Here is a 121,896-nt window from a genome sequence, read left to right as displayed (position 1 = left end):
CATATCCTGTAGGTTTTAAGACTTTGTATTTTTGTTATCTTTCTGTAACGATGCTGTTTTTAAATGCCATGTACTCAGTGAGTGATATAAACACATTGTAAATTTCAGTTTTCTAATAAAAAATTTATTTTTAAAGTTTAACTTAAAAATCAATTAATAAAATAAAATTAATTCATTTAAAAAAATTCCTCTTGTTTCCTTCTCTCCCAGGAGACCTTGGTTCACTTTCACCTCCATCCCTCTGGTCACCTCCTGGATGTCATGGGTAGGACCCTTCTCAGACCTCCATCACTGTGGCATGAGCCTTCCCTCCAAGCCCAGGACTTCAAGGCATCTGTGTGTACTCAGTCGCTCAGTGTCCGACTCTTTGCTACCCCATGGACTGTAACCCACCAGGCTCCCTGTCCGTGGGAGTCTCCAGTCAAGAATACGGGAGTGGACAGCCATGCCCTCCTCCAGGGAATCGAGCTCATGTCTCTCGCAGCATCTGGGTTCTTTTAATTGTCAAAACAGCAGGAACTGGGACCTCCCTGGTGGTCCAGTGGCTAAAACTCTGCGCTTTGAATGCAAGGGGGGCAGTTTCGATCCCTGGTCGGGAGAACTAAGATCCCACCTGCCTGCTGCATGGTGTGGCCGAAATAAAAACATTAAAAACAAAGCAGCAGGAACTGCCATCAATCCCATTGTTCAGATGGACCAACTGAGGCTCTGAGGGATGGGCAGGCAACCTCGCAAGGAGGAGCGCGAGGACAGCAGGAATTCCTTCTCAAATTCTTGATTCCTTGACAAATCACAGAGCCCTAAGGCTTAAGTCTATAATGGAACCAGGAAACGGGGTGAATATTTTGGCGGGTGGACAGGGGAGAAAGATAAAGAAAGTATTGGGGAGTGGAGGATCCTAGCAGGTGACCCCATCTCGGTTTCAGAAGTTGGACCCCAGTTCTGTAGAGTAAGCAAGTGTTTGCCTCCCCCTCCTCCTCCTCTTCCAAAGAAAGTGTGTCGCAATCAGATCAGACAGAGGCCAGGTTTGTTCTGTTTCTCCATGCCTCCCCCTACTCGGGCCTGGCCAGGAAAGTAGCGTGGTTTACAGGAAATCAGAGTGAGGTCCCTGTTAACCCCTTCAAGGAGGCTTTGGAAAATAGCCCTCTGGGCTTCTGAATCCTCCATCTCTTCAGGGTTCTAGATCCCCCATCCTCCCTACACCTGGCATCACATTCCCCCCATCCCCCAGAGGCTCAACTTACAACCAAATTAAATTGACATTGAGGCAAAAATCCAGTTTGGAAAATGTGCCCTTAAGTGGGGCGGTAGGCCGGGGGCAGGGTGGGGGGCGGGGAGGGAATGAGGAAATTGGCAATTTTGTGCAAGACTGGTGAATATGCAAATCGATGTAACGATGGAGGGGAATTTAGCGATATCTAGCAAGGTTACTGTTAACACATAGCCTTTGATCAGAATTATCTTTTCTCATTTAGTAGGAACCCTTTGAAGTTGCTTGCTGTTATAACCTCTTTACAGGAGGAAACTGAGGCTCAAGTGGTTATCAGTAATTTCCCCAAGGTTTACCAGTGAATAATCATGAGAACTGGGCAATAACTGGGCAATAATGCAGATTACTGTCTGGAGGGAGCATGGTTTTGTAACAGTAGGAAGTCTGTCTGTCCATCAGTAGGTGACTGGTTACTTTCACTGCCTGTAAGAACAAGGAAGCTTTCTGTGCTCTGAAAATGAAACAATCTCTATGGTATATTGTTTATGAAAAAGCAAGGTGTAACCTAGGGAGACCAGGAAGAAGAGTGTGTAGAGCTTTCTGATATTTGTTTTTGAAACGTGTGAATGTTCGTAAACGCATAATATGCCTCTGGAGAGAAACATGAGACTTGGTTACATGGTCATGTCTGAGACCCTGATGGCTAGCAACAAGAGCAGGAGAAAGGTTACCTTTTAGATATTGAACCATATGACTATGTTACCAATTCATATGCAACAAGTTAAATACAATTTTTAATAATAATAATATCCCAAGAAGATGTTTTTAAATTTATTTTTTAATTGGAGGATAATTGCTTTACAATGTTGTGTTGGTTTCTGCCATACATAAATATGAATCAGTCATAGGTATACACATGTCCCATCCCTCTTGAACCTCCCTCCCCTAAGAAGGCGTTGATGTAACACAAAAACTAGCCATGGGACTTTCCTCACTTGTGACTTTTTAAAACTGCATAGCCACTCAGGTCTCTTGACAAGAGTAGGTGAAGAGAATTCCAGGCTCTCCTGGCCCTAGAAAACACTCTCACGTGGATAGTGAACTCCTACATATACTTCAAAGCCCAGTTGAAATGTCCCCCTCCTCCAAGAAACCTTCCCTGACTCTCCAAGAAGCTGAATCCTTCTCCACTGGAGAAAACACTTCGTGGGACTAGGAGCATTGATGCTGGACTCTGTCCCTGGCTCTCAGCCCCATGCCAACATGGAAGATTCTGGAAGTGGGACATGAGATGCTAGCACAGAGATGGGTTCACAGGAAGAGTCTGGTGAATAAATGCATGCTTAAAAATAGACTGAGGGCCAGGCCCAGATACCTGGAGTTGGGGGAGAGGAGTGGCTCTCTGCCCTCTGCTTTCATCTACTACCAAGTGGATGTAACAGGGAAAGGTCCCTGATCACCAGCTGGCCGTGACCCTGAGGGAGGCCCGAGCAGGAGGTTGTTGTGTCCCTGTAGTTGAAGAACATGGCCCCGGGTTACTTATGCCAGGCATGCTGGCCCTACAGATTGAAAAACTTAGGAAACAGTATTGAGAAATCTGGGGCAGTCCCAGGGAGGGGGGAGGCTGAGGGGAGTGAGGGCTGGTCGGAGGAGGGAGGAAGGCAGGCTCCAGATAAAAGGCAGCCTCCAGCAACCTCAGCTCACTCTCCCCCGCCCTCTCCCTCGTCCCTCCATCCCTCCATCCCTCCACTGCCCCAGCGCCATGCAGCCCACCTCAGGTCCCAGCCTGCTGCTGCTGCTTCTAGCCAGTCTCCCCATGGCCCTGGGGAACCCCATGTGAGTAGCTACAGCCTGACCCCCAAAAGGCTGCTTCAGAGATAGGAGTGTGCATTTGTGGTACGCGGCCCTGCCTGTGTAGGGCGTGTGCGCTGTGATGAGTGCTTCTGCAGGAGAGGTGATTAGGCGTCCTGGACATTTGACTGCATAGATTCTGGGAGTTTGTAGTTTCAGGTTTTAAGGGTCTAGAGATTTTGTGTGGGTGTATGTGGCTGAGGGCCTGGATCTGGGTCTGGGGGTACCACAGGGTTAGGGAGAAGTTTGAGGTGTTCTGGGCCGCCCTGGTGGCTCAGCGGGTAAGGAATCCATCTGCAATGCAGGAGACACAGGAGACGTGGGTTTGATTCCTGGGTCAGGAAGATCCCCTGGAGGAGGGCACCGGCAACCCACTCCGGTATTCTTGCCTGGAGAATCCCATGAACAGAGGAGCCTGGCCGGCTACGATCTAGAGGGTAGCAAAGAGTCGGACACAATTGAAGCCACTTAGCACATAGCACATATGGTGTTCCAGGGTTGGGTGTTTAGAGACTTAGGGTGTTTAAAGATTTAGGGATTAGAGCTCCTGGAATAAGTGGGTTCAGTGGTGAGTTTGGAAGTCTAGAGTCTTGAAAGAGTTGGCACCTCTCACTTCGGTGTTCAGGAGTTGATGGGATGTGAAGCACCGTCCCCGCCCCCAGCTGTCTGCCAGTCACCGGATCCCCTGTGAGACCAGGGACTGGGGCAGAGCGCTCACCCTGGGGAAGGGCTGGCATCTCCGGCTTCCGGGGATAACAGCTCCACACCCCATGTTCCCCTCCGGCAGGTATTCCATGATCACCCCCAACATCCTGCGTCTGGAGAGCGAGGAGACTGTGGTGCTGGAGGCCCACGGAGGACAAGGGAATATTCAGGTCTCGGTCACCGTCCACGACTTCCCGGCCAAGAAACAAGTGCTGTCAAACGAAAACACCCAGCTGAACAGCGACAACGGCTACCTGAGCACAGTCACCATCAAGGTGGGCGCGCCAGGGAGCCCAATCCTGCTGATGCCGCACCAGCTCTGCGAGTCCTCCATGCAGCTGAGCCCCTCCTCCCTCTCCGAGCCTCACCCACGCTGCCTGAGCCCCTCCCTCTCTGAGTCCCCCCGCCCCCATCTGAGCCCTCCCCTTTCTGAGCCCCCCCCACTTCTTCATCCAGTGCTTTCTCTGAACTGTCTCCACCTTCTTTTTTTATTTTAAATTAATTAATTTATTTTAATTGGAGGACAATTACTTTACAATATTGTGATGGTTTTTGCCATACATCAACATGAATCGGCCACGGGTATACATGTGTCCCCCCCATCCTAAAAACCGCTTCCGCATTGTTCCCCATCTTATCTCTCTGGGTTGTCCCAAAACTCTGGCTTTGGGTTCCCGGCTTAAAAAAAAACAAACTTTTAATTTGTACCGAAGCATAATTGATTAGCAACGTTGCAGTTATTTCAGGTGTACAGTCAAGTGATTCAGTGATACATATACATATATCTATTCTTTTTCAGATTCTTGCCCCATTTAGGCTGTTACATAATATTGAGCAGAGGTCCCTATACTATACAGTAGCCCCCTGATCTCTCTTTAGCCTGCCTCCTTCCAAGCCCTAGGATCTCTGAGTCCTTTCCCACTTCTGAGCCCCGGCCCTCCAAGCCCCTCCCCGTCTAAACCCTCCTCTTCCTTCAGTGGCCCTTCCATCTGAGTCTTCTCTTTGAGTCCCTTCCCCTTCTGACCCCTCCCTCCTCTGAGCCGCCCGTCTTACTCCCCCTGCCCATCCCTCCCTCTGACCCCCACCCCCTTTCTTACCCTTCCCCCATCTCAGTACCCCGTTACTCCCCAAATCCGGGCAAACGAGAATTGATGGGCAGGCTTTGTTGTGAAGAGGGGCAGGTGGAGCAGACCCCTAATGATCTCTTGGTTCATGCCCAGATCCCGGCCAGCAAAGAGTTAAAATCAGACAGGGGGCACAAGTTCGTGACTATCGCCGCGACCTTCGGGAATGTCCAGGTGGAGAAGGTGGTGCTGATCAGCCTTCAGAGCGGGTACATCTTCATCCAGACAGACAAGACCATCTACACCCCAGGCTCCCCGGGTAAGGGACGGGGAGGGGTGGCTGGAGAGGGCGGGCTGGGGGAGGGGCAGAGTCTCACCCAACTCTCTTTTTCACTCCCACCACCTCTTAGTCTACTATCGGGTCTTCACTGTTGACCACAAGCTGCTGCCCGTGGGCCAGACGATTATCATCAGCATCGAGGTACCAGCCAACCGGGGCCCCAGACCTACCCGGGGCTGAGACTAAGGGAGAGACAAAGAGATCAAGACGGAGAAACAGCCACCCACGGAGACGCAAAGTCAAAGAGAGGCATATAGAGAGGTCGGGAGAGGGGACGGGGACCCAGGGAGACCACGAGGGGCGACGCTTGCTTGCGCCTGAGGATTCTAGCTCCAGATAGACGCCCGGTCACTGTGTGACTCTGGACAGATCACTTCACCTTTCCGAGTCTGTTTCTTCATCCCAAAGATTAGGATGATGACAAACACTAATTCTCTAGTGCCGCCAGAGGGCGCTCGTGAGCACTTGAGTCAGGCTCAGCCCCTCCTCAGCCCCCAGCCCTCCAGGGCTCCCACTTCCCTGAGAACAAAATTTCAAGTCCTCCTGCAGCCCACGAGACTCTGCAAGACCTACCCCATCCCCTCCCTGCCCTCGCTTCTTCCCTCTCTTCTCCTCGGCTCACTCTACTCCAGCCACACACCAGTCTCCTCAGGCACAACTCTGCCCCTGGGCCTTTGCATGGGCTATTCCTCCTACCCAGAAAAGCCTCTTCCTGGAAATCTCCACACAGACCGCTCCCCTACCTCCTTCAAGTCTTTGTTCCAGTGTCCCAGTTTTACAGTGAGATCTCACTGAGTGCCCTGTAAAATTGCAACACCCCCCTCCTTCTGGCATCTTGTAAATTGGATCTATACATTTTATTAATTGCACCTTCCCCTAACCTCCACTGAACATAAATTCCAAATGGAGATGAAGGGATTTTCTGTTGAAAATGCTTGGCGGGTAGTAGGATAAATAAAAACTTCCTGGAAGGAGGGAGGGAAGAAGAGGGGAGAGATGGGGAGGGAACCATACATGTAGAAGGAAGGGAGAAAGAAGGGAGGAAGACTGGGGTATGTCCTCCTCTGGGGATCTTCCTGCGTATTTCTTGAGTTTACACAGAGCTAACAAGGACCAGGTCCTGAAGGCTGTGAGCTGGCTTTAGAGATTTTGGGGTCTACAGGGAACAGGACACACATCCGCCCTAAAGACACAGTGCTCAACTCCCAGCAAATGTCACCCCTTACCAACAGAAGCATGTTATCCATAGTGACCCCAATTTCCAAGAGAAGCTAGAAAATCAGATTTCTCTGTGATGTCTCCTGATGTTTAACGGTTGGCAATGCAGGAAATCACAAGTGTATGAGGTCGAGCCGTGCAACTTGCTATGTCAAAAAGGCAAATGTGGGCAGTTATGTGTGGTGTATGTATGTGCTAATCAAATGCTTAGCACAGGGTCCTGCATCACAATGGATGACTGCTGCTGCTGCTGCTGCTAAGTCGCTTCAGTCGTGTCCGACTCTGTGCGACCCCATAGACCTTAGCCCAACAGGCTCCCCCGTCCCTGGGATTTTCCAGGCAAGAACACAGGAGTGTGTTGCCATTTCCTTCTCCAATGCATGAAAGTGAAAAGTGAAAATGAAGTCGCTCAGTTGTGTCCGACTCTTAGCGACCCCATGGACTGCAGCCCACCAGGCTCCTCCGTCCATGGGATTTTCCAGGCAAGAGTACTGGAGTGGGGTGTCATTGCCTTCTCTGACAATGGATGACACATGCTAGTTACTATCATTTTTAACATTTATTTATTAGGTTGTGTCGCGTCTTAACCACGGTATGTGGAATCTAGCTCTATGACCAGGGATCGAATGTGCGATCCCTGCATTGGAAGTGTGGAGTCTTAGCCACTGGACCACCACCAGGGAAGTCCCAAATGCTAGTTATTATTTGTTTTTGGAGAGACACAGATCATCATCAGCTCTCGCCTATATTAACATGTCCCAAACCAGTGACATAGGAGTAATAATTATCTATTTCTAGACGTGCGCATTGAGCACAGAGAGGCTGAGTCACTTGCCTAAGGTCACACAGCTTGTAATGGGTTCAGTGGGGATTTGAACCCAAGCTGACTGGCTCAGGGGCACGTTCTTCACTACTGCTCCTGTGGACCTAACACAGAGAGAATGTCCAGACACAGACAGGGAGGGGCGAGTCAAGAGGCAAACCTCATATCTGAAGAGCCATTTCTCTCTCTCCCCACAGACCCCCGATGGCATCCCCATCAGGGAGGACTCCCAGTCTTCTCAAAACCAGTTTGGCATCTTGGCCTTGTCCTGGAACATTCCAGAGCTGGTGAAGTATGTCAGGCCCTCCAGGAGGGGGTTTGGGGCTCCCCTACTCTAGGAGAGGGAGTGGGGGGCTGCCAGGTCTGTCCAGATCATCAGCCTACCTTCCCCACAGCATGGGGGTGTGGAAGATCAAAGCCCGCTATGAAGATTCTCCGCAGCAGGTCTTCTCCGCTGAGTTTGAGGTGAAGGAATATGGTAAGAGGACCAGGGAGCTGGGGTTAGGGGGAGGGGGGAGTGCATCATGCTGGGCCCAATGCTGGTCCCCCACCAATATGATCTGTCCCCCCAGTGCTTCCCAGTTTTGAAGTCCAGCTAGAGCCTGAAGAGAAATTCTACTACATTGATGACCCAGATGGCCTGAAGATCAACATCATTGCCAGGTGAGGGGCAGGGGGAGGGGCCAAGTGGGGGGAGGGGCTCAACCGAGGCCAAAGCTAGTTTGGAGGAAGATTCATCTGCAGAGGCAAGAATCTGAGACTGTCCCTGCATCGCAGGTTCTTGTATGGGGAGCATGTGGATGGAACAGCTTTCGTCATCTTTGGGGTCCAAGATGGTGACCGGAGAATTTCATTGACTGACTCCCTCACCCGTGTTCCGGTACCTAACAGAGGCCCTGTCTGGTCTCCACTCTAAACACCCTTCCTGTCTCCTGTTGTCTGAGCCCATGCCCTGGGCTCTCCCCTCAGGTCCCCGCTCCGCCATGAACCCTTACTGTCTCCCCCAGATCAACGATGGTAATGGGGAGGCCATACTGAGACGTCAGGTTTTGCTGAATGGAGTACGGCCCTCTCGAGCTGATGCCCTGGTGGGCAAGTCCATATATGTGTCCGCCACTGTCATCTTGCAATCAGGTGAGGCCCAGTCTGGGGGCGGAGGCCCAGAATGAAAGGGGGATCCAGTCTGACGGGGGAGGTCCGGTCTGAGGGGGGAGACCCAGAATGAAGCTTGGGATCCAGTTTTGAAGGGGGAGGTGCAGTCTGAGGGAGAAAGCCAAGAATGAAGGGGGCAGGATCCAGTCTGACAAGGGAGGTCTGGTCTGAGAGAGGAAGCCCAGAATGAAGGGGGGGTCCAGGCTGGCAGGGGAGGTCCAGTCTGAGGGAGGAGGCCAAGAATGAAGGCAGGGTCTAGTCTGACAGGGAAGAACCACTCTGGGGCATAAGACCCAGTGCAAGAAGGGAGACTCACTCTGAGGGTGGATGTTCAGAATGAAGGTTGAATCAGGTCGATGGGGGAGATACAGTCTAAGGACAGAGGCCCAGCACGAAGGCAGAGTGCAATCTGACGGGGGAAGCCTGGTCCTGAGGGGTGGCCCAGGAGCCCACCCTCATGGCTGACCCCCCTCAGGCAGCGACATGGTGGAGGCAGAGCGCACCGGGATCCCCATTGTGACTTCCCCCTACCAGATCCATTTCACCAAGACCCCCAAGTTCTTCAAACCTGCCATGCCCTTCGACCTCATGGTGAGACCATGGGCAGGACTGCACCCCTCGACACTGCTCCTGAGCACGATCACACCTCTGGGTCCGCCTGAATGCCCTCCACCTGCCCCTGTACCCACAGGTGTACGTGACGAACCCCGACGGCTCCCCCGCCCGCCACATCCCGGTGGTGACCCAGGGCAGCAATGTGCAGTCCTTGACCCAGGATGATGGCGTAGCCAAGCTAAGCATCAACACACAAAACAAGCGGGATCCCCTGACCATCACTGTGAGTTCTGGGCCAGCCTCAGGAGACTTAATTTTGTAGAGCATCCTGTCCTGGGCATAGAGTGGGTTCCTTTCATTTGCATAAAGGGATGTGCCATCCACAGAGATGTTTTCATTTGCATAGACGGGCTCTTTTTATGTGTTCATTTATTTGATTGAAGTAAAATTGACTTACAATGTTGCATTAATTACTGCTGTACAGCAAAGTGATTCAGTTAGACATATACATATTTACATTCTTTTTCATATTTTTTTCCATAACAATTTATCACAGGATATTGAATAGAGTTCCCTGTGCTGTACTGTAGGGCCTTGTTTACCCATTCTACATATAATAGCTTGCATGCACAGATGTGTTCTCATCTGCACAGCAGGGTCCTACCTTCTAGATGGCCTCTGCCCAGATGTCTTTTTATTTTAAATTATTTATGTACTCCTTTGCGGTGGCACCGGGTCCTCGTTGCTGTCTGCCGCTATCTCTCGTTGTGGAGCTTGGACTCCTCACTGAGGTGGCGTCTTTGCTGCAGACCACAGGCTCTAGGGCGCATAGGCTCAGTAGTTGTGACACACAGGCTTAGTTGCTCCGCAGCAGGTGAAATCTTCCCGGACCAGCGATCAGACCCATGTTCCCTACATTGGCAGGCAGATTCTTATCCACTGTTCCGACAAGGAAGTCCCTGCCTAGACATCTTATATGGACACTTGTGATGGCATTGGGTCCACCTGGATCATTCGGTCTCCTCCCCCATCTCCTTAAGATCCTTAACTTAACCTGGTCTGCAAAGTCTTCCTCACATAAAATACCCTGGTCTCAGGGGTATGGATTCAGATGTCTCTGGGCATCATGGCCTCCATCTTTCCCTGACTAGGTACGCACAAAGAAGGACAATATCCCCGAGGGGCGACAGGCCTCCAGGACCATGCAGGCCCTGCCCTACAACACCCAGGGAAACTCCAATAACTACCTGCACCTCTCCGTGCCCCGCGTGGAGCTCAAGCCTGGGGAGACGCTCAACGTCAACTTCCACCTGCGCACAGACCCCGGCCAGCAAGCCAGGATCCGCTACTACACCTACATGGTCCATTGCTTTCCAGAACTCCCAGATCCCTGGGGGCCCTCATCCATCCCGGATGCCCCCCGACTCCCACCCAGTCTCCCACTCACCGTCCTGATCCTTACACCGAACTGTCCCCACAGATCATGAACAAGGGGAAGCTGCTGAAGGTGGGGCGCCAGGACAGGGAGCCCAGCCAGGACCTGGTGGTGCTGCCCCTGACCATCACCGCGGACTTCATCCCGTCCTTCCGCCTGGTGGCCTACTACACGCTGATCAACGCCAACGGCCAGAGGGAGGTGGTGGCTGACTCCGTGTGGGTGGACGTCAAGGACTCCTGCATGGGCACGGTAAGCTCCCCGGAACCTCTCTGTGCCCATCTGGGGGCCCTCCACCTGGCTGTCCCTGTCTGGCGCCTCAGGCTCTGTCTCTCTCCAACCTTTTGAGTCCATGCCTCTCCCCCATTTCAGAGTTCCTGCCTCTCCTCCTTTTCCATCTCATTCTTTCTACTGTCTCTTTCAGCCTCAGTTTCTTCATCTCTCTTTTCTTGATACGGACCATTTTTTAAAGCCTTCATTGAATTTGTTACAATATTACTTCTGTTTTGTGGTTTTGGTTTTTTGGCTGGGAGGCAGGTGGGATCTTAGCACCCCAACCAGGGATCGAACCTGTACTCCCTGGATTGGAAGGTGAAGTCCTAACTACTGGACCACCAGGAAAGTTCCCGTAGTGGCTTCTTTTTCTTCCAGTTTTATTGAAATGTAATTTACACACAGTACTCAGTTTAAGGTGTAGAGCATAATGATTTAACCTAGGTGCATAATGATTTAACCTAGGTACATCATAAGTGATCACCACAATAAGTTGAGTGAATACTGATCATCTCATAGAGATATGAGATTAAAGAAATAGAAAAGAAAAACCTTTCCCCTTGTGGTGAGAATTCAGGGTTTCCTCTAACGGCCTTCCTATATAATGGCACAGCAGGGTTGCTTACATATATTTATTATGTTGTACAATACACCCCTGGTACTTATAAATGAAAGTTTGTTTTTAACCACCTTCACTCAATTCCCCCTCCCTTTACCACACATATGATCTCTTTTTCTATGAGCATGTTTGTTTGAAGTATAATTGACCTATGGTGGTGGTTACTGACTAAGTCATGTCTGACTCTTTGCAACGCCATAGACTGTAGTCTGCCAGGCTCCTCTGTCCATGGAATTCTCCAGGCAAGGATACTGGAGTGGGTTGCCATTTCCTTCTCCAGGGGACCTTCCCAACCCAGGGATCAAACCTGGGTCTCCTGCATTGCAGGCGGATGCTTTACCGACTGATCTACAGGGAAGTGCCTAACTGACCTATGCAACTATGTTAGCTCCTGGTGTATGACATTTCTGCTGTCCAGATATCAATATGTGATTCGATATTTCTGTGTTTCAAAATGCTCACCATGATGAGTCCTGTTAGTGACCATGTGTCACCATACAAAGATCCTGTGTGGCATTGACTGTCCCCTTCACACTGTGTATCTGGTCCCTTTGACTCATCTGTTTCATAAGGGGAGGCTTGCACCCAGTATGTCTCTTGCTCCTGATTCTCTCTCTTTTCTTGATTTTCTGCCTGATGCCAGTTTGGCTTGCATCTTCCCCTCCCCTTTCAGTCCTGCTCAAGACCTCCTCTGTCTTGGGCTTCTTGGGGTCTTACAGGGCTGACTTTCCCCTCCAACCTGCTCCCCTCCCATAGCTGGTGGTGAAAAGTGGTGGGAAGGAAGAGAAACACTATCGACCCGGGCAACAGATAACCCTGAAGATCGAGGCTGACCAAGGGGCCCGAGTGGGGCTGGTGGCTGTGGACAAGGGCGTGTTTGTGCTGAACAAGAAGAATAAATTGTCCCAGCGTAAGGTATGCCCCAGAGTCGCTGAGGTTGGTTCAGAGATGGCTTTGGGTTGAGGTGGGAATGATGCTTGTTGTCGTTCAGTCACTCAGTCCTGTCCAACTCTTTTTCGACCCCATGGACTGTAGCCCACCAGGCTTCTCTGTCCAGGACATTTCCCAGGCAAGAGTACTGGAGTGGGTTGCCATTTCCTTCTCCAGGGGACCTTCCCCGCCCAGGGATGGGACCTGCGTCTCCTGCACTGGCAGGCGGATTCTTTACCACTGAGCGAATGGTGCTGGAGAGGAGCAGAGGGTGGAGCACAGAGGTCTGAGCGGATGTAGACACGGGGATGGGTTGAAGCCAAGTTGAGAATGAGAATGTGGGTGGACAAAGGTCCACGTTGGAGATGGTGCTGGGAATGGACACGGTCCAGAGTCCAGCTCTGGATCGTCCATTGTGGCCTGCCGGCTGCGGGAGCACGCTAAGGATGGATGGGGTGGGGCTGGATGGACAAGTTGGCCAGAGGGTGGCTGCACTTCTGACCCTCTGCCTCCACTCCACCCCGCAGATCTGGGACGTGGTGGAGAAAGCGGACATTGGCTGCACCCCAGGCAGTGGAAGAGACTATGCCGGCGTCTTCACCGATGCAGGACTCGCCCTCAAGACCAACCAGGGCCCGGAGACCCAGCAGAGGGCAGGTGAGGACGCAGGGAGAGGCAGGGCACGCGAGAAGCAGGGCCTCCATCCCCCAGATACTGAGAGCAGGCTAAGGACGGGGCTCTGGGCTGCAGGTCGGAGTGTTGAAGGCACGCCTCCACCACCATCTCGCAGATCACTTCTTTCTGAGCCTCGGTATGGGCCGCAATAACACTCCAACGTCACGGCGGGGGTGGGGGTTGGGGGGGTGGCTGTGGGGAGGAAACTAAGGACACATAGTAGGTGCCTAGCCCATCTGGTTCCCCTTCCACCTGCCTTTAGATCCGCAGTGCCCGCAACCAGCCGCCCGCCGACGCCGCTCCGTGCAGCTCATGGAGAAGAGGATGGACAAAGGTGTGCGCCCTCCGCTGGTCCCCACCCATTCTGGATCCCAGCTAGAGAGGGAAGGGGAGGGTCTGACCGTGGGGAAATTCTCCCTGGGCTGTGTTCGAGGCCGCAGCTGAGGGCGCGCGGGACGTGGGGGGGATCTGTGTTCCCATAGTGGGTCAGTACAGCAGCGATCTGCGCAAGTGCTGCGAAGACGGCATGCGGGACAACCCCATGAAGTTCCCGTGCCAGCGCCGGGCCCAGTTCATCCTGCAGGGCGACGCGTGCGTCAAGGCCTTCCTGGACTGCTGCGAGTACATCGCTCGGCTGCGGCAGCAGCACAGCCGCGACGGCGACCTGGAGCTGGCCAGGAGTGAGTCCTGCGGCGGGGGGGCGGGGCCTGTCCGAGGTGGGAGGAGGAGCCAATCCGAAGAGGGTAGAGCCAATCCGCTCAAGGGGGCGGAGTCCAGTCTAGAGGGAGGCGGTGCCTGTCTGAAGGAAGAGGCGGTCCCTATCCCGCGAGTCCGAGGTGGGCGGGAGGCCTGTCCAGAGAGGGAGGAAGACGTACCTGCCTGAGGAAGGAGGAGATCTCCAGTGGGCGAAGGACGTCCTGTCTGAGGGGGATGCGGGTCTGTCGCAGGTGGAAGAAAGAGCCTGTCTGAGGGAAGAAGGACCTAGTCTAGTGGAGAAGACTCCTTACCTGAGGGCAAGGAAATTTCCTGCCTGGGTGGATTGGCCCGGCCCTGGCCCCAGACACTCTGAAGTTTGATTTTACCAGTGCCCAGGACACCCCTCCCTCCCATGGTCTGAGGGAACGTTCTAGAAGATAGAGCTGGTCACACTAGTCCCATCACTCTGAAGTTTGGGACTTACCAGTGCCCAGGGCGCACATGGTCTGAGGGAACGTTCTAGAAGATAGAGCTGCTCACACTAGTTGCCAGTAGGAAGACCTGAGATGGGTTCTAAGCTTACCTTTACCAAAGGAAACTAATTCATGTTGCCTTCTTAAGAGACTGGCTCAACCTTTGTCTTAAAAGACTGGCTCAACCTTTGCCCAGTCAATGTTCGATCATTCATGCATTCCCTCGGTTCTGGATAGGACATGTACACAGTCAAAATTCTACATCTCAGGCCACATCAGTCTTAAGCAAAGCCAGGGCTTCTCTTAGAAGCCCCCTTTAAGCAAAATCAGAATGGTCTCACCACAAAGTGGCCTTTACAGAACTGACAAGAGTCTCCACTGCCATCTGTTGAGAGACAGAGGAGCCCGGTGTGGCCTGATCCCACCATTATTCAGATTTTAAAATTTTTTGGTTATGCCTTGTGGCATGCAGAATCTTAGTTCCCTGATCAGGGATTGAACCTGTGCCCCCTGCAGTGGAACTTCAGGACCTTAACCACTGGACCACCAAGGAAGTCCCTTTCCTTTTCTGTTTTTTAAAAACATCTTTTAATATGTCTTAATTAGAGGACTTTTGTGCCAGAATGGGCTTTGTTGAAACTGAATTACCTCTCAAAAGCAGCCATTGCCAAAGTCAAATATTTCTGAATTCCTTTAGCTAGAAAACTAGCAACCCTTTCAACCCTCTACCCCGCCAAAAACATGATTCCCAACATACATGAGCACAGAATTCTACCTTCAGTCTCTTTGCAAATTATAATGACTAGGCATGCTACTCTCTGCTCCAGTCACCCAAGACTTTTCTTTCCCAAAGAAGAAATTTAGACAATGTGTGTATGATTTACACACACATGGATGACTTTTTTTCCCCCCAGCATTGTGTCATTTCTTTAGCCAACTTGGGGTGATACAGAGGGTTGATTAAGAGTTAGTATCCCAAAGGCACTTTGATAGATTATTCCAGAGTATTGGGCTTCCCTTGTGGCTCAGCTGGTAAAGAATCTGCCTACAATGCGGGAGACCTGGGTTCGATCCCGGGGTTGGGAAGATCCCCTGGAGAAGGGAAAGGCTACCCACTTCAGTATTCTGGCCTGGAGAATTCCATGGACTATACAGTCCATGGGGTCGCAAAGAGTCGGACATGACTGAGCGACATTCATTTTCTTCACTTTTATGAGTGGATTTAAGTATCTATGGAATTCCACCTACTTTGTGGTTAGGCAGAAAAGTGAACGTGTTAATCACTAAGAGTCTGACTCTTTGTGACTCCATGGCTGTAGCCCACCAGGTTCCTCTGTCTATGGGATTTCCCAGGCAAGAATACTGGAGTGGTAGCCATTTCCTCCTCCAGGGAATCTTCCCGACCTAGGGATAGAAGCTGTAACTCCTGCATTGACAGACAGATTCTTTACCATCTGAACCACCAGGGAAGCCCCAAAACCAAATTAAAATCTGTTCATCATTTTTTGAGGAAAGCCCAACCAGGACTGAACTCTATTCTAGCCCAGCTGTATGTACTTGCTGATGGGGTGAAGATGACTTTTAAAGGCCACTGTCTCTTTGGTAATCTCCATCAAGTCCAGGGAATCTCTCAGCTAGCCCCATTGTTTTCAGGATAGACTTAACCATCACATGGTTAACATAACATAGCAGGCATGGGCCAATGATGCTTTTAGAGGCTCATTCATGCAAATGTTTTCATTCTCTTGAAAATCAAAGAAGGGGGGAAAAATCAACCCAATGCAGTGTGGCTTATTTTCACCTTTATATCAACATGGTTGTAAAATATGACTTTTAATATTTTTTTTTTAATGGAGAAAGGAGCCTCTAGGGGCAAATATGCCTAGGATCCCTGGAAGTGATCATGTGACCTTGGGTATGTCCATGCTAGGAATCCCTCTAGGAATTATAAAGATAAATATCTAAAAGGGACAGTGGAGGGAGCAGGAGGGGGGATTCAGTCTGTTTTAACCCCCCATCCCCACCCACAGGTGACCTGGATGATGAAATAATCCCCGAGGAGGACATCATTTCCCGAAGTCACTTCCCCGAGAGCTGGTTGTGGACCATCATTGATGACCTTAAACAAGCAGACAAAAATGGGTAAGGCTGGAATGTCCCCACTTCAACCTATCCGCAGGCCAGCTTCTATGATCACCCCGGATTGGACACTGCATTTGCATGCACCTCAAACCCCCTTCTTTTGTGGAATCATGGTGGAAGCACACAACCCAGCCTAGAAAAATCGAGTTGGGGCTACCTAAATGTACCCACCTCCAGCCCCCTTCCAATCCTGTCCCTTGGGGCCCCTCCCTACCTGCTCTCTCCCTGCACCCTGCTAGATGTCTTCTCCTAATGCCCCCCTCCAACTTCTCCCTGGACCAGAATCTCCACGAAGCTCATGAATGTGTTTTTGAAAGACTCCATCACCACTTGGGAGATTCTGGCCGTGAGCTTGTCGGACAAGAAAGGTGAGAGATGGTGGTCTGGTCCTCGGAGGCCAGGAATCCCCTGAGCATTTTCTCATTCCATCCTGACAGATCTTTTGTTTCCTGGTGGCTGACACTTTGCCCCAGTTACTAGAGAGGGATTAGAGTGCAGAATGTGAGTGACATTGTGATTTGGTAAATAGACTTTATTTTTAGTGCAGTTTTAGTTCAGAGCAAAATTGAGAGGATGGTGCAGAGACTTCCTATGTACGATTTTCCCCACCACATACACAGCCTCCCTCACCATCAGCATTGTAACAATTGATGAATACATCGTTATCTTTGCTAGTTCTTAGCTGACATTAGGGCTCACTCTCGGTGTCATAGTGTTTCTGTGGGTTTGAACAAATGTATAAAAACACATAGGTTTCCCAGGTGGCACAATAGTAAAGAATCTGCCTGCCAAGGCAGGAGGTGCAAGAAAGGCAGGTTCAATCCCTGGATCAGGAAGATCCTCTGGAGTAAGAAATGGCAACTTGCTCCAGTATTATTGCCTGGAAAATTTCATGGATGGGCTACAGTCCATGAGGTCGTAAAGATTTGGACATGACTGAGCGATTGAGCACACACATGCATAAAGACATATCCACTGTATCATATAGAATTATTTGCTATATGATATATTATTCTATAATATCATATAGAATAATTTGCAGTAAGAACTTGGTAGGGGTGATATTGCCATGATAGTGACTAAAGCAGTTAAGAAAAAATAAAAGAGGAAGTGGGATGAAGTGAGTGAAACATCAGTGGGTAGGCTGTGAAACAACAAAAAGGTGTATGCATACCCTCCCCCGCCACTGCCACCAAGGGCTGCGTGTGAGACCCTGACAAACCCTAGTCAAGTATGAATGATTTAGAGCTGGTCTGGGAGTGGGGCAAGGAAAGTGAGTGCAAAATTAAGTGGGTGCCAAAAAACTCAGTCATCAAGATAAATTGTATTTTCATGCAATAGTTTTTAAAAAAATAAAAATGAATGTCCCCCCCAAAAAAATCCATGATGTACAAAATACCCAGATTTTAAATAAAGACCAGCACTGTGTTGAGCCCTGTTGGAGCTTGAGGCCAAAGGAAAGATGTATTTCATATACATATTTTCTGTCCATTTTAAAGGTTATTTTTTTTCCCTAGAGTATTAAAGTAGTTGAAAAATTATTAAAAACACTAAAAAAAAAGATGTATTAAAACTCACATCATTACCTGTATTTCATTTATACCACACCCAGTTACTCTAGTATAAGTTTGTTTAGTTATAATTTATCATAAATTATACTTCAGTGTCATTTTACTTTCCTGGCTTCAAGACTTTTTTCTGATAATTTCTCTTGAACAAGTGATGACGGCAGATGAAATCATATACACAAGGCACATAGTTTTCCTTCTGCCTAGGACTCCAAAGCCACTCAGCACAGTTCTAGTTTGGGGTCCCCATCCCTGTTTCAAATCAGGGCATCTTCATATTTGCCTGTTGTACATTTCTGTATACCAAGGTTCTGTTTGAGGTTTCCTTTACCTAAAAAATGTTCCTGTAGCTTGAAAAAGAAAAAATGTTAAAAACTACCGTTAGACCCTTGCCCCCTAAGCATGTTCCCTGGACTAGTTGCAATCTAGTAAAGGAGCTTTACCTGGGAGTTTGTTAGACATTCAGTATCTTTTTTTTTTTAACTTTTTTATTTTATATGGAAGTACAGCCAATGAAGTGTTGTGATAGTTTCAGGTGGGCAGTGAAGAGACTCAACCATACATATCCATGTATCCATTCTCCCCCAAACTCCCCTCCCATCTAGACTGCCACATAACATTGAACAGAGTTCCCTGTGCTATACAGTAGGGCCTTATTTGTCGTCCATTTAAAATATAGCAGTATGTATAAGACATTTAGGCTTCTCTTATAGCTCAGTCAGTAAAGAATCTGCCTGCAATGCAGGAGACCTGGGTTTGATCCCTGGGTTGGGAAGATCTCCTGGAGAAGGAAATGGAAACCCACTCCAGTATTCTTGCCTGGAGAATCCCATGGATAGAGGAGCCTGGCAGGCTACAATCCATGGGGTCGCAAGAGTCGGACATGACTTAGTGACTAAACCATCACCATAAGACATTCAAAAATCTTGTACTCCTGACCTGCTGAGTCAGACGTGTATTTTGTTACATTATTTCTGGGAGATTTGTATGGCCGTGAATGTTAGGAAACTTCTTCCCTCCACCATCATTTCTCAACCTCCTCACTGATGTGATTCTGGGCTGGGTCACTCTATGTGGCAATAGACTGTCCCATGCAATATAAGATGTTGATAATCTTCATGGCCTCTATCTGCTAGATTCCAGTAGCAACCCATTCCGCTAGTTGTGCCATTCAAAATGTCCCAGGGGAGCCGTGCAGAATCCCTGTGGTTTTTACATCTTGCCTATGACATCTCCTCAACATCATTAACTCACTGAATGCTCACAGCTACCCTATGAGATTGGTACTATAAATGAGAACACTGAAGCCAGGGAAAGAAGGTGACTTTTCCAGGGTCACCAGTGAATGAAACTTTTAGGAATCCAAGCTTCAGAATAAGGATTATAGCCTTGTAACCAATAGAACGGGGCTTCCTGGGTGGCGCTAGTAGTAAAGAACCCGCCTGCCAATGTAGGAGACATAAGAGATGCGGGTTCAATCCCTGGGTCATGAAGATCCCCTGGAGGAGGAAATGGCAACCCACTCCAGTACGGACAGAGGAGCCTGGTGGGCTACGGTCTGGAGTGTTGCAGAGTCAGACACAACTGAAGCAACTTAGCATGCATGCAACCAATAGAACTTGAAAATTTTAGACTTAAGAGCTCTTACAGGGTAAAAAAAGAGTATCATTAAAAGCAGGGCGCTTCCCAAGCCCAAGTCCCTGAGTCCAAATCCCACATCTTTCTCTAGGCAGCTGTGTGGCCTTAATCAAGTTACTCAGCCTCTTGATGCTCATCCATAAAATGGGCACAACCAAAAGAGTAACTACTCAAAGTGTTGGGATTTTGTAATAGTTATAATAGTACCAGACACATTGTACATGTTCAGTGAGCGTGAACTATTATTTTTATTATTGGAGTTGAGCATATTTTAGGGGTCAAAGAGTAACTGCCTTTTGGGGATGTGTAGATGCCTCCTTAAATGACACAAATCAGGTATCAGAAGTCAGTTCTTTTTTAAAAGATATTTCTTTTTATTTATTTGACTGCACTGGCTTTTAGCTGTGTTGTGTGAAATCTAGTTCCTTGACCAGGGATCAAACCTGGGCCCCCTGCATTGGAAACCCAGAGTCTCAGCCACTGGACCATCAGGGAAGTTCCTTTTTTAAAAATTGAATTATGGTTGATTCACAGTGTTGTGTTAGTTTCTAGCTTAGTCATTTCTTTTTAAGAGATTTTCTTTTGGTCCACACCATGCGACTTGCAGGATCTTAGTTCCTTGACCAGGGATCAACCCCCCTCACCTCCCACCCCCTGCCACGATGTTACATCCATGTGTGTGTGCTTAGTGGCTCAGTCATGTCCAATTCTGAGACCCCATGGACTGTAGCCCGCCAGGCTCCTCTGTCCACAGGATTTCCCAGGCAAGAATCCTGGAGTGGGTTGCCATTCCCTTCTCCAAGGGAATCTTCCTGACCAAGAGATCGCACCCAGGTCTCCTGTGTTGCAGGCAGATTCTTTACTATCTGAGCCACCAGGAAAGCCCCCATATTATGTCTATGGGTTTCTGCAAAGACCTTGGGTTAGCTCCCGCGGTCAAGTGTAAGCACTGAGACATTGGTAGGGGCAAGAATTTGGACCCAGTCCACCCTGCCCAGCCCCCTAACCCCACTCCTGACACTGTGTGTTCTGTTTCCACTCTGGGCAGGGATCTGTGTGGCTGACCCCTATGAGGTCACTGTGATGCAGGATTTCTTTATCGACCTGCGTCTCCCCTACTCGGTGGTGCGCAATGAGCAAGTGGAGATCCGAGCCATCCTCTACAACTACCGGGAGGCAGAAAAGCTCAAGGTGCGTCCCTGGTGCAACAGAGGCATGGAGGGTGCGGGGACTTGGGGGAGCAAGTCTGTGGCATGTTCTCCTGATCCCATACTCTCTCTCCCCGGCAGGTGAGGGTGGAATTGCTCTACAATCCAGCCTTCTGTAGCCTGGCCACTGCCAAGAAGCGCCACCAGCAGACTATAACGATCCCAGCCAGGTCCTCGGTGGCGGTGCCTTACGTCATTGTGCCCCTGAAGGTCGGCCTCCACGAGGTGGAGGTCAAGGCGGCTGTCTACAACCACTTCATCAGTGATGGTGTCAAGAAGACCCTGAAGGTCGTGGTGAGTCCTTGGGGCACCTGCTGCCCCTTGTCCTTCAGCAGAGGCTCCTGTTCTCCCTGTGCAGTCAACCCAACTGGGAGACCCAGACCCACCACAGGAGATTCAGGAGTTCTGGAGGTTTAGAAGGAGGGCCAGGATTAGAGTGAGTCAAGTGAGGCATTATTCTTGGGCACAGAATCTTTAGCAGACACCCGAAAACTCAGAGATCAATAATATTTTTTCATTAAAATATATTTTAATATCAAATATGACATCTTGTAACATTTTAGCACAGGAGTTTTCTTCTGACTTTAAAAATCTTGGGGGCAGTTTCCTGGTGGTCCAGTGATTAGGACTCAGTATTTTCACTGCTGTGGCCCTGGGTTTGATCCCTGGTCACGGAACTAAGATATCATAAGCCACACAGCACAGCCAAATAAATAAAATTTTAAGATCTTGAGAAAATATATTTCACAGAGCAAATATTACAAAGGAATAATATACAACTGCAAGAACTAGGACAGTTCTTTTTTACCTATGATTCTTACCCTTAAAATATGTATTGACACACAACAAAAAAGAAGACCCATGGGGGAAAAAAACTCAACCCAGAAAAAAAGAAATAGGCATTAACAGTCATATTTCTGTTACTGTTTCCTATAGTGTTCCTATGATTCTTACCCTTAAATTATGTATTGACACACAACAAAAAAGAAGACCCATGGGGGAAAAAAACTCAACCCAGAAAAAAAGAAATAGGCATTAACAGTCGTATTTCTGTTACTGTTTCCTATAGTGTTGAACATTTTCAAATATAATAGACAAAATCATCAACCAAAATGAAAGGATTTTAGCATCTTTCATGAATACTTTAAAGCAAAACAGAAGATAAGATAAAAAATATTTTAATGCAATATTTTAAGAAAATTCATTCCAAAAACCCCTGCAATATACAAAATATCAAAATTTTAGAGATAAATTTGATGGTGTCAAACCACGTCATATTGATGCCCAAAGCAAAAGAAAACTGAGTTGGGCCTGTGTATATTTTTTATCGGTTATTTTTTCTCAAAAAGCATTACAGTAGTTGAAAAAATATTGAAACATTGAAAACCAAATGTATCAAAACTGACAATGAGATTTCACATTGAAATGTTTTATTTATACCCAGATCATAATTTATTATAATTTTTCTTTCCTGGCTTTAATGGAAGCAAACATATTTTTTCAACTACTTTAATGTGCTGGAATAAATCTAACCATTAAAACAATATATTTAAAAAATTACATGAAAATGTGTATACATAGGTGCACACATTTTTCCTCTTGCTGTGAATTTCAACATGACTCGACACAGGCACTGGTGGGAAGACACCAGTAGTGTGCTGGAGCCTGTGTCACCCAGCTCCCGAGATCCAGTATGTCTACCACTTCCCAAGTCTGTACTCACTCACAGTGGTAGCCTGAAATCCATCATGGTGGAGACATTTACACCAAGGAAACTGGCAGCACTGCAAATCAAGAGCTTTTCTTCCTAGAGAGCTGGATGTTACATACTGATGAATACAACACAGGAAGGAACTCAGTCTGCAAAGGAAAAGATGGGAATCACTCCAGGCAAAAGGAGCATGGGTTCTGTGAAGGCAAAAGCAGCCATTGTCCTCCATGGAGGCTTATGTGCATATACACATGAGAGCTTGTGTTGGGCCTTTGACAGGGAGGCCTGGCGTGCTGTGATTCATGGGGTCGCAAAGAGTTGGACACGACTGAGCGACTGAACTGAACTGAACTGAATTTTAATTGAGCACTGTCTGCTAGGCACTGTGTTAAGTACTTATGTACATTCTTTCATTTATTTTTTCTCTTTCCTTTATTATTTATTCTTGCTTACTGGCTCAAAAATTTTCTTTTACTTTTAAATTATTTGTTTAAATTTTTTATTTTATTTAGCCCATTAAGAGGCATTGGGTTAAAAACAGACTCTGGAGACAGACTATTACGTTCAAACCCAAATTCTGTTCTACTTGCTTTGTGACCTTGGGCAAGTTACTTTACCTGTCTGTTCCCCAGTTCCCCCATCTTTAATATTTATTTATTTGGCTTAGTTGTGGCACAGGGATCTTCTTCTCTAGTTGTGACACATGGCTCAGTAGTTGCAGCACACGGGCTTGGTTGCCCCATGGTATGTGGGATCTTAGTTCCTTTCAGTTCAGTTCAGTCGCTTAGTCGTGTCCGACTCTTTGCGACCCCATGAATCACAGCACGCCAGGCCTTCCTGTCCATCACCAACTCCCAGAGTTCACTCAAACTCATGTCCATAGAGTCGGTGATGCCATCCAGCCATCTCATTCTCTGCCGTCCCTGTCTCCTCCTACCCCAAATCCCTCCTAGCATCAGACTCTTTTCCAGTGAGTCAACTCGTCGCATGAGGTGGCCAAAGTATTGGAGTTTCAGCTTTAGCATAAGTCCTTCCAATGAACACCCAGGATTGATCTCTTTTAGAATGGACTGGTTAGGTCCTTTCAGTTCAGTTCAGTTCAGTTCAGTCGCTCAGTCGTGTCCAACTCTCCGCAACCCCATGAATCACAGCACGCCAGGCCTCCCTCTCCCAGAGTTCACTCAAACTCATGTCCACAGAGTCGGTGATGCCATCCAGCCATCTCATTCTCTGTCGTCCCCTTCTCCTCCCACCCCCAACCTTTCCCAGCATCAGACTATTTTCCAGTGAGTCAACTCGTCTCATGAGGTGGCCAAAGTATTGCAGTTTCAGCTTTAGCATCAGTCCTTCCAATGAACACCCAGGATCGATCTCCTTTAGAATGGACTGGTTGGATCTCCTTGCAGTACAAGGGACTCTCAAGAGTCTTCTCCAACACCACAGTTCAAAAGCATCAATTCTTCGGCGATCAGCTTTCTTCACAGTCCAACTCTCACATCCATACATGACCACGGGAAAGACCATAGCCTTGACTAGACGGACCTTTGTTGGCAAAGTAATGTCTCTGCTTTTTAATATACTATCAAGGTTGGTCATAACTTTCCTTCCAAGGAGTAAGCGTCATTTAATTTCATGGCTGCAATCAGCATCTGCAGTGATTTTGGAGCCCAAAAAAATAAAGTCTGACACTGTTTCCACTGTTTTTCCATTTCCCATGAAGTGATGGGACCAGATACCAGGGATCAAACCCATTACCCTGCACTGCAAGGCAGATTCTTAACCACTGGACCATGAGGAAGTCCCTCCCCCATCTGTAAAATGGAAGTGATAAAAGCGGTACCCACTCCAGTGGGTTGTTGTAAAGATTAAATGAATTAACCAAAGGAGGGCAATCATCTAGGCACATAGAAAGATTTCTAAAGGTCTTGTTACTTCTTTATTAATTTATAATTGTATTATGAACTTGCACAATAGGCATGAGGTATGATTTATATTATCTCCTTATAAAGAAGGAAGATGAGGCACAGAGAGGTTAAGTAACTGACCTCCAGTCACACAGCTAAGATCAGGTGGAGGCCTTCATGCCTTATGCTACAGTAATCCCCAGAACATGACCAGCTGTCTGTCTGTCGTCTTATTCATGCAACTCCCCCTGCCCCTAACACCATCCAGCCAGAAGGAATAAGAGTCAACAAAACTGTGGCCATTCGCACACTGAATCCAGAACATCTGGGTCAAGGTGAGTCAGCCACAGGAGAGGGAGTGAGGCCTGGGTGGTGGTGATGCAGGTTGGGGTGGGAGGGAGCTGGCACCATCGGTGTCTCCCATTCACCCCGCAGGGGGAGTGCAGCGAGAGGAAGTCCCAGCTGCAGATCTTAGTGATCAAGTCCCAGACACCGAGTCAGAGACTAAGATCCTCCTGCAAGGTGAGATGCCCTTGGACCCCAACCCCAGGAGACCCAGAACAGTGTTGGGAGGAGAGTCATGATTTGGGAGCCCAGTTCCATCTACTCTCACCCCAGGGGTATTTAACCACTGTGTCTCCTGCCTCCTCTTCAGCTAGGACCCCTCCTCAAACCACTTCATAGAAGGCTCCAGGCAGTACTAGTTCAGCAAACAGCTTTTACTGATAAAGAGGTTTACATGAGCAATATAGTTCAAGAGCAGAAATTCTGGATCTAATTGTCTCAGATGGAGAACTGGGGCAAGACGGAGCTAGAAAGACACCTTGCATCTTGACAGATGTAAAGTTTGAGGAGGAGACCCTTGGTTTCCTCTTCTGTGATAGGAACGAATTAATTCCTAAGGGATTATTATTATTATCTAAGTAGTTATTAGTATTAATATCTAAGGGTTGTTGAGAGGATTAAATGAGATACTATATGGTATTCTCTTAGAACAGAGCCTGGGGAATAGTGTGAAGCCTGATAAAAGTATTCATGACTGTTGTTACCGCTGGTGGAACCAGAGGAGCCAGGGCCCAGAGTTCCCCTGTGAAACACAAGCCCACCCCACCCCCACCCCCCACAAATGCAAAACCCCCTCCAGCCATTCAGCCATGAAGCATCTCCATCATTCACAAGCCCCCAGCTGTCCCTGACCCCTTTGGCCCTAGCTGGTTAGAGCCTGAAGAGTCTGGAAGCAGCCGTGGACTTAAGGGCCATCCTCCTGCCGGGTTGCAGGGACTCCGGTGGCCCAAATGACGGAGGACGCCATCGACGGAGAGCGGCTGAAGCACCTTATCCAAACTCCCTCGGGCTGTGGGGAGCAGAACATGATTTCTATGACGCCCACGGTCATCGCTGTGCACTACCTGGACAACACCGAGCAGTGGGAGAAGTTCGGTTTGGAGAAGCGGCAGCAGGCCCTGGAGATCATCAGAAAGGGTGAGCGTCCTACCGGTCCCTCTGAGCCTGCTGCACCCCTGAACCCCGCCCCTCTGAGCCTGCTCCACCCCTGAGCCCGCCCCTCTGAGCCCACTTCATGCCTGAGCCCCGCCCCTCTGTCCTTGCTCCGCCCCTGAGCCCCGCCCCACTGAGCCTGCTCCACCCGAGCCCCGCCCCTCTGAGCCGGCTTCATTCCTGAGCCCCGCCCCTCTGAGCCCGCTCCACTCCTGAGACCCCCCGCCTCGGGGTCCCGCCCCTCCTCGGAGGCTGCTCCCTCGCCCCTCTCTGAACCCCTCTCTGAGCTCCCTCTCTCGCTGAGGCCCCCTTGCCCCTGAGAACCCATTTTGAGAACCTCTTCTCTCTGAATCCCCTCTCCTCCGAGAATTCCTTCCCTCTTTCTCTGATCTGCCCACCTTCTCAGTCCCTCTTTAGCTCTCCGTCCTCCCACACACACCCCCCTACCCAGAGCCCATCTTTCCTCTCTAGACCGCTGTCCCGCCCTTCACTGAATCCTTATCCTCTCTCTAAGCCCCTTCCCTCCCTGGAGGGCCTACACCCACCAGCCACCCCCTCCACTCAGCCTCTGGTGACACCTCTCTTCCCTGCAGGGTACACCCAGCAGCTGGCCTTCAGACAAAAAAGCTCAGCCTACGCCGCCTTCCTGAATCGGCCCCCCAGCACCTGGTGAGTCTCCAGGATCAGCTTGCACATCCTCAGCCTTTCACATCCCTGAGCAGGCCCTGGATCTCGACCTGGGGTGGTCTAGGTTGGTCTCCACCCAGAGTCAAGGTACCAGCCCGCTGAATAATCAGCAGGCCACTCTGGTTTACGAGCTTGAAGGAACCAGGTCAGGCCCGGCCCCATTCTGCTCATTGGTTGGCTAGGATGCCAGTCTCCGGATCCCAGAGCCAATTGGCTCACGCTCTGTACCCACCCCCCAGGCTGACAGCCTACGTGGTCAAGGTCTTTGCACTGTCTGCCAACCTCATTGCCATAGACTCCAAGGACCTCTGTGAGACCGTCAAATGGCTGATCCTGGAGAAGCAGAAGCCTGATGGAATCTTCCAGGAGGATGGGCCCGTGATACACCAAGAAATGATTGTAAGAGGCAGAGATTCAGGGCAGGCCAGGGGAGAGGGCACCAGAGCATCACAGGATGGATTGGAGAAAGACTCCACCATCTACCCACTGCCCAATTCACTGCGTGCGGGGAGAGGGAAATAAGAGAGCTGAAAGTGTCCCTCCTCCCTTGCAAAGACCAGAGACCTGCAGGATCCAGTGCAAAACGAAACCCCCTGGCTTCCTGTTGCTCTGAAACATAGAACTCCTTAGAGCTATGGTCCTGAGTGTGATCCCCAGGCCTGCAACATCAGCAAAATTACCTGCAAGCTTTTAGAAATGCAGAATGTCAGAAATTCTTAGGCTGGACTGCAGGTGCACTGAATCAGAAGCTTTAGGGGCAACATCTAGGAATCCGAGTTTTAACACCTCTCCACTCCCACCAGGTATGCTTAAGTTGGAGAACTGATACGTAAGCCTGACCTTTCAGGCTTCCAGCCTCGTGACCTTACCCACTTCTCTCCTCCATCTGTACTGCTAGGAACCTTGCTCTCCTTTGCACATGCCGTTCCTCCTGCCTGGCATGCTAAGCCCCACCCTCTTTGAGAGTTGATTTCTCCTCTCTGCTCAGATTGTAATTCCAGCTATCATCCCTCGGGGACACTTTTCCACGACTGAGTCACACTCCCATAGTCCATTCTCAATGCCACATCCACTTCTGCACAGCACTCATCACTTTCTAATTATATATCTGTTGATGAGCTGGTTGGTTCCTATCTGTCTCCCCTAGCAGACCTCGAGGGCTGGGGCTAGAATCTGGTCTTCATCCAATATCTCATCCACAGCACCAGCAACATTTGCAGGATGAATGAATGAATACTAAAGAGCCTGGCCCTTCTGGAGAGACACCCAGCCCTGCCTTGATCCACTGTGTCTACAGGGGACGTAAGTTGACATGTGAAGACATTGGTAACCCTGTCGTTGCTTCCATGCTTCTCCTCTAGGGTGGCTTCAAGGACACCAGGGAGAAAGATATGTCCCTTACAGCCTTTGTTCTCATCGCACTGCACGAGGCTAAAGACATTTGCGAGGCACAGGTCAACGTAAGTGTCCCCCGCCCTCCCCTCCCCAACCAAGGACACACCCACCTGAGGTGAGATGTTGCTTTCAGGCCATTTCCAGTGCCCCCAGTGCACTAACAGTCACCACAGTGGCCATAATATCGTCCAACATTTATCTGGCAATTAACTAAGATCCCAGGTGGCTCAGTGGTAAAGAATCTGCCTGCAATGCAGGAGATGTGGGTTTGATCCTGGGTTGGGAAGGTCCCCTAAAGGAGGAAATGGCAACCCACTCCAGTATTTTTGCCCGGGAAAGTCCATGGACAGAGGAGCCTGGCGGGCTACAGTCCATGGAGTTGCAAAAGAGTTGGACATGACTCAGCGACTAAACAACAAAACAAGAGTCTCATATGTTTAATTCCTGTAATCCTTGTAACAGCCCAAGAGGTAGGCTACTCTTATTGTCCCCAGTTTACAGAAGAGACAGCTGAGCACAGAGAAATCAAAGATCGGGTCTTTTCTGCCTGCTTTACCATTTTCAGACAGTTGTAGCCAAACCCAACAAAAAGCCCTTTCAGCTTGCTTTCCACGAGACTCCTACATTCATATTCCTGTGTGTTAGTCACTCAGTCATGTCCAACTCTTTGCAACCCCATGAACTATAGCCTGCCAGGCTCCTCTGTCCATGGGTTTCTCCAGGCAAGAATACTGGAGTGGGTTACCATTCCCTTCTCCAGGGGATCTTCCTTACCCAGGGATTGAAACTGAGTTTCCTGCATTGCAGACAGATTCCTTACCATCTGCACCACCAGGGAAGCCCTTCATATCCTTATGGCTTCCCTAAAGCAAACTGAGGACACAGAACTAAAAATGGAAGGAAAATCCTTACTGGAGATCTTTAAGGGGATTCTTAAAGGGGTCCATGTCCATAACCCCAAAGGATTACCCAGTGGCTCAGTAGTAAGAATCCACCTGAAGTGCACAGGAGATGCAAGAGACATGGGTTCGATCCCTGGATTGGGAAGATCCCCTGCAGTAGGAAATAGCAACCCACTGCAGTATTCTTGCCTGGGAAATCTCAAGGACCGAGGAGCCTGGCAGATACGGTCCATAGCGTCTCCCATAGGGTCACAAAAAGTTGGTCACGACTGAGCATGTGTGACCCCAGAAGGGAAAGAATTAATAATGTTGGCTTTTTGCTGTCCCCTATTCTTCTAGTTTTGGTTCTGAAGCAGAGAAGCTTAGAAAGACAGGCTCCTGAGAGCCTGTAATCACTCCATCTGCTTTGCTCTGGGGTTTTGAGAGTGGGTTGTTTGACTTTTAGTTTCCCTAGTGGGGGACTTCAGGATCTCACTTTCAGCCAGCTGCTTCTTCTCAGGACCCCAGAAAAGAGATGGAGGGGAGGGGGCTGCTACCATTAATGCCAGTGACCTTTAAATTTGTTTTCCTGGTTCCAATCTTGGAGATTTGAGAGAAATTATAGTAGAAAAGAGCACCAGGACTGTGGGGTCAGACAGAATTGACCTCAAATCCTGACTCACATGTACCCTTTGTCAGGCCTTATGTGTGCATTTGTAAAATAGGTATAATAATTTTTGCATTTTTTAGGACTCTCTGAGTTGTCTCAGAGGCCACATGTGTGTCCTAGTTGTCATATGTGTGACTAGATTGTGCAAAAATAAATGGAAATTTATTTTAGGGATCTAAGAATTTATAGAGTTCAAAAATCAAAGTAGGAATCTGGTAGTCCAGCGGTTAAGACTCCTTGTTCCCACTGCAGGGAGCATGGGTTCATCCCAGGTTAGGGAACTAAGATCCTGCTTGCCATGAGTTGCAGCCAAAAAATTTTTTTTAAAAAGGAAAGTAGCTTCAAGGACTCTGCCAGAATGCTTTGTTCTTTATGTTCTCCCACGTCTTCCAATCCCTTCTTGCCCAGTAATTCACCTTTGCCTACCACCCAACCTGCCTGGCAGAACATGGCTGTCTTCCTTGAGGAAATAGTCAGACCAAGGCTAGAACTTTTGGACTCCCAGTGAGGGACTCTGATTGGTTCATCCTGGGTCAGGTGATCATCCCTGAACCAATCAGCTGAGACCAGGAAGTGGGTCTCAGTGGGCAAATATGGCTGCTTCTATTGTGGCCATGTGAATGAAAGGGAGGAGGTGTTCTTACAACAGAGGAGGATAGATGTAGGAAGGCAGTCAAAAGGGTTGTTTCTACTACAACACAACATTTTCTACAGTACAGCAACATTAAAATAAAGTATGGCATAGGCGGTGGAGCCAGACCGATGGTGTTTCAATCATTAGGATACTACCCAGCTTGTGAAAGCTAGTTGTTAAATTTCTAGGAATTTGCAATCTGGTTACTGAACACAATCACTGTTAAAAATTAAATCATATAAACTCACATTGCAAAGATTAAACACTGAAAACAGGTGATAAACTTTAAATGTATCACTTCCTAAATATCTTGCTACTTTTTATCATTATTCTCGGGGTTATTTATGTCTATTGTATCTGTATATTGGAAATATTATATCATGTTGTTCCACTGTTCCTCTCTTCCCAAATCTACAGTCAGCGATGCCACATTGGTGGGTTGAAATCAGGCATGACAGTATTGACACCATGGAAATCAACAAACACTTCAAATCATGTCTTCCCCTGGTCCCCATCTTTCTGTGTCACAGTATTTAATCTGTGCAGTAGGATAATGATGAAAGTAATGCCTGCCTCATAGGATTTTATGATATTAAATGAACAACTATATGACTGGGACATTGTGAGAGCTAGCTGATAATGACTGAATAAGAGGTGTTCCCTTGGTGTGCTGAATCTGGTTCATACTAGCTCATGAATGCCTGTTGGGAGTATGTCTTCCCCATTCTATGTTCAAGGACATCACAGTGGTTACTTGAAGTTGACCCTGGTGGAAGTTTTTATGCCATTGTAATGGGCAATTTATTGGGTTGGCAAAAGTTCAGGTTTTTGTATAACATCTTACAGAAAAGCCTGAATGAACAACTAGTACCACACCCCTGGCCCCCTGCCCAGTCCTGTGCCTCCACTGGAGAGTCGATTGTTAAATATTCACCAGCACACCACTGGTATTTAGACACACACAGCACACCACCCAGACACAGACAAACACACACAGAGCCCAAAGTAGGTACTCAGCAACAAAGCAGCTCACAATGGAAAACCCTCAAACATAGATCCAAGGCAAATAGGTCCCAAGGACAAGAGCCACCTGGCCCCAGAAAGTGATCTGCATCAGTTGTGTGTAACGGCAATGCTTCCCTGACCAGAGTACCCAATCCTCTTTGTCACAGAGCCTGGGCCGCAGTATCACTAAGGCAGGAGACTTCCTTGAAGACCACTACGGAGAGTTGCGAAGACCATATACTGTGGCCATTGCTGCCTATGCCCTGGCTTTGTTGGGCAAGCTGGAGGGTGACCACCTCACCAAATTTCTGAATACAGCCAAAGGTGAGGGGTAGCCTAGAGGAGTAAGGAGGGACCCATGGCTGGGGACTGAGGGTGGCCCTCTCGAGCTGGGGTGCATGGCTTTAAGCTGCACTGGGACAGACCTCTCCAAGCTGAACTGGGATGAATGTCTCTGTGGTGTGATAATTTCCCCTTGCACGCCACACAAGAAGGGTCACTGCGTAATTCATTCAACCACGTTGAATGCTGTGTGTTGAGCACTTGCTATGACCCAGCAGTGAGGTGTGATTAAGACCGTGAGCACAGACATCAGACAGATCTAAATTGAAATCCCACTCTGCCACTTTCTCACTGTCTGACCTTGTACAAGTCGCTTAACCTTTCTGGACCTTAGTTTCCTCATCTTCAAATTATACGTAGGGCTTCCCTAGTGGCTCAGTGGTCAAGAATCTGCCTGCCAGGAGATTCTGGGGTTCAGTCCTTGGGTCAGGAAGATCCCCTGGAGAAGGAAATGGCAACCCACTCCAGTATTCTTGCCTGGGAAGGCCCATGGACAGAGGAGACTGGCAGGCTACAGTTCATGGAGTCATAAAAGAGTCAGATACCACTTAGTGACTAACAGCAACAATACTGTAATATTATAATTATCTCAAGGATAATTAGGATTCAGTAAAATAATACCATAGGAAATTTAGCACAGTGCCTAGCACATAGTGGGCAGCTAATCATTGGTTCCAGTGGTGACACTGTATCATGTTTGTACTCACTGATAATTGGGCATCTCAAGTATCATATAAATACCAAAGTGGTTTAACACAACAAAAGTATGTTGTTGGTGGACAGCTCTCCTCCATACAGTGATGCAGGGATCCAGGTCTCTATCTTTTCATGGCTCAGCCATTCTGGGGCCTCAGAATCCTGCCCTTTCAAGCTGAAAGGGAAATAGGAAGATTGTGCAAGGGACTAGACATAGAAGAAGCCCAATCACTGCTGTGCACATTCCATTGGACAGAACTTAGTCATGTGGCCATATCTACCTGCAAAGGCTTCTGGGAAATATAGTCCAACTGTGTGCCCAGGGAGAGGAGGTTACCCTCCTCTTGGTTCTCGGTGACAATCTCTGCCATCATAACTTTCTTAGGCATTTGGGACACCACCGTGGGTACAGCACAGCCCTTGCCATTATGGCCTCACACTCCAGCTGAAGAAAGAAATGAGTTCATAGATTGCTATAGAGTATCAGAGTGCTGGGATGGGAGAAGCACAGGATCCTTTGAGAGACAGGAGGAAGAAGGACCTCCACTCAGTCTTGGGGTGCTCACTAATTGTGCAGGGTGGGTAAGAATTAACAGAGTAGATGGAGAAAAGGTACGCTATGTAAAGGGAACAGAATATGCAAAGGCTCAGAGGTAAGAATGTGTGTTTCAAGTTTAGGAAATCTCCCACAGTGGGGCTGCAGTGCAGAACTCACATGGAGGAGTGAAGGTGGACGAGGGAAGAGAATGAGTCAGGAAACAGCAGACTGAGGACCTAGAATGTGAGCCAGGACACCTGAACACTGAGAGGTCTAGGCTACGAGTCTTTTTTTTACTGAGCTTTCTCTGAGCTGTTTACAGGATGGACAGAGCAATGAGCACTGGGGGCGGGGGCTTCTCCCTACAGAAAAGAACCGCTGGGAGGAACCCAACCAGAAGCTCTACAATGTGGAGGCCACGTCCTATGCCCTCTTGGCTCTGCTGGCACGCAAAGACTACGACACTGTGCCTCCTGTCGTGCGCTGGCTCAACGAGCAGAGATACTATGGAGGTGGTTATGGCTCCACGCAGGCAAGTAGTCCACACATACCCCGCTCTGGTAACTGCATCCCAACCTCCTCTGGCCTCATTAGTCTTCTAAAGAAAGTACCGAGACCAAGAGAGGCAGTGCTTCTCTTCCATCAGCCAGGATGACTGGAATGAAGTCAAGAATCTTCTTTTTTTTTTTTATTGCAAACCCATCTGTGGATTCTAAACTACATTCTGGATGCCCCAAGCTGTGTTTCAAGCCTCCATTTCCCTCTTGGTGTCTAGATCATGTTCTCAGGGCCCAGGTTCAGGTGTGAACCTCTCTCTCCCACTGTGGGTTCTAGACCATGTTCCCAGTGCCCCATCTTACTCTGTCTCACTGGTGGGTTGTAGCTCATGTTCATTTCACCAGGCCCCCAATGTTATCCTGTCTCATCAGTGGGTTCTAGACCAGGTTCTTAATGACTCTACAGCATTATCCAAGGGGCTTCCCTGGTGGTTCAGTAATGAAAGTATCTGCCTGAAATGCAGGAGACCCAGGTTCAATCCTTGGGTTGGGATGATCCCCTGGAAAAGAGAATGGCAACCCACTCTGATACTCTTGCCTGGAGAATTCCATGGATAGAGGAGCCTGGTGGGCTACAATGCATGGGGTCACAAAGAGCTGGACACAACTGAGCAACTAACACCTCACACACCATTATCCAAGCCTCTGTCTCCCACTGGTGGGTTCTCGACCACATTCTAAGTTCCCTCAGGCTCCCAGTGTTACCACATCTTATTGTGAGTGCTAGGCCAGGTTCTTAGTTATTCTCGTCCCTGACATCCAGACCATGGGTTCAGCAGCCTCAGACTCCAGGAACCTCCAGCTCCAGTCTAACCGCGTTTTTTTCTGGCAGGTTCTCAGTCACACTCGGTGTCACTTTGGGGTTGTCAATCAGAGGCTCGTGTCCCCAGATTCCAATTCCATTCTTTTATTTCATGAGTGGGTTCTAGACACATTCTCAGTGCCTCTATCAATGCTCGTCTCAGACTCTCTCCTCTGGATGTGTCTAGAGCACCTTCTCAGTGTGGCTGGACTTTCTGTCTTATGTCTGTACACTCTGGTGGATTCTAGCCATGTTCCCAGTATCTCTAAGCTCTTGTCTGACCTGTCTCACTCAGAGAGTTCTAGGACATGTCCTCAGTATCCGACCAGCCCCCAGTCGTATTCTCACCCTCTCTGGTGGGTTCTAGGTCACTGCCTCAGTGCCCCAGGTCTGATATGAGTCTCTTCATCCCTCAGTCGTTCTAACCACTTTCTCAGTCACCCAAATTCACCCCCTTTCTCTGTCATGGGTAACAGGCCACTTTCATGGTGTTCCAAGCCTTGGCCCAATACCAGAAGGATGTTCCTGATCACAAGGAGCTGAACCTGAATGTGTTCATCCAACTTCCCAGCCGCAACTCTTTGGTCAAGCATAGTATCCTCTGGGAATCTGCCAGCCTCCTGCGCTCAGAAGAGGTAAAGTCACCTGGCCACACCCTCATCACTTTTCATCCTCCATGCCAGCCAGACTTTCTAGGAGGCAGGAGGGAGGGTCGATGACCATCACAAATGGGGGAAGGCTTGGTTTCAAATACTCTGTCTTCTCTCTTCCCACTCCTTGCAGACTAAGGAAAATGAGCGTTTCACAGTAAGAGCTGAAGGGAAAGGACAAGGGACCTTGTCGGTAAGGAATGGGAACCTACACCTTCTTGACCCACCACCTTCTCTAGGCCCCTCTGCTCCAGTATCCCCTTTCCTTCCCAAGTCAAATGGACTGACACCTCATCTCCCCTCCCACCTCACCAGGTAGTGACCGTGTACCATGCCAAGCTCAAAGGCAAAGTCTCCTGCAAAAAGTTCGACCTCCAGGTTTCCATACACCCAGCCCCCGAAACAGGTAAAAGGAGTAGAGACCCTATCTGTTACCCTTACCCCAACCCTGTTCTTATGTCTGCCTCCCTCCTGGATCAGAACCGAGGAACTACACCCCTCCCCCTGCCCAACCACCATCCATCCTTCTGTTTTCTGTGTTTCTAGTGAAGAAGCCTCAGGACGCCAAAGGTTCCATGATCCTTAACATCTGTACCAAGTAAGAGATGGTTCACTGGGATTCATCTTGGCCATCCCTCTGTCTCTGGCAAGACTTCTTACAAATAATAACTGTGATGCTTAATGCTTTCTCAGAGTATATTGTGCATCTAGTCTTCACTTTGGGGTTAGGGTTAGGAAGTCCTCACTTTGCATGGCAGTGTGAGATTAGCAACATGGTCTTGATGTCAGAACATGGTGCTGGGGGACTGGTGACGTTGAATTAGACCATGGTAACAGAATCATACAAAGTGAGACCTGCCCATGTTCATTTCCCAGAACTGAGGCACAGAGAGGTTAAGTAACCCATCGGATGTTACAGACAGCTGGGATTTGCACCCGGGCAAGTTGGGTTCCACAACCTGAAAAATGAATCAACCTTGATCATTATGTAGCTTTTCCTGTATTCCCCTTAGGAGAATGTTTCCTACATTTGAACCTCCCTCTATGCTCCTATGTGGGAACTAGAGGCCTCAGTCTTTGATATAACCCCCTTGTCCAGGCACTGACCCCACCTTGGGGGCCAACCCCCTCTCCCCCTGCCCCATCCAGGTACCTGGGAGACCAGGATGCCACTATGTCCATCCTGGACATATCCATGATGACAGGCTTCTCACCTGATATTGATGACCTCAAACTGGTATGAAGGTCTTGGGCTCAGGGGCTGGGATCCATGGGCAGAAGCCCAGGGTCTGGAAGAAGCTGGAGTGGCAGGGGGAATGGGGATGCAGGAGGGATTTTTACAAACCACATCCTTCCCCAGCTGAGCACTGGTGTCGACAGATACATCTCTAAGTATGAGATGAACAGAGACTCCAACAAGAACACACTCATCATCTACCTGGACAAGGTAAGGCTTCCACTGGGATCCTGAACCTCTACCTGGCTGACCTTTCCTTCTCCACTGGCCTCGAGACCAGGTGGGCCCATGGAGACAGGGTCTGGACTGCTGGGTGTGGGAGGACAGGGGCATGTAAAACAAGGCCAACCCACCTTCTGTAAGCATCTCACCTTCTGACCACTCATTTCCCAACCACATTTTTCACTTGCTCCCTCCAGCTTCTTCTCACCAGCGCCTTAAACAACCACTTAAGGGAAAAAACCCACTTGTGGTTTAAAAAAAAAAGCAGTGCTTGATGGAGAGAAAGAACTTCCCTTGTTCCCCAGCCCCTAGCATTTCTCTCATTTTCTCCCCATTCTTCCCTTGTTCTGTCTATTTATTTATTTGGCAGTGCTGGGTCTTCATTGTGGCACATGGGCTCTTGGTTGTAGCATGCCACGACTACTGAACCCGCATGCCATAACTGGAGAAGTCCACATGCCGATTTACAGTCCGACCAACAGCACACAAGGCTTCCCAACATTTGTTATTTGTGTTCTTTGTGATGATAGCTATTCTGGCATGTGCGGGTGCAATGACTATCTCATTGCAGTTTTTTGGGTGTTTTTGTTGTTGCTTTTTTTGGCTGAACTGGGTTTTCTTTGCTGCACATGGGCTTTCTCTAGTTGTGGCGAGTGGGGGCTACTCTTCGTTGCAGTGCGTGGGCTTCTCATTGTGCTGGCTTCTCTTGTTGCTAGAGCATGGGCTCTAGGGCACAGGCTCAGTAGTTGTGGCGCATGGGCTTAGTTGCTCTGTGGCATGTGGAATCTTAGTTCCCCAACCAGGGATCAAACCCGCATCCCCTGCCTTGGAAGGTGGATTCTTAACCACTGGACCAGCAGGGAAGTCCCTGCCCTTGCTCTTTCTCTCTACTATGACTTTTCTCCAAATATATATGTCATCACGTATACACGTGTATATGTATCAATATGGGCTTCCCAGGTCGCTCAGTGGTAAAGAATCCACCTGCCAATGCAGGAGGCTCTGGTTTGATCCCTGAGTGGGGAAGATCCCCTAGAGAAGGAAATGGCAACCCACTCTGATATTCTTGCGTGGGAAATCCCATGGACAGAAAAGAGCCTGGCGGGCTACAGTCCATGGGGTCGCAAACAGTTGGACGCCACTTAATGACTAAACAACAACAATGTGTCAGTACATATATGTGTATATCTGTCTCCTTCCTCCCTCCCTCACTCCCTTTCTCCCTCTTTTCTTTCTTTCTCTCTAATTTTTCCAATTTTATTGAGATGTAACTGACGTATAACACTGTGTAGTTTTAATGTGCACAATGTAATGATTTTATATATTTATATGCTGAGAAATAATTACCACAATAAGGTCAGTTACATCCACCCCCTACATAGTTATAATATGTGTGTTGAGAACTTTTTTAAGATCTACTCTTTTGGCAGCTTTTAAGTGTCTAATGCAGTCTTGTTAACCACAGAATGTTTTTAAGGACATAGATAGCAGTCCTTGGCCAGAGCTCAATCACATGGCCACAAGGAACTGAAACATGCTAAGAAGTGCAATCTAGCCTTAGTGGGGGTGGGGTAATGGATTTGATGAACTGCTTATTAATCTTTTGTCAAAGATTCCTGCCCACTGCCACCCCACTCCCCATCTTCCCCACCTAGATCCCTCAGTTTCTCCACCACTTTCCAACCCCCAGGACCCCATGCTGGACTTCCTCCCATGTCGGCCCTCCCCCTGACCAACCTCCTCCTCCTTCCCAGGTCTCACACACAGTGGAGGACTGTCTGTCCTTCAAAGTCCACCAGTACTTTAATGTCGGACTCATACAGCCTGGGGCAGTCAAGGTGTACTCCTATTACAACCTGGGTGAGCAGCCGTCCTAGGACCTGGGATCTGGGAGTTAGAGTCTGGGGGTCTTGGGGATCTGAGGGTTAAGAGTCTGGGAGTCCCCAGGTCTTGGAGTTAGGGGTCTGGGGTCCCCAGGTGTGGGAGTTAGGGGTCTGGGAGTTAGGGATCTGGGGGCCCCAGGGATCTGAGAGCTTGGAGTCTGGGGATCCCGGAAATCTGAGGGTTAGGAATCTAGTGGTCCCTGGGTTTGGGAGTTGGGAGTCTGGGTGTCCCAGGGCTGGGGACCTGGCATCTGGAGGTCTGACTGACTGGAGTTGGATAACTGAACCTCCAGGTGTGGTGTCTGGGACGGAGGCCCTAGCCCTCTGACCCCTCCCCATCACCTCTGCCGCAGATGAAACTTGTATCCGCTTCTATCACCCGGATAAGGAGGACGGAATGCTGAGCAAACTCTGCCACAAAGATACCTGCCGCTGTGCAGAGGGTGAGTGCTCAGACGCCAGGAGGGTGGCCACACCCATGGACCCCGGCTCCCTTGGGGTGGGGGGTTGACCCAAGAGGACTGGGCCAGGGGACCGGGCGTACCCCTAGGTGGTGGGTGCCCTGAACAGGAAGTGGGTCTCAGACCGTGTCCCCCGCCCGCCCCCCACCCACCCCTCAGAGAACTGCTTCATGCACCACCCGGAGGAGGCGGTCACTCTGGAGGACCGGCTGGACAGGGCCTGCGAGCCGGGCGTGGACTATGGTGAGTGGGGCGCCGGGCGAGAGGCGCGGAAAAGGCGCACGCATGCGTGCTTGTGTGTGAGCGGCAGTGTGAAGGCGGGTGTGGTCCTGGCTGCGTGTGGTGGCTGTGGTTGTGGGTGACTGGTATATGTGTGTGTTGTGAAGGGCTCTGAGTGCACGGGGAGACATGGTCATGAGTGGGGTGGGTTTGTGGGCGTGTGTGTGACAGGTGGTTGGGAGTGGATGTGGTTGTGCGTACCGCCATGTTGTGGGGAACCCGTGGGTCACGGTGGAAAGGAGTCGCTACCGTCGTGCCTCCGACGGAGGTTATGGAGGGCTCTGATTGTGTGCAAGGCTGTGAGGGTAGCCCGGCGTGTTATCCTGCGGTGAGGTGATTGGCTAGCAGGGACGTGAGCATGCCTGGCTCTGATCATTGCTTGGGAGGAGCCAGGTGAGGGCGCCCCACAGACAGCCATGCCCAGGACGCCCGGCTGTCCTCCCGCCCCTTAACAGTGTACAAGACCAGACTTACCCGGAAGAAGCTGGAAGATGACTTTGACGAGTACATCATGGTGATCGAGCATATCATCAAATCGGGTTAGCCCTGTGTCTGTCTTTCTACCTCCCCCTTCCCCAGCCCCTCCCCTTCGCCTCCCCCAGCTCAGCTTCCCTTCCTCTCCCTCCCCTCTCCCTGTCCCTCCCCCAGCTCAGCTTCCCTTTCCCGCCCCTCCAGGTTCCGACGAGGTGCAGGTTAAACAGGAGCGCAAGTTCATCAGCCACATCAAGTGCAGGGAAGCCCTTAAACTGAAGGAGGGGGCACACTACCTCGTGTGGGGCGTGTCCTCTGACCTGTGGGGCGAGAAACCCAAGTGAGTTCCCGCCCCGTGCCTTCCGGAGGCGCCTCCCCCCGCCCTGCCCGCCCGGGCCTGACCCGTCTGTCTTCCCGCAGCATCAGCTACATCATCGGGAAGGACACCTGGGTGGAGCTGTGGCCCGAGGCTGAAGAATGTCAGGATGAGGAGAACCAGAAGCAGTGCGAGGACCTGGCCAACTTCACGGAGAACATGGTCGTCTTCGGCTGCCCCAACTGACCCCGCGCACACACCCTCACACACACACTGTCCTCCAATAAAGCTCCACTTGTATCTCACTGGAAAAGATTCTGATGCTGGGAAAGGTTGGGGGCGGGAGGAGAAGGGGACGACGGAGAATGAGATGGCTGGATGGCATCACCGACTCTGTGGACATGAGTTTGAGTGTACTCCGGGAGTTGGTGATGGACAGGGAGGCCTGGCGTGCTGTGATTCATGGGGTCGCGGAGAGTCGACTGAACTGAACTGTATCTCACATGTTTCCCAAAGTCTGGAGGTCTTTGAGAGGGGGACAGAGGCAGCTTCGACCCCCCACGGCCTCACTTGCCGCTCAGCTTCATCCTACAGGAACTTGACCCGATTCCCACTTCATTCCCTTCTGCAGTTCACCTGCACGTTCATGGGCTTCTCCAGTGCCCATGCCTCGCTCACCTGTTCCTAACCGGAAGTGCGTATGCCTCTTCCCCACATTGCAGGCGGATTCTTCACCATCTGAGCCACCAGGGAAGCCCAAGAATAGTGGAATGGGTAGCCTATCCCTTCTCCAGGGGAACCTTCTGACCCAGGAATCCAACCAGGGTCTCCTGCACTGCAGGTGGATTCTTTACCAGCTGAGCTTCCCTGACCAGGGATTGAACCCCGCACTGGGAGCATGGTGTCTTAGCCACTGGACCACCAGGGAAGTCCCTCTTCATGTTTTCTTACCAGCATCCTTGCCTACGTCCTCACCTGGGTATTTACCTGGCTTCTTGCTTGCACCTCCCCCTGCATCGCTACCTGTGTCTTCAGCATCAGAACCCTCCAGCCCTTCTCTGCCTGCTCACCCTCATGCTCACCTGTGTCCTGAGCGCCCACCCTCACCTGTTGGGACCTTCATCGCGTTTTCCCTCCTCCTCAGCTCACTGTCACTCCATTTCCTGTCTCACCTGCACCCCGCGTGCCACCCTCTAGACTCACCCCCTCGGTCACCATTTTGTAGATGGGCCTGAGCGGACTGGTGGGATTGTGTGAGGGCAGCTGGGCTGGGAGGGGGTGGTCACAGGGAGGTCAGGGTGATGTTTCCGCCTGGAGCCTGAGGGACCAAGTCAGATATCTGACTCTTCAGCCAGCGATCGAGGAAGGAGTGCAGGGGCTCTTGTGGTCACAGCCTCATCAGAAACACATGGTGAGGCAGCAGCCACAGAGGGTGAGGCCATCGGCTGCCCAAGGGCCCTAAGTGCCTATCCATCTGTGGCCCCTTGAGGATGGTTGAGGGTGAGACCATTACAGGAAAACACCTCTGAACCCGGAAGTCACCCCTGCACAGCCCCCTTCCCCTAAGACCCCAGGTTCTGGAATTCCCCACCCCCTTAACTCCAGGAATGTGAGGGGAAATTGACTCATAGCCCACCCCTACTCCCTCCAGTCCCTGATTGCCAGAGACCCTGTCAAGGGGACACTCAAAAATCCTCCTTACTCACTAGGTGTCCCAGCTGATGTCTACCAGCCTCTCCCCTCCCCACTGCTCTCCTTCGTGGACAGATTCTCATTTCTTTTCACATTCATTTCTCCTTCCTTCTGGCTTGGAATTCAAGTTCCTCATTTCTTTAATGCATTGGGTGTTTTGTTTTGTTGTTTTATTTTTCTTTTTCAGCATCTATGGTTCGAGGCTGTGAACATATGGTTTGAGGATCTCACATTTCTAAAGATAGCATGGAGTTGATTTTGTTAGAGTCCGGAGTCACCCTTCCCTCAGAGGAACAGAGGACACTCACGATAATGCAAGACACACAGTGAGGTTTATTTCCAGCTAGCTGGGGTCCAAGTGTCCGCTCGATGCAGCGGGTTTCGACAAGGACCCCGAGCACTCAGAGCCAAGGGGTTATATAGCATTTTCAAATCATGATATTTCTAAATTACCTAACTCACAGGAATTTTTTATTACACACACACACAGCTGTGCCTATCTCTCTCCTGGGATCTTAAGGAGATAAGTTTATCAGACCTGTTTATCTAATTTTCAGTGTTTTCTTGGTGTTTAAGATTAACTTGCCTTCCTGGTACTTAAGATTAACTTGTCTCCCAGGTTTTATCTAGTTCTTCTTCCCTCAAGTCACGTACTCAGTAAAAATGGTTTTTCCGGCCTCTAAGATGGCCGTTCTTATGCTAACCCATTCTTACCTTCCCTTTTCTGTTGTTCAAACAGAGGAATCTTCCTCCGTGGGTAGAGTTTGATCCAGGGATCATTATACATCCTTACTCAAAAACAATTTTAGGAATCTTTACTTAAAAACAACCTTATCTTAAAATGGAGTAACTTTGGTTTTACAAGCAGCAAGCAAAGTACAGAAGCAAAAATGCATTACAGGAGCATTAAGTTCTACATTAGGTCACAGCGTCTAATCTGAAATCACACCCATAATCTCATTTTTCAGGATATCTGGGAAATAGTTATTTCCCAGGATGTCTGAACCATAACAACTCTATTTTGAGTTATAATTGTAAAAAAAAAAAAAAATTTTTTTTAATAGCCAAAGCAGATGTCACCATTAATGACGTCAGTGTTTTTCTAGGTATGAGAAGATGCAAGAATTGGAACTCATAAAACCTTTTTCTGAAAAGATCTGACTATCTGAAGGCCTGTTCTGCCAGTTTTTTCAGAGCACAGAGTGCCTCATTCCTGATTTTCACCCTGAACTTCTTTCAGGGGGTGTTGAAGGTCAGCAGCTTGCAATGGTCATGACATAATCTTTGTAGAGGCAGCTGGCAAGTACCAACTTCCAGTCAGCAGGGTCCCTTCATAGCCACATATCTGACCATGTGACACCATTTCATGGCCATTGTGTACCGCGGTGCTGGGAAGGCTCATTCCCAGGTCTAGGGAAGCAATGGGCCACTCAGTGTGCTAAAATTGGACCAGGCCTTGCAAGTAGCAAAAGTCTCTGGACCACTGTCTTACTAGCCTCCTGGTCCAGGAAAATATTCCCTCTTGTTGCTTTTTCTCATACCCAGAGTCAATTATTACAATTATTGATCTCATATGGAACTGCATATCAGCATTATATCACAGGCTCAGTGAAACAAGTGACATAGAATTAAATCTTTTAGCAGTATCACATAACAAGGAACTGTCTCAGCAGTGAGTCTTAGTAAACACTAGACCTTAATTAACAAAACTAGAAACTTAATTTAACAATTTACAAAACTTAATATTCTGTGATTTTTCATTATGGAGGCCCTGTAGCCAGGGAGGCTTTAACCCATCAAATAAAAAATGAGGTTTGTCAGGGAGCTGGGAAAAGCCAAGCAGCCCTCTTGGATTTCCCATAGCCCTGACTCTGATTTCCAGCTATTGTTTTTCATATTCCAATTTAGAAGCAGACTTTTGCCATGGTTTAAGGACATTAGGATGGCACAAGTCTAACAGAGTTTTTGTGTAAGCAGAATGAGCTTTTACATGTCTACAAATCCGACAATTGGATTAATTTCTAAAACTAGCATAGGATCAGGCCTATGGTAGAAAAGCATTTGATTTATATGCAGAGGTCTAAGAAGTCAAGAAAACATTATAAATGATCATTCGAATCAGGTCCAGCATCTTGGGCAAGCTGTCTACCTCTGATGTCATCGTCTTCTCATCCTGGTGTAGTGTAGTTTCTTCTGAAAAAAGTCCTTCCATCCAGGTTGGAGACATTCCCTTAAATTATGTCTTTTTCTAGTCCTGGTTGCAGGTCGTGAGGCATCTGATCTTCATCCAAAGATAGATCACTGAGACAAGCTTCAGAAACAAACCTAGAGTGCTCTATAATAACTCAACCAAACCCCATATTAATATCACATAACAGCAAAGATCATTCAGGAAATGAGTCTTAGTAGATACAGACTTCCATTAACAAACTGGGATTCAACATTCATTGAAACATCTTTTTCTCCTTAAAATCACCCTCATTTTTATCAAATATAACCAGATTAAGACTTGTTTACAAAATAGATCTGTTCTCAATAAACTTGACCTGATTATTTATATAACCATAGACTTTTCTTTTTTTTTTTTTTTGCTGAAACTTTTATGGAATCTCAAGTGAAGTGAAAGTCGCTCAGTCGTGTCCGACTCTTTGCGATCCCATAGACTATACAGTCCATGGAATTCTCCTGGCCAGAATACTGGAGTGGGTAGCCTTTCCCTTCTCCAGTGGAATCTCAAACTTAACTTTAAAACCTTTAAGGGCTAGGAAAGTCATCTCAAAGGCTTATCACAGATTTTGCCTAACAGATCTGAGTGAATTCCTCCCTTTCTTAAGGTCTCCAAAACTGAGATTTCTGTACCTGTTTAGTGAGATAACCTTCTTAGTTTATCTGATAAAGTTACTGGAAGCCTAAGAGTTTCCAGTCTCTGAAGGGGTCAGACAGAGAAAAATGTTAAATGCTTCAATTTGTCTATTAAATACCATTTTACCAAATTACTGTTAAGTCATAATTAATTAGAGGGGAAGGTTTCCTAAAATCTGGAAAACACAGATTCAAACCAGTAATTTTTCAGAAACCATAAAAGTTATAAGCATATTTGCCAGTTCATTCGGTCCTTTTGTTAACCTTTGTACAGTCATCAGGTTTTTCACTAGAATCTTTAAATTTCTTACCCAGTTCAGAAACTTGTATTTATCCAAAAGTCCTTTTTATAAACCTTCTGGAAGAGGAAGCATTTTCACAAGAAACTTGGTTAGTGCTGTGACAACACTTTAAGATAGTAATCAGAATTATGGCAACATTTTACCTGAATATATCAGAATTTATATATAAATTGTTTCTAGGATATCTGTATTATTAACATATACCATACAATATACCCGAGACTTATTATTCACTTGACAATACTTCCCGTGTAATTTAACATGGAAGTTGAACCCAATTAGTGTAATATCTCCCTTTGGGATGTTTCAGGGGCCCTCTGAAGCATCCCAAAGTCAGCTAGAAGCCAAAAGTGCTTCATCAGATTGATTTAGGAAGTTTTGTCAACAAATATCAGAAAGGTTTAGAGCACTCAGTCAGATGGGATTATAGGTCACTGTGAAACAATAGCTATTCACTCAGCCATAGTAACAATATTTCAGAGGCAAACATAGAACAGACCACTTAAAAGGCAAATAAACTTAAATCTATTGTCAAATGCAATTAACATCTCAAGAAAACGTTTACTTATACACAAAACTCTTTCCTTGGTGTCCACTTTCCACAAAACCATTTTATCACTTTCTGTACCCATTTGTTCTCCCATCCTGGAGCAGCCAACTGTAAGTCAGACCTACTACCTTTTTCCTTCATAAAATGTAACTTCATTTTTCATACCTTTTTACTGAACACACACATCTTACTTTCCTTAAGCAACCAAGAATTGACCTTTATATTAGCATTCCACAGATTGGTGAACATAAATACCAGTGATAACTTAAAAAATTTTAGCAAACATCTCAGGATGGCATCAAATATTATTTATTAATAGTCTAAAATCTTTAGTTTTTCTGTAAGTTAGTATTCAGTAGTGACTGTTTCAGAATCTTATTTTATTTGGAAATGACCTAGCTATTCAATAAACTTTTGTTACTTAATTTAGCACAACCTTAGAAATTCAGGTTACCAAAATCTAGAGAAACTGTTTTAGACAGACATTTTTAATCTTAATAGAGTTTATCTAAAAGCTCATGTCTCATTTACGTTTTTTAGAAGTTTTTTTTTTTTCACTCAAGGTAATTTCTTTGTCGACAAACTTGTAACAGATATAACAATATAACAACATTTAACTTAAACCTAGGTACAGTGAGAATATGCTTAATGTTGATGACTCTTAGACATGTCTATATTAGATAGATCAACAAACATTAATATCAGGCATTTAATATTGAATATTTTCCAGTTTACATGAACCTGGAATTTATTATTTAATTTAGAATTGTTTGATTTGTAAGTGCTTACCCTTTTTAAAGCCAATTAAATAGAGCTCATTTACAAATTGACTTCAAAAATATTACTCAGAGACAAAGACATACCAAGACATATTAAGACAGACACAGTGGGAGTCTTTAGTCATGAATTAGACATTACAATATAAAATTTACTAGTTTATAAAAACAGTTGGACCGATTCTATAGGGGGTCGGTGGAGGGACCCCATAAACAATAAAAGGGCATAAGGAAGGAGAGTCACCCAGTCCCCGCCAGTCTCTATTGCCAATTTTGCCAATGTTTCTTTTGGGGTCCGATTCATCCTTTTTACTTGACCCGAGCTCTGGGGATTGTATTCGCAGCGTAATTTTCATTTAATCTCCATAGCCAAAACCAATTCCTGAACAACTTTATCTTAGCCAAATTCCTTGGTCTCCGGGCAGCTGCTCGGAGGCCTGCCATGAGTCTGGCGGTACACTCGGAGATGCTCCCTACCTTCTGCGCGCTCAAAGTCCCACTGGGGCCGGGTCAATGGAAATCCCTCATCAGTTAGGTTCGGCTGCAGGGTGGGCCTCCCGTCCACACCCCGGACATGTTTCCGAGCTTCCGATAGAATCCGCTCCCGTTCTTCCGTGGTGAGGAGCACCTGTAACAGCTACTGACAGTCATCCCAGGTGGGATTATGGGTGAAAAGGATAGAAACAAAAGGCTTTATCCATGCTGGTGGGTATTCCACCAGATCTTGCCAGACCAGGATATAGGGCATCTGGTCTGGGTGGCCAGAAGGGCCGGGCGTGAGAACCTTCCCCCAGCAGCTGGATGGTGGGCAGGCTGAAGGTTCCCTCTCTCGGCCACCCGACATTAAAGGTGGGCCACTCCGAGGAGCAGAGCGTCACCAGCTTATTCCTTTTCACTAGCAGAGACAAGTCTCGCACACTAGATTTAAAGTCAGAGAAATGATCCATCATGAGGGAAAGCAGAGTAGAGCTTCCTTGACCCATGACCACAGAGTAGATTACGGGAGAGAAAAGACACAGGAGAGAGACAGAGACAGAGACAATGCCGGCACACACGATAACACGACAAACGGAGGACAGACAAACGTCGGCCGAAAACACACTACTAGGTCTCTGAGACCTCTGAGGCTTCCTGCAGTTTAAAGTAACCTTACCGAAGGGCGTCCTCCTCTCTCCCGCAGAGCCAGCTGCCTTCCAGCGCAAATGCTGGGCCTCGGCCTTACGCTGGCTACGGCGATCAATTCGCCCCTGAACAGACCTTGCAGAGCCAGAAAAAGACAAGGGATACAATTCCAGCGAACACACAAATTCGAACCGAGCTTTTCAACACCCACTGGCCAGTCCGCCACACCACATTCACAGGCGCCGTCTCATTCACACAACACTCAGGACCCTTACCTAGGGTTCCAAACGGCGTCCACTGTGGACGTTGTTTAGGCACCCCTTCGTCGGGGATGTCTCCCACGACTTCCAATAATGGAGCCTCCAGGGTCGTAACCAGCTTCTTCCCTTCCACGAGAATTCTCAATTGGGACCAGGCAGAGACCTGTTTCAGTCCCTCCGTTCGAGGACCTGTTTCAGTCCTCCCCTCTAGGAGGTGGCCAAACCTCCTGCCGTGGCTTTTGTGCAAACCTCGGTATCGGAGGTTGTCTGTCTCTTTGAGGAGGGGTCTTGGGATCCCGGACGAGCCCCCAAATGTTAGAGTCCAGAGTCGCCCTTCCCTCAAAGGAACAGAGGACACTCACGATAATGCAAGACACACAGCAAGGTTTATTTCCAGCTAGCTGGGGTCCAAGTGTCCGCCCGACGCAGCGGGTTTCGACAAGGACCCCGAGCACTCAGAGCCAAGGGGTTATATAGCATTTTCAAATCATGATATTTCTAAATTACTAACTCACAGGAATTTTTTATTACACACACACACAGCTGTGCCTATCTCTCTCCTGGGATCTTAAGGAGATAAGTTTATTTTCAGTGTCGAAGCCGCCCACGTTCTTGGTGTTTAAGATTAACTTGCCTTCCTGGTACTTAAGATTAACTTGTCTCCCAGGTTTTATCTAGTTCTTCTTCCCTCAAGTCACGTACTCAGTAAAAATGGTTTTTCTGGCCTCTAAGATGGCCATTCTTATGCTAACCCATTCTTACAGATTTCAGACAGTGAGGGTGTCCAAAACACAAAGGAGAACAGGGCGATGTGCAAAGCCTGCCTGTGATGGAACCACCTTCAAAGTCATTTAGATTGAGGGATGGTTCAGTTTACATGTCAGTTTTTGCTAGGCTATGGTGACCAGTTGTTGGGTTAAACACCAGTCTAAATGTTGCTATGAAGGTTTTGTGTTTTTTTTCCTTGAATTTTTTTTTTTTTACTTTTTTTGAAAACTGGGCAGAACGCTAAATATCCACCTTTACAATAAACGAATACAGTAACAGTAACTCATTCTAAAACAAACCATATTGGAGAAGGAAATAGCAACCCACTCCAGTATTTGTGTCAAAAAATCCTATGGACAGAAGAGCCTGGTAGGCTACAGTCCAAAGGGTCACATAGGGTCGGACAAGACAGAGCAACTAAGCACACTCGTGGCTGATTCATGTTGCTGTATGGCAGAAATCAACACAACATCATAAAGCAATTATCCTCTAGTTAAAAATAATTTTAAAAAACGTATTTCTGATAGCCATTATTTTTCTGTTGGGACTGTTTTCAAGGTTTCTTTTGTTAATATTTATATATTTATTTGGCTATACCAGGACTTCAGTTGCAGCATGTGGAATCTATGTCCCTAACCAGGGATGGGCCCCAGACCCCCTGCACTGGGAGTGCAGAGTCTTAGCCACTAGACTACCAGGGAAGTCCCTGTTTTCAAGGTTTTTGTCTCAAAAACATGAATGTCCCAATCCAAAGGCTCAAAATAGGCCATCTTTTAAACAAAGAGGAGATGACTGACAAAAGGCTATGAATACAACGTGTAACCAGTTGACACAAACAAACCTAATAGGATTTGTTAAAATCCGTCACATCTAACAACACCCCTGAAGTGTTCTTGTATAAAATACCATGTGAAGAAAAGAAGACCTTATCAATGTCTAAAAAAAGTGGGTTTGTTTATAGACAATCTGAAAAGTTATCATAAGAAGTGTTTCCTGAGACTTTCCTGGTGGTCCAGTGGTTAAGACTCCATGCTCTCAATGTAGGAGGCACAGGTTTGATCCCTGGTCAAGGAACTAAGATTCCACATGCCGCGCAGCATGGCCAAGGAAAAAAAAATGTTTTCCTGAGACATAAGTTAACGCAACATTATTCTTGAACCCTTTCAGTTCGACTTCCCACTCAGTAAAATAGCTGAGGATCTGAAACTGAGAAAGTATACTTGAGTACAAACAGCTTGTGAAACTTAATACATTTTAAACTTTTTTTAAATTTATTTTTTAATTGGAGGAAAATTGCTTTACAGTGTGGTGTTGGTTACCACCATATGTGCTTTAGTGCTCAATCATGTCCTACTCTTGTGACCCCATGACTGTAGCCCGCAAGACTCCTCTGTCCACGTGGATTCTCCAAGCAGTAATACTGGAGTGGGTTGTCATGCCCTCCTCCAGATCTTCCCAATGCAGGGACTGAACCCAGGTCTCCTGCATTGCAAGCAGATTCTTTACCATCTGAGCCACCAGAGAAGCTCTGTTTCTGCCATACAACAACGCAAAATCGGCCATAATTATGCATATATCCCCTCCTTCTTGAGCCTCCCTCCTCTTGCCCCACCCCACCCCTTTAGGTCATCACAGAGCACCAAGCTGGGCTCCCTGGGTTATACAGCAACTTCTCACCAGCTATCTGTTTTACACATGGTAGCATATATATTGGAGAAGGAAATGGCAACCCACTCCAGTATTCTTGCCTGGAGAATCCCAGAGACGGGGGAGCCTGGTGTGCTGCCGTCTATGGGATCGCACAGAGTCGGACATGACTGAAGCGACTTAGCAGCAGCAGCAGCATATATATATATATATATATATATGTCAATGCCTCTTTCTCCATTCATCCCATTCTCTCCTTCCTTCCCTGTGTCCACAAGTCATTTTTTTTTTCTTTTTTGCATTATCAGCAGGTCTTACTGAAGTAACAACCAACTTGCCCACTCCATATGCATTTCAGATGGGTGAGGCTTCTCTGTACAGGAGCCTGTATTGTCTTTGATCCTATGCTCAAGGTTGTCTAACAGAACAGTTTTCTCCCCATTTTGCAGTACTTTAGCCTTCCTATTAGCAAAAGAGGTGACCAGCCCCATAGACCAACAGGACTACAGGCACAAGATGGGGATTTCCTCTTACTTTTTGGTTTTTGACCGAGCTGCATGGCATATGGGAGGGAGCTTAGTTTCCAGACAGGGATTGAACCCATGCCTCCTGCATTGGAAGTGCAAAGTCTTAACCAATGGACCACCAGGGAAGTCCCTCCTCCTCTTACAATATTTTATTTTGATGTTTGGAATTCTTTTGTTGTTGTTTGAATTTGGGGTTTGTTTTCTTGCTTATTTGGGGTTCTTTTTGTTTGTTTGTTTGTTTTAAACTGAAATAAGAGCTTCCCAGGTGGCGCTAGTGGTAAAGAATCTGCCCGCCAATGCAGGGGACACAAGAGACATGGGTTCAATCCCTGCGGGAGGAAGATCCCCTGGAGAAGGAAATGGCTACCCACTCTAGTATTCTTGCCTAGCGAGGAATTCCATGGACTGAGGAGCCTGGCAGGTTACAGCCCGTGGGGTTGAAAAGAGTGGGACACCACTGAGTGACCGACACTACTGCTACTACTGCTAAAGTTGACTTACAGTGTTGTGTTTGGATGTTTGGGACTCTTGATGCCAAGTCTATTTACTTTATTGTTTTGTTTGAGTTTATACACCCTTTCTGTGTTTCCTGTCTAGAGAAGATCCTTTAGCATTTATTGGAGAGCTGGTTTGGTGGTGCTGAATTCTCTCAGCTTTTATTTTTCTTGAAACAGAACTATATTTTTTAATATAAATTTATTTATTTTAATTGGAGGCTAATTACTTTACACTATTGTATTGGTTTAGCCATACATTGACATGAATCTGCCCCAGGTGTACATGTGTTCCTCTTCCTGATCCCTGGTCCCACCTCCCTCCCCATCCCATCCCTCTGGGTCATCCCAGTGCACCAGCCCTGAGCATCCTATATCATGCATCGAACCTGGACTGGCAATTCATTTCACATATGATAATATACGTGTTTCAATGCCATTCTCCCAATTCTTCCCACCCTCGCCCTCTCCCACAGAGTCCAAAATACTGTTTTATACATCTGTGTTTCTTTTTCTGTCTCACATACAGGGTTATCGGTACCATCTTTCTAAATTCCATATATATGCGTTAGTATACTGTATTGGTGTTTTTCTTTCTGGCTTACTTCACTCTGTATAATAGGCTCCAGTTTCATCCACCTCATTAGAACTGATTCAAATGTATTCTTTTTAATGTCTGAATAATACTCCATTGTGTATATGTACCTGGAGAAGGAAATGGCAACCCACTCCAGTGTTCTTGCCTGGAGAATCCCAGGGACGGGGGAGCCTGGTGGACTTCCGTCTATGGGGTCACACAGAGTCGGACACGACTGAAGTGACTTAGCAGCAGCAGCAGCAGCAGTGTATATGTACCACAGCTTTCGTCTGCTGATGGACATCGAGGTTGCTTCCATGTCCTGGCTATTATAAACAGTGCTGCGATAAACATTGGGGTACACGTTTCTCTTTCAATTCCGGTTTCCTCGGTGTGTATGCCCAGCAGAGGGATTGCTGGTCATATGGCAGTTCTATTTCCAGTTTTTTAAGGAATCTCCACACTGTTCTCCATAGTGGCTGTACTAGTTTGCATTCCCACCAACAGTGTAAGAGGGTTCCCTTTTCTCCACACCCTCTCCAGCATTTATTGTTTGTAGACTTTTGGATAGCAGCCATTCTGACTGGTGTGAAATGGTACCTCATTATGGTTTTGATTTGCATTTCTCTGATTATAATGGATGTTGAGCAACTTTTCGTTTGTTTGTTAGCCATCTGTATGTCTTCTTTGGAGAAATGTCTCTTTAGTTCTTTGGCCCATTTTTTGATTGGGTCATTTATTTTTTTGGAATTGAGCTGCAGGAGTTGCTTGAATATTTTGGAGATTAATTCTTTGTCAGTTGCTTCATTTGTTATTTTCTCCAATCCTGAAGGCTGTCTTTTCACCTTGCTTATAGTTTCCTTTGCTGTGAAGAAGCTTTTGATTTTAATTAGGTCCCATTTATTTATTTTTGCTTTTATTTCCAATATTCTGGGAGGTGGGTCATAGAGGGTCCTGCTGTGATTTATGTCAGAGAGTGTTTTGCCTATGTTCTCCTCTAGGAGTTTTATAGTTTCTGGTCTTACGTTTAGATCTTTAATCCATTCTGAGTTTATTTTTGTGTATGGTGTTAGGAAGTGTTCTAGTTTCATTCTTTTACAAGTGGTTGACCAGTTTTCCCAGCACCACTTGTTAAAGAGATTGTCTTTTGTCCATCGTATATTCTTGCCTCCTTTGTCAAAGATAAGGTGTCCATAGGTGTGTAGATTTATCTCTGGGCTTTCTATTTTGTTCCATTGATCTATATTTCTGTCTTTGTGCCAGTACCACACTGTCTTGATGACTGTGGCTTTGTAGTAGAGCCTGAAGTCAGGCAGGTTGATTACTCTAGTTCCATTCTTCTTTCTCAAGATTGCTTTGGCTATTTGAGGTTTTTTGTATTTCCATTCAAATTGTGAAATTATTTGTTATACCTCTGTGAAAAATACCTTTGGTAGCTTGATAGGGATTGCACTGAATCTATAGATTACTTTGGGTAGCATACTCATTTTCACTATACTGATTCTTCCGATCCATGAACACGGTATATCTCTCCATCTATTAGCGTTCTCTTTTATTTCTTTCACCAGTGTTTTATAGTTTTCTGTATATAGGTCTTTTGTTTCTTTAGGTAGATATATTCCTAAATATTTTATTCTTTTCATTGCAATAGTGAATGGAATTGTTTCCTTAATTTCTCTATTTTCTCATTATTAGAGTATAGGAATGCAAGGGATTTCTGTGTGTTGATTTTATATCCTGCAACTTTACTATATTCATTGATTGGCTCTAATAATTTTCTGGTAGAGTCTTTTGGGTTTTCTATGTGGAGGATCATGTCATCTGCAAACAGTGAGAGTTTTACTTCTTCTTTTCCAATCTGGATTCCTTTTATTTCTTTTTCTGCTCTGATTGCTGTGGCCAAAACTTCCAAAACTATGTTGAATAGTAGTGGTGAGAGTGGGCATCCTTGTCTTGTTCCTGACTTTAGGGGAAATGCTTTCAATTTTTCACCATTGAGGATGTTTGCTATGGGTTTGGCATATATAGCTTTTATTATGTGAGGTTCAGTTCAGTTCAGTCACTCAGTCGTGTCCGACTCTTTGCGAACCCATGAATCGCAGCACACCAGGCCTCCCTGTCCATTACCAATACCCGGAGTTTACCCAAACTCATGTCCATCAAGTCAGTGATACCATCCAGCCATCTCATCCTCTGTCGTCCCCTTCTCCTCCTGCCCCCAAACCTTCCCAGCATCAGGGTCTTTTCCAATGAGTCAAATCTCCGCATGAGGTGGCCAAAGTATTGGAGTTTCAGCTTCAGCATCAGTCCTTATGTTCCTTCTATTCCTGCTTTCTGGAGGGTTTTTATCATAAATGGATGTTGAATTTTGTCAAAGGCTTTCTCTGCATCTATTGAGACAATCATACGGTTTTTATCTTTCAATTTGTTAATGTGGTGTATTACATTGATTGATTTGCAGATATTGAAGAATCCTTGCATCCCTGGGATAAAGCCCAGTTGGTCATGATGTATGATCTGTTTAATGTGCTGTTGGATTCTGTTTGCTAGAATTTTGTTAAGGATTTTTGCATCTATGTTCATCAGTGATATTGGCCTGTAGTTTTCTTTTTTTGTGGCATCTTTGTCAGGTTTTGGTATTAGGGTGATGGTGGCTTCATAAAATCGGTTTGGAAGTTTACTTTCCTCTGCATTTTTCTGGAAGAATTTGAGTAGGATAGGTGTTAGCTCTTCTCTAAATTTTTGGTAGAATTCAGCTGTGAAGCCGTCTGGTCCTGGGCTTTTGTTTGCTGGAAGATTTCTGAGTACAGTTTCAATTTCCGTGCTTGTGATGGGTCTGGTAAGATTTTCTATTTCTTTCTGGTTAGGTTTGGAAAGTTGTACTTTTCTTAGAATTTGTCCATTTGTTAATTGCTCAGAGTAATCTCTTATGACCCTTTGTATTTCCGTGTTGTCTGTTGTGATCTCTCCATTTTCATTTCTAATTTTATTGATTTGATTTTTCTCCCTTTGTTTCTTGATGAGTCTGGCTAATGGTTTGTTAGTTTTATTTATCTTCCAAAGAACCAGCTTTTGGTTTTGTTGATTTTTGCTATTGTCTCTTTTGTTTCTTTTGCATTTATTTCTGCTTAATTTTTAAGATTTCTTTCTTTCTACTAACCCTGGGGTTCTTCATTTCTTCCTTTTCTAGTTGTTTTAGGTATAGAGTTAGGTTATTTATTTGACTTTTTTCTTGTCTCCTGAGGTATGCCTGTATTGCTATGAACCGTCCCCTTAGCACTGCTTTTACAGTGTCCCACAGGTTTTGGTTGTTATGATTTCATTTTCATTCATTTCTATGCATATTTTGATTTCTTTTCTGATTTCTTCTGTGATTTGTTGGCTATTCAGTGGCGTGTTGTTCAGCCTCCATATGTTGGAATTTTTAATAGTTTTTCTCCTGTAGTTGACATCTAATCTTACCACATTTTGATTATAAAAGATGCTTGGAATGATTTCAATTTTTTTGAATTTACCAAGGCTAGATTTATGGCCCAGGAAGTGATCTATCCTGGAGAAGGTTCCATGTGCATTTGAGAAAAAGATGAAATCCATTGTTTCGGGGTGAAATGACCTATAGATATCAGTTAGGTCTAATTGGTCTATTGTATCACTTAAAGTTTGTGTTTCCTTGTTAATTATCTGTTTAGTGAATCTATCCATAAGTGTGAGTGGAGTATTAAAGTTTGCCACTATTATTGTGTTATTCTTAATTTCCCCTTTCATACTTGTTAGCATTTTTCTTACATATTGTGGTGCTCCTATGTTGGGTGCATATATATTTATAATTATTATGTCTTCTTCTTGGATTGATCCTTTGATCATTATATAGTATCCTTCCTTGTCTCTTTTCACAGACTTTGTTTTACAGTCTATTTTATCTGATATGAGTATTGCTACTCCTGCTTTCTTTTGGTCTCTATTTGCATGGAATATCTTTTTCCAGCCCTTCACTTTCAGTCTGTATGTGTCCCTCGTTTTGAGGTGGGTCTCTTGTAGAAAACATATATGGGGGTTTGTTTTTGTATCCATTCAGCCAGCCTTTGTCTTTTGGTTGGGGCATTCAACCCATTTACATTTAAGGTGATTATTGATAAGCATGATCCCATTGCCACTTACTTTACTGTTTTGGGTTTGAGTTTATACACCCTTTCTGTGTTTCCTGTCTAGAGAAGATCCTTTAGCATTTGTTGTAGAGCTGGTTTGGTGGTGCTGAATTCTCTCAGCCTTTGCTTGTCTGTAGAGCTTTTGATTTTTCCTTCATATTTGAATGAGTTCCTTGCTGGGTACAGTAATCTGGGCTGTAGGTTATTTTCTTTCATCACTTTAAGTATGTCCTGCCATTCCCTCCTGGACTGAAGAGTTTCTATTGAAAGATCAGCTGTTATCCTTATGGGAATCCCCTTGTGTGTTATTTGTTGTTTTTCCACTGCTGCTTTTAATATTTGTTCTTTGTGTTTGATCTTTGTTAATTTGATTAATATGTGTCATGGGGTGTGTCGCTTTGGGTTTATCCTGTTTGGGACCCTCTGGGTTTCTTGGACTTGAGTGATTATTTCCTTCCCCATTTTAGGGAAGTTTTCAACTATTATCTCCTCAAGTATTTTCTCATGGTTTTTCTTTTTGTCTTCTTTTTCTGGGACTCCTATGATTTGAAGATTGGGGCATTTAACACTGTCCCAGAGGTCTCTGAGGTTGTTCTCATTTCTTTTAATTTGTTTTTCTTTTTTCCTTTCTGTTTCATTTATTTCTACCATTCTATATTCTACCTCACTTATCCTATCTTCTGCCTCTGTTATTCTACTGTTGGTTCCCTCCAGAGTGCTTTCGATCTCATTTATTGCATTATTCATTATATATTGACTCTTTTTTATTTCTTCTAGATCCTTGTTAAACCTTTCTTGCATCTTCTCGATCCTTGTCTCCAGGCTATTTATCTGTAACTCCATTTTGTTTTCAAGATTTTGGATCATTTTCTCTATCATTATTTGGAATTCTTTATCAGGTAGATTCCCTATCTCTTCCTTTTTTGTTTGGTTTGGTGGACATTTATCCTTTTCCTTTACCTGCTGGGTATTTCTCTGCCTTTTCATCTTGTTTATATTGCTGTGTTTGGGGTGGCCTTTCCGTATTCTGGCAGTTTGTGGTTCCTCTTTATTGTGGAGTTTCCTCGCTGTGGGTGGGGTTGGACGGGTGGCTTGTCAAGGTTTCCTGGTTAGGGAACCTTGTGTCGGTGTTCTGGTGGGTGGAGCTGGATTTCTTCTCTCTGGAGTGCAATGAAGTGTCCAGTAATGATTTATGAGATGTCAGTGGGTTTGGTGTGACTTTGGGCAGCCTGGATATTGAAGCTCAGGGATATGTTCCTGCGTTGCTGGAGAATTTGTGTGGTATGTCTTGCTCTGGAACTTGTTTGCCCTTGGGTGGTGCTTGGTTTCAGTGTAGGTATGGAGGCATTTGATGAGCTCCTATCAATTAATGTTCCCTGGAGTCAGGAGTTCTCTGGAGGTCTCAGGATTTGGACTTAAGCCTCCTGCCTCTGGTTTTCAGTCTTCTTCTTACAGTAGCCTCAAGACTTCTCCACCTATACAGCACCGATGATAAAACATCTAAGTTTCTCCACAGTGAGGGACACCCAAACAGGTTCACAGAGGTACATGGAGAAGAGAAGAGGGAGGAGGGAGATGGAGGTGACCAGGAGGAGAAGAGGGGGAATCAAAAGGGGAGCGAGCAAGCTTGCCGGTAATCACTTCCCTATGTGCTCTCCACAGTCTGAATCCCTCAGAGAGGTTCACAGAGTTACACAGAGAAGAGAAGAGGGAGGAGGGAGACAGGATAAAGGGGGGAATCAAAAGGAGGGAGATGGATCCAGCCAGTAGTCAGTTCCCTAAGTGTTCTCCACAGTCCGGAACACACAAAGAGATTGAAAGAGTTGGGCAGAGAAAAGAAGGGGGAGGGAGGAGATAGAGGCGACCTGGTGGAGAAAAAGGAGAGTCCAAAGGGGGAGAGAACAGTCAAGCTATTAATCTCGCTCCCAAGTAAAAATGGGTACTGAAGATTGGGTTCTTAAAGGTACAAAATTGATAACAAATACCAAAAGGCAAAGATTAAATATCTAGAGTAGAGGTTGGATTCTCAAAAGTACAATATTAAAGAAAAAAACAAAGTCACAAAAATTATAAAATATATATATGAAGTTTGCTTTAAAAAATAGGGTCTTTTTTTTGCAAAGTAATAGTAGTTTATAAAAATGAAAATTAGAGGAGTAATAGAGGACTTAAATTTTTAAAAAAAATTTTTTAATAAAAAATTGATAATAGTAAAAATATATCTAGGACTTTCTCTGGTGTTGTTGTGGACAATGTGGGGTCAGTTCATTTTCAGATAGTTCCTTGATCTGGCTTATACTTCTCAAGATCTATAGGCCCCTTCCTATGTAGTCGGTGCTAACTGCAGGGTTTTAATCTATTGCAGCTGTCACTTCCAAGGCAGTTCCCTCTGTGTGTTTTAGCTTCTTCTGTTTGCTGGTCTCTTCGGTGTCTAATTTCTGCCCTGACACAAGGGGGCGGTGGTGGACACGTTTTTAGGCTCACTTGTTCAGTCGTGCTGTAGGGAGGGAGGAACACTGCAAACAAGTAACACTGGCGTGTGCTCACAGTCTCAGCCGCACTGGGTTTGCCCCCGCTCACGGCGTGTGTGCTCTCCCTGTCTACACTGCTTAGGCTCTAGGTTGCTCTGCCAGGAACTGTCTGAGGCCGGCCCTGGGTTGTATGCACTTCCCAGGTCTAAGCTGCTCAGGTTCAGGTACTTGGGTATGCCACAAAGGCACAGATTCGGTTGGGCCTGCGTTTTGTGCCCTTCCCTGGTCCGAGCAGCTCAGGTGACCAGGTGCTTGGCGAGCGCGGTCCCTGTGACTTATCGCCTCCCCCGTCCCTAACGCTCGGTTTTCTGGGTGTACAACTGGCGCACCTTCTCAGGTGCCATGTGTCTCTTCTGGAGAGTTGATCTCTGGCTGCGACCCTCCCGGTAGATGTTGACTGTCTATAATCCCAAGAAGTCGGTTAGCAGCGAAGCCTGCTTGCAGTTTGGCAGATGATGCCTCTATGGGGCCGTGTTTGCACCATTCCAGCTCTGGCTGCCCTCCCCTGCCTGTCTCCAGCTGGGATGGGCAGGTCAGCAGCCGGCTAGCTCTGCTCAGTCGTTTGTTTTGTGAAAGGGCCTGGTGGTGTCTTAGGTTACGGCTTTTCACAGGATAGCTATCCCACAATCTGGGTTGCTATCTCAAGCTAGTTACCTCAGATTGCCCTCGGGGAATTCAGGCCCGGTCCTTACTCTAAGCAATGCAGCCCGCGCCTCTCTGTCCAGCCCCCACTTGCTAGTGGGGGATGCAAGCGTCTGGGCTGCTGCTCCGCTGGGAGTTTCTGTTAGGCAGGTAATCTGTGGGTTTTAATTATTTATTTATTTTTTTCTCCCGGTTATTTTGCCCTCTGAGATTCCAAGGCTCGCCACAGACCCGCCGGAGAGAGTGTTTCCTGGTGTTTGGAAACCTCTCTTTTTTAAGACTCCCTTCCCGGGACGGATCTCTGTCCCTACCTCTTTTGTCTCTCTTTTTATCTTTTATATTTTGTCCTATGTCCTTTCAAAGACAATGTGCCTGATGTCCTCTGCCAGCATTCAGAAGTTGTTTTGTGGAATTTGCTCAGCGTTCAAATGTTCTTTCAATGAATCTGTGGGGGAGAGCGTGGTCTCCCCATCCTGTTCCTCCGCCATCTTCTGTGTCTACCCTGATGCCAAGTCCAGAGCAAGGTGTTCAGGACCTGCTGTGCCCAGGGAACAGATAAAGGACTTCTTGGTGACTGATGCACGGATGAAAAACTTAACACACGATAACAGAAGTCGGCTGTTACTAAACCACGTCCTAGGCTTTTTCTGTGCTCCCACAAGCAGATCACATCTTCTTCAGTTTGCCCATGCCTCCAGCTCTTTTGTAGTTTTAACTCTGCAACATCCATGGTGCCTATGTACAGAATCAGTTAAAAAGACTGTCAAGTTCCTTTGCTCTTGAAAGTGAAAATCACTCAGTTGCGTCCGACTCTTTGCTACCCCATGGACTATACAGCCCATGGAATTCTCCAGGGCAGAATACTGGAGTGGGTAGCTGTTCCCTTCTCCTGGGGTCTTTCCAACCCAGAGATTGAACCCGTCTTCCACGTTGCAGTAGGATTCTTTACCAGCTGAGCCACCAGGGAAGCCCAAGAATACTGGAGTGGGTAGCCTATACCTTCTCTAGTGGATCTTCCTGACCCAGGAATTGAACCGGGGTCTCCTGAATTGCAGGTGGATTCTTTATCAGCTGAGCTACCAGGGAAGCCCCAGAGCAAACAGTTGACCCTGACATGACCTATTTAAAAAAAATTTTTATTGGAGTAGAGTTGATCTACAATGTAATGTTAGTTTCATGTATACAGCAAAGTGAATCAGTTATATATATAAACATATATCCACTCTTTTTTAGATTCTATTCCCATATAGGTCATTCATTACAGAGTATTGAGAAGAGTCCCTTGTGCTATACAGTAGGTCCTTACTGTTTTACATACTAGTGTGTATGTTGATCCCAAACTCCCAATTTATCCCTCCTTTCTTTTTCCTCCCTGGTGACTATATGTTTGTTTTCTACATCTGTGACTATATTTTTGCTTTGTAAATAAGTTCATTTGCACCACACCACTTTTTTTAGATTCCACATATAAGGGATATCATATGATATTTAGATTCCACATATAAGGGATATCATATGATATTTGTCTCTGTCTGACTTTATTCAGTCTGACAATCTCTAGGTCCATCCATGTTGCTGCAAATGGCATTATTTTATTCTTTTTATGGCTGAGTAATATTCCATTGAATATATGTACCACATCTTTTTTATCCATTCATCTGTCAATGGACACTTAGATTGCTTCTACATCCTGGCTATTGTAAATAGTGTTGCAATGAACATTGGGTGCATGTATGTTTTCAAATTGTAGCTTTCACCAGATATATGCCCAGGAGTGGAACTGCAGGATTGTTAGTTTTAAAGAACCTCCATACTGTTCTCCACAGTGGCTGTACCAATTTACATTCCCACCAAACAGTGTCGGCGGGTTTCCTTCTCTCCATACCCTCTCCAGCATTTATTCTTCACGGATTTTTTGATGACAGACATTCTAACCAGTGGATACCTCATGGTAGTTGTCACTTGCATTCCTCTAATAATTAGTGATGCTGAGCATCTTTTGTGTGCTTTTTGGGCTATCTGTGTGTCTTCTTTGGAAAAGTTCATCTATTTTTCACCTGGTCCCAGGTGTATCTGAAGGATTACCTTTCATCACTCTCTGCTATCACTTGTAGGGGGTGTTCTGGACCATCCCTGTGTTTTGCAGGTTTGTTGGGACAGGGAGCTTGCAGAGGCTGTGCCACTGTGGAGAGGTTGTGGGTTACCAGGATGCCTCCAAGAGCTGGTCCCTCCCTTGGCTGCAGGAAATCATCCTGGAGCCCTGCCCATGATGCCTGGCGGGCATCTGCAGTGGCAGCACCGCACTCTGGATGAATTTCTTGCTGCTCTATATGGACCAGGGTGCTGTTGTGACTAAGAACTCCTCATTCACACAGTTTCTTAAGCCTTCTGGGATGCAACTTGTGATTGCCAGGTAGGTCTCTGCTCACTCTACCATGCCGTGGGAGGTGTACAGATGAGAGATCTTTCAAGAACCCTGAGCAAAGCTGTAAGGCTCTGATCAGTGTACAACCAAGGGCCACCCCTCTATCCTGCCTTCCTTGAGGTTTAGACCTAAGGATTTCTCATCTGCCGGTCCCTCAAGTGTCTCATTCACTAGGGATACTCCATATCTCATCTGCTCTTTTTTTTTCCCAAAACACCTCAAATTTTACTCATGGTACAGAAGTATTTCATAAGCGCCATGTTGGTAGAGAAAAACACACAGCCTACAGCTCATCCTTTAAAACCAGAACAGCCAAGTGAAAAGTCAGTTTTTGTTTTTTTTTTTTTACTGAAAGTCAGTATTATTTTTACTTGAAAAACTAAAACACAAACAGAAAAAAAAATTAAGGTACACACTGGGAACGGAACTACTGTGGGTTTTGTTTCTAGGGATGTGACATCCATGTTTTCTGGTCAGTGATGTTCTACCAAACATCATGCTAAACCAGTGTACGAAATCCAAGCAGACAGATGACCAGTGAGGCTGTCTGCTAACTCCTACTGGTGCTGAGGTCGAGCAGTGGAATACTATCATGATAAAGTTATTTTGAAAGCAAGAAGGGAGTGCAGAGGACTTCCTTGGTGGTCCAGTGGTTAAGTATCCTCCTTGCAATGCAAGGGACGCTGGTTCAATCCCTGGCCTGGGAAGATTCCACATGCCACAGAATAACTGAACCTGTGCACCACAACTGCAGAACCTACACTCTGGAGCCCACGAGCTGCAACCACTGAAGCCCATGTGCATACAGTCTGTGCTCTGCAACAAGAGAAGCCACCACGGTGAAAAGCCCTCGCCATGCAATGAAGAGTAGCCCCTGCTCGCTGCAACTAGAGAAAGCCCAAGTGCAGCAACAAATACCTAGTGCAGCCAAAAAATAAATAAGTAGATACAATCTTTTTTTTTATTGGAGGCAAATTATTTTACAATATTATATTGGTTGGTTTTGCCATACATTGATATGAATTTGCTCCGGGTTTACATAAGTTCCCCCTCCTGAACCCCCCTCCCACCTCCCTCCTCCCTTTATCCTCCCTCTGGGAAATGCAGAGCCCTTACTGCAACAGAAAACCTAAAGAGCTGATTTATATAGAAAGCGTTTTAACCAAACATGTGCAAACACCAACATGCTTGAAGAAAAGGATGCCTTTTAGTCTACTTCCACCATGCATTCATTAGTGTCAGTAAAATAGGACCACCTGCTTTATAGTAAAGTCATTGATGAGGTGGTGGTTATGTCCGTTGAGATTACAGTGCAAGGAGACCACAAGGAGACCGCTCTGATAACAGTAAGTCCTGAGGGGCATAGACCATCTGCAGGCCCAGGGACTGCTCAATCATGTCCTGCAAGTAAGGGTCATAAAATATGACGTTGAGGGACTTCCCTGAGGGTCCAGTGGTTAAGGCTCCAAGATCCCAATGCAGGTAGCCTGGGGTCGATCCCTGGTCAGGGAATCAGATCTCACATGCGGCAACTAAGACCAAAGAATGTGGGGGATGCGGGCTGCTCCCCTGGATCAGCTTGATGTTGTGTAATGGTGTGCCTTCAGCAGTTTGCCCTGCAGCCTTGATGCCTATCCGCAGGGTCACTCTCAAGGGCCCTGAACTTCTCGAGGTCCTCCCCAATGAGGGTGATGATGTGATACATCGTGGCACCATGGGGGATCTTAGTTCTCCGACCAGGGATTGAACCCATGCCCTCGGCAGTGAAAGCGTGGAGTCCTAACAACTGCACCACCAGAAGTCCCCTTAATGTCTATTCTTACTTCACGGGACAGCCCTTCTATAAAGGGCTAAACAGTAAATATTTTGGACCGAGAGATAAAATTAAGGCTATTAAGAAGGTATTCCGGAGAAGGCAATGGCAAGCCACTCCAGTACTCCTTGCCTAGAAAATCCCATGGACGGAGGAGCCTGGTAGGCTGTAGTCCATGGGGTCACTAAGAGTCAGGCATGACTGAGTGACTTCACTTTTCACTTTCACACATTGGAGAAGGAAATGGCAACCCATTCCAGTGTTCTTGCCTGGAGAATCCCAGGGATGGGTGAGCCTAGTGGGCTGCCATCTATGGGGTCGCACAGAGTCAGACATGACTGAAGCGACTTAGCAGCAGCAGCAGCAAGAAGGTATTCATAAAATGAAGGATACTTCCTGCCTGCCTTATGCCCCATTTGCTTGGGATGGGCCACCCAGGGTTGGAAGACAGGATTCGTGTCCAACTGCTGGAGACATTCTCTGGATGAAGAGTGATGGGCCCGAGGCTTGGAGATTGTCAACTACAAATTGGCACTTGCCAAGGGCATTTGCACCTGCCTCTGTGGAGATGGAATCCTGTGCTGCTGCAGTTGCTGACTCTCAACATGCCCTGAAGGCAGCTCAGGGTGGAGAGTGAGGCACTCTGTGCTCCAGAGAAACTGGTGGGACAGGTCTTTAGATAGATATTTTCAGAAACTGATTTCATGATCCCAACCCTGTATCTCCTCACATCTAGTGAATGAGTGTTAGTTGCTCAGTTGTGTCCAACTTTTTGTGACCCCATGAACTGTAGCCCTCCAGGCTCCTCTATCCATGGAATTTCCCAGGCAAGTATACTGGAGTGGGTTGCCATTTCCTTTTCCAGGGGATATTCCCAAACCAGCGATCAAACATGGGTCTCCTGCATTGCAGGTGGATTCTTGACTTATATCTAGAAAAGCACTAAATCCCTTCATGATGACATCAGCTCCTCATGACTAGCAGAAAACCTCATGTAAAATGAGTGCTTGATTGCACTGAACTCCCCCTTCACCAAAATCTTACATATTGGCCTTCTTTGACGAGTGCTCTTTGAAGCAGTCTCTCAGAGATATCCAAGGTGCTGTCTAATACGCTGCAGTCCTCATTTTATCCCAAATAAAACTTAACTTACAACTCTCACGTTGTGCGTCTTTTTTAGTAGACAAGATCCAGGTGAGTGGCGAGGGTGTGGGATGGCCACCAAGGCCAGTTTATCTCTGCTCCAGTGATGTCCAGTTTCCAGCCAACCTCTCTTTCCCAAGGCCGGGCTGTCTCATCTAGGTGAGCTGGCCGGAGTTGAAGCAACATGCTGAGTCACCAACTCCCAGAATCAGATGCACCCAGTCAATGCCTAGTAACTGCCAACAGAAGACACACCAACATGTAGGTGGCAGCCCATGTGATGATTACGCGGCCCAAGCTTGCTCTGCTCACCACGTGACAGGCCAACTAACCAAGAGAGGTGTTGAGGCAAAGAAGACGACTTTATTTGGAAAACTGGCTAACCCAGAAGATGGCAGACTAATGTCTCAAGGTAACCATCTTGTTGGGGTCTGGATGCCAGGTTCTTTTATAGAAACAGAGAGGGAGAGGAGGTGAGGAAGTAAAGTAAAAAGACCTTTTATCTTGCAAAGTAGGAGGGGGTGTGTTAATTTCCTCTTTTCTTGCAGCCATTCACAGGTGCACAGGGTCAGATTATCTCTCTGTGAGCGAAACAAAGTCACTTTAGTTCAAGTCAGGCAGAGGGGCAGGGTCTTCTGAGGCAGTCAGTCCATAAAGTATGATTATAAGAACAAAAGCAAGAAAAGCAAGTCACAGTTCCAAAAGCAAGTCACAGTTCCTGCCAGCTCACCCAGATGAGACAACTGAGACAGAATCAGTTCTTCCCTGCAACACAATCAGCTATGAAGCCTGGATAGTGGTGAGTGTTGGCTGCCATTTAGGAAGCCAGTTGGAAGCAAAGTGGGGAACAGGGACCAGAGGAAGGTGCCCCATCTGGGACTCCAGGACACTAAAGCATGAGCCCCCTGAGAGGCTCCTGTGGCTGTACAGAAATATACACCTGGCCTGACTCTGCCCATGGGCCACAGTCTGTCAACCCTCATAAGCTCAATGTGAGGTCATTGGAAGATTTGTACGGATGTGAGAATTGGACAGCAGCGGCTGAGCGGTGCAGGGGCAGCGCCCGAGAGGAGCTACACCATGTCCAAGGTCAGGAGCCTCGGCCGAGAGGAGTTGCCCCAGGTCCAAGGTCAGGAATGGCAGATATGAGGAGATACCCCATGTCCAAGGCAAGGAGCAGCGGCTGCACTTTGCTGGAGCAGCCCTGAAGGGATACACGTCCAAGGTAAGAGAAACCCAAGTAAGACGGTAGGCGCTGAGAGAGAGCATCAGAGGGCAGACAGATTGAAACCACAATCACAAACAACTAGCCAATCTGATCACAGGACCACAGCCTTGTCTAACTCAATGAAACTAAGCCATGCCCTGTGGGGCCACCCAAGATAAATGGGTCATGGTGGAGAGGTCTGGAGAAGGGAATGGCAAACCACTTCAGTAGCCTTGCCTTGATAACCCCATGAATAGTATGATAAGACAAAAAGATAGGACACTGAAAGATGAACTTCCCAGGTCGGTAGGTGCCCAATATGCTACTGGAGATCAGTGGAGAAATAACTCCAGAAACAATGAAGGGATAAAGACAAAGCAAAAACAACACCCAGTTGTGGATGGGACTGGTGATAGAAGCAAGGTCTGATGCTGTAAAGAGCAATACTGCATAGGAACTGGGAATGTTAGATCCATGCATCAAGGCAAATTGGAAGTGGTCAAACAGGAGATGGCAAGAGTGAACGTTGACATTCTAGGAATCAGCAAACTAAGATGGACTGGAATGGGTGAATTTAACTCAGATGACCATTATATCTACTACTGTGGGCAGGAATCCCTTAGAAGAAATGGAGTAGCCATCATAGTCAACAAAAGAGTCTGAAATGCAGTACTTTGATGCAATCTCAAAATGACAGAATGATCTCTGTTCATTTCCAAGGCAAACCATTCAATATCACGGTAATCCAAGTCTATCCCCTGACCAGTAATGCTGAAGAAGCTGAAGTTGAACGGTTCTATGAAGATCTACAAGACGTTTTAGAACCAACACCCAAAAAAGATGTCCTTTTCATTATAGGGGACTGGAATGCCAAAGTAGGAAGTCAAGAAACACCTGGAGTAACAGGCAAATTTGGCCTTGGAGTACAGAATGAAGCAGGGCAAAAGCTAATAGAGTTTTGCCAAGAGAACGCACTGGTCATAGCAAACACCCTCTTCCAACAACACAAGAGAAGACTCTACACGTGGACATCACCCAATGGTCAACACTGAAATCAGATTGATTATATTCTTTGCAGCCAAAGATGGAGAAGCTCTATACAGTCAGCAAAAACAAGACCAGGAGATGACTGTGGCTCAGATCATGAACTCCTTATTGCAAAATTCAGACTTAAATTGAAGAAAGTGGGGAAAACCACAAGACCATTCAGGTATGACCTAAATCAAATCCCTTATGATCATACAGTGGAAGTGAGAAATAGATTCAAGGGACTATATCTGATAGAGTGCTTGATGAACTATGAATGGAGGTTCATGACATTGTACAGGAGACAGGGATCAAGACCATCCCCAAGGAATGCAAAAAAGCAAAATGACTGTCTGAGGAGGCCTTACAAATAGCTGTGAAAAGAAGAGAAGTGAAAAGGAAAGATATACCCATTTGAATTCAGAGTTCCGAAGAACTTCCAGATGTTCAAGCTGGTTTTAGAAAAGGCAGAGGAACCAGAGATCAAATTGCCAACATCCGCTGGATCATCAAAAAAGCAAGAGAGTTCCAGAAAAACATCTATTTCTGCTTTATTGACTATGCCAAAGCCTTTGACTGTGTGAATCACAATAAACTGTGGAAATTCTGAAAGAGATGGGAATATCAGACCACCTGACCTGCCTCTTGAGAAACCTGTAGGCAGGTCAGGAAGCAACTTAGAACTGGACATGGAACAACAGACTGGTTCCAAATAGGAAAAGGAGTATGTCAGAGCTGTATATCGTCACCCTGCTTATTTAATTTATATGCAGAGTACATCATGAGAAACGCTGGGCTGGAAGAAGCACAAGCTGGAATCAAGATTGCTGGGAGAAATATCAATAACCTCAGATATGCAGATGACACCACCCTTATGGCAGAAAGTGAAGAGGAACTCAAAAGCCTCTTGATGAAAGTGAAAGAGGAGAGTGAAAAAGCTGGCTTGAAGTTCAACATTCAGAAAACAAAGATCATGGTATCTGGTCCCATCACTTATGGCATATAGATGGGGAAACAGTGGAAACAGTGGCTGACTTTATTTTGGGGGGCTCCAAAATCACGGCAGATGGTGATTGCAGCCATGAAATTAAAAGATGCTTACTCCTTGGAAGGAAAGTTATGACCAACCTAGACAGCATATTAAAAAGCAGAGACATTGCTTTGTCAACAAGGGTCCATCTAGTCAAGGCTATGGTTTTTCCAGTGGTCATGTATGGATGTGAGAGTTGGATTATAAAGAAAGCTGATCGTCGAAGAATTGATGCTTTTGAACTGCTGTGTTGGAGAAGACACTTGAGAGTCCCCTAGACTGCAAGGAGATCCAACCAGTCTATCCTAAAGGAAATCAGTCCTGGGTGTTCATTGGCAGGACTGATGTTGAAGATGAAACTCCAATACTTTGGCCACCTGATGTGAAGAGCTGACTCATTTGAAAAGACCCTGATGCTGGGAAAGATTGAGAGCAGGAGGAGAAGGGGACGACAGAGGATGAGATGGTTGGATGGCATCACTGCCTCAATGGATATGAGTTTGGGTAAACTCCAGGAGTTGGTGATAACAGGGAGGCCTGGTGTCCTGTGGTTCATGTGGTCCCAAAGAGTCAGACACGATTGAGCGACTGAACTGAACTGAGAATTGGACTATAAAGAAGGTTGAGTGCCAAAGAACTGATGCTTTCAAATTGTTGTGCTGGAGAAGACTCTTGAGAGTCCCTTGGACAGCAAGGAGATCATACCAGTCAATCCTAAAGGAAATCAACCCTGAATATTCACTGGAAGGACTGATGATGAATTGAAGCTCCAATACTTTGGCCACCTGATATGAAGGGTTGACTCTTTGGAAAAGGCCCCGATGCTGGGAAAGATTGAGGGCAGGAGGAAAGGGGGTAACAGAGGATGCGATGGTTGGATGGCATCACTGGCTCAACAGACATGAGTCTGAGCGAACTCCGGGAGACAGTAAGGGACAGAGAAGCCTGGCGTGCTGCAGTCCACAGGGTCACAAAGAACCAGGCACAACACAGTGGCTGAACAACAACACGAACATGGAAGAGACGAAAGCTGACGTAAGTGTTTCAAAGCTGGTGCCAGGGGATTTCCCTGGAGGTCCGGTGGTGGAGACTTCATGTTTGCACTGCAAGGAGCATGGGTTCAATCCCTGGTTGGGCAGCTAGGATCCCACATGCCCCATAGTGTGACCGAAAAATTAAACTATAATTTTTCTTTTAAGGCTGATGCCAGCAGTTCCTGTCCTAGGTATATACCCAAAAGAACTGTGACCTGGAACCCAAACACATGCACACACATGCTCGTAGCAGCATTTTTCAAAATAACCAAAAGGTGGAAATAATGTAATAATGTAAATATCCATTAATGGGTGAATGGATAAGCAAAATATGGTTCATCTACACACTGGAATATTACTCAGCCTTATCAAGGAGTGAAGCACTGAACACACGCTACAGTGTGAATGAATCTTGGAAACATTATACTCAATGAAAGAAGCCAGACACAAAAGACCACGTGTGTGTTTCCATGTGTTTGTTTTTTTTTTTTTGAAACGTTCAACACAGGTCAATCCATAGAGTAGGAAAGCGGACTCGTAGTTGCCAGGGTCTGGGGGTGGGGGAGTTGGGGAAGGACTTCTTGATGGTTATAGGGTTTACCTTTGAGACACTGAAATGCTTTTGAACTAGGCAGTGTTGTACAATGCTGTAAATGTACTAAATAGCACTGAGTTGCTTGCTTTAAAATGATTCATTTTGGGACTTCCCTGGTGGTCCAGTGATTGAGAATCTGCCTTCCATTGCAGGGGACACAGGTTCAATCCCTGGTCGGGGAACTAAGGCCTTAGGGCAACTGAGCCCTCAAGCAGCAACGAGAGAGGCCTGTGCACCACAGTTACAGAGCCCAAGAGCCACACCTAGAGAAGCCACGGTACCAGAGTGAACACCCAGCACAGCCAAAATTTTTTTCAAATATAAATAAATAAATGGCTCATTTTATGTTGTGTGAATTTACAACAATAAAATAAAAAAGAAATAAATAAGCACGGCCATACTAGCTTGAGGGCAGAGAATGAATCATAAGATGGCACGAGATAAAGCAGTGTATCCAGCTGGGAAGCTACTGTACCAGTCCGAGCGAAAACTGATGGGTCCCTCAGTGCTTTAGTCTGTTGGGGCTGCTGTAAGAAGCTACCCTAGACTGAGTGGCTTAAACAACAGACGTCTATTACTCACAGTTCTAGAGGCTGGAAGTCTGAGACCAGGGTGCCTGCATGGCTGAGTTCCAAAGCAAGCCCTCTTCCTGGCCTGGCCTCCTTCCCTCTGTGTCCCCACACAGCAGAGGAGACAGAGCATATCTCTTACAACTCCCCTTATAAGGGCACTAACCCCATTCAGGAGGGCTCCAACTTTGTGCCCTAGCCTTTTCCCAAGGCTCCACCTCTAAGTACTATCACGTTGGAGGTATTCATATATCAGTGTAGGGGCTGGGCAACAAACATAGTCTATAGCACTTAGGGTGGTAGCGGTGGGGATGAAAATGGGAGGCTGGATTTGGGATCTGGCTTGGAGGTTGAATCTCTAGGGCTTGCAGAGGGTGGAACATTATGACAGGATGGAGGAGAGGTCCAGGAGGACTCCCAGGACTTGGCTTTAGTTAACTGAGTGGACAGTGGTTCCATCCTCTGACTATGAGTTTCAATGGGACTTCACTGGTGGTCCACCGGGCTAAAACTCCACTCTGAATGCAGGGGACCTGGGTTTGATCCCTGGACAAAGAACTAGATCCCACATATTGTAACTAAGAGTTCGTACGCCACAACTAAAGATCCTGAATGCCGCAACAAAGATCAAAGATTCCACGTGCTTCAGCTAAGATCCAGCACAGCCAAATAAATAAATAAATACTTAAAAACAAACCACACAAAAAAACTTGCATGCATGCACACAGAAGTGTGTACAGACACACACACACACTCAAGCACAGGCAGGCACACGCACCTGCACACATCTGCATGCATACACTACACGCATAGGTGCGCACTTGCAACTACACACTTGTGCACAGAGTCACACCCACACACATGTACCCACACAAACCACTCTTTGTGGGCATTTCCCATCCGTTGTATTACCATTTCAAGGACTCTATAGTATTTTCTTACTTACTATACTGGCCTTTCTCACTCCACTAGGAGTGCTTTAAGACCACGGACATCTGTCTCTCCTGCTCACAGCTGTGTCCCCAAACCTAGAACAGTACCTGGGACACAAGAGTTGCTTAGCAAACATTTGGTGACCAAGTGAATGATGCTGAGGTGCTCAGCAAACATTTGGCAACCATGTGGTTGATGCCATCAGAAGGGAAAGCTGGGGCTTTTCATCTCCCATCCCCACCTGAGTCATGTCTCCAGATGCCTCTGGAAAGTGTGAGAGACTCTGAGGAAGAGTGAGATGGGGCCAGCCTGGGGGTGGGGAGAAGACAGGAAGGAGAGGAGGGCGTGTGGGGAAAAGGGAGGGGCTGAGCCCCAGCTCTAAAGGCAGCCCCGGGACCCATGAGTGCCTGTAGGCACTGTGAGAAGCCCAGGCGTGTTGGGCAATCGTGGTTTCCTCCCTGCAGACCTGAAGGATTCAGCCAGGCCTGCCGGGCCCCAGGCATCTTGGGGCCACGTCCACTCAGGCATGGAAGAGACAGTTACGAGGCCCTCGGTGTCCGTGGTGGATGGACAGACAGACATCCCATTCAGGAGGCTGGGGCACAGCCGCAGGAGACAGCCCTGCAGTGCTGCCCAGCTGGGACTGGGCGTCATACTGCTGTTGGTGGTGGCCGGACTGGCTGTCCAGGGCTGGTTCCTGCTACAGTTGCACTGGCGCCTAGAGGCGGTTGGCGCCCCCCTGCAGGTAAGCACCACTGGGGTGGGGGTGGGGATCTCCAAGCCAATGTCACTGAGTACGTGTGTGTGCAAGGATGGAGGACAGACTAAGAGCAGTCCCAGGAAAGCTAATTCACCTCTGGAACCTCAGTTTCCTCATCCGTGAAATGGGAATGATAATAAGAGTTTCCATAGGTAATAAAACAGAATATTGTGTGTGTGGCACAGGCAAGCATTCAATAAATGGGAACTGACTTTTTTAAGTTGAGACATCATTGACATACAACACTGTGTAAGTTTAAGGTGTACAACATATTGATTTGTATATAAATACTACAATGGCATCACATAATTATAATTTCTTCTAGTGATGAGAACTAACAAAACTTAGGTGTTTAGGAGCAGGCTTCTCAGGTGGCTCAGTGGTAAAGAATCCACCTGCCTATGCAAGAGACACAGGACATTCGGGAGGATCCCTTGGAGGAGGCAATGGCAACCCACTCCAGTATTCTCGCCTGGAGAATTCCAAGGACAGAGGAGCCTGGTGGGCTGCAGTCCATGGGGTTGCAAAGAGTCAGACACAACTGAAGCAACTAAGCACACATACCTCTAGGAAGCTTAATGTTTTATAAAATAGTTGTGTTGTCTGTATTCCCCAGAACCCCCATCCTGACATGGCTAGTTGCTTGTTTTTAAAATATTTATCTGACTCCTCAGTTTGACCACTTTTTAAAATATTTTAATTAAAAAAATTTTTTTGGCCATGTTGCATAGCAGTGGGGTCAGACCTTCGCCCTTAAATTGGAAGTTCAGAGTCTTAACCGCTGGACCACCATGGAAGTCCCTGACCCAGCTAGTCATCACCAGTAGTACCCTGATCACCACTACTGGGGCTGTCACTAAGCCACTTTTCTCAGTCTGTGAGCATGTCTCTCTGCATCCGTTTCCTGTGGCCATGGATGTCTCTGCCACACCTGCAGGTCTGTGTGTCCCATGCCATGCCCATGCGGTCTCAACCTTTTTGTTTCCATGTCCTTTTTCTCCTCGTGGCTGGATCTGACGGCCACAGGCCCACTTGGACCTGTGCTGCCATCCCACACACGTGTACTAACACAGCTACTTCCTCACTCGTCTACAGCCTGTGTATTGACATTGTGTGTCTTTGTTACTGGGTCTCTGTATGTGCAGACCCAAGTGAATCCGTAAACCCTGCACCCATGTATCTGCCTCCATGTGTGTCTTGTCAGTGTGTCCAGGTCACTCTGTCCATGTGTCTGTATTCACGTGTTTGCTTTTACATACAAGTGTCCAGCCATTCAGGTGACTGTGTGTCTTCTGTGTGTGTGCACGTTAAGTCACTTCAGTCCTGTCAGACTCTGCGACCCGATAGACCGTAGCCTGCCAGGCTCCTCTGGCCCTGGGATTCTCCAGGCAAGAATACTGGAGTGGGTTGCCATTTTCTTTTCCAGAGATTGCCATTGCCTTCTCCAGTGGGTTGCCATTTCCTGATCCAGGGATTGAGCTCCCTAGCGCTTATGTAATAAACACTTCTATAGCGCTGGCTCTCTGCCAGGCATTGTAATACACTTTTCACATGGGAATTCAAACCAGGCATTTTCCATGTGTCCATTTACAAGTGGGGAAAACTGAGGTCCTGGCTGGTTGAGAGCCTGCTGGGCGGCAGGGAGTGGGGGCGGGGCGTGCACATGGCCTTGGAGTCAACAGAGGGTGATGCCTGTGCCTGTGGTCTGCATGTGCCTCTCGGCCACGAGTCTGAGTGATACCAGGGTGTGGGCCCCACAGATCCTCACCATGGGGCTGCTCTGTACTTTCAGGACAAAGATGCGGAACACTGGGAGCAGCTGCTGCATGGTGAGTCAGGGTCCTGGTCCCTCCCCACCCCGGAGGGGATGATATGGTTCCCATGCTGCCCCCACCCCGTCAGTCCATTGCCCAATGCAATTTGCACAACTGGCCCAAGCCCCATGGAAGCCCCTCCCCCAGGCCAGAGAAGCAGAAGTTTGGGTCATTCCGGAAAGGGTGAGGTTGACACCAGGAGGTGGACTAGATGACCCCTCTGGAGGCTGACCCTTTACCCCTCACCACCACCTTCACCTCTGACCTCTGATTCTCTCTCTCCAGAGTGGAAGCCCAAGCAAGACAAACCAGCAGCACACCTCACAGGTGAGGGGGCCCTCGAGTCCTGGCAGGGGGTAAGAGGGTTCGGTGGGTCCTGGGGAGACCAGACAGACACCCCAATGACGGCTGAGTCCTCCTTTATTCATTAGCTCTTCAAAGCTGCCCAGAGCACAGAGACTGCCTGGGTCCACGCATTTCTAATTTCATTTATTGGATAAACCCTTGTAGGGTGCTTGCCCTCTGGCTCACACTGTGATGGGCTTTCTACCTCTTCATTCATTCGCTCCTTAGCCAGGACTATTCACAGCTCCATTTTCCAGAGAGGGAGACTGAGGCATACAGAGGTTATGAGGCTACTGAGCCATGATGTGTTTTGCTTAAATCCTTAGTTCTGCCACTTAACAATTTCTGACGGTTTGGGCGAATTGATTGCTCTGTGCCTCAGTTTTCTCGCCTGCAAAAGCGGGTGAAAGCATTAAGATGGAGGATAAGCAAGTTATTTGCCACTTACTGTGCTTCAGTTCCCCTACCTGGAAAGGGAGGATAAAGTGAGTGCATACATTTAAAGCCCAGCACAGAGCAAGGTGGCGCTCAGAGAGGGCTGGCGACTGGCCCGGGGTCCCACTGCGAGCAGGAGACGTGCGCTCACCAGCCCTGCTCGCTCTCCCTCCACAGGGGCCGACTTCAGCTGGATTGGCAGCGGAGGCCCGCTGCGGTGGGAGACGAAACTGGGCCTGGCCTTCTTGAGAGGCCTCAGCTACCAGGATGGGGCCCTGGTGGTTGCCCAGGCCGGCTACTACTACATCTACTCCAAGGTGCAGCTGAGTGGTACGGGCTGCTCCCAGGAATTGACCGGCTGCCTGCCCATCACCCACGGGCTCTACAAGCGCACTGCCAGCTACCCCGAGGAGGTGGAGCTGCTGGTCAACCGGCGGTCGCGTTGCGGGCAAGCAGAGGGCTCCCAGGTGTGGTGGGACATCAGCTTCCTGGGTGGAGTGGTCCACCTGGACGTGGGGGACGAGGTGGTGGTACGCATGCCAGCCGAGCGCGTGATCCAAGTCCACGACGGCACACGCTCCTACTTCGGGGCCTTCATGGTGTGAAGGACGTGGTCGGGGCTAATCTAACGTGGGTCTCCGACAAGTAAGAGACTTCAGAGGATGCCTCAGGACACAGAAAAACAGGAGCGGATGTTTTTAGAGCGGGCCTGGGGGACACCCAAACTTGACAGGTGGAGAGCTCAGTGGGGACCAGCGAGGCAGAGAACCCAGCTGCCCCAAAAACCCGCAGGCACCTCCAAAGGACCAAAGGAGACTGCAGGCCCTGCCGTGGACAACACTGAGGGCACAGACTGGGAGACTGGGGTTCTGTTAGTCCCCAGGCAGGGCGTAAAGCTGATCTTGACATTCAGGAAGGGGTGAGGGGTGGCTATTTATACTTCTGATTCAGATCAAAGGGACATGGTGATGGAGGTGGTGGGTGGCTAAGACAGGAAATTGTATTTATACTTTTGATTCAGATTAAAGTGGGACATGGGGGTCTGGGGAGTTGACTGAGAACAGAAAATTTCTTAACACCCTCTACCCTCTCACAAGTGTGGGTGGAGTCTGGGGGGGGTAATTTATCATCAAGACTCACCCACCCTGGAGAGCCCAGCCCAGCCCTGCCCATGGTCAGAGTCATGACCCAAGTTCCAGCCATGAGGCTTGCGGCCACCCCACAGCCTGGCCACAAAGCTACACTCAGAGAAGCAGGCGGAGGGGCGTGCTGGGAGGTACGCGCTTGGAGCGCGTGATCCAAGTCCACGAAGATGTTTCTAGAGAGAAAAAGAGAGTGAGAGAAGCAAGGGAGAGGAGGGAGGAAAAATGAAAGAAAGGAAGGGTGAAAGGAAAGAAAAGGAAAAGGCAGAAAAAGTGAAAGAAAGAAACTATCATCACAGCTACAGCATCCCAGAGACCCGCAAGCTCAGCCACTCCTTGACAGCCATACACACACACACACCAAACAGCAGATTCTCACACAACCGGCAAGTCCTAGACAGCAGAGCAAACCCTCAGTCACAGACACTGCATTACAACCACATACGACACAGTCACACACAAGCCATCACCACAGCCCGTCACCCACACTGGGCCGTACAGTCACACCACGTATGACACACGGGGTGCGGTGCTTCTCATGTCAGACTTTCACATGCTGCCTCACGGTCACACCCATCACACACACTCGCAGCCTCACAATGACAAACACACATAGCCAGTTCTTCCCAGCCACCTCACATCCTGGGGTGAGGACCAGACTTAGGCTGTAGCCCTTGGACCACTGGCCTTGGAAATAAATGCTGAACATTGCAGCTGGTCTGTCTAGTTCTTAGGGGGCAGGTGGCTCATGGAGGCCCAGGGACAGATGGAATGACCCACAGAGGTCACTTTTACAGCTGAGAACTCTGAACCCAGCTGACCCAACTCCATGCAGGAAGTTTAGCGGGGAAGCCAGAGACCTGGTGCCCAGGTGTGCCTTAGCCTCAAATCCAGTTTCTGAGAAAGCAGAGGCTACACACTTCAGTACCCTTCTTGCTGACATTCAGCACAGACTGGCACTCTACCCAGCCAGCTGGGAGCTTGGGGTAACAGGGCATCCAAGAGTGTGGGGAGGGACAGGTAATGATATGCTTACAGACCTGATGCTTTATGCAAATGAGCATGGACCCAGGAAGCAAGGTTTCCCTGGACCCTAGGATCGCAGCTCAGACCCCAGAGGAGAATGAATCACTCTTGTTATTGTTGACACAGTTGCCTGGTAAAGGGGTGAAAGGAACTGGCTTTGCCATCTGATGGTCTTGGGTTCCAAGTCTACTCTGTCATTTCCTGGCCATGTGACATAGGAGCAAACCCCGTCACCTCTCCATGCCCAGTTTCCTCATCTGTGAAATAATAGGTAACGAGGATTCTCACCTCCTGGGTTTATTGTAAAGATGAAATCAGATGAGGAGGGACTTCCCTGGTGGTCCAGTGGCTAAGACTCCACAACTCCCAATGCAGGGGGCCCCGGTTTAATCTCCGGTCAGGGAACTAGATCCCACATACCGCAACTCAGAGTTTGAATGCTGAAACTAAAGATCCCTCATGCCACAACTAAAACCCAGTGCAGCCAAATAAATATTCTTTTTTTTAAAAAAAGAAACACAGTGAATTTTAAAATCAGATGAGGAAAAAAGCCACTTCGTATTGTGCCTGGTATGCAGGAACAGATCCATAAGTACATGAGTGTCATTCAGAGATATTAAGGAGAGCATCTGTCAGGCATGTCCCCTGTACCAGGCATCTTGTGCAAGTCACATCTTTTTATTTTTTAAATGAAGGAATATCGCTTTACAGAATTTTGTTGTCTTCTGTCAAACATCAACATGCATCAGCCATAGGTGGTGAGTCACATCTTTATCTGCACCTCTGGGCAGGAGTTGCTGTTGCCCCCGCTTTCCAGATGCAGCGACCAAGGCTCAGGTGCCTCCCCCACCCAACTCTGCCCACACCAAGGGCACCCAGCTTCATGCCTCCCTGGCTGGGCTGATGGGAGGTGAAACAGCCCCAGGGGCCCAGCCTCCACCCATGCTGGAGTTTCCTTTACTCTCTTCGTGGTCTTTCTGTTTCCGAGGCTTTGATGAGAAGACCGGAGTGTGTGTGTGTGTGTGTGTGTCTGGGGGGTACTTATCAAAGTCACCAGCAGCCACCAACATCTGCCTGGGGATGGAACCTTTATGGAGTTGAGCCTCCTAAGATCACCTTTGGGAGGGGCTTTGATTTCAGATAAAGTGCAGGAGCAGGAAGCCCCCAGCCCAGGCCAGTGACCTATTTACAACTTCTTAGAAGTCTATCTACTGGATTTCCGCTAACACCACCGTTATCTTTTCAGATTTCACCCTCTCCCCGCCCCATCATCTCTTTCTCAATACCCAAAGTGTCCTGTCTTCACCTGATGCCATCCCCCCACCCCCAGCCCTGGAACAGAAAACTCTTCTCCTTCTCCACATCTCTTTCCAGGATCCAGAGGTAATAGAAGGAAAAATCACAGCAATTAAATTGTTTCCTACTTTCCTGTGATGACATTATGCCCCTCCCCGCTGCGTTATAACACTGAGATGCAGCGTCCCCAAGAAACAGAACCTGCATGACTGGGGAAGAACCTGCATGCCATATGGCCCAAACAAACAAACAAAAATAAAGTATCAAAACTTAAAAAAAATTTTTTTTCCCAATTCTTTTCAGTTATTACATAAGGTGATCTTACGTCTGTAGATGCAAGATCACGTCTAATCACCGAGTGTGTTTTTCAAACAGCAATTAGTAGCCAGTGTTTAAAGGTTACAAAACTTGGCACATGGACAAATCGAGATTTCTTGGCAAGTTGGGGGCTGTGACGACAACTCAGGTTGGGAAGCAGTTGTCCCCTGTGGGGAAGGCATCAGCTCACCAGCTCACCAGTCTCCACTCCTCTCCATGGTCTTCCACTTGAAGACTGAATGTCAGTTGCCTTTCATCATCACGTCTGCATGACTGTTTTTCTTAAAATAATACTGATCTTTAATTAGAGGTCATACTAATGCACACACCGCATGCCAGGCACTGTGCTAAGTGCGTTGCTGTTGTTCACTCACTAAGTCGTTCATGTCTGACTCTTTGTAACCCCATGGGTTGCAGCGTGCCAGGCTTCCCTGTCCTTCACTATCTCCTGGAGTTTGCTCAAACTCACGTCCATTGAGTCATTGATGCTATCCAACCATCTTCATCCTCTGTTGACCCCTTCTCCTTTTGCCTTCAGTCTTTCCCAGCATCAGGGTCTTGCCCAGTGAGTCAGTTCACCACAATTTGAAAGCATCAGTTATTTGGCGCTCAGCCTTCTTTAATTCACAGTAACTCACTGAATTCTCACAATGACCCTATGTGGGGGGGGGTGTACGGTTATAATACCCATTTGATAGATGGGGAAATCAAGGCACAGAGAGGTTAAGTCATTTCTCCATTAAAGGTGGGAATGTATATGACAGCCTGAGATGACCATGAATTTCAAGAAAATTGAGAGTTCCTAGTTGTATTAGTTTCCTGTTGCTGCTTTTTGAAGTGAGTGAAGTCGCTCAGTTGTGTCCGACTCTTTGCGACCCCATGGCCTGTAGCCTACCAGGCTTCTTGGTCCATGGGATTTTCCAGGCAAGAATACTGGAGTGGGTTACCATTTCCTTCTCCAGGAGATCTTCCCGACCCAGGGATTGAACCCAGGTCTCCCACATTGTAGACAGACGCTTTACCGTCTAAGGCAATACTAAATTGGTTATCTTACAGTTTCGGAAGTCAGAAGTCAGAAATGAGTCTTAAGGGACAAAAATCAAGGCTGAGTCCCTTCGCTGTTCACTTGAAACTACCACAACATTGTTAATCGGCTACACCCCAATACAAACTTAAAAGTTCAAAAAAAAATAAGGAATTAGAAACGTTAAAAAAAATAGAATGAAGGAGAGATCTTGTCTGATTGTTTTTAAATGTATTTTTAACTGAAGGATAATTGCTTTACGGTATTGTGCTGGTTTCTACCAAGCATCAACATGAGTCAGCCATAGGTTTACCCATGTCCCTCCTGTCGTCTGATTCTGCAGCCACACACGCACGTGGTACCCAGCTTCTTCTGACCCACCCACCCCGTTTGTGTCCCTACAGTTTCTCGAGAGTGGTGCGTCCTCTGCTTCTCCTGAGCCCTGCTCAGGAGGCCGGTATTCAGGCCGGGTTTAGGTACAGGAAACTCTTTGAGGCGCTCTGTGGCTTCAGCTGCCCAGAGACACCATTGAGTCATTTCCTCTTTGGGGACCTGCAGTCTCTCTGCAATGGGGAACAGGACTCCAGCCTCTTCTAGTTTTCAGTCCCCTTCCTCCAGGATTTCTCGGGGGCAGGGGGACTTTCCCCTTTCCAGGGTTGTTTTCTCCAAAAAGCAGAGCACAGAACTGCCCACCCTGTAATGGATGCTGAATTGTGTTCCCCCCAGAATTCATTTGTTGAAGTTCAAACCCCAGTATCTGCCAATGTAACTATATTTGGAGATGGCGCCTTAAGGGAGATTAAGGTGATTCGAGTGGGCCTTAATCCAATGTGACTGGTGTCCTTATAAGATCTTTTTTGATCTACCTCCTGAAGTAAGGAAAATAAAAACAAAAATAAACAAATGGGACTTAAAAGCTTTTGCACAGCAAAGGTAACCATAATCAAGATGGAAAGACAACGTTAAGAAAGGGAGAAAATATTTACAAATGAAGCAACTGACAAGGGATTAATCTCCAAAATATACAAACAGCTCATGCAACTCAATATCAAGCAGACAAACAACTCTATCAAAAAAATTGGCAGAAAATATAAACAGACACTTCTCCCAAGAAGACAGATGGCCAAGAGGCACAAGAAAAGATGTTCAACATCACTAATTATTGGTGGTGTTGTTCAGTCACTAAGTCATGTCCGACACTTTGCAACCCATGGACTGTAGCCCACCAGGCTCCTCTGTCTATGGGATTTCACAGGCAAGAATGGGAGTGAGTTGCTATTTCCTTCTCCAAGGGATCTTTCTGGATCAGGGATTGGACCCACGCCTCCTACCGGCAGGTGGATTCTTTACCACTGAGCTACCAGAGAAGGTCATCCATTGACAGAAGAATGGATAAAGAAGATGTGGCACATATATATAATGGAATATTACATAGCCATAAAAAGGAACCAAACTGTGCCATTTGCAGAGACGTGAATGAGCCTAGAGACTGTTGTACAGAGTGAAGTAAGTCTGAAAAACAAAACCAAATATATAGTAACACATATATGTGGAATCGAGAAAAATGGTACATATGAACCTATTAGCAAGGCAGAAATAGAGACACACACATAGAGAACAAACATATGGATGCCAAGGAGGGAAGGTGGGGTGAGATCAATTGTGAGACTGGGATTAACGTATATTCACTACTATGTATAAAATAGATAAATAGTGAGAACCTACTGTACAGCACAGGAAACAATACTCAATGTTCTGTGTTGACCTAAATGGGAAAAAAATCTAAAATAGAGTGGAGATATGTGTATGGATAACTGACTCACTTTGCCGCACACCTGAAACTAACACAACTCTACTTCAATAAAGCAACGATACTTCAATTAAAAAATAATTTAAGAAAAAGAAAAGACTAGGACACAGACACACACAGAGGCAAGACCACATGAGGACACAAAGTGGTCTCTGCAAACCTAGGAGCAAGGCCTCAGAAGGCACCAACACTGCTGACACTGTGATCTTGGGTTTCCAGCCTGCAGCACTGTGAGAAGATACATGTCTGTTGTTTAGGTCACTCTGGCTGTGGTCCGTTGTTGCGGCAGCCCCATGAACTAATATGAACTGAACTGAACCCTCCCCACAACCCCATAACCTGGGAAGAGTCAAGATGTGCCAAGTGCTGGGCTTCCTCGGTGGCTCAGTGGTTAAGAATCTGCCTGCCAATGCAAGAGACATAGGTTCATTCCCTGGTCCAGGAAGATTCCACATGCTCCGGAGCAACTAAGCCTGTGTGCCACAACTACTGAGCCCGGGAGCCACGACTACTGAAAGCCCACGTGTCCTGAAGTCCATGCTGTGCAACAAGAGAGGCCGCTGCAATGAGAAGGCCGTGCACTGCAATGGGAGAGTGGCCCCCCACTCACCGCAACTAGAGAAAAGCCCCTGAAGCAACAAAGCACAGTCAAAAATAAATAAATTTAAAAAATTTTTTAAAGATATGCCAAATGCTGAGTTGAGTGGCTCCTGGCACAACTAGGTGCTCAGTAAACCTGGCCGTCATTGTTGGGCTTCCCCGATCACTCAGCAGTAAAAGAGTCAGCCTGCAATGCAGGAGACATGCAGGAGACACACAGGAGTAATGCAGGAGACACACAGGAGATGAGAGTTCGGTCCCTGGGTTGGAAAGATTCCCTGGAGGAGGATGTGGCAACCCACTCCAATATTCCTGCCTGAAAAATCTCTCGGTCAGGGGAGCCTGGCGGGCTACAGTCCATGGAGTCCTAAAGAGTCAGACACAACTGAGTGACTGAGGACATACATCGTTGCTGATGCTATTATTTATTTCTCCTGCCCCTTTCCCATTCAGGTAGTAGTTGACTTTGCATCTTCATTTCTTCACAAAAGAGATGGTGAAAAGCAGGAATCACCTACTAGTCTCCTCCTGGCATTGATCTCCAAAAAGCACAAAGTGACAAAGAGGTTTGAAGTCTGGCCAGAACTTGGCGGGGGATGTAGGGATGATTTTGAAGAGCCACCCCAGCTTCAGAGCTTCCCATGAGACCCACTGAAGTCCCTGTCGTCGGAGCCCAGCTCTTCCCTCTGCCGAGTCCCAATGCCCTCCCACGAGCTGAGCCTAACAGCATTCTACAATTAATTAACCTCCAGCATGCAAATCTCCCTTGCAGGTCTGTTTTACAGAAACCCAAAATTGATGCTTTCTATCTGTAGTACTGGAGAAGACTCTCAAGAGTCCCTTGGACAGCAAGGAGAGCAAACCAGTCAACCCTAGAGGAAACCAACCCTGAATATTCGTTGGAAGGACTGATGCTGAAGCTGAAGCTCAATATTTTGGCCACCTGATGTGAAAAGCCAACTCATTGGAAAAGATCCTGATGTTGGGAAGGACTGAAGGCAGGAGGAGAAGGAGGCGACAGAGGATGAGATGGTTGGATGGCATCACTGACTCAATGGACATGAGTTTGAGCAAACTCCAGGAGATGGTGAAGGACAGGGAAGCCTGCTGTGCTGCAGTCCATGGGGTCTCAAAGAGTTGGACACGACTGAGCAGCTGAACAACAGATCTTTCCAGAGTGGTCTCAGCTGAGACAGACAGACCCTGCTCCTGCTACAAACTCATAGATATCCAAATAAAGTCTAATGAAATATTACAAGATACAGGGACTTCCCTGGTGGTCCAGTGGCTAAGACTGAGCTCCCAAAGCAGAGGGCCCGGGTTTGATCCCTAGCCAGAGAATTGGATCCCACATGTGGCAACTAAGACCCAGTGCAGCCAAATAAATAAAGAAAAACAAATATTAAAAAAATTAATATATTACAATATATCAATGAACTTGAAGAAAGAAATATCCTTAGCTGCTAGGGATATTTAATCCCTAGAGATTAAAGCCAGAGTGACAATGCAGGGGCTGCTGCTCTATGGATTGAGGTGGGAGGGTTAGTCCCAAAAGTGGACTCTGGGGGTGAAGAAATGGGGATCTGGTATCCCTTGGGGACAGCAACGTGGCTCTGATGTGGCTCAGAGGCTTGAGGAAAGGGAATGGGGGCCCCTGCCTGGAAACTGAAGCCTGGAAAAGTAGCCCATTCTGATGAAGGGGGTCTAGAAAAAACTCGACCTCCTGTGGGAGGGTAGAAAAGTCACCCACAGGGGATGGAGACGTCAGACCTGCTGCACCTGTTAGTGCAGCTGGAGTCTCTATAGAAAGCGCAGGAACCAGAAGGTGAGCTCTGCGGGGGGAGGGGGGGCAGGGAATGTGTCCGTCCTGTTCCTCTCTCTACCAGGACATGACAGGTTCTCAAACCATCATGGCTGAGTAAACTGACTCTGACTCACTTTGACAGAATGTTACAGAAGGGACATTCCAGGAATTCCAGCATCTAGTCCTCAGGAGGCCAGGACGAATTGAGAGAGTAGAACTGATCCATATACACTACCACATGCAGATTATAATAGACAGCCAGCGGGAAGCTGCTGTATAACATGGGGCTCAGCTTGGTGCCCTGTGGCAACCTGAAGGGGTGGGAGGGAGGCTCAAGAGGGAGGCGGTAAATGTATACATACAGCTGATTCATCAGCAGAAATGAACACAATGTTGTAAAGCAACTATCCTCCAATTTTAAAATACATCCAATGATAAACCATAATGGAAAAAAATATTTTAAAAAGAATATATATACATGTACAACCGAATCACTTGGCTGTATAACAAATTAAGAACATAGTAAACTATATATCAATAAAAAATAAATGAATTAGGGAAAAAAGCTAAACTAAAAAAAGGAGGCCAAGCGGCTTGCAACATTTGCCTTCTCGGAGAGCCGAGTGGACGTGTGAAGAAGTACAGTTGTCTGGTGAGAGACGATGGGTGGCCGGAGAGCCCTGGAGGACAAATGATGTGAGAGTAAGTACTTATAGTTAACACCAGCCCCAGATGAACTGCCCGGATCCGCAGAGCTGAAACCAGCCATCCCTGTCAAGCCCAGTTGGGTCAATTTGCAGGATTATGAGCAAATAAAACACTTGTTGTTTTACACCACTAAGTTTAGGGTGACGATATGCATCAGTACGTAACTAGTAGACTGTGCAAGCCCTCTTCTATAACCATACAGATAGGTAGGCAGACAGAGCAGCACAGATGGATAAATAGGTGGATGTTTCAATGGGTGGATAAATGATGAATGAATGGGTAAATGAGTGAAAGTGGATGGGTGGGTGGATAGACGGATGGATAGTTGAGTGGATGGATGCGTTGAGGGATGGATGGATGGAAGGTTGAGTGGATGGATAAATGAATGGATGGATGGATGTGCAAATGGGCAGTAGATAGATGTGTGGGCAGACTGAATGTATGTATGGCTGGATGTACAGATAAAAGAGTGACTAAATGGATGATGAATAAATGTACGCAAACATATTCTAAATCAAACTCTAACCTCAGTAAGAGCCTATTTTGGCAAACAATAAACACTAATTCATATCGTGCAGGCATCCATTGTAGGTGTATTCCAATCTTAGATCAAAAATCTGTATAAGTAGGAAGTCCCTCCAAAAAAACCCAGGGCTAATATGTATGCTCCATGAGGTCACAAACAGCTGGACATGACTGAGCACACACGCATGCCATATGTACACCAGATTTTATCTAGTTTAGAGGATGCAACAAGTTGTCACAGGTCTATCATCCTGATGGCTGGAAAGTCCTCTGAGAGCATCTTTTATGTCTCAGGAGGAAGCCAGCCAGATGATAAACTATTCCAAGGGCTGATGTGTCTATACCAATACCAGTATCACACTGTCTTCACTAATATGATGAGTACAATAAGCCCTGCTATCTGGGAAGACAGAGCTCTTCTTATTCTGCATCTTCAGGATTATCCTGGTTATGTACATACAGTACTTTACTCTGCTTGTCAAATTCCATGAAAAACAAAGTTGAGATTTTTATTAGAACTGCACTGAGACATATATAGGTAGGACTGACCTGTGTTGTGGTATGGCAGAACCCAACACAACATGGTAAAACAATTATCCTCCAATTAAAAAAAATTTTTTTAAGAAAAGGACTGCATTGAATCTGGAGATCAAATTGGAGAGTACAGATACCTTTGTAACACTGAGTCATCCAATCAATGAACATGATATAACTCTCTTTTTATTTAGGTCCTCTTGAATGTTTCTGAATAATAATTAATAATATTCTCCATAAACATCATGTACCATTTTGAGATTTATTTCTAAGTGCTTTACATGTGTTTGTGCTATAATAAATCTCATCTCTTTTTTAAATGATATTTTCTAACATCCGTTGCTGGTATATATCATGCAATAGATGTTTGTAATCATCACAATAACACTGAAGAAAAAGTCCCTAAAATGGGCATCCTTGTCTTATTTCTGATCTTCAAGTGAATGGTTTTTAATGGTTTTATCATTAGTGATAAATCTACTGTAGGGTTGTTTAGGTGGCCCTAATTAGATTAAGAAAGATCCCCTTCTGTTCCTAACTTCCTAAGAGATCTTTTTAAAACATAAATAAATGTTGAATTTTACTAAATGTTTTCTCTGCCTCTGAAAGTATCACATGATTTTTCCCGTTTAGACTGACAATGTTGTGAATTCTGTTCCTCAGTGTTCTAATGTTAATCCAACCTTTTATTCCTGGAACAAATCCAATTTGATCGTGATATATATTTAATACATTATGGAATCAATTGATATTTTAGAGAGGATTTTTGCATCTCTAAGTTTAAAAGGGAGACAGTCTGTGGTTTTTCTGACTCATATTATCCTTGTCAGGGTTTGGTATTAAGGTAGTGCTGGCCTCATGAAAGAAACTGGGTGTGTGGTTTTATTTTCCCCCTGTATTCTGAACTAGTTTGTATGTGGTTAGCATTATTAGTTACACAGATACTTATTAATCGTTGGGACTCTTTTGTGAAAACATCTGGATCTGGTGCTCAGTTCAGTTCAGTCCCTCAGTCGTGTCTGACTCTTCGCGACCCCATGAATCACAGCACACCAGGCCTCCCTGTCCATCACCAACTCCCGGAGTTCACTCAAACTCACGTCCATCAAGTCGGTGAAGCCATCCAGCCATCTCATTCTCTGTTGTCCCCTTCTCCTCCCGCCCCCAATCCTTCCCAGCATCAGAGTCTTTTCCAGTGAGTCAACTCTTCACATGAGGTGGCCAAAGTATTGGAGTTTCAGTTTTAGCATCAGTCCCTCCAATGAACACCCAGGATTGATCTCCTTTAGAATGGACTGGCTGGATCTCCTTGAAGTCCAAGGGACTCTCAAGAGTCTTCTCCAACACCACAGTTCAAAAGCATCAATTCTTCGGCAATCAGCTTTCTTCACAGTCCAACTCTCACATCCATACATGACCACAGGAAAAACCATAGCCTTGACTAGACGGACCTTTGTTGGCATAATGTCTCTGCTTTTTAATATGTTATCTAGGTTGGTCATAACTTTCCTTCCAAGGAGTAAGCGTCTTTTAATTTCATGGCTGCAATCACCATCTGCAGTGATTTTGGAGCCCAAAAAAATAAAGTCTGACACTGTTTCCCCATCTATTTCCCATGAAGTGATGGGACCAGATGCCATGATCTTTGTTTTCTGAATGTTGAGCTTCAAGCCAACCTTTTCACTCTCCTCTTTCGCTTTTATCAGATCTGGTGCTGGGAAGGTTTAAAAGTTATTATTCAATGTCTTTAATGAGCTTTCAACTCTTTGTTGTTGTTCAGTCGCTGAGTCATGTCCGACTCTTTGTGACCCCATGAACTGTAGCACATCAGGCTTCTCTGTCCTTCCCTGTCTCCCAGAGTTTGCTCAAACTCATGTCCATTGAGTTGGTGATATCTTCCAACCATTTCATCCTCTGTCACTCCCTTCTCCTCCTGCCCTCAATCTTTCCCAGCATTAGGGTATTTTCCAACGAGTCAGCTCTTCACATTAAACGGTCAAAGTATTGGAGCTTCAGCTTCAGCATCAGCCCTTCCAATGACTATTCAGGGTTGATTTCCTTTAGGATTGACTGGTTTGATCTCTTCGCAGTCCAAGGGACTCTCAAGAGTCTTCTCCAACGCCACACTTCAAAAGCATCAAGTCTTCGGCACTCATCCTTCTTTATGGTCCAACTCTCACATCTGAACTTGGCTACTGGGAAAACCACAGCTTTGACTTAATGGAACTTTGTTGGCAAAGTGATGTCTCTGCTTTATTTCAATTCTTTAGATGTATTTTTTAGTGATTTGGGTTAAGTTACATTTTTCTAGAAATGTGGATATTTAATCTACATTTTCTCAGTGATGGGTGAATAGATGTTATATTGGTGAATAAAATGTTCATCATTCTCTATGTCTTAATGCATCTTCAACTTCTGCAGCCTCAATAATTATGTCCCCTTTCTCAACGATAATACTCTTTTAAAATTTTTTTAAATTTATTTTTGGCTGTGCTGGGTCTTTGTTACTGTGTGCAGGCTTTTCTTTAGCTGCAAAGAGCAGAGGTTACTCTCTAGCTGTGATGCAGGGGGTTCTCATTGGAGTGGCTTCTCTTGTTGCAGAGCACGGGCTCTAGGCATGCCGGCTTCAGTAGTTGCAGCTCATGGACTCTAGAGCACAGGCTCAGTCGTTGTGGTAAGCCTCTCTGAGGCTTGTGGAGATCTTCCAGGACCAGGGATGGAACCTGTGTTTCCTGCATTGGCAGGAGGATTCTTTACCACTGAGCCACCAAGGAAGCTTCGATGTTTTCTGAAAGCTTCTCCAGCATCTGCAGTCTCTGTAATTATGTCCTCTTTCTCATTGATATTTCTAATTTGAAGTTTATCATGTTTCTTCTTTTCAAAACACTAAATATTGGCCATTTTAATTTTTTGAGGAATGCCATACTGTTTTTCCATTGTGGCTACACCATTTTACATTCCAGTTGGCTCCTCAAATATTTGTTGTGTATTTTTCAGAGGGTCTATGCTGATCGCCGAAGAATTGATGCTTTTGAACTGTGGTGCTGGAGAAGACTCTTGAGAGTCCCTTGGACTGCAAGGAGATCCAACCAGTCCATTCTAAAGGAGATCAATCCTGGGTGTTCATTGGAAGGACTGATGCTAAAGCTGAAACTGCAATACTTTGGCCACCTCATGCGACGAGTTGACTCACTGGAAAAGAGTCTGATGCTGGGAGGGATTGGGGGTGGAAGGAGATGGGGACGACAGAGAATGAGATGGCTGAATGGCATCACCGACTCGATGGACATGAGTTTGGGTGAGCTCCGGGAGTTGGTGATGGACAGGGAGGCCTGGCGTGCTGTGATTCATGGGGTCGCAGAGAGTTGGACATGACTGAGTGACTGAACTGAACTGATGCATGTTTCATGATCAAGCTTGTTTACTATGTTGTTCAAATCTAGATCATTACTATTTTTAAATTGAAGTAGAATCGATTTACAATGTTTCCAGTATACAGCAAAGTGAATCAGTTACATATATATACATAGATACTCTTTTTCAGATTCTTTTCCATTACAGGTAATTACAAGATACTGAATACAGTTTTCTGTGTTATAAATAGGTCCATGTTGATTATCTACTTTATATATAATAGTGCATATCTGTTAATCCCTAATTTCCAACTTATCCCTCCCTCCCTTTCCCCTTTGGTAAGCATAAATTTGCTTTCTATGTCTGTGAGTCTACTTCTGTTCTGTAAATAAGTTCCTTTGTATCATTTTTTTTAAATTCCATGGGACTTCCCTGGTGGTCCAGTGGCTAAGACTTCAGTCAGTTCAGTCACTCAGTCGTGTCCGACTCTCCGCGACCCCATGAATCACAGCACGCCAGGCCTCCCTGTCCATCACCAACTCCCAGAGTTCACTCAAACGCATGTCCACAGAGTCAGTGATGCCATCCAGCCATCTCATTTTCTGTCGTCCCCTTCTCCTCCCGCCCCCAACCTTTCCCAGCATCAGAGTCTTTTCCAGTGAGTCAACTCGTCGCATGAGGTGGCCAAAGTATTGCAGTTTCAGCTTTAGCATCAGTCCTTCCAATGAACACCCAGGATTGATCTCCTTTAGAATGCACTGGTTGGATCTCCTTGCAGTCCAAGGGACTCTCAAGAGTCTTCTCCAGCACCACAGTTCAAAAGCATCAATTCTTCGGCGATCAGCTTTCTTTACAATCCAACTCTCACATCCATACATGACCATGGGAAAAACCATAGCCTTGACTAGACGGACCTTGGTTGGCAAAGTAATGTCTCTGCTTTTTAATATACTATCAAGGTTGGTCATAACTTTCCTTCCAAGGAGTAAGTGTCTTTTAATTTCATGGCTACAAGCAGCATCCGCAGTGATTTTGGAGCCCCAAAAAATAAAGTCTGACAGTGTTTCCACTGTTGGGAGCTCCCAATGCAGGAGGCCAGGGTTCAGTCCCTGATCAGGGAACTAGATCCCGCATGCTACAAATAAGAGTTTGCACACTGCAACTAAAGATCCGTGATCCAATGAGCCACAACTGAGACCCAGCATAGCCGAATAAATAAAACACACACATAAGTGATAGCATGTGATATTTGTCTTTCTCTGACTTACTTCACTTAGTATGATCATCTCCAGGTCCATGTTGCTGCAAATGGCATTATTTCACCTTCTTTTACAGCCGCGTAATATTCTACTGTGTGTATGTACCGCATCTTTATCCATGTCTTGGCTATCGTCAGTGGTGCTGCTATGAACATTGGAGTGCATGTATTTTTTCCAAATTAGTTTTCATCTTCTGTGGTATATCCTCACTTTTTGTCTGGTTGGGGTATCAGTTGCTAAGAAGGATGCTGCAAAAATCTCCCACTTTGGTGATGTAGTTACCTAATAGAAGGTATTTTAGACACCCCGCCCTCCATTTCAGGTCTTCAAATTCTTTGGAGCATTTTACATCAATAGCACATTTCGATTCATACTATATACATGTTTGAGTACTTCTGTCGATTCTTGCTTTATTTATGGTGATACTGTTACTAAGCACATACACATCTAGAACTGTCATATTTTCATGACAAAGACTTAGTTATACTTAGTAAGGCTTCCTACATTAAAGTCTACGTAGTCCAGGATTTCCTTGGTGGTCCAGGGGTTACAACTCCCTGCTTTCTCTGCAGGGGGGCAGGTTCCATGCCTGGTTGAGGAACTAAGATTCCACATACTGCGTTGCACAGCCAAAAAAAAAAAAAGTCTATGCCATCCAATAATAATAGACTTAAACAAACTTTCTTTCTGGTTGTTGACATCCTTTAATGGCAACTCGTTACACTGTGTAAGTTTAAATGCAAGCAATATGTTTCTGGATTTTAATTTTTCTTAGTCAGCCAGAAAATAATTGGCTTTTAATTCAAGTATTGTACAGATCCCCTGGAGGAGGGAATGGAACCCACTCCAGTGCTCTTGTCTGGGAAATCCCATGGACAGAGGAGCCTGGCAGGCTCCAGTCCAGAGAGTTCCAAAGAGTTGGACACGACTGGGCATGCAAACTCCCCAACGCTGTACTGATGCTGTCCAACAGCAATGAAATGTGCGCCATCTCTCTGATTTAAATTTTTCTAGCAGCCACAATCAAAAGATGAACAAAATGGTGAAATTCATTTTAATAACATGTTTTATTTAACATATCCAAAATGTCATCACCTCAAAAAGGAATCAATATAAGATAAGTAATATTTTACTTTTTCAAAATCCCAGGTCTCCAAATTTTGGGGTGCATTTCACACTAACAGCACACCTTAGTTCAGGCCATCCCCATTGCCAATGCTCAGTTGTGATGTACGGCTTGTGGCACTGTATGGACTCAAGTAGATTTAGACCATCTACATTAATTGCAGTTCCTAATGTGTTTGGCTTTGTTAGGTACTTTCTGGTGGCCCCTCAGTTGCTATATCTCTTTTTCTCACCTTCCTTGCCTTGTTTGGAATTTTGGTCGTTCCATTTTTCTCTTACACTCAGTTGAGAAGTTACACATCTTATTTCTGTTCTTTTGGACATTTTCTGAGACATTTTATTTTTTAATTAATTTTTTATTCAAGTGTAGTTGATTTACATGGTTGCATTAGCTTCTGTAGACACTTTAATTTAGAAACACTATCTATCAAGTCTGTCTTTATTCAGTCTTCATCTCCAAAATGCTCTGCCCATTTCCACTCTCACCCCCTACAGGCCATTGTCTATAGAGCAGCTAACGTGAGATTTTTGGTTAACTCTTTTTTTTTTTTTTAATATGTAAAATGTACAAAATCTCCTAAAGACATCTGTTTAACCAAAAACATTTTAGGATTAAAAAAGCCTTTTTAAACTATTTCAGAAATGAAAATTACTAATCAAAGGGAACAAAAGTCAACTCAAGTATCACAGAGAAGCGAAGAGTAACCAAATTATAAATTCACTTTCTAAAAACATTGTTTAAACTCTTTAAAAGTTGATAAACATTTAAACAAATGTCCATCAACAGAAGAGTGGATAAAGAAGATGTGGTACATATATACAATGGAATATTACTCAGCCATCAAAAAGAATAAAATAATGCCATTTGCAGCAACAATGGATGGACCTAGAGATTAACATACCGAGTGAATTAAGTCAACAGAGGAAGAGAAATATCACATGATATCATTTATATGTGGAATCTGAAAGAAGAGATACACAAATGAACGTATTTACAAAACAGAAACAGACTCGCAGACTTAGAGAGCAAACCTATGGTTACAGGGCGGAGTGCGGGGGAGGTTTAGGGGGAGGGATAGTTAGAGAGTTTGGGATTGACAGGTACACATTGCTGTAATTAAAATGGATAACCAGCAAGGATCTACTGTAGAGCACAGAGAAATCTGCTCAATATTCTACAACCATTGGGAAAAGAATTTGAAAAAAGAACAGACACTTGTATATGTATAACTGAACTGTTTTGCTGTACAACTGAAATTAACACATTGTTAATCAGCTAAACTCCAAAATAAAAAGTTAAAAAATAAACACTTGCATTTATATTTTAACTAAGGTAGGACTAACATACAAAACAGCCATACATGTTTAATGTCTATATTTCTATGAATTTGAAGATAAATACCCTTAAAACCATCACCATAAACAATGCTATAAACTTAACCATCACCTCTAAATGCTTCTTTTCTGTATTGTTTGATAATTTAATATAAGATATACAGAAAACGAAGATCATGGCATCTGGTCCCATCAGTTCATGGGAAATAGATGGGGAAACAGGGGAAACAGTGTCAGACTTTATTTTTTGGGCTCCAAAATCACTGCAGATGCTGATTGCAGCCAGGAAATTAAAAGACGCTTACTCCTTGGAAGGAAAGTTATGACCAACCTAGATAGCATATTAAAAAGCAGAGACATTACTTTGCCAACCAAGGTCTGTCTAGTCAGGGCTATGGTTTTTCCCGTGGTCATGTATGGATGTGAGAGTTGGACTGTGAAGAAAGCTGATCGCCGAAGAATTGATGCTTTTGAACTGTGGTGCTGGAGAAGACTCTTGAGAGTCCCTTGGACTGCAAGGAGATCCAACCAGTGCATTCTAAAGGAGATCAATCCTGGGTGTTCATTGGAAGGACTGATGCTAAAGCTGAAACTGCAATACTTTGGCCACCTCATGCGACGAGTTGACTCACTGGGAAAGATTCTGATGCTGGGAGGGATTGGGGGTGGGAGGAGACGGGGACGACAGAGAATGAGATGGCTGGATGGCATCACCGACTTGATGGACATGAGTTTGAGTGAACTCCGGGAGTTGGTGATGGACAGGGAGGCCTGGCGTGCTGTGATTCATGGGGTCGCAAAGAGTTGGACACGACTGAGCGACTGAACTGAACTGAACTGAACTGAACTCATGTAGAAAAAATTTTAAGTATACAATATAGTATTTTTAACTCTATGTATTATGCTGTGCATGCTGTTGCTTCAGTCATGTCCAACTCTGTGACGCTATGGACTGGGGTCAGCCAGGTTCCTCTGTCCATGGGACATCCCAAGCAATAATACTGGAGTGAGTTGTCATACCTTCCTCCTGGGAATCTTCCTGACCCAGGTAGCCAACCTGTGTCTCTTATGTCCCCTGCATTGGCAGGTGGGTTCTTTATCCCTAGTGCCACCTGGGAAGCCCTCATAATGCTATATAGTACATCTTGGGACTTATTCATCTTCCATAACTGAAATGCTATACCTGGTAAACAGGAACTCCCCATTCTCCCTCGCTGAACCTCTGGCACCCACAATTCTATATCCTGTCTATAAATTTGACTACAAATCCCTCACATAAGTGAAATCATGCAGTATATGTCTTTCTGTGTCTAACTTATATCAAGTAACATTCAGTTCAGTTCAGTCCCTCAGTCGTGTCCGACTCTTTGCAACCCCATGAATCACAGCACACCAGGCCTCCCTGTCCATCACCAACTCCCGGAGTTCACTCAAACTCATGTCCATCAAGTCGGTGATGCCATCCAGCCATCTCATCCTCTGTCGTCCCCTTCTCCTCCCGCCACCAATCCCTCCCAGCATCAGAATCTTTTCCAGTGAGTCAACTCGTCACATGAGGTGGCCAAAGTATTGGAGTTTCAGCTTCAGCATCAGTTCTTCCAATGAACACCCAGGACTGATCTCCTTAAGAATGGACTGGTTGGATCTTCTTGCAGTCCAAGGGACTCTCAAGAGTCTTCTCCAACACCACAGTTCAAAAGCATCAATTCTTCGGCGATCAGCTTTCTTCTGGCCTCCAAACTCATCCATGTTGCAGCAAAGGGCAGAACTTCCTCCTTTCTTAAGGCTGAAAAAGACTCTACTGTGTGTGTGTGTGCATATATACATACACATATATATGTAATATTTCCTTTATCCATTTATTCATTGATGATCACATAGGTTGTTTCTATAGCTTTGCTACTGTAAATAACTCAGCAATGAGTGTAAAAGTACAAGTATCTCTTTGAGATCCTGACTCCAATTATTTTGAGTTTATATCCAGAAGCAGGACTGCTGGATGGTAAGGTAGTTCTATTTTTAGTTTTATGAGGAGCCTCCATACTGTCTTCCATTTGGGCTGCACCATTCTGTATTCACACACACACACACACACCCTACCAAGCTGTTGATTGGGATTTCACTGAATCTATAGATCAACAGATGTTGATGTAGAATTAATGTTTTCATGGGGACTTTCCTGGCAGTCCAGTGGTTAAGATTTCATGCTGCCAATGCAGGGGGCACAGGTTCAATACCTGGTCAGGAAACTAAGATCCCATGTGCCATGCAGTATGGCTAAAAAAAGAAAATGTTTTAATAATATTGTCTTACAATCCATGATCACAGTATATTTTTCTATTTGTTTAGATTTTGATTTTCTCAATAATGCTTTTTTATTTGCATTTGTGTTTATTCTGTGTAGAATTCTTGCACTGCTCTCATTAAAGCAATCACAGATATTTAATGTTTTTTGATATGATTGCAAATGGCATCATTTTCAAATGTCTTTTTCTAGAGTTGCTGGTACCAGGAAACACAATTGATTTTTGTGTTTTGATGTTATACCCAGTTACTTTGCTATATAAATTATATATTAAATCTGTGCATTGATTTTTTTCAGTTTTCTACATATACAATAATGTGATCTGCAGATGGTGACTTTTATTTCTTCCTTTACAATTCTTTTGCTACATTCTTTTGTCCTATTGTACTGACTAGGACCTCCAGTGCAATGTTAATAAGAAGTGGTGATGTGTGTGTGCATGCTAAGTCACTTCAGTCGTGTACAACTCTTTGCAACCCTATAAACTGTAGCCCACCAGGATCCTCTGTCCATGGGATTCTCCAGGCAAGAATACTGGAGTGGGTTGCCATTTCTACTCCAGGGGACCTTCTCGATCCAGGAATCAAACCCACATCTCCTACATCTCTTGATTTGGCAGGCAGGTTCTTTACCACCAGTGCCACCTGGTAATCCAGAAGTGTGACAGCAATTCCAGTTTCACTACCCCACCCTTAAGTATGTTTTGGCTTCAACTATTTTGTTGATACTCTTTAACAGAGTAAGGGTGCTATATGCTTTCAAACTGTGGTGCTGGAGAAGACCCTTGAGAGCCCCTTGGACAGCAAGGAGATCAAACCAGTCAGTCCTAAAGAAATCAACCCTGAATATTCATTGGAAGGACTGTTGGTGAAGCTGAAGCTCCAATACTTTGGCCACCTGATGCAAAGAGCTGACTCACTGGAAAAGACCCTGACGCCAGGAAAGATTGAAGACAAAAGGAGAAGGGAATGGCAGAGGATGAGATGATTAGATATCATCACCAACTCAATGGACATGAATCTGAGCAAACTCCAGGAGATAGTGGAGGACAGGAGAGCCTGGCAAGCTGCAGTACACGAAGTCACAAAGAATCAGACATGACTGAGCAACTGAACAACAATAATGTATTTCTAGTTTGCTGCAAGTTTTTGTCATTAAAAGTTGTTACATTTATCAAATGCTTCCTCTGCATCATTTGAGATAATTTTATTTTTCCTTTATTATGCTCATATGATTAATTACAATAATTGATTTTTGAATGTTAAACCAACCTTGCATTCTTGGAAGAAACCAATTTGGTCATGATTTACTACTCTTTTTACATATTACAAACACTTGCTCAAATTCATAAGAAGTTTTGCATGTGAGTTCAAGAGTAAGATTGATCTCTAATTTTCCTGTCTCATACATCTTTACTGGGGCTTTATTTCAAGGTTATGCTGGTGTCACAAGATGAATTAAGAAAAGTTCTTTCTTCTTCAAACACAGGGATAGTGTGTGTAATATTGATGCTATGTCTTCACTCTTAGCAGAAATCACAGTGGAGTCATCTGGGCTTGTAGTTTTCTTGGGGCCAGTTCTTAATTAGAAAGACACTTTTAAAACATATGTGTAAGATTATTTACATTTTCTATTTCTTTTGGTTGTTTTTAGTTATGGCATGCAAACTCTTAGTTGCAGCATGTGGGAGACAGTTCCCTGACCAGGCATCAAACCCAGGCCTCCTGCATTGAAAGTATGGAATCTTAGCCACTGGACCACCAGGGAAGTCCCTCCATTTCTCTTTGTGCCCATTTGAGTAAGTTGTATTTCTCTAGAAAGGTCTCTATTTCATTTTAATTTTCAAAGTTATTAAAATAACATTTTTAAAAACTCCTCCTATTTTAATAACTCTAAGACATTATGTATGTGTGTAAGGCAACACTTTACCTTTCCTAAGATTGGTTACTGAGATCTCTCTCTATTTACTCTGTTGCCAGAAGATTATCCATTTTATTTATCTTACCCAACAACTGGTTTTGTCGATTTTATTGATTATTTCTACTGCAGTTTTTTCCTATTTTCATTAATGTTTGCTCATATCTTTACTCGGAGAAGGCAATGGCAAGCCACTCCAGTACTCTTGCCTAGAAAATCGCATGGACAGAGGAGCCTGGTGGGCTGCAGTCCATGGGGTTGCTACTAGTCGGACATGACTGAGCAACTTCACTTTCACTTTTCACTTATTGGAGAAGGAAATGGCAACCCACTCCAGTGTTCTTGCCTGGAGAATCCCAGGGATGGCGGAGCCTGGTCGGCTGCCGTCTATGGGGTCGCACAGAGTCGGACATGACTGAAGCGACTTAGCAGCAGCAGCAGCAGCATATCTTTACTATTTTCTCCCTTATATTTTCTTTGGACTTAATTTGGTCTTTTTTTTAAACTTCTTTAGGTGCTTTAAATTATAGTTAATTTTCAGTCCTTCTTTTTTTCTAATGCATACATTTAAGGCTATAAATTTCCCCATAAGCAAAGTGTTAAACACATCCAAATTTTTCCATGTTACAATTTCAGTATCATTCAGTTCAAAATAATGCAGGATTTCCACTGTGATTTATTTATTTATTCTTTGGGTTGTTAAGGAATGTATTTCTTTATTTCAAAATGTATAAGTGACAAAATTAAACAAAGAAACTAAAATTAAACAAAGAAACATGGTTCATTCATGAGAAAAAAGATCTCAATAAACACTTCCCTGAGGAAGTCTACACATTGGAATTACTAGTCAAAGACAAGAAATTAACTGTCTTGGATATGCTTAGGAAAACAAAGAACTAAAGTAAATCAGGAAGATGTATACAAACAAAAGGAAAATATCAATAAAAAGATAGAAATTATGAAAATGAACCAAGCAAAAATTCTGCAGCTGTAAAACACAATAATTGAAATGGACATTTCAATAGAGGGGCTCAACAACAGATTTGAACAGGTAGGAGAAAGGATCAGCAAACTTGAAGATAAGATAGCTGAAATCAGCAAGTCCAAGGATCAGGTGTAGCAACATACACATCATAAACATAGTCTCATAAGAAAAGAGAAAGTTACCCCCAAAAGACTGAAAGAAATAATGGCCAAAAAATTTCCTAAATCTGATGAAGTGCATGAATACACAGATTCAAAAAGTTCCAAAAACTCTAAGCAGGATAAATTCAAAGATAGCACATTATAGTCAAATTCCTGAAAAACTATATCACAGTCAAGTTGCAGAAAGACAAACTTCTGAAAACAGCAAGAAAGAAGCAATTATCAGGTACCAAGAATCCTCATAACAGTTGATGAGACTTCCCTGGTGGTCCAATGGTTAATAATCTGCCTTTCAATGCAGGAGACACAGGTTCAATCCCCAGTCAGAACTAAGGTCCCACATGCCACAAGGCAACTAAGCCCACATACCACAACCACGGAGTCCACAACCAGAGGGAAATCCGTTCCTAGCAAGGAAGATCCGAGGCAGCCAAATAATTTTTTTTTTTAAAGATAAACAGTTGAAAGGAGAAACACCTTTCAACTAAGATTTCTTTACCTAGCAAACTATCCTTCAGAAAGAAAGGAGAAATTAAGATATTTCTAGATAAACAACAGCTGAGAAAATTCACTACCAGTAGTAGCTCTGCCGGGAGAAGGCAATGACAACCGACTCCAGTACTCTTGCCTGGAAAATCCCATGGGTGGAGGAGCCTGGTGGGCTGTAGTCCATGGTGTCGCGAAGAGTCGGATACGACTGAGAGACTTCACTTTCGCTTTTCATTTTCATGCATTGGAGAAGGAAATGGCAGCCTACTCCAGTGTTCTTGCCTGGAGAATCCCAGAGACGGCGGAGCCTGGTGGGCTACCGTCTATGGGGTCGCACAGAGTCGGACACGACTGAAGTGACTTAGCAGCAGCAGCAGCAGCAGTAGCCCTGCCTTAAAAGAAACGCTAAAGGAAGCTCTTGGAGCTGAATGAAGGCACATGAGAAAGTAACTAGAAGCCATAAGAAGAAATAAACACCAGCAAAGGTAACTACTTAGGTAAAGGTAAAAGCCAATATTATCATTTTGGTTCATTTGTTGTTGTTTAGTAGCTAGGTCATGTCCGACCTTTTTTTCACGGGACACCATGAACTGTAGCCCGCCAGGCTCCTCTCTCCGCGGAATTTCCCAGGCAAGAATACTGGAGCGGGTTGCCATTTCCTTCTCCAGGGGATCTTCCCGACCCAGGGATCGAACCCACGGCTCCTGCATTGCAGGCGGATTCTTTACCACTCAGCCACCAGGGAAGCGCATTTTGGTTCATAACTTCTCCTTCTTTTAATATATTATTTAAAAGGCAAATGCACAAAACAATCATCATGAACCTATTTTAAAGGGAACGCAAGTTATAAAGATGCAGCCCGTGACACTAACAACACAAAGAGGAGGGACACACCTGAGGCCTGCTCTCCAGGCTGTGCTCCGTGAAGGCCCCACTCGGCACTGAAGCCGCGCCTCACAGCCGCCAGCTTGACCTGCATCCACACCGCGCCGCCAGCTCCAGCAACAGCCCCCACGTGCCCAGACCCGGGCCGCAGCTGCTCTGCCAGCGCCTTAAGCAGCAGCGACCACCGCAGCCGCATGGAGTCCGTAGGCACCGACTGAAGCCGCTGCTTCAGCTTTCTCGCCCCGCGGCAGCTTTCTCGCAGACTCTGATGGACAGTGAGGTCGGTCTGCGGCCACCAATCAGGGGTGTGTTGAGGGAGTCAACCAATGGTCAGCGTCGGGAGGCAGGGCCACTAGGCTGGAAGGACAGTGCCCCAGGAGAGCACACAGGTAAATCAAATAAATGCCCCCAAGCTGGGAATGAATGGATGAAATAAAAGGGAAAAAAATAAATGACAAAGGGAGATAAAAAAAAAACTCCCTCTTGGAAATTCCCCGGCAATCTCATCATTAGGACTCTGAACTTCCATTGCAAAGGCCACAGTTTCAATCTCTGGTTAGGGAACTAAGATCCCACAAGCTAGGTGGGACATGGCAAAACAAACAAACCAACAAACAAAACCTCCCTGCTTCCAGGAACCTCAAATTTTGGCGTGCATGCGAATCACCTAGCGAATGGAAGCGTTCATCGTTAGGTCGCGTTACCTAGTATGCTTCTCTGAGGCTAGGAAACACTAGCAAATACTAAAATGAACAGTAGCAATGCTGAGCCCTTGTTTATTGAGAATGATGGAGAATTGAAAGGTAAGGCTAGAAAGAGCGACAGGGACAGCCAGTAAAATTGCCCTCTCTTTTGTTGCTATTTTTATTTATTATACTTTAATAACATTATAAAATAATTTTTAAATTGATAAGATACATCAAACTTCCCTGGTGGTCCAGTGGTTAAGGCTCCGCACTCCCAGTGCAGGGAACACCGCTTCAATCCCTGGTCCAGAGAGATCCCACATGCCTGAAGGGCAACTAAGCCCATGGCCACAACTGCTGAATCCCAAAGGCCATAGAGCCTATGCTTGACAACAAGAGAAGGTCCCTCAAAGAGAACCCAAGGTAAGTCAACTAGCGAGTAGCTACCGTTCCCGCAGCTAGAGAAACCCCACCGACAGTAATGAAGATCTAGTGCAGCCATAAATAATAGATACATTTTTAAAAGTATTTATATCAGTAAGATATATTACTATGATTCTTCACAAAAGAAATGTTCATTGTAGAAAATTTAGAAATCTAGTATAAGAAAAAAAAATGGTGAAAATCACAGAAATATCTATCCACTGTTAATGTTTGAATGTATTACCATCCAGTCTTTAAACTATATTCAGGTGTATATATATTTTATACACAAATTGTTTGTATATTGCTTTCACTTAATAATAATAATTAATATTAATAATATTTCCATATCAACAAAAAAGAGGGGTAGTGACAGGAATGTATAGGAGCAAAGTGTTTTTATACTATTGAAAATATTAGTACTATTAAAACTAAGTTGTTTTAAGCTTGCTGTGTTAATTGAAATCCCCAAGACAACCACTAAGAGAATAATTTTTGAAAACAAAAGAAAGAGGAAAAAGAAGGGCAATCAAAAATGGTACACTTCAAAAAGTCAATAATACCAAAAACCAGGCAGTAATGGACAAAATGAAGAACAAAACATACACAGAAAACAAACAGCCAAACTATAGAAGGAAATTCTTACATATCAATAATTGTTTTTAAAGCAAATGGATTAGGGACTTCCCTGGTCTAGTGGCTAAGACTCCCAACACAGGGGGCCTAGGTCCCATTCTTAGTCAGAGAACTAAATCATTCTTAGTCAGGAAACTAGGGAACTAAGAGTTCACATGCTGCAACTAAAAAAAACAAAAATTCCCATATGCCACCACTAAGACCTGCCACAGCCAAAGAAATAAATAATAAAATAAAAAGTAAATGGATTAAACTTTCTCAAAAGGGAAAGGTTGGAATATTGAATAAAGAAACACGGTTCATCTGTCCACAAGAGAGATACTTTAGCTACAAAGACACAGAGAGGTTGAGTGTAAAAAGATAGAAAAAAATATTTCATCTAAATAGTACCAAAGGAGAGCTGGAGAGGCTATATTATCATCAGACAAAATAGACTTTAAAGTTAAAAAAAATTACAAAGCACAAAGAATATTACATATTAGTGAAGGTTCAATGTGGTAAGAAGATACGACAATTATAAGCATATACATACCTAACAAAAACAAGACCAAGAGCTAACTGTGGCCCAGATCATGAACTCCTTATTGCAAAATTCAGACTTAAATTGAAGAAAGTAGGGAAAACCACTAGACCATTCAAGTATGACCTGAATCAAATCCCTTATGATTACACAGTGGAACTGACATATAAATTCAAGGGATTAGATCTGATAGACAGAGTGCCTGAAGAACTATGGACAGAGGTTAGTGACATTGTACAGGAGGCAGTTATCAGGACCATCCCCAAGAAAAAGAAATGCAAAAAGGCAAAATGGTTATCTGAGGAGGTCTTACAAATAGCTGTGAAAAGAAGTGAAAGGCAAAGGAGAAAAGGAAAGATATACCCATTTGAATGCAGAGTTCCAAAGAATAGCAAGGAGAGACAAGAAAGCCATCCTCAGTGATCAATGCAAAGAAATAGAGGAAACCAATAGAATGGGAAAGACTAGAGACCTCTTCAAGAAAATTAGAGATGCAAAGGGAACATTTCATGCAAAGACGGGCACAATACAGGACAGAAATGGTATAGACCTAACAGAAGCAGAAGATATTAAGATGAGGTGGCAAGAATACACAGAAGAACTATATAAAAAAGATCTTCATGATCCAGATAACCACGATGGTGTGGTTACTCACGCAGAGCCAGACATCCTGGAATGCAAAGTCAAGTGGGCCTTAGGAAGCATCACTATGAATAAAGCTAGTGGAGGTGATGGAATTCCAGTTGAGCTATTTCAAATCCTAAAAGACGATGCCGTTAAAGTGCTGCATTCAGTATGCCAGCAAATCTGGAAAACTCAGCAGTGGCCACAGGACTGGAAAAAGTCAGTTTTCATTTCAATCCCAAAGAAAGGCAATGCCAAAGAATGTTCAAATTACCGCATAATTGCACTCATCTCACTCGCTAGCAAAGTAATGCTCAAAATTCTCCAAATCAGGCTTCAACAGTTCATGAACCATGAATTTCCAGATGTTCAAGTTGGGTTTAGAAAAGGCAGGAAAACCAGAGATCAAATTGCCAACTTCCATTGGATCACTGAAAAAGCAAAAGAGTTTCAGAAAAAACATCTACTTCTGCTTTACTGATTACGCCAAAGCCTTTGACTGTGCGGGTCACGACAAACTGGAAAATTCTGAAAGAGATGGGAATACTAGACCACCTGACCTGCCTCCCGAGAAATCTGTATGCATGTCGAGAGGCAACAGTTAGAACCTGACATGGAACAACAGAATGGTTCCAAATTGGGAAAGGAGTACCTCATGGCTGTATATTGTCACCCTGCTTCAGTTCAGTTCAGTTCAGTCGCTCAGTCGTGTCCGACTCTCCGCGACCCCATGAATCACAGCACGCCAGGCCTCCCTGTCCATCACCAACTCCCGGAGTACACTCAAACTCATGTCCACAGAGTCGGTGATGCCATCCAGCCATCTCATTCTCCGTCGTCCCCTTCTCCTCCCGCCCCCAACCTTTCCCAGTATCAGCCTCTTTTCCAGTGAGTCAACTCGTCGCATGAGGTGGCCAAAGTATTGGAGTTTCAGCTTTAGCATCAGTCCCTCCAATGAACATTTAACTTATATGCAGAGTATATCATGCAAAATGCCAGGCTGGATGAACCACAAGCTGGAATAAAGACTGTTGGGAGAAATATCAATAATCTCAGATACGCAGATGATACCACCCTTATGGCAGAAAGTGAAGAGGAACTGAAGAGCCTCTTGATGAAAGTGAAAGAGGAGAGTGAAAAATCCAGCTTAAAACTCAAAATTCAAAAAATGAAGATCATGGCATCCAGTCCCATCACTTGATGACAAATAGATGGGGAAATGATGGAAACAGTGACAGACTTTATTTTCTTGGGCTCCAAAATCACTATAGATGGTGACTGCTGCCCTGAAATTAAAAGATGCTTGATCCTTGGAAGAAAACCTAAGACCAACCCTAGAGAGCATATTAAAGAGCAGAGACATTATTTTGCCGACAAAGGTCCATCTAGTCAAAGCTATGGTTTTTCCAGTAATCACATATAGATGTGAGAGCTGAACTATAAAGAAAACTGAGCACCGAAGAACTGATTCTTTTGAACTGTGGTGTTGGAGAAGACTCTTGAGAGTCCCTTGGACTGCAAGGAGATCCAACCAGTCCATCCTAAAGGAAATCAGTCCTGAATATTCATTGGAAGGACTGACGCTGAAGCTGAAACTCCAATCCTTTGACCACCTGATGCAAGAACTGACTCATTGGAAAAGACCCTGATGCTGGGAAAGATTGAGGGCCAGAGGAAAAGGGGACGACAGAGGATGAAATGGTTGGATGGCATCACCTATTTGATGGACATGAGTTTGAGCAAGCTCTGTGAGTTGGTGATGGACAGGGAAGCCTGATGTGCTGCAGTCCCTGGGGTCGCAAGGAGTCAACTGAGTGACTGAACTGAACTGAGCACATCTAGCAAACTGAGCACACCCAAAATATATGAAGCAAAAATGGAATTGAAGAAAGAATAAAAAGTTCTAAAATAACATTTGAAGATTTTTAATGTACCATGCAACAGCCAGATAGAAGATCAATAACAAAATAGAAGACTTGGGACTTTCCTAGTAGCCCAGTGACTATGACTCCATAATCCCAATGCAGGGGGCCCGAGTTTAATGCCTGGCCAGGGAACTAGATACCATATGCCACAACTAAGACCTGGCCTACCTGTCTGCTAAGTTGCTTCAGTTCAGTTCAGTTCAGTCGCTCAGTCGTGTCCAACTCTCCGCGACCCCATGAATCACAGCACACCAGGCCTCCCTGTCCATCACCAACTCCCGGAGTTCACTCAAACTCACATCCACAGAGTCGGTGATGCCATCCAGCCATCTCATTCTCTGTCGTCCCCGTCTCCTCCCACCCCCAACCTTTCCCAGCATCAGAGTCTTTTCCAGTGAGTCAACTCGTCGCATGAGGTGGCCAAAGTATTGCAGTTTCAGCTTTAGCATCAGTCCTTCCAATGAACACCCAGGATTGATCTCCTTTAGAATGGACTGGTTGGATCTCCTTGCAGTCCAAGGGACTCTTATGAGTCTTCTCCAACACCACAGTTCAAAAGCATCAAGTTGCTTCAGTCATGTTTAATTCTTTGTGACCCTATGGACTGTAGCCCACCAGGCTGCTCTGTCCATGGGATTGTCCAGGCAAGAATACTGGAGTGGGTTGCCATGCCCTCCTCCAGGGGGATCTTACCGACCCAGAGATCAAATCCCTTTCTCCTTCATTGCAGGTGGATTCTTTACCGCTGAGTCACTGGGGAAGCCCCCAGATCTGGCACAGCCAAAGAAATAAATAATTTTTTAAAAGAAGAGGAAAATAGAAGATGAACAACAACATAAACCAATTAGGCCTATCACATATACAGAACACTCCACCTATCACCAGCAGAATACACATTCTTCTCAAGTACACATGAAACATTATCCAAGATTGACCATATGTTAGGCCTGAAACAAATCCTAATAATTTAAAAATATGTATACAATTTTAAAAGGTTAAATTCCATTTACAGTTATTGTGAAATATCAGCTGTATTTCCCATATTGTATTGCTGCTGCTGCTGCTAAGTCACTTCAGTCATGTTCGACTCTGTGCGACCCCATAGACGGCAGCCCACCAGGCTCCCCCGTTCCTGGGATTCTCCAGGCAAGAACACTGGAGTGGGTTGCCATTTCCTTCTCCAATGCATGAAAGTGAAAGGTGAAAGTGAAGTCACTCAGTCGTGTCTGACTCTTAGCGACCCCACGGACTACGGCCCACCAGGCTCCTCCATCCATGGGACTTTCCAGGCAAGAGTACTGGAGTGGGGTGCCATTGCCTTCTCCATATTGTACAACACATCCTTAAACCTATCTTACACCCAACAGTTTGTACCTCCCACTCCCCCACACCTATATTCCACTCCCCCCAACCACTGGTTAACAGAAGTTTGTTCTCTGTATCTGTAAGTCTGCTTCTTTTTGTTGTATTCACTAGCTTGTTGTATTTTAAGACTCCACGTATAAGTGATATTATACAGTATTTGTCTTTCTCAGTCTGACTTATTGCACTTATCTTAGTAAATCTTAAGAGGTTGAAATTATGGAGTATTTTTTTCAATCACAATAGAATAAAACTAGAAATCAATAAGAGACAGAAAACTGGAAATTTCACAAATATGTGAAAATGAAGCAACACAATCTTAAACCATGTGTCAAAGAAGAAATATAATAAAAATGAAAACAAAGCATACCAAACTTACAGGATACAGCAAAATAAGTCCTAAGAGGAAAATTTATAGCAATAAATGCAGCATTTAAAAAAACTCAAATCAATAACCTAATTGCACATCTTGAGGAACTAGAAAATTAAAGCCAGAGCTATCAGAAGAAAGGAAATAATAAAGGTTGCTGCTAAGTCACTTCAGTCGTGTCCGACTCTGTGCGACCCCATGGACGGCAGCCCACCAGGCTCCGCCATCCCTGGGATTCTCCAGGCAAGAACACTGGAGTGGGTTGCCATTTCCTTCTCCAACGTGTGAAAGTGAAGTTGCTCAGTCTTGTCCGACTAGTAGCGACCCCATGGACTGTAGCCCACCAGGCTCCTCTGTCCATGGGATTTTCTAGGCAAGAGTACTGGAGTGGCTTGCCATTGCCTTCTCCGAAACACAGGGTTAGGTTCCTTCAAGTCTCTGGTCAAAACATTTCCATCAATGGATCAATATGTAGCCTTGTTTTCTTTGTTTCTGTTTAAAGCCACCTGATTTAATACATTGTTGATTCACTAACACTGAACTCATTCCAAACAGCAATGTAGCTCATGCCTGAACAAAACTTATTTAACATACATATATTTCCCTTAAGGCATATCACAGTCTTCTTTTCCTTAGGAACACAAGACAGCACTTCAGTGCTACACTCGGGGGCCATTTTAAACAGAAAAATTACCAACAGCAGAAAAATGTGAAAAATGTGGCACTAAACAGACCACAAAAAGAACTTGTTTGGAAAAAAAAAAACAACTTGTTGGCAGTATGAGAACTAAAGCAAGAAAGAAGGCAGAGTGTTATCATGCATGTTCAACTTCAACTGGGAATGTGAGTGCTGGGCAACTGAAAATTTTCACTGTTCATGTCCAAACATGACCACCTTATATTGATTTTTGGATACAAACATTTTATCAAGTATACAGTTTCACACATATAGGATCTGTGATCGATGAGGACTAACTGTGTATCACACAATGAATATTATTCAGTCATAAAAAGGAATGAAGTGCTAATATGCACTACAACATGGAAAAACCAAAAACATCATGCTAAGTGAAAGAAGTCAGTCACAAAAAACTGACAGAGTCACAAAATACTGTATTTTTCCCAACCTTAAATATTGACAAGTAATTCAGAAAAGAGTTATAATGCAAGCCAAAGAATGTTTCTAACACTTTATATATGCAATGTTCACATAGGCAAATCCAGTGACAGAAAACAGATTAAGGGATGAGAAAGGGGGAAAATGCAGAGTGATTGTTAATGGGTATGGAGTTTCTTCTGGGGATTATGAAAATGTCCCGCTATACAATGGCAATAGTTGCACAACCTTGTAAATATACTAAAATTCATTAATAAAGGTTAGAGCAGAGGTAAATAAAATAGAGAACAGAGAAATGACAGAGAAAATCAATAAACCCAAAAGTGATTCTTTTAAAATACCAGCAAAATTGACAAATATTTAGCTAGATTCACTGCAAGGAGAGAGGGAGGTGGGAAAGAGCAGGGGAGGGGACTCAAATTACCAAAATCAGAAATAATCTAGGGACAGCCCAGTATTCTCACCTGAAAAATTCCAGGGACAGTGGAGCTTCATGGGCTACAGTCCATGAGGTCACAAAGAGTCGGACACAACTGAGCAACACACAAACACACACACACGTTATTGATTTTGCAAAAATAAAAAGGGTTATAAGAGAATACTATAGATAGTTCTGGGCTCCCCAGGTGGTGCTAGTGGTAAAGAACCCCTTTGCCAACACAGGAGACATAGGATACATGGGTTTGATCCCCGGGTCAGGAAGATCACCTGGAGGAGGGCATGGCAACCTGCTCCAGTATTCTTACCTGGAGGATCCCATGGACAGAGGAGCCTGGTGGGCTATAGTCCATAGGGTCACAAAGAGTTGGACATGAATGAGGTAACTTAGCACTCACCAACAAACTTAATAACCTAGATGAAATGGACAGATACTTAGAAATACACAATCTACCAAAACTGACTCAAGATGAAACAGAAAATCTGAATAGACCTATAATAAGGAATAATAAGGAAGGAGATTTAATAACTAATCAAAAATCTCCCAACAAAGAAAAACCCAGATTGGATGATTTCAGTGGTGAATTTTATCAAAGATTCAATGAAAAATTAACACCAATCTCTCCCAAACTTTTCCCAAAAAAATATTGAAAAGGAGGCAACACTTTCAAACTCATTCCAAGGGAGTCCAGGTTTGGTTCCTAGTTAGGGAACAAGATCCCACGTGTGGCAACTAAAGATCCCGCATGCCACAACAAATGATGGAAGATCCTGAATACCACAACTAAGCCTGGTGCAGCCAAATGAACAAAAATAAAATAATTAAATATTTTTAAATAAAAATATAAAATAGTAGCAAACCATATAGAATATCGGTAGCATATTGGAAGGCACTTCCTGGGTGGCTCAGTGGTAAAGAATTCACCTACAATGCAAGGGAAGCAGGTTGTATCCTTGGGTGGCAAAGATCCCCTGGAGAAGGAAATGGCAACCCACTCCAGTATTCTTGCTTGGGAAATCCCAAGGACGGAGGAGTCTGGTGGGCTACAGTCCATGGGGTTGCAAAGAGTTAGACACAACTTAGCGACTAAATAACAACAGCAAGCATATTAAAAGAATTACACAATATGACCAAGAGACATTTATTTTCATAGTGGAAGAATGGTGTGACCTTTAAAAATCAATCAGTGCAATACACCACGTTTTTTAAATGAAGGAAAAAGACATGTTATCACCCCCATTGATGCAGAAAAAGCTTTTGACAAAATCCAACACCCTTTCATGATAAAAACACTTAATGAACAGGGAATACAAGAGGACATCCTTAACATGATAAAGGCCACATATGAAAAACTCACAGCTAATATCATACTTAATGATGAATGACTGAAAGCTGTTCCTGTAAGATCAGGAATTAGACAATTACAATTTACCAATTCTATTCAACATAGTACTGCAAGTTCTAGCTAGAACAGGTAGGTAAGAAAATGATATAAAAACCATCCAAACTGAAAAAGAAGTAAAATTATCTCCATTTACAAGTGACATAATTTTATAATTAGAAAAACCTTTAAAATCCACTTTAAAAAGTTAAAAGTAATAAAATGAATTCAGCAAAATTGAAGGTTATACAATCAACATGTACATTGGTTGTATTTCTATATAATAGAAATTTACCATCCAAAAAGGAAATTTAAAAATCAATTCCACTTACAACAGTATCAAAAAGAATGAAATATTTAGGAATAAATCTAACCAAAGGGAAGAAAACTGGAAGCTATAAAACACTGTTGAAGAAAATTAAAGAAGACCTAAATAAATGGAAATACATCCCATGTTCACGGATGGAAAATTTTAAATTGTTAAGGTGGCAATCGTACCCAAAATGATCTGTATAGTCCGTGCAATCCCTGTCAAAAATTTGTGCAGGCATAGAAAATTGGAATTCATATGGAATCTCAAGGAACTCCAAATACACAAAACTATCTTGAAAAAGAGCTGTAGGATTCGCATGTTCCGATTTTAAAATGTACCACAAAGCTACTGTAAGTAAAGCAGTGGGGGTACTGGCACAAGAATAGACACATAGGCCAAAGAAATAGAAGAGTGAAAAACTAGAAATAAACTCTCATATATATGGCCAACTGATTTTAGATAAGGATGCCCAGACCACTGAATGGGGCAAGAACAGTCTTTTCCACAAATGGCACTGGGAAAGCTGAATATCCACATGCGAAAGAATTAAGCTGGGCTGTTAACTTATAGCGTATCCAAAAATTAATTCCAAATGGATCAAATACCTAAACTTAATTAAAACTATAAACATCTTAGAAGGAAGCAAAGAGGAAAATAATTGTGGCATTAGATCTGGCCATAATTTCTTCTTTTTCTTTTTAATGACTTTACTAACATATAATTCACATATCTCTGGGCACTTCCTTATATTGGGGCCCTGGTTTGAGAAGCAGCCAATGACTGGTCACATTCAAAAATTCTTTATTCGCTATTCAGCGGGTGAAGGTCACGCATCTCTAGTCAGGTTGTGGTAGTTTGGTTATTCTTGGTTTACACAAAATTTGGAAGGAAACTGAAGCATTGAGAACATGGAAAGAAGCTACATCTACATAGCATGCAAATGAAGCAATCCTAGCTACCCACTCCAGTGTGGACAGATGTCAAAAAAACATGGCTGAGCAAAAGTTTTGGGGTCAAGGTTGCCCTCTTCACATTGTACTAGCTGCCCAGGCACCTCCCTTGTAAAGACGTCTGACAATGACTCCTGATAAGCATAGTCATCCATACATCAGGGGGCGGGGGAAATCTTAAAGGCTTCTCTGCACTCCAGCTCAATAATCGTACTTTCCTATTTCTGTCCCTTACCTTTCCCTCCTCCATAGCTTGGGTCCATAGAAGGCACCAACCATTTGTTTAGGGTTCCCATAGTCAGGAGATGACCCCCAGATCTGTGCTGTTCCAGCTGACTCTTCACCGGCACACCATTCCTGGAGAACCTAGAACAGAAGAAGGTCAGTGCTTGCTGCTTCTTGTCTGCTTTGTCTCACCACATAAATGATTAAGCCTTAACTGTTACTTTCATTTTAACTCATCTTAATGGGCTCCTTGGCATGAAGTGATGGGGCCGGATGCCATGATATTAGTTTTTTGAATGTTGAGTTTTAAACCAGTTTTTTCACTCTCCTCTTTCACCTTCATCAAGAGGCTCTTTAGTTCTTCTTTGCTTTCTGCCATTAGGGTAGTGTCATCTGTGTATGGGGGAGAAATGGAAACAGTGATGGACTTTATATTCTTGAGCTCCAAAATCACTGTGGACGGTGACTGGAGCCATGAAACAAAAAGATTCTTGCTCCTTGGAGGAAAAGCTATGACAAACCTAGACAGCATATTAAAAAGCAGAGAAAATAAATAAATAAATAAAAAGCAGAGACATCACTCTGCCGACAAAGGTCATATAGTCAAAGCTATGGTTTTTCCAGTAGTCGTGTATGGATGTAAGAGTTGGACCATAAAGAAGGCTGAGTGCTGAAGAACTGATGCTTTCAAACTGTGGTGCTGGAGAATACTCTTGAGAGTCCCTTGGATTGCAAGAAGATCCAACCAGTCAATCAATCCTAAAGGAAATCAACCCTGAATATCCATTTGAAGGACTGATGCTGAAGTTGAAGCCCCAAAATTTTGGCCACCTGGTGTGAACAGCTGACTCACTGGAAAAGACCCTGATGCTGGGAAAGATTGATGGCCAGAAGACAAGGAGGCAACAGAGGATGACATGGTTGGATGGCATCACTGACTCAATGGACATGACTTTGAGCAAACTCTGGGAGATACTGAAGGACAGGGAAGCCTGGAGTACTGCAGTCCATGGGGTCGTAAAGAGTCGGAAATGACTGAGTGACTGAACACCACCACCACCAACAACAAATGGGTTACTTGGACAACACCTGGCAGCTCAGCTCTCTCCAGCTCATTTGAACTGTTGAATTGGACTTGTGCTTTTCAATCACCTTCTTGTAACCTGGTTGAATGCCAAACGTCATATATAAAAAATTAGGCAAGATATGAGTCCCTGGAAGATGTAACCACTCATCTCCAGAGAGGACTGATTTTTCCTTTTTCTTTTTTTAAAAGCAGCTAAACTGGAGTCCCTAGCTTTTCCAGATCTCTTTAATTCACTGAGAAAGAAAGAGAAGTCTCTCAGTCATGTCCAACTCTTTGCGACCCCATGGACTGTGGTTGACCAGGTTCCTCCATCCATGGGGTTTTGCAGATAAGATTACTGGAGCGGGTTGCCATTTCCTTCTCCAGGGAATCTTCCCAATCCAGGGATTGAACCTGGGTCTCCTGCACTGCAGGCAGACTCTTTACCATCTGAGCCACTCAGTACAGTTCAGTTCAGTCGCTCAGTCATGTCCGACTCTTTGCGACCCCATGAATCACAGCACGCCAGGCCTCCCTGTCCATTCACCAACTCCTGGAGTTCACTCAAACCCACCTCCATCGAGTCGGTGATGCCATCCAGCCAACTCATTCTCTGTCGTCCCCTTCTCCGCCCGCCCTCAATCCTTCCTAGCATCAGACTCTGCCAGTGAGTCAACTCATCGCATGAGGTGGCCAAAGTATTGGAGTTTCAGCTTTAGCTGAACACCCAGGATTGATCTCCTCTAGAATGGACTGGTTGGATCTCCTTGAAGTCCAAGGGGACTCTCAAGAGTCTTCTCCAGCACCACAGTTCAAAAGCATCAATTCTTCGGCGCTCAGCTTTCTTCACAGTCCAAATCTCACATCCATACATGACCACGGGAAAAACCATAGCCCTGACTAGACGGACCTTGGTTGGCAAAGTAATGTCTCTGCTTTTTAATATGCTATCTAGGTTGGTCATAACTTTTCTTCCAAGGAATAAGCGTCTTTTAATTTCATGGCTGCAATCAGCATCCACAGTGATTTTGGAGCCCCCAAAAATAAAGTCAGCCACTGTTTCCCCTGTTTCCCCATCTATTTCCCATGAAGTGATGGGACCAGATGCCATGATCTTTGTTTTCTGAATGTTCAGCTTCAAGGCAACCTTTTCACTCTCCTCTTTCACTTTCATCAAGAGGCTTTTGAGTTCCTCTTCACTTTCTGCCATAAGGGTGGTGTCATCTGCATATCTGAGGTTATTGATATTTCTCCCGGCAATCTTGATTCCAGCTTGTGCTTCTTCCAGCCCAGCATTCCTCATGATGTACTCTGCATATAAGTTAAATAAGCAGGGTGACAATATACAACCTTGACGTATTCCTTTTCCTATTTGGAACCAGTCTGTTGTTCCATGTCCAGTTCTAACTGTTGCTTCCTGACCTGCATACAGGTTTCTCAAGAGGCATGTCAGGTGGTCTGGTATTCCCATCTCTTTCAGAATTTTCCACAGTTTATTGTGATCCACACAGTCAAAGGCTTTGGCATAGTCAATGAAGCAGAAAGAGATGTTTTTCTGGAACTCTCTTGCTTTCTCCATGATCCAGCGGATGTTGGCTATTTGATCTCTGGTTCCTCTGCCTTTTCTAAAACCTGCTTGAAGGAAGCCCTTTAATTCACCCAGGGATTGAGTTAATCTGACCCTGGAGCCATTAATCCCTGTGAGAACTGTACTGAGTTTTGCTCACTCTACTAAATGCCTCAGGGGTTCCCCAGGGCCTCTTCTCCTCAGTGGACCTAAACTCATTTTTTTGTCTCTCCAGCTTCCTAAGTATGTTGAAAACTCCACTTACTTCCCCCGCCTGTGAGTCATCCCTTACATTCCTTAGGTATTGATCAACCCCCATGTGAAAAGCAGATGCATACCTCTGAATCTCACACTAAATCTCGGCTCTGCAACTTTTCTCAGTCTTGCTGGTCTTCCCAACATATCCAAACAGATTCTTTTCATATATGTTATTTAGGTTTTCTAGCTGCTCGGATGGGTGGGGTGGGGAGGGGGAGTAGGGGAGACCACAGGCTCCAAACTTTGAAAACAGAATGGGCCATTCAAAAAAATCACAGTTCAGGAAGGGGAACTCATGTACACCCAGGGAGGATTCATGTCAATGTATGGCAAAACTAACCAATATAATATTGTAAAATAATTAGCCTCCAATAAAAAAAACAAAAAAAAAATCACAAAACCGTCACAATATTGTAAAGTAATTATCCTCCAATTAAAATGAATTAATTAATTTAAAAATAAAAATCATCTACAAATAAAAAAAAAAGAAAAGAAAAAAAAGAGCTTCAGGAAGAAAGGTGAGAATGCCACACCTCAGTATTTTAACTCCCAAACTAGAAGCTCAATATTTCCCCTCAAAATTCTTTCTCAAATTTGCTCTGGGGTCCACAGGGAAGGAAGTTACAGTCACAAGTCAACTTTAAATGACTATTACATTTGAAAAAGATCGAAATGTACCTTTTTGGGGGTAAAGCCTCAGTGTTCATTCAGAAAAACTAAAGGAATTCCACATGCATTTTATGTCCTAGTGAATTGTGTAAACTTTATTTTTGCTGAAGATTGTATGTTTAATCAATCTTATGTTCTCATACCACTTCTTGAGAAGGAGGTTCAATTTGAAATGGTATCATTTCCTTCCTAATGGAGGGCAAGTGGTTAGTTAAATAAAAAACTGATGACATTTTTCAAACCAAAAAAAGAAAAACCAAAGGCTATATGACACTGAAAATGAAAATATGGGTGATGAAATCATAGCAACAGAGTAACATATTATTCCTCTGTTACTTAAAACTTCAGTTTGAGATATGTAACATGAAATTCTATTGATTGTGGAAAGACTGTGTCATTGTACTCTCCCTGTGGTTATGGAAATTAATACATTTATAGCTGCATATTGACTGAGCTATAAATACACCTTTGCAACCTTTCCTTACTGTATCATTTCCCAGGGGCCACTATTAACAAAATACCACAAATTCAAATGCTTAAGTCAACAGAGATTTGTCCACTCACAGTTCTAGAGGCCAAAAGTCAAAGATCATCATGTTGGCAGGACCGTGAAGATTGTAGAAGCGGTTGTTTCAAAGTTTCTCCTAAGTACTGATGGCCATCCGGGGCATTCTTTCATTTGTAGCTGCATCTCCTATGTTTCTTCTTTAACCTTAGGCTACTACCACCCTCAACGACATTTCCGATGCCGGGAGTGTGGGTTTCCCCCCACACCACGCAATTCTCAGACTCCAGCTGGCCGTCTTACAATTCGACTCAATTCTGACACTTTCTGCCCAGGTCAGAACTCACAGGTTAAGTGACCTCAGTCCACAAGATGCCAATTTTTTAATATTTATTTTTCTTTATTTGGCTACACGGGGTCTTAGTTATGGCGTGTGGTGTCTTTGTGTCGGCAGGCAGGATGTTTTAGATCAGGCGTGTGGGATCTAGTTCAAACCCGGGTCACCCTGCATTGGGAGCACAGAGTCTTAGCCCCCCACCAGGGAAGTCCCTCAGAAGTCCCTAAGTCCAGGTTGTCAATTTGTGCTCCTCACTGCAGGGCCATAGCTCAGAGGTTCTGACAACCCTTTCCTTGGTTTCAGTTAATTTGCTAGAGTGGCTCACAGAATGCAGAAGGATATTTTACTTACCATATAAGGAAGGATATTTTACTTCAGATTATGAGTTTATGATAAAGGGCTATAGCTCAGGAACAGCCAGAAGGAAGGGATGCACAGGGCAAGGTGTGGTGAAAGAGCATGGAGCTCTCTCTAAGCACACCACTCTTCCCGATGTCCATATGTTCACCAGCCCAGAAGTTCTTTGAACTCCAGCCTTTTGGGTTTTATGGGGGCTGCATTACCTAAACGTGATTGGTTCAGTTGTTGGCCTCTGGCAACTGATTCAGCCTCCAGCCTCTCTCTCCGTCTCAAAGATCAGGGGGATGGGATTCAAAGTTCCAACCTCCAAATTATGTAGTTGGGTTCTCTGGAAAGCAGTCACCTTCACTAGGGGCTTTCCAAAAGTCATCTCATTAATAACTAAAGACACCTACGTCAAACTCCTCATTTAGGAAATTCCAAGAGATTTTAGGAGTAGTGTACAGGAACTGGGGATGAAAATCAAAGTATATATATTTCTATTACGAATTAGAATATCACAATCTGTTTCTCTTCTCTTAAGAACACCATCCTGGTTGGATTGAAAGCCCATTCTAAAGACCGCATCTTATATTTTTCATTATAACAGCAAGAACACTGTTTCCAAATAAAGTATTCACAAGGACCAGGGGTTAGGACCAGAACATATCTTTTTTTAGGGACATAATTTAACCTACTATGAAGTGAAGTGAAAGTGAAAGTCACTCAGTCATGCCCGACTCTTTGCGACCCCATGGACTATATAGTCCATGGAATTCTCCAGGCCAGAATACTGGAGTGGGTAGCCTTTCCCTTCTCCAGGGGATCTTCCCAACCCAGGGATCAAACCCAGGCTCTTACAGTCACCATCAATTTAAGAGACTCTTGAAGGAGGTAGACAAGGTGAGGAATGATGAAACAGAAATTCAAAAACAGTTGTGGGGAATTCCGTGATTTCACTGTCAAGGGCCCGGGTTCAATCCCAGTTGGGCAACTAAGAGCCCACCAGCTGTGGGGCGCAACCAAAAAAAGATGGTTATGTGTCTCACCGTCAGATTTGGCCGTTGGTGTTCTAAACCGTCATAGCAGTGCTGAGGCTATTTGTCTCCCTTTTGTGTTTTTCTCTTGTTACTCTTCAATGCCACAGGGTAATCCCCTTTTCCCTTCTAAACGGCAGTTTACACAGTTCAAGGCGTTCTGCCTCTTCAGTATTATGTGTGACTTCAGGCAAAGTCAGATTCCACACATTTAGGAGCAATTTTGATACAGTTGTGTCTTCTCATCCCAGGTCAGTACAGAGCTGACTTGAAATTACATTTGTGCATCCATTTGCATTGCCCACGGTTTGGGAGCTAATGGAAAGCGGTTTTAAAGAGTCTCTTGGGGGTGCCAATGATCCTCGGCGTCTTGCCCTAGTTATCGTGGACATAACTGGGTTCAATTTGTGAAAAGGAGTCAAACCTGTATACTTATGAGATATGCACTTTTCTGTATGTATGTTATGCTTCGATAAAAGCTTTCTCCAGCTTCATTGAGATATGATTGGCATATAACACTGCATAAGCTTAAGACGGACAAGATGAGAAATCAATACACACATACATTGCAGAATGATTACTACAGTAAGGTTAGTTAACACATCTATCACCTCACATAATTACAATTTTTGTTTGTGTGGTGAGAATATTTCAGATCTACCCTCTTAGCAACTTTTAAGTATATAATTATAGTATTGGTAATGACTGTCACCGCACTGCTCATTAGACCCCCACAACTTACTCATAACTAGATGTTTGTTTCATTTGACCAACATCTTTTCATTTCCCCTACCTCTCAAACCCTGGTAACCCCCATTCTGCTCTCTGTTTTTCTGAGTTTGATTAGTTTAGATGGCAAAAAGTTAACACTTTTGTTTTTGGTTGTAATAGAGTAACAGGGATCAGAGTTACCCACGCACCTTAAACAAGTATAACACTGTCCAGATTATTTCCATGATCACTGAGAAGAGATAAAAGGGATTAAGCAAAGACTTCTTAACCACAGGAGTTCCCTGGCAGGCCAGTGGTTAGGACTGCACATTTTCACTGCTGAGGTCCCAGGTTCAGTCCTTGGTCAGAGAACTAAGATCCTGCAAGCTACATGGTATGGAAAAAAAAAAAAAAAAAACAGTTCTGAATAAGGACACTAAAAACATGAACCATGAAAGAGTGATCTAATGGACTTCACAAAAATTAAAAATGTTTGCTCTTCTAAATACACAATTAAGAAAATAAAAACTCAATCATAGAAAGTATTTATTTTAAATCATGCATCTAGAGATGGATTTCTTAAATTATTTTATTTATTAAACTATAATTGACTTACAATATTGTATTAGTTCCAGGTGTACAGCTTCAGATTCTTTTCAATTATATTGAATAAATTTTTGTAAGATATTAAATATAGTTCCATGTGCTATGCAGTAAATCTTTGCTGTGATCATCTTTTAATTATTAAACAGTAACTCCTTTTTATTTTATTGAAGGCAACACCAAAGAAGAATTTCAGAGACTTGAAATGTATTATTGCTTTAGTAGAGTTCCCTCCTTAATGGAATCCATTGGAAGAACCAATATTATCTGGGTAAAGGTTCAATTTTGATCCTGCTGCTGCTGCTGCTGCTAAGTCACTTCAGTTGTGTCCGACTCTGTGTGACCCCACAGACGGCAGCCCACCAGGCTCCCCCGTCCCTGGGATTCTCCAGGCAAGAACACTGGAGTGGGTTGCCATTTCCTTCTCCAATGCCTGAAAGTGAAAGTGAAGTCGCTCAGTCGTGTCCGACCCTCAGCGACCCCATGGACTGACTGCAGCCTTCCAGGCTCCTCCGTACATGGGATTTTCCAGGCAAGAGTACTGGAGTGGGGTGCCATTGCCTTCTCCGAATTTTGATCCTACTCACTTTAAATATGACATTTGATTATTGGTAGTGGTCAAATTTCCAAATGCAATTAATTGAATGAATTAATTCATGCAACAGATATTTCTTGAGAGTCAGGCATTCTTTCAGTTGTTTAGGGATATAATAGTGGAAAAATACACCAAGATTCCTGCTTTCATGGAGCTTACATTCTGGTGAAGGGAGACAGAACAATAAATAAATAAGTAAATGATGTAGTATGTTAGAAAGTTAAATCCTATAGAAAAAGGAGTAAGTCAGGGTTAAAGGCATTGGAACTGCAGAGGGGTAGGTATAGTACTTTTAAATAGAATGGTCATGGCCGGTTCCAGAGATGGATTTGAACCCAGAATATATTTTACAAATTCTTACAACTCAGTAATTAGAAGAAAAAACCTCAGTTAAAAAAAAAAAAACTATCAAAAAATTGGATACAAATTGTCCCAAAATGAGATACCCACATGAAAAGGTGCTCAATATCACTAGTCCTCAGGGAAGTGCAAATTAAAATACAATAAATTGGGACTTCCCTTGTGGTCCAGTGGCTAAGACTCCATCCTCCCAATGCAGGGGGCCCAGGTTCGATCCCTGGGCAGGGAATTAAATCCTACATGCCCTGACAAAGAGTTCACATGCCCAACTAAAAAAGATCTCACGTGCCGCAAAGAAGATCAAAGATCCCAAGTGCTGCAACTAAGACCTGGCACAGCCAAATCAATTATTTTTTGAAAAATGGAATAAATTACCACAAGAATGACTAAAACTAACCTTACAAACCATGCCAAGTATCACTGGGGATGTGGAGGAAACAACTCTCATTTGCTGGTGATGAGATAGATTGAAATATGGGTTGGACACTTGGGGGAAGTTTCTTACAGAGTTTAACACACACCTACCACATGACCTGCAATCCACTCCTAGGAATTTTCCCAGAGAAATGATAGCACACGCCCTGATAAAGACTTATACACAGTATTCATACCATCGTTATTCATAATAGCCCCATAACTTCACTGGAGGTCCAGTGGTTAAGATTTTACACTCCTGGGGCTTCCCTGGTGGTCTAGTGGTTAAGCATCCACCTGCCATCGCAGGGGACACTGGTTCACTCCCTGGTCCAAGAAGATCCCACATGCCTATATGCCATAACTACTGAACCCATGTGCCACAACTGCTGAGCCTGCATTCCACAACAAGAGAAGCTACCTCAATGAGAAGCCCACGCACCACAATGAAGAATAGCCCTGCTCACCATAACTAGAGAAAGCCTGCGTACAGCAATGAAGACCCCGTGCAGCCAAAAATTAAAAATAAATTAAAAGAAAAAAAAGATTTCATGCTCCCACTGCAGGGGATATGGGTTCAACTTCTGGTCTGGGAACTAAGAGCCCATAAGTCATGCAGCCATAAATAAATAAGCAAATAATACAGTTTTTTTTTTTTAAACAATCTAATGGCCCCAAACTGAAAACAACACAAATGCCCATCAGCTGATGAATGCACAAAAAAAGGGAAGCACATCAACATTTTGGAGCACTATTCAGCAAGAAAAAGTCACAAAATATTGATACACATAACATGGTGGACATATTGAAAACATGATGCTAAGAGAACTGGGTCAAGCATGAACGATTACATACTGCGCGATTCTCCTTATGCAGAATTCTTGGAGAGGTAAAATTACAGGAGCAAAAGGTAGATTGGTGGCTGCCTAAGGATGGATTCTAGAGAATAACCTCAACAGGGTCAAGAGATAACTTTTGGGGGCCACATAAATGTTCCAGAGTTTGATTGTGGTGCTGTTGTAAGGTCCTACACATTTTTTAATATGTATTTATTTATTTGGCTGCACCAGATCTTAGTTGTGGCACACAGGATCTTCGATCTTCACTACAGCACTTGGGTTCTTTAGTTGAGGTATATGGGCTCTATTTGGCTGACCAGGGATTGAGGCCAGGGTCTCTTGCATTGGGAGAGTGGCATCTTAGCCACTGGACCACCAGGAAAGTCCCTGACCTTCCACATTTGATAAAACTCATCACACCATATGCTTAAAATGGATGAATTATTGTTGTGTATAAATTATCTCTCTATTAAAAATACACCTTCACATTGATGGTGGCAAAAAGTGAAAATAAAGAATACTGATGAGTTCACTGAGCAGTTAAACCGTGTCAGCAGGGTCTTATTCTGTAACGAAATTACTACTCAGTTGACCTTTGAACAACCTGGAGGTTAGGAGCACTGACCCTCCTCTCAGTCAAAACTCTGAATATAATTTGTAGTCAGCCTTTGGTGTAGATAGTTCCTGCATACGTGTGGTTTTCTGTGCACTTGGTTCCACATCCACAGATTCAATCAACCTTTCTCTGATCCCACTGTATTTATATCAGAGAGGCAGCAGTGAGCAGTGGCTTGAATCAGAAACTCTGTTCCCTTCCCAAGAATTGAACCTGAGTAGCCTGGATGAAAACCAGAAATCCTGGCCACTAGACCAGCAAGGGTAGAGGCTAGAAGCAAAAATCTCCCTGGCTCTTTCCTCTATTTCAAAGTAAGGATTTTTCAAGGAAGCAAAAACTGTAAAAACAGGTGCGAAGTTTCTTTATTAGAGACACAGGACCACAATGGGAAAGCTCGCAGAGAAACAGGTTATTTCAGACAGAAACAAGGCAGACACACACAACTGGAGAGAAAGGATGTGGGCACCCCCTCTAATGAGGAGGCTTGCAGAAAAGAGATGGTTCAGTCACTTACGTAACACAGTTCTGGGTCTTTGTTTTGTCGCTGTTCAGTCGCCAAGTCGTGTCTGACTCTTCACGACCCCATGGACTGCAGCATGCCAGGCCTCCCTGTCCCCCACCATCTTCCAGAGTTTGCCCAAGTTCGTATCCATTGCTTCAGTGATGCCACCCAACCATCTCATCCTCTGTGGCCCCCTTCTCCTGCCCTCAATCTTTCCCAGCATCAGGGTCTTTTCCAGTGAGTCGACTGTTTGCATCAGATGGCCAAAGTATTGAATCTTCAGCTTCAGCATCAGTCCTTCCAATAAGTATTTAAGGTTGATTTCTTTTAAGTTTGACTGATTTGATCTCCTTGCAGTCCAAGGGACTCCCAAGAGTCTTCTTCAGCACCACAGTTTGAAAGCATCAACTCTTCAGCACTCTGCCTTCTTTATGGTCCAACTCTCACATCCATACATGACTACTGGAAAAACCACGGTCTTGACTATACAGACCTTTGTCAGCAAAGTCTTTGATTTTTAACACACTGTCTAGGTTTGTCATAGCCTTCCTGCCAAGAGTCAATTGTCTTTTGATTTCATGGGTCTTTGTTTCCCTTTGGCCAATTATCTGGTTTCATTTCCCATACCTGACCTGTCCCAGGACCCTCCTCAACATGCATGTGAAACTTTTTTCCAAGATCAATTCCAACCCAGCCTTTGGGGGGTTCTTGGCATCACCTATTACGGGGTGCCCTTTTTGACCCCTTTGGAGTCTTCCTGCTCATGTGCAGTGTCTCCCTTGCCCCAGGATTGGAAATATGTGCCCTCTTGATATTTTATTCCAACAGGGTTTAAGCCCCTCTCTGGGGCTGCCATGACTTTTAAAATGTCCACAGGCCGGCAATTCCAGCTATTGTTCCCTGCTCCAGTTGCTATTTCCATCTTGAAGTAAAAACAAGAGGCTAGTTTAAAAATATCTAGCCTAGAGTCTGCCTACCCACTTCCTCAGGAGACGCAAACAGGAGGCTAGTTGTAAATGCCAAGCATGGAACCCATCTTTCTCTACTCTCATACTGTACATAGCATTTGCAATTGAAAAAGTCTGCACTCGTGCATAAATGGATGGATGAAGTTCAAACCCATGCAGTTCAAAGGTCAACTGCACCTTTCTCCAAAAAAGTAGCCACCATTAGTCAACTTTCCCTTTCCTTGCCAGTGAAGATCATGCCCAAGAGGGTAACCCTTCAAATTCACGTCCCTCTCGCTTACCCCTGTCGCAGTCGCACAAATGGCATACTAGTGGGTTCAGATTCTTCAGGAAATCGACTAGCTCTTCACACATTCAGAACACTAAATGTGAAGTCATATATATTTTTTAAAATGAGTACAATTTTTGTCAGTCATACCTCAACAAAGCTGGGAGTAAGCCTTCAGAAATTGAAAAATCACGTTAGTTTCTATTTCTCAGGTCTCAGCTTCAGCTTTCTGGCACTCTGCCTACAGAAATGACCTCAGCAATTTCTTCCCGTTTTGCATACAGAGGCCATTTCTCCCATGAAAAAGAGGTGTCTACACCCCATCTCCTTGGATCTGGGTTGATCTTTATGATTGGCTCTGACCAAAAGAATACAATGGAAGTGACATAGTGCCTATCCCAGTTCTAGGTCCTAGAAGAACTGGCAGCTTCTACTTTTTGCCTTCTTGGGTTCCAGCCACCATGTTAAAGAAGTTTGGGAGAATTGGGAAAGACAGTTTGTCAATTTCCTACAAAACTAGACATACTCATATCATATAATCTGGTAATCACATTCCTTGGGATTTATCCAAAGGAATTGAAAACTCGCGTTCACATGGAAACCTGCCCACAGGGACATACAGGGACTTCCCTGGCAGTCCAGTGGTTAGGACTCTGCATTCACACTGTCAGAGTATGGGTTTGATCCTTGATAGGGGAGCTAACAGACTGGTTCCAAATAGGAAAAGGAGTACATCAAGGTTGTATATTGTCACCCTGCTTATTTAACTTATATGCAGGGTACATCATCAAGATTGCTGGGAGAAATATCAATAACCTCAGATATGCAGATGACACCACCCTTATGGCAGAAAGTGAAGAGGAACTCAAAAGCCTCTTGATGGAAGTGAAAGAGGAGAGTGAAAAGGTTGCCTTGAAGCTCAACATTCAGAAAACAAAGATCATGGCATCTGGTCCCATCACTTCATGGGAAATAGATGGAAAAACAGTGGAAACAGTGTCAGACTTTATTTTTGGGGGCTCCAAAATCACCGCGGATGCTGCTTGCAGCCATGAAATTCAAAGACGCTTACTCCTTGGAAGGAAAGTTATGACCAACCTAGATAGTATATTAAAAAGCAGAGACATTACTTTGCCAACAAAGGCCCGTCTAGTCAAGGCTATGGTTTTTCCCGTGGTCATGTATGGATGTGAGAGTTGGGCTGTGAAGAAAGCTGATTGCCGAAGAATTGA

The 121,896-nt window shown here is 45.2% G+C and overlaps 2 protein-coding genes and 1 pseudogene across 4 annotated transcripts; 2 read left to right on the top strand and 1 right to left on the bottom strand.

Annotated features, from left to right (window-relative positions):
* The first annotated feature begins 2,903 nt into the window (after window positions 1-2,903).
* On the top strand, window positions 2,904-39,718 carry C3 (complement C3). The gene is made up of 41 exons (XM_055430023.1): window positions 2,904-3,046; window positions 3,849-4,041; window positions 4,987-5,149; window positions 5,241-5,311; window positions 7,409-7,503; window positions 7,607-7,689; window positions 7,784-7,874; window positions 7,989-8,091; window positions 8,219-8,345; window positions 8,839-8,954; window positions 9,055-9,201; window positions 10,070-10,279; window positions 10,399-10,605; window positions 12,002-12,160; window positions 12,703-12,832; window positions 13,113-13,184; window positions 13,333-13,530; window positions 16,050-16,161; window positions 16,444-16,529; window positions 20,416-20,558; window positions 20,657-20,869; window positions 24,459-24,525; window positions 24,626-24,712; window positions 25,469-25,672; window positions 26,281-26,356; window positions 26,614-26,773; window positions 27,736-27,834; window positions 31,127-31,283; window positions 32,904-33,067; window positions 34,371-34,529; window positions 34,678-34,737; window positions 34,860-34,950; window positions 35,091-35,142; window positions 35,694-35,781; window positions 35,905-35,991; window positions 37,758-37,863; window positions 38,240-38,329; window positions 38,507-38,590; window positions 39,082-39,165; window positions 39,302-39,437; window positions 39,518-39,718. Exons 1-41 carry the CDS (start codon window positions 2,973-2,975, stop codon window positions 39,657-39,659), a joined length of 4,986 nt encoding a protein of 1,661 aa, XP_055285998.1. The 5' UTR covers window positions 2,904-2,972; the 3' UTR covers window positions 39,660-39,718.
* A 20,671-nt stretch (window positions 39,719-60,389) lies between these two features.
* Window positions 60,390-62,438, bottom strand: LOC129558854 (C-terminal-binding protein 2-like; annotated as a pseudogene).
* An 8,041-nt stretch (window positions 62,439-70,479) lies between these two features.
* Window positions 70,480-82,000, top strand: TNFSF14 (TNF superfamily member 14). Of its 3 annotated transcripts, none has more exons than XM_088838931.1 (5): window positions 70,480-70,828; window positions 72,636-72,672; window positions 72,943-72,984; window positions 73,615-73,904; window positions 81,426-82,000. In XM_088838931.1, exons 1-5 carry the CDS (start codon window positions 70,610-70,612, stop codon window positions 81,450-81,452), a joined length of 615 nt encoding a protein of 204 aa, XP_088695057.1. In that variant the 5' UTR covers window positions 70,480-70,609; the 3' UTR covers window positions 81,453-82,000. The 3 variants fall into 3 exon arrangements, with proteins under 3 accessions (XP_088695057.1, XP_055287170.1, XP_055287171.1); XM_055431195.2 differs by lacking the exon at window positions 81,426-82,000 and adding an exon at window positions 81,107-81,419; XM_055431196.2 differs by lacking the exon at window positions 81,426-82,000 and having other exon boundaries at window positions 73,615-77,176.
* Window positions 82,001-121,896: the final 39,896 nt, after the last annotated feature.

Source organism: Moschus berezovskii, chromosome 8, assembly GCF_049115385.1.
Source record: "Moschus berezovskii isolate FMDL1 chromosome 8, NW_MosBer_1.0, whole genome shotgun sequence".
NCBI lineage: Eukaryota > Metazoa > Chordata > Mammalia > Artiodactyla > Moschidae > Moschus > Moschus berezovskii.
The sequence above is the reverse complement of the archived record's forward strand: the minus strand, read 5'-3'. Positions and strand labels throughout refer to the sequence as shown.

Excerpts from the sequence above, each read along its gene's own strand:
- C3 (XM_055430023.1), top strand. The coding sequence starts at position 2,973 with ATGCAGCCCACCTCAGGTCCCAGCCTGCTGCTGCTGCTTCTAGCCAGT. Across the intron at positions 3,047-3,848 it reads ATGGCCCTGGGGAACCCCAT|GTATTCCATGATCACCCCCA; the intron begins GTGAGTAGCTAC and ends CCCCTCCGGCAG. Across the intron at positions 26,357-26,613 it reads AATCGGCCCCCCAGCACCTG|GCTGACAGCCTACGTGGTCA; the intron begins GTGAGTCTCCAG and ends CCCACCCCCCAG.
- TNFSF14 (XM_055431195.2), top strand. The coding sequence starts at position 70,610 with ATGGAAGAGACAGTTACGAGGCCCTCGGTGTCCGTGGTGGATGGACAG. Across the intron at positions 72,673-72,942 it reads CTGGGAGCAGCTGCTGCATG|AGTGGAAGCCCAAGCAAGAC; the intron begins GTGAGTCAGGGT and ends CTCTCTCTCCAG. Across the intron at positions 73,905-81,106 it reads GGCAAGCAGAGGGCTCCCAG|GTAGTAGTTGACTTTGCATC; the intron begins GTGTGGTGGGAC and ends TTTCCCATTCAG.